Source organism: Oncorhynchus clarkii, chromosome 9 (genome assembly GCF_045791955.1).
Source record: "Oncorhynchus clarkii lewisi isolate Uvic-CL-2024 chromosome 9, UVic_Ocla_1.0, whole genome shotgun sequence".
Classification (NCBI taxonomy): domain Eukaryota; kingdom Metazoa; phylum Chordata; class Actinopteri; order Salmoniformes; family Salmonidae; genus Oncorhynchus; species Oncorhynchus clarkii.
This window is the reverse complement of record NC_092155.1, coordinates 48,694,017-48,838,195: the sequence shown is the minus strand read 5'-3', so window position 1 is coordinate 48,838,195 and position 144,179 is coordinate 48,694,017. Positions and strand designations below refer to the sequence as shown.

The window sequence follows — 144,179 nt, the reverse complement described above, 5'->3', positions numbered from 1 at the left end:
TTTAATGTCAGGGTTTTTCACCCAGAGTTGATTAGTTTGAGGTAAAGCTCTATGCCATGTTGGCGTCACACTTTATTTTGCCTCTGTCTGCTCAGAAGAGGAGCTCCAGGAACTAGTGCTGCGCAAGGTCGGACAAAGATCAGGCACGACTCATGGATACGAGACAGATATCGATTTGGAGGGACAAGCGACACACACACTCCGCAGGGCAGGGCAGCCCATAGATCAGCCAGGGACAGGATGCAGGCTGGGTCAGAGAGGAGGGTGTGTTCTCAGGGCGCTCTCACATACAGTACCAGTCATAAGTTTGGACACACCTACTCATTCAGGGGTCTTTCTTTATTTTTACTATTTTCTACATTGCAGAATAATTGTGAAGACATCAAAACTATGAAATAACACATTTAGAATCATGTAGTAACCAAAAAATGGTTAAACAAATCACAAATTAACAAGGCACACCTGTTAATTTAAATAAGTTGGTTGACAGAATGCCACGAGTGTGCAAAAATGTAATCAAGGCAAAGGGTGGCTACTTTTAATAATTTCAAATATAAAATATATATATTTTGGTTACTACATAATTTCATATGTGTTATTTCACAGTTTTGATGTCTTCACTATTATTCTACAATGTAGAAAATAGTAAAAATTAAGAAAAACCCTTGAACGAGTAGGTGTGTCCAAACGTTTGACTGGTACTGTACATGTGTGCGCACTGACACACACGTGCATACACATGCATGTGAGTGTGTTCATACACATGTGAGTGCATTCATACACACACACATATGAACGTGTGTGTGTGTGTGTGTGTGTGTGTGTGTGTGTGTGTGTGTGTGTGTGTGTGCGTGTGTGTGTGTGTGTGCGTGCGTGTGTGTGTGTGAGAGAGAGAGAGAGAGGGAGAGAAAGCGAGAGGCCAAAGCGAAAGAGGCCAAGCAATGCTCACGGGCATGGAAAAGCAGGCCAACTCCACCCCCCACTACAGAGACACTCCAGACTCCCTGCTGAACGGTCATGTAGAGGTACCAGGGAGTAGAGGTATCTTTCGCTCTCTCTCTCTCTCTCTCTCTCTCTCTCTCTCTCTCTCTCTCTCTCTCTCTCTCTCTCTCTCTCTCTCTCTCACTTTCTCACTCTTTCTCTCTCTCTCTCTCTCTACCTACCTTACCTTCAAACTTTCTTCCCACATGAAACAATACTATAGTATTCTATGGTATAAATACTATAGTATTCACAGTAGTGATTTTGCGGATTGTAGTATACTGTACAATTTACTGTTGTGTTTTTGCAGACCATAGTATAGTGTAGTATTTACTGTAGTGTTTTTTGTTTTGTTATATTTGACATAGAAGTGGACACCTACTGGTGAAATACTAAAATAACAGATTTTCCACAACCACTAGGTAGGTAGGACTGGGGTCTGAAAGGATATTTCAGGGTATATTCAAATCAAATACTGTAGTTTTTTCAGACATTACTGTTGTATTTACTACAGTGTTTTTTATATATACACTAACTGGACAGTTTCTTAGGTACACCACCCTGTTCATGAAAATTGACAGTGAGTCACATGGCCGTGGCAGACAGGCATCGAGGCATTCAGTTACTGTTCGATTGAACGTTAGAATGGGCAAAACAAGTGACCTAAGCAACTTTGAGCGTGGTATGATCCTCGGTGCCAGGAAACGAACGCCCTTTTGGGGTTTTAATGCATGACACTGTCTAGAGTTTACCGAGAATGCTGCGACAAACCAAAAACATCCAGTCATCGGCAGTCGTGTGGGTGAAAACAGTTTGTCGATGAGAGAGGTTGAAGGAGAATGGCAAGAATCAGGCAAGTAAACAGGTGGGTCACAAATAGACAAATAACGGCATAGTACAACAGTGATGTGCAGAACGGCGTCTCGGAACGCACAACTCCTCGATCCTTACCATGGATGGACTATTGCAGCAAACCGGGTTCCACTCCTATCAGCTAAAAACAAGAGGAAACGGCTCCAGTGGGCACGCAGTCACCAACACTGGACAACTGAGGAGTGGAAAAACATTGCCTGGAACATGACAGTTAGTTCAGTTTACTTGAGAAGCCTGGTCAGTCCCCAGACCTCAACCCTATAGAGCATCTTCGGGATGAGATGAATGGGCTGTTGGCAGCGCGAACGTACCACTGTCCAATCTGCAGCAACTGCGTGATGCCAATGCGTCAGCATGAACCAACATCCCTGTGGAACGTTTCCGACAACTTTTAGAATGCCTTGAAGTGGGGTCCGACCCGGTACTAGATGGTGGTAACTAATAAACTGTCCGGTGAATGTGTATAGTAAAATAAAACATTTTATAGCAAGTACTACACATGATCTTGGGATACTACAATGTGTAATATAATTCTGCAGTATACTACAGTTTACTGCAAAATTCTATAGTAAGGACTGTAGTATTCTATAGTAAATTGTAGTATTGTTTCATGTGGGTTTAGCTCTCTTTCTCAATAGATTGTCTGCAATCTCTTAACTGCCTAGTGCTCAAGCTGTAGCCTTTCACAGAGAGAGAGACTGCAAAAGAGCAAGACAGAAAGAAAGAGAGCAAGAGAGAGAAGTTTCCCTTTTTTGAAGTGCATGTTCCATTGCGAGAATACCCCGGCAGCGGCAGCCCCAGACATCTGGTTAGAGTTAACACCGTGACGTGTTTCCTGTGCCAAACCGGGCCCCGGTTCACGAATAGCTATTTATAAACCCTCCGACATAAGCTGAGGTCTTTGGCTTTGGAGACCACTTTAACACTTTCAAAACACTGTTCCAAAGTACGAGTAAAACCCATGATAACGCCATCACAGGAAACGTATCTGGAAGTACAACTAGAGATAACAGGACATGCATCATACAGTGTCATTCTGCACTTTGAGTATGATCTTGATCAACCACTGAGAAACTGAACACATTATCAGTGTCATACAATTCCAGTCACTCTATTCCCGGTAACGATGATACTGATAAGTCATACTACATAGAACAGTACTAATGTCATGAAGCATGACTCTCCATAGGCTTTTTTTTAGTCCAGGACTAGGCTTAATCTGTGTCTGTGAAACCAGACCTAAATAATCAGTTTGCAGATCAGTGTTAAGCAGATAGGTCCTGCATCATAGTCTTTATGTGAGATGGAGGAGTGGAAAAGTGTGAACCCAGAGAGTAGTGGTGGAATGTGTAACGGAGGTGAGGGTTGAACCCACACACAGCCATGCTCTACAGGGAAACCCTGTGTACTGTGTGGGCCACGCCGGGGCTTGTGGGTAACGGAAGCGAGAAATGAGGGGGAGAGACCCAGGTCTGAGAACTGAAAAAGCAAAGAAGCGGAGGTGGAGAGAGGGTATAGGCCTTAGAAGGGATTTCCTGCGTTGGAGGGACACCATTTAGACAGATTTTATTTTCTAAACAACACGAATTTCAGTAACCACAAAAGTAAGGGCACTGTTGTAGGCTACTTCTCAAAAGAGAGGATGTTCTTGAATTCATTTGGAAAGTTCATACTCCATACACTGAAAAGGCAAAAACGTAAACAGAAACGTATCAGTGTCATATTGCCTACCGAAATCCTTGTGTCATAAACTTGTGTCATAAATTCTCATTCTAATGTAGTGTAGCCTCTGAACTTGACTCCTGAAACATCGCTTGGTTGGTAAAGGGTCAGTGCAGTCAAAAATGTGATTTCTGTGTTTTATATCTATTTCCACACTATGAGGTTGGAATAATTACTGTGACATTTTGAAAATCATGATAATGCTCTTTTCGTGTAAGAGCTGTTTGAAAAGGCCATCTGAAACTTCAGCTTGTTTTACAAGGATTGAGTTTTGGTCTGTCTGGCAACATCACCAGGTGGAACAAGTTAGTAGACCAATAACGAAGAGCGTTTCAAACATTTCTGCCAATAACTAGTTTCCAGGTTACATATCACTCCCGATACTCTCCAATTAGGCTCCTGCAATTGTGCCCCTCACTCAGACCACTACCAGACAGTCGTAGCTAAATTCTTCCTTGAGAAATTGCTCTTTGCTAAGAAGCTATTTTTGTTTCTTTTTGACCATATTAATTGAAAACAATCACAATAAGGGTACCCCAAAATAGTTTGATATTGAGATAAAAACGTCTGCGTTGGACCGGTCGTACCCATATACGGGTTGAAAATGGAAGATTGAGACATTGATACGTGCCTAAATTGGAACACAGTGGCTATACATGAAGTCAGAGCTCAGGGTCTCCACTTCACAGCTCTGTATGGGTTTTTGAGGATCACAATAAATACCGCTTGATGTCAAACAAGCAAGCCAAACACCTGGGAGTCCAAACGTGCACTTCACATTGCCATACCATAAAACGCATGTAATATACATTGTCAACGTTTATGATCACTATGTTTGATGTACATTTACAAGATGACATGGCGTTGTACCCTGGGTTGTCCTGAACAGAATGAGCCTGTTTGTAGTATTGTGAAGAAAATGTTCCGCAGGCCGCACTTCTGAATGCACTCCTGGCTCCATTTTATGCGCACCAAAATGACCTTCTGCTTATCTGAATTGCCTTGTGACACTTCATACTGTAAGATCACATTCTATAATTTATCTAGTCATGGAACAAGCTTTCAAATTATGCCCACCTGACCCAAATTGCGATTTATAATGGGCCATTTTTGGATTGCATGAACAACAACAGTGATTGTGTGATGGCTGGGATGCAGGGCTATGTTCAAAACAACTGCAGGTGTGCTTGCTCTAATTCCTCAACGGCACAAAAGAAAAACACCTTATAGTTGAAAACTCTTGTTTGACTCATAAAAGTGGATTGATATTACGTAGGAACTGTGCAAACTTTGGAGAGGTGTGCGGCCACTTGGAAACACCAGTTAGACCTCTCACTCAAACACTTGTCATATTTTTTGTCTCATGTTGCACCTATCCAAATGTTCCAATAATATTATTGTCATGTTACTGAATGTATCCAAAGAATTTTTTAGATTTCGTTATCAACAAATGCAGCGAAGGGTACAGTAAATGTAAAATGCACATAAAATCAACAGTTTAAGTTTGGATTCAGTCATGTGTCAGGTGAACTGTTGTGTCCTCACCTTTAGTCTAATAATTTTTCCCATAATCTCCAAACTGATCCCTTTTAATTGCTGCCATAGTTATGCATATGCTTTCCATATTTCTTCTGTAAGAAACATTTCAATTTAGCCCTCTCCATATAGGCCCATTCCCACAAGCGTAAGAGGTTAAGGATTCAATCATCCCACTCAAATTCCAATATTCCAATAATTGCCTAGAGATTTAAAGGATATTGAGTGGGGTAAATGGTTCTAACCAATCCAATCTGAGCTGAAAATACATGTTTAGGTTTGCAATTGAATCAGAAGACGACAAACGAGGACAAACGAGGACAAATGAAGGTTTAAGGAGAGTGTATTGATCTGTGTGAGGGTCACGGTGAGGTCCATGCTATCTTATGATAAATGAAAGGGTCCTCGGTGTGGACAATCACCTCCTGACCCACTCTACCTTTACCAGGGCGAATGACTCACAGCTGCACCTGCCCGCCGCACAGGATGCATGTGGGTGACTAAGACATGTGACTAAGACGGTGGAGCTAGCTGACGCTTTATCGCTGGAGCTAACTGATGGCACTTTTTAATCCTATATGCACTCTTGTTTGTCTCTCTCTCTCTCTCTCTCTCTCTCTCTCTCTTTCCATCCTGGTCTCTTCTTCCCACTTGAATTATCCCTCTCTCTGTCTAATTTTTTTAAACATTCCTACCATTTCTCCCTCTCCACTCTTTCCATGCCCCATCTTCCTCCCTCTCTCCCTCCATCCCTCTCTCCCAGGCAGGCGGCAGTAACCGCCCTCCAGCATAATATCCTGCAGGTGCCCTCAGGTTCTAACCTGTCAATAACCCAGCGTTTTAGTATTTGTGGCACAAATCCATTTCAAGTCATGGTACCGATATTAGCATTTTTCGGGCCATTTGTGACAAAACAAGGGACCTCAGCCAACCCGTAGTGCCGATTAAGGCCTGTTCTCAGTTTACTGCTGAGTTAGATACAAGGTATGACGGTCAGGTCTTGTATGGAACAGTCATAGGAATTACAGAACTGGAAATGGACCTGCAGGAGTAGAGTGAAAGCTTTTGGTTGAAGTTTGAGTGAAAGCCAATTGGATCTGCAACCACGAAATGTTTATCTATATACATTTCCAGTGAGATACACAATCTATGTTGTTTATTTGATTTGGGAGTAAAAATAAACAGGAAGAATGACTGCCCCCTCTCATTGAAGCCATGGAGGTTCAAGGCCGACCACCATACTGCAGGCATTGTTTGCAGAAAACAGGATCCCTATTATAATGACTGGGAAAATGGCAATCTTCATGGTCAGTCTTCATGTAAAAACAATTATAAGAAGACAGACAAGGTACCAATAATTGCTTCTCATATACCACAATATAATCTTGAACAGATTATTATAAAATCGCACACAGAAGAAGTTCAAAGGATAGTTTAGTTGCTAATGGCAGCCTGCTGCACCCCGATCGGCCTTCAACTGGAGTTACTCAATGAGAGGGGGCAGCATTGAGATAGCCTGCAACGTCACTTCCTGGAGTAGCTCATACAGCGCATGTTACAGTATGTCTCCATGACATGCCATCTTACCCAACTTCGTTTGTTTCAATGTGCTTTTGTTAATTTGTGGAATTTCTTTCCTTCTTAATTAATGCATTTGAGCCAATCAGTTGTGTTGTGACAAGGTAGGGGTGGTATACAGAAGATAGCCCTATTTGGTAAAAGAACAATTCCATATTATGGCAAGAACAGCTCAAATAAGCAAAGAGAAATGACAGTCCATCATTACTTTAAGACATGAAGGTTAGTCAATGTGGAAAATTTCAAGTACTTTGAAAGTTTCTTCAAGTGCAGTCGCAAAAACCATCAAATGCTATGATGAAACTGGCTCTCATGAGGACTGCCACAGGAAAGGAAGACCCAGAGTTACCTCTGCTGCAGAGGATAAGTTCATTAGAGTTAACTGCACCTCAAATTGCAGCCCAAATAAATGGTTCACGGATTTCAAGTAACAGACACATCTCAACATCAACTGTTCAGAGGAGACTGCATGAATCAGGCCTTCATGGTCGAATTGCCGCAAAGAAACCACTACTAAAGGAACCACTAAATGTTAGTGGTTCTTACACCAATAAGAAGAAGAGACTTGCTTGGGCCAAGAAACACGAGCAATGGACATTAGACTGGTGGAAATCTGTCCTTTGGTCTGATGAGTCCAAATTTGAGATTTTTGGTTCCAACTGCCGTGTCTTTGTGAGACACGGAGTAGGTGAAAGGATGATCTCTGCATATTTGGTTCCCACAATGAAGCATTGAGGAGGAGTGATGGTGTGTGGGTGCTTTGCTGGTGACCCTGTCGGTGAATTATTTAGAATACTGCAAGGCCCACTTAACCAGCATGACTACCACAGCATTCTGCAGCGATACGCCATACCATCTGGTTGGCGTTTAGTGGGACAATCAGTTGTTTTTCAACAGGACAATGACCCAAAACACACATCCAGGCTGTTTAAGAGATATCTGACCAAGAAGGAGAGTGATGGAGTGCTGCATCAGGTGACCTGACCTCCACAATCACCAGACCTCAACCCAATTGAGATGGTTTGGGACAAGTTGGACCGCAGAGTGAAGGAAAAGTACCCATCAAGTGCTCAGCATATTTGGGAACTCCTTCAAGACTGTTGGAAAAGCATTTTAGCACCTCATGAAGCTGGTTGAGAGAATGCCAAGAGTGTGCAAAGCTGTTATCAAGGCAAAGGGTGGCTACTTTGAATAATCTAAAATCTAAAATATATTTTGATTTGTTTAACAGTTTTTTGGTTACTAGACGATTATACTTTTGTTTCAAAGTAGATTTGTTTTGAACCCTTATCGTATATAGTATTTAGTATTTATTAGGATCCCCAATTAGTTGTTGCCGAGGCAGTGGTTACTCTTCCTGGGGTCCAAACAGGAATCAAAACACAACAAATAAAATACATAAAATGCATAATATACATAGCTCTACATTCACATCACAATTTAGCCATTCAGCAGGTGCTCCCATCCCAGAGTGACCCACAGCTAATACATTCATCCCAAGATAGCCACTTGAGACAACCCCATATCAAAGTTGTATCACAATTATGCATATCACATCGCTACATAATACAATACATAACACAATGCAAAATACAATACAAAATACATAAAAATGTACTGTGTCTCTTCACAGTCCCTGTCGTGCCGTAATGTGTTATTTTGTCTGTTTCTTGAATCTGGTTTTATTGCTAGTTTGAGTTACCCTGGGTGGCAGAGAGTTCCATGCAGTCATGGCTCTATTTAATACTGTGTGTTTCTCAGCCTCTGTTCTGGATCTGAGGACTGTGAAGAGACCTCTGGTTGCATGTCTTGTGCGGTACCGATGGGTGTCCAAACTGTGTGCCAACTGATTGAACAGACAGTTCGGTACCGTCAACACATGAACACCTCGCACAAAGACCAATAGAGATGCAGTCAATCTCTCCTCAACTTTGAGCCAGGAGAGATTGACATGCATGTTACTTACATTATCCCTCTGTGTACATCTACTTGAAATACGTGCTGCTCCCTTTTGGACCGACTGCAACTTACCTATGTCCTTCTTTGCTGCACATGACCACACAACTGGGCATTAGTCCATGTGTGACAAAACTAGGGCCTGTAGGACCTGTCTGGTCGACTGAGATGTCAAGAAAGCAGACCAACAGCTTACCATGGGCAGACCTCTTCCAATTTTAGAGACCATTGAGTGTATACAGTTTTGACCATGACAGCTTGCTATCTAGGGTTTACACGCAGCAATTTAGTCTCCTCAACTTGCTCAGTTGCCACATTATTCAATAATAGATCTAAATGAGGTTTAGGGTTGAGCGAGGGATTTGTCCCAAAAAACGCAACTTTTTATTTAGCACCAACCTATTGCTAGTTACCTATTCTAAAACTGACTGTGTTAAGGGTGTTAGTTTGTTATTTTACTGCCGTAGCCGATGTGTGCACCGTTGTCGTCGGCGTACACTGCAGAATGGTGAACTTACTAAACGACTGAGAGTTTGATTGTGTGATATTAGATTGCTTCTTGTGTAAATATTTTCTGTCTGGATTTTAATGATTTATTCAAGACTATACTCAAGGTCAGTGGAAGGTCATTAGTAAAAAAAAAGTAAACAGTAACGGCTCAGAGCATCTACAGAGGGACTATCTGGACAATCCAAATAATGTGTGACCCAAACTGTACACACAGAGGACACACAAATGACGCATGGCACTAACAGTCTTGTGAGGGCCTCTCTCCAGTATGGGATGAGGGTCCTCCCTAGGCCACACAGTACTGTAGGTGTGCGAGGAGTTCATGTCATCTTGATCCCAGCCGTAGCATGTGGCAGCATGAATACCATCCTCTCATAACTGGGGTGCAGCGCGTATTTCTCCTGTGATCTCTTGTTACTGCGGTCAGCGGCACAGACCTCATGAAAATCGTCCCCTCTCTACTGTCGGGTTGCCATTTTGCGAGCGGTGGGGCGGCTTGGCAGCGGCTTGATCTACAGCGTCTGCCTGCGTCATCCCCCAGGCAGCAGCATTCAGAGTAGCACTACACCATGCCATCCACTCCAGGTACAGGTATGATTTAAGCACCCGAGTACTCCCCTCCCTCTCAATCACTATACACTCAATGTAAAGGGTTTACTGTGAATTTGACAGTAGCTTATAGACAGCTCGGTGGCAAGTAAAATTCTGTATTTCATATTACAGTACACCTACTGTATCAAAGCAAGTACAGTGCAATGACACACAGTAAAACTGACTGTATTATACTGTAAAAGTGTAAATGCTACCGTAATCGGAAACAAATGAATGAATGAAGGGGAGGGGTTTGTACTTCACAGTATTTTACTGTAATTACAAGAGATTGGTGCAAGCAGGTTGGCTGTTAGGTAAAGTGTTTACACATTACAGTATATTAATTAATATTTGGTGTTGTATGTCACTTGCACTTCCAGAGGCCTTAATAAAGGCTTGCAAACAGGAAGCCACTACAGAGCAAAACAGAGCAAAACAACACAGCAAAATGCTCAAGCGTTTAAGGTTTTAGACTTGCTGCCACTCCAATCTGTCACCTATGTAAATTGACGGGGCACTATGACCACATAAGAGTTAAATTAGTACAGCATTCTCACTCACAGGTGCAACAAATACAGCCTCTTACAAGGCACGCCTCAAAATATGTTAAATGAGCCAGAAACAGTAATACCATTCAACCACTGTGGTCAAACGTTTTTTTGGCGCTCCAAAGATACGATAAGGTACTGTATTCTGTGGGGTGGAATTACAGTACCATTCAAAATACAGCAATTCTTACCCTACCCACAACATTTTCCCACAATGCACCATTGTTTACAGTATGCTGCAGTAAAACATTTCAGAGTATTTTACTGTTGATAATACCCCATATTTCTGTATAATTTACAGTTTTCCATTACAGTGCTCTCACACTCTCTTAGGTTTTGCGATTTACTTGACATCTGTATTGAGTGAACCTGCTTCTTGCTTTACTTGCCTGAAAATGAATTAGGGCAGTTGATGGCTGTAATTAGTGGTGTTTCCATGATTCTGTTTCAATTGCATTGTTATGTAATGTTTTATAAGCTGCTGCTCTCCTTATTTTTGCCACACTTACAGACTGGTCTGCCCAATATACCACACATCTGTGCCACAATGTGTTCCCCAAACCTGCTCAGTGGGTCATCACTCATTGTGTCATGGCCGCTTCTATGGAACAGATCATCCTGGAGAAGCATGGGGGGAGGTTGTTGTTGGGTCGTCCCATTGAGGTGAGGTGCACTCGAGGGTCAGCAAAGAGGGGACCCTCTAACCGCGGTGAGGGTGCGATGGCTCTCCCGCTCAGCGTGGAATGGAATGGCACTCATGAATGATGCATGGGGGACATCTGCCACCACTGAATTATAGATCTGTGGAGCCCAAGCATATGGGAACAGCCTAGCATGTGTTCATAGATGTGGCATGTGGCAGATATCATGTCAAACACATACAGTACATATCCACGGTGAATGGAAATAACCAAGACACCCCACATTGTAGTCTACTGTAGTATTTACTGTTGTGCTTTTGCGAATTGTAGTATTTACTGTATTGTTTTTGCGGACTGTACTGTACTGTAGTATTTAATGCAGTGTTTTTGCAGACATTACTTGAGTGTTTACTGCAGTGTTTTTGTTTTACAATCTTTGACATAGAAGTGTAGGATTTCTCTTTCAGGAAACACACTGGAGAAATACTAAAAGAGCAACCAGTAGGTAAGTAGGAAGGTAGGACTGGGGTCTGAATGGATACTTACATATGGTCTATACTTGTTATGTGGGTTTCTCTCTGATGCGTGGCATAACTTGCGATATGGGGGAGGGGAATGGGCAGGGTATATGCAAATTAAATACTGTAGTATTCACTATTGTTTAAAAAGTGTGGTGCTTTTGTGGACATTACTGTAGTATTTACTACAGTGTTTTTTTGTGGATTCTACAGTATACTACAACATAATATAGTAAGTAGTACAAATAATCTCGGGAATACTACAGTACAGTATGTAGCATAGTATTCTACTGTATACTGCAGTTTACCATAGAATTGTTTCATGTAGTAGTGAAAAAGATTCTACTGTATAAACCAGGTCCAATGGACAGAGCAGTGGTGCAGTGGAGGGTAAACACACTTCAACACACATAAACAAAGTAATTGCCGTGTGCGCACCTTATTTACGGGAAAATGGGACCATTATTTTCTTCACAGTGAAAGGCGGTCAGTGTAAACCCACATATATTTTTACCACTACGTCACTGGGCAGAAACATTTACAAAATATTGGATGTGCCAATGTAAAATGTGAAAGTGGTGATGATGCATTGCGTTTGGTTTGACATTTGCTCAAAATCATTGACCCAATCTAAGGGATATGACTCAGTGAATACCAGGGATGGACTCAATTCCATTTCAAATTAGGAACTAAACAGAAATTACAATTACTATTTCAAATTTTCTTTCACAGAGCGTTGAGAAAATTGGAAGTTGGAATTTCTGTTTGGTTCCTACAATCGGCTGAAGTCCAATGGAATTGACCCCAACTTCAAAAAACGACCTCCAATTTCCTCATGCTGGTAGTTTGTAAAGGTTAAAATGATGGAGCTAGTCTTCTAGGCATCCCTCTCGCTCCTTAACTCAGGCCTGCTTGAATAGTCTATACTCTCTGCTTACAAATCCGCCTGTCTTTTAAAGAGGGCAGATTTTCTTTAAACATTTCAACTCTATATCTGAGATGGTACAGGTGTCTTCTTTTCTTAAGCCCATAACTATTTGTGTGAGATGTATACTTTTGTTTCAAAGCAGATTTTTTTTTTTAACTACCAAGAAATACCTTGTCTGACCCTGATTTAGCCCACTGCAGTAAAAGGTTAATTAACCAGCACCACCACACACATCTCACTCAGGCGTCTTTTAGCTCAGCTCTACCAGAGTAAAAGACGAGTGATCAGAAAAGGGCAAAGTTGACATCGGTGTAGTAGATGAACTGAAAATTGCATCATACGGAACCCCCTCGCCCTCACACATATCTACACCACAGGTTTCAAAGGGAAACCCTCTCGCCCACCACTGTTCCATGGCGACTCACTCTGTGTGTGCATGCGCGTGCCTGCGTGCTCGCGTGTGCGCATGCGCATGTGTGTGAAACTGTGCTGCCACTCACTCACCAACTATTTTCATGGCCATTGATGCCTTCTGATACCTGCCAGTGGAAACAGGCGTAGGGTGTAGGGCGTAGGGTGTAGATGGGAGATTGGTGATAGGAAACACCAAGAATTCCTCTGAAGTTCAGAGCACGCAGAACAGAAACATTTAATACAACTAAATACTGATGAACTTGTCTTTCTTGCACTCACACTTGTCTTTTCTTAAAGGGAGAGTCCACTCAAACAATTTTGGGGTATTTTATTCATTAGTCCACTGTTAATACAGTCCCAAAATGTTTTCCATGTCAGCAGTCAAGCTTTTTTGACAATACATTTGGCATTTTAGTAACCTAGTAGACACTCTCATCCAGTCAGTGCATTCAACTAAAACAACCACATATTACAGTCATCGCAATAAAAGGTCAAATTCACCCCAAAATACTGTCATTTAGATTTGTTTTCATTTCAGCAGTCAATTTTTCAATATATTGGACTTTCAAGAAGCAGTATCACTGGCCAAATCATCATGATGATACAAAAAAAAAAGGTGTTCTCAGAGTCAGAGATGGCCCAATAGTTTTGTACACACCTACAGCGGGCTAATTATCTGGCTAATAGAATCAGCGAGCATGGGGTCAGCTGAAGGCGAGTGTGAGCGCGCTGACTGCTGCAGATGAAAAAGACGGAGGGGAGAGAGGGAGGGAGGGAGGGAATGGGCGGTGCCCTGCCCTGGCGATTGCCAAATGGCGGGGCTGGGGGGTGTGGGGTAGGCCAGAGCATTTATACATTAGCAGGCCCCAGCACACTAATTGCTTCTCACTTAGACAAATCTCCCGCAAATCTCCCGCAAATCACAGCTGCACCAGCAGCGCTGCTGGGACCCCCTGGGACTGGAGACGGCAGGCAGGCAGAGGAGGAGAAGAGGAGGGAGGAGTGTAGGAGGAGGAGGCGATGGGGGGTGGTTGCCGAGTGGAGCGTGTGCACCAGAGGCGCCTCAGAGCAGGAGGAGAGGAGGAGGGAGGAGTGGAGGGAGGAGGAGGGTTGCTCCCCTGAGAGAGTGGAGAGAGAAAAAAAGCTCCAACACTTCAAGAGCACCTCTCTCTCTCTCTTCTTCTCTCTCTCTTCTTCTCTCGCTCTCCGCTCATGAACAGTCCAGGCTGCACGCGCCCCACACCCCTCAACCCCTAACCTCCCCTATCCTCAGAACCCCCACCACTTCTCCATTCCCCAACCACCCCTTCCACAAGCTCTCAGATCTCTGCCCTACCCCCATGCTCAGCCATCCTCTCTCTCTCTCTCTCTCTCTCTCTCTCTCTCTCTCTCGCTCTCTCTCTCTCTCTCTCTCTCTCTCTCTCTCTCTCTCTCTCTCTCTCTCTCTCTCTCTCTCTCCATCACTCCTCTGAAAAGAGCGGAGAGTGGAGGAAAGACGAAACTCTACAAAGAGGGAGAGAAAAAAAAAATCAATAACACAGATGGATAGCCGGATAACAGGGTCCGGCATGCTCCGGCAGTGAGGCAATCCAGAGGGTGCCCACACAACTTCCACACAGGCGGAGAGACGAGGAGACGAGAGGAAAACAACGTGCTGTGAAGAAGGTGGTGGTGATCTGCTGAGGCCTATATAACACACACACAAACCTAAACAGACACACACATACACACACAAGCACATAGACACACACACACGTGCGAACACACACACACTGCTTTAGTACCCATTCAACCTAATCAGTGAAAATTATATACAGTACATTAGAGTTAACTGGTCAAATGAATGGCTACCTTATAAAATGCCAGTGAAAGAAAGAAACCATTTGGCCTGCCAACTGACTCTGGAGGTAATCTGAAATACTGAACGGCTGGTGGCAATAGCTTTCTTATCATCTGTAGTATACTGTACATTGTACACATACAGTGTACTCGCTGAGCAGTACCTATTATGACAGCGCCCACACTCATCAAACTAATTTCTGCTTTTCTGATATAATTTATATTTGTCACATTTGAAACATGCATGGCAAGCTAACTATACAAGGAAATGTATATACTGATGTGACGTCTTGTTATAATACAGTTCAAATCTTAGACCTATAACTGAAGGTAATATACTGGGAAGGGACATTTGTATGTGAACAATTGGGAGATTAGTCTGAAGCAGGGTTTCCAAAACTGGGTCCATAACTTTGAGGATGCTGCCCTCTTGTGGAAATACAAGATACCCAAAGAAAGCAGAATGTATTTATCATGTCAAGGAAGGAAAGTGCAGTCATCACCTTAAGAAAGAAGATTAAGAATTAATTTCATATGGCGCTAAGAATACGACTTTCTTTAGCCTCTTTCACAAAATCACTGCTAGGGCCTAAGAATATCTTAGGGTATGAGGCTGTATGGACATGTACATTTGCCTACATGTACACACTAAGAAAAGAGGGTTCCTCAAGGGTTATTTAGGAAGGGTGGTGGTAGAATAGTAGAATATACAAAGTGCAATTTCGAAATTTGGTTGAGCATCAGCAATTTTTATCTTGTTATGTCAGCACCGCGGTCTCATAGACTAGACGTAACTTAGTACATGTAAATCCACAACACACAAATTAGTATGATATGTTATGTTTGGTGTGGGTAGTTGGGGTGGGGGGTGTATAACGTGAACGTCTAGGAACTGAAAGGTTGCAAGTTCAAATCTCATGAAGGACAACTTTAGCATTTTAGCAAGTTTTCAACTACTTACAACAATTTAGCTACTTTGCAACTACTTAGCATGTTAGCTAACCCAAACCTTAACCCTTTTAGTTAACCCTTCCCCTAACCTTAACCCTTTAACCTAACTTCTAAACTTAACCTTAACCCTAACCCTAACCCTTAGCCTAGCTAACGTTAGCCAGCTAGCTAACGTTAGACACCTAGCCATCTAACATACCATATGTTGAGCAAATTCATAACATAAAATACAATATGTACTTTGTATCATATCATACGAAATGGGTGATTAATTAATTCATGCCTTTCGGATTTACACACATATATACATTACTACATATACATATGCCTTAACTAGGTTAAATGTGTTAGATAGGGGAGAGGCGTGTTGTGAGGTGTTGTTTTATTTGTTTTTATTAGTTAAAGCTACAGTGAGCTCAAAGTATTGGGACAGTGACAAACATTTTGTTGTTCTAGCTCAGTACTCCAGCACTTTGGATTTTGAAATAATACAATGACTATGTATTTAAAGTGCAGACTGTTAGCTTTAATTTGAGGGTATTTTCATCCAATTCGGGTTAACCGTGTAGAAATGACAGCACTTTTTGTACATGGTCCCCCATTTTAGGGGGCCAAAAGTATTCACTTATATGTGTATTAAAGTAGTCAAAAGTGTACTATTGTTCCCATATTTCTAGCACTACAAACAGCATTTGCTGTCACTTCTACTGTAAATAAGAATATTATGTTTGGATAATCCTGAATGAATCGTGAATAAGGATGAGTGAGAAAGTTACAGAAACACACAAGACAGGGGGGACGGGGGACATGGGAAGGGGTATGATTTCTTTGCCTCTGTAACATTTTTTAACCCTTATCGTAGATATATATAATATGGAGAGAAAACAACTAAGCAGGAAAATAACATTGTTCGGCTAAGGCTTTCAGTGTAATTGCACAACAAGCCTCTGTACATTTGTAATACTCCTCCCATTACAACCATATACGTTTAAAATTGTTATTATAACAATAACATATATGATTATTATTGAATGAGGGGTCTAGAGGCTTGGCAGCTTAATATTTCACCCTAACAATGAGTGAATTATCAACCAGTATAACTCCTACACTGCATAATGAAAGTCTTCACATCCTGTGCACAGTTGTCACATATTGTTGCCTTATATTTAATTCTAAAAAGGGATTAAATGGGATTTATTTTCTATTTATCTATACAACCTACTGCATATTTACAAACTAAAAGAACAATTATTTACAAACTGAGAAGTGTTCGGGAACAGATCTGTTATTTTCAACTCTTGAGAACAATTTAGTAATGTTATTATTTGCTGCAAAATAAACTATGATGTCTAGCATGTAATTCTGTAATTCAGTGAAGTTGTACACTGAACAAAAATAGAAACGCAACATGTGAAGTCTAGGTCCCATGTTTCATGATCTGAAATAAAAGATCCCAGAAATGTCCTATATAATTTCTCTTAAATGTTGTGTCAAATTTGTTTACATTCATGTTAGTGAGCATTTCTCCTTTGCCAAGATAATCCATCCACCTGACAGGTGTGGCATATCAAGAAGCTGATTAAACAGCATGATCATTACACAGGTGCACCTTGTGCTGGGGGCAATATAAGGCCAATCTAAAATGTGCAGTTTTGTCCCACAACACAATTACACAGATGTCTCAAGTTTTGAGGGAGTGTTTTGAGGGAGCTGACTGCAGGAATGTCCACCAGAGAATGTAATGTTAATTTCTCTACCCTAAGCCTCCTCCAATATAATTTTAGAGAATTTGCCAGTACGTCCAACCGGCCTCACAACTGCAGACCACATGTATGGCGTCATGTGGGCGAGCAGTTTGCTTATGTCAACATTGTGAACAGTGTGCCCCATGGTGGTGGTGGGGTTATGATATGGGCAAGCATAAGCTACAATGAACACAATTGCATTTTATCGATGTCAATTTGAATGCACAGAGATACCGTAACTAGGTCCTAAGGCCCATTGTTGTATGATAATGCACGGCCCCATGTAGCAAGGACCTTCGCACAATTCCTGGAAGCTGAAAATGGCCCAGTTCATCCATGGCCTGCAAACTCACCAGACGTCCCCCATTGAGTATGTTTGGGATGCTCTGGATCGACGTGTAAGACAGCGTCTTCCAGTTCCTACCAATATCCAGTAACTTCGCACAGCCATTGAAGAGGAACGGAACAACATTCCACAGGCCAGAATCAACTGCCTGATCAACTCTATGCAAAGGAAATGTGTCTCGCTGCATGAGGCAAAAGGTGGTCACACCAGATACTGACTGGTTTTCTGATCCAAGCCCCTACCTTGTTTTTAACAGATGCATATCTGTGCTCCCAGTTATTTGTGTTCCCAGTCATTTATGGCTCCCGAGTGGCACAGCGGTCTAAGGCACTGCATCTCAGTGCTGGTGGCGTCACTACAGACCCTGGTGTATCACAACCGGCCGTGATCGGGAGTCCCATTGGGCCGCGCACAATTGACCAAGCGTCGTCCGGGTTAGGGGAGGGTTTGGCCTTAACTGACTTGGCTAGTTAAATAAATAAAAATGTAAATCCAGAGATTAGGGCCTAATTCATGTATTACATGTCTGATTTCCTTGAAATCACATGTGAAATGTCACATGTTGCGTTTATATTTAAATTCAGTATAGTAATAGCCTAAACACAATCCAGTTCACTGCTTCAAGCCAAGCCCCCTCCATATCCACCCCTTTCTCCTCTCTCCCCACCGGTGAAATCTCGTGCCTGTGCCAAATCAGACCAATCAAACATTTAAACAACTAGCGTACGTGTTCCATAGCAAGCTTATTTAGCTGTGCTAATGGGTCGAGTAAATTAATTTGCTTTTTTGTAAAAAAAACTATGTTGATTTCACAGATTAAAAAATAACTAAAAAGAACGATATGAATCGTTACTTTGTTGGGGTTTTAACCAGTTAATTTTCTGGTTAGAACACTGGAACACAACAAAAAAATAAGGGTTCTGGAAAATAATTTCGATTCCAACCACAGGTGCCAACCATGGCTCAGCCTCCATTTTTTTCATTTCCAAGCCCCTCAGTTGAGCACCTGACAAGCTTTCTTTTCAACTTACTGCATTTGTCATGGTTGTACACGGTATAATAGGCAAATATATCTACCTAAAATATCTTTATATCAGCAGATATTATGTAGGCTACAGTAAATGTATTAAACATGGCATCTTCCTTTTTCATTAGAGGGATTGGTGGAGAGTATGGACAGTCTCATGATTGTGCTGCTGGGGAAGTTGGGAAGAGTGCAACAGGAAACACCATCCTGGGAAGAGAGGTGTTTACGGTGGATGTCGGTGATGGATGAGTCACCAGTGTGTGTCATGAGGGGATGTCTTAAGTCAATGGGAGACACATTACTGTGATTAACATTCCAGGGCTGTTTGACACAGACATTGACAATGTGGAGTTCAGGAAAGAGATCTCTATGGCTGCCACAGGCCCCATATCTTCCTCCTGGTCCTAACTGTGAGAGCATGCTTCACTCAAGAGGAGAGAACAGCTGTTAAGTTAATCAAGAACATGTTGTAATACTGTTGTACTATTCACTAGAGGAGATGACCTGGAAGGAAAGAGCAACAGCATACAAACATTTGTTGAAAAAGCAGAACGCCACATAAGGTAAATAACTCAGAAATGTGGGAACAGACACCATTAATTTAACAACAATTACAAAATAAATCACTCTCAGATCAGGAAAGGGAGGAAGAGAGAATACTGAAGGAAAGGGAGGAAGAGAGAACAAGAGAAGGAAGAGTTGAAGGTCAAACAAGAGGAAGAAAATGCAAATATGAAGAGAATCAAAAAATATCCGATTTCAGTTATGACCCAGATGCAGACAGTGTCGAAGAAACAAAAGTTTATTTCTAGAACAGAGGCAGGCAAACGGCAGGTCAAGGTAGGGTGCAAAAGGTCCAGAACGGCAGGCAGTCTCAGGTTGCATGGCAGGCAGGGGTCAATAATCCAGTGAGGTGGGGCAAGTTATTGAACAGCAGGCAGGCTCAGGTTCAGGCAGAACAGTCAAAACCGGGAAGGACTAGAAAACAGGCGCAAGAACAGACAGGAGCTGGGGAACAAACGCTGGTAGGTTTCACGAAACAAAAGGAACGGGCAACAGACAAACAGAGAACACAGGTATAAATACACAAGGGATAATGAGGAAGATGGGCGACACCTGGAGGGGGGTGGTGACACGCACAAAGACAGGTGAAACAGATCAGGGTGTGACAAAAAATAAATATGTGAAAAAGAGAAAGCTTCTCTTGAGAGGAAGACTAAGACAGAAGCAAGAAACCAAGCTGTAAATTAATTTAGTGCAAAATTAGAGTAAAAATTTGCAAAAGCTGGAGCACAGGGGTATAAGGATGCCCAATCTAAACTATTATTAGTTGGACAAATTGTGGGATTCACTTATGGTGCTCCGGTAGCAGCTGTCGAGGAGCTGAGCAAGCAGATTTTTAGAAAAAGAACAACAACAAAATCTGACTTGCATGCATAAGATACAAATATTATGGATAGGATGTGCGATATTTGAGTCTCTCTCTCTCACTAATTTATTGTACATTTGACACAGATATGATTTCAACTTGTGTGATATGGGGGTTGGAGACAGAGATAAAAAATGTTTTATAAACAATGGCAACACTGCCATGTTGATCTGTGCCTTGATGTTAGAAAACCAAATTAGTGTCTGACTTTCTTCTGTCGCAGTTGCACCTCCCCCGACATCACTCCTCGACTTTCGTCTACAGTCGGTTGCTTGAGCCTTACCACTTGAGCGCCCAATGCCTCTGAGGGTAAACATTATTTATACTCAGAGACAATCAAATCCAAATAAATGCCACCGTTCCCATTCAAACTCGAAATCCAAATCGGAAGTTCACCAGACTTCCAATAGTCGAGTGTACGAGACGAGAATTGGGGAGGCTGGCTACGCAAGCTAGACAAATCAGTTTGCATCCACGTTTTAGAAATGTTGACTCAAAAAAGGGAAATAAGAAATACAAATATCAAGAGTCAAGCTGATAGGAGCCATGAAGATTCCTCTGAGGAAGAACTTTAAGCCAGTTGAGTAAAATGAAAGAAATCTGAACAAGAGAAACAGCAGACTGTGAAAAGAAACACATCTCTAAATAAGATGTTGCAATTTGTCACATATAATCAGTGGTGGAAAAAGTACTCAATTGTCAAACTTTAGTAAAAGTAAAGAAACTTTGGGATTTTGGCACAGGCCCTTTATCTAAATGGTATCCACGAGTTTGTCTGAGGAAGTAGATTAAGGGCCTCATTGCCAAAATCCTGAAGTATCCCTTTAATACAAAACACTCAAGTAAAAGTAAGAGCCGCCCAGTAAAATACTACTTGAGTAAAAGTCTAAAAGTATCTGGTTTTAAATGTACTTAAGTACAGTGGTGGAAAAAGTCCTCAATTGTCATACTTGAGTAAAAGTCAAATGTAAATGCTAGTCTTACTTCAAGCAAACCAGACAGCGTGATTCTCTTGTTTTCTATTATTTACGGACAGCCATTGGCACAGTCTAACACTCAGACATAATTTACAAACACAGTATTTGTGTTTAGTGAGTCTGCCAAACCTGCCGAATATCTGGTGTTCCTATTTCAAACGGTTTTCATAATTGTATAATTAATAAATAATGATCATTTATTTTAAACTCGCCGTTCTATGTCAAACGGTTTTGTTATATTTCAGTCTATGAAGTGTAATATTGGGATGCACACTCAAACTTGAATATATCTGGCATGGTACAGGTGTCTTCTGTAATTTCAGCCCATAACCATGTGTGTGAGGTGTATACTATACTTTTGTTTCAAAGTAGATTTGTTGAAGACTACCATGATGCACTCTGTGTGACCCTGATTTAGCCCCCTGCACTAAAAGGTTAACTTTTGTTTCAAAGTAGATTTGTTGAAGACTACCATGATGGTAAAAGGTTAATAATGTTGTTGGCAACAATATTTAACATTATATATGATATCAATATGAGCCAGGCATATCGTGACTTCGGTTTATCCTTCCTGCTAACACACACTATTATGTCAACAACAACAACAAAAAACACCTGGCTGTTCCCGCATGCACAAAACCCTCTCAAGGGGCTCTCAGTTTAGAGAGCAGAGCAGGGAGAGACGGAAAGGAGAGGTGCTGCACTGCAACCATGCACACCACCAAGACACCCTCTATTTCCTCCCTCTTTGATCCCTCTCAGTACGTATTGAACAGAGCTCTGTTAAAAGTCTACAGAAAATATTTAAATTGTTATACACTCAGGCAGAGAGGACCTGACCTCTAAAAAAATAAGGTGGCAAAGATCCATGTTTAATACACTTATAATGCATTTTGTATGTGGGGTGTTAAAACAAAGAGAATTAAAAGACAACAGATACTATTCATTTTCTATGGTCGCGTTTGCCTAATGTTAATCCAGTATGGTTCGCTGAAAATGTTCATGAATCAAGAAAATCTAAACTAACAAGTAAATTATTGAGCAATTTACTCTTTTAGAAAAAAAAGTTTGGGGTTGCCATAATACATCTCTCTCCCAGTAATACTGAGAACTTTGACTCACAGTTGAAACGTTGATGTGCAGTAACAATTAACTATGTTTATAATCAGCCATGGCTAAGTCAGAGGTCAAGATTGCCCAATCCTGAATGAGTAGGATTGCTTGGCTGTCTCCTTGACTGAATATCCCTGTTTTCCTGATACTAACTGTTACCTGGTCTGGGTACCAGTTTATTTCACAACTACATGGAGTGGCATATTAGCGAAACAGAATGGTACACAGGCTAGCTTTAAGCCTGTAGTCATAGCCCCAGGAATTAACCTCATTACTGTATACAGACATGTAAGCAGAAAGACATATGGGCTATACTCTTTGCAAATTATGTTATTATAAGGGCACAAGGCGAGACCCAAATGCAGACACAGGAGGCAGATGGTAGAACTTCAATATTTATTATAACAAAGGGAGTAGGCAAAGGCAGGTTGGGGACAGGCGAGAGTTCACAAACCAGGTCCAAACAGTATCAGACGATAGGCAGTCTCGAGGTCAGGCCAGGCAGGGGTCAGAAACCAGATCCGAGTCCAAAAACAGTACAAGGGGATAGGCAGGCCGGTAGTCAGAACAGGCAGAGTGGTCAGGCAAGTGGGTTCGGAGTCAGGACAGGCAAGGGTCGAAACCAGGAGCACTAGAAACAAACAGAGACTGGGAAAAATAGGAGCAAGGAAAGACGCTGGTTGACTTGGGAAACTGGCACAGAGAGACTGGCACAGAGAGACTGGCACAGAGAGACAGGAAACACAGGGATATATACACCGGAGATAATAAGCAACACATGGAGGGGGTGGAAAAAATCACAAGGACAGGTGAACCAGATCATGGTGTGACAGTTAGTTACAGTGCCCCTAAAACTCAACTCTTGACCTTTAAGCCAGTTCCACTGTGTTTTTTAAAAATGGTTCCCCCTTTAATCAGCTGTGGATTTAAACCTGGGACACCAGGTGGGTGCAATTAATTATCAGGTAGAACAGAAAACCAGCAGACTCCGGACCTCATACGATGAGGGTTGAATACCCATGTTATAATGGATGGCATGAAAATAAAGAAAATGAAGATGGATATTCTAGGGAGCTTAACTTTATTGCTTGGCATGAACATCCAGGAACACAGTTATTCTTCTACAGTATCCGTAGTTATACACCACACATGCAGGAACCGACTATTTGTGAATTATTTGCATTGACCCCCCCCACCCCTTTTTCATGCTGTAGCTACTCACTGTTTATTATCTATTATCTATACATAGTCCCTTCACCCCTAACTACATGTACATATTACCTCAATTACCTCGACTAACCTGTACCCCTGCACATTGACTCGGTACCGGTACCCCCTGTATATAGCCTCATTATCATTATTTTATTGTTGCTCTTTTATTTTTTACTTTAGTTTATTTTAGTAAATCTTTGTATTTATTTTTCTTAAATCTGCATTGTTGGTTAAGGGCTTGTAAGTAAGCATTTCACAGTAAGGTAACCTGTTGTATTAGGCGCATGTAACAGATCCAATTTGATTTGATTTTAAATGGTATTACGCTGTAATTACATAGGTCTGTTACTGACATCTACAGGCCCAAGATGGTAAGGCAGGACAAGCAAGTATCTCTATGGCAGTTATTTCAGTTAATGTTGAAGTCTGCATATATCACAGACAATCTGAGTCAGTCGCCACATTTTAAATGTGCTCCGACAATCTCCAAAGACACACACACACACACACACACACACACACACACACACACACACACACACACACACACACACACACACACACACACACACACACAGACTTGTATAACTAACCTTGTGGGGACACACAATTCAGTCCCATTCGAAACCACTAAACCTAACCCTATTTCTTACCCTAACCCTAACATTAACCAAAAAACCTAACCTTAAACCTAACCCTGCTCCTAACCCTAAAACTAACCCTAGCTCCTAACCCTAACCCTAAACCACCTAGAAATAGCATTTGACCTTGTGGGGATGAACAAAATTGGTTTGTTTACTATTCTTGTAGGGATTTCTGGTCCCCACAAGTATAGTTAAACATGTCTACACACACACAGCCTGACTGACTGACCGCCTGACTGACTGACTGACAGCCTTTACTGGCCTGACTGACAGCCTGAACTGGTGCTCAGAACCAACCATCTGTCAAGGTCGATATCAAACTGTCCACCATTTACATCTTCACATACCTGTCAGCTTCCAGAGGTAGGCCCATTGTGGTTTACGGAACTTGAGGTTTGGTCTCTAAGGGCCACAGAGAATGACACAGGAGCAGAGGAGGCATCAAAGCCAGGAGGATGGAGGAGGAGTGAAGCTGCACAGAGGACTGAACCTTCTCTCTGTAACCGAAGGTGGGAGTGAGAAGGTGAAGGCAGGTGGTGAAATGGTGGAACCACAATGTCCCTCACATAGGGAAACCCATGAACCCACTATGCCACGTTTTGACCTGAAGGTCTTCATCAGGCTGAATACCTGCTCTCAGTCCCGCCACCTGGGGGCCCCAGGCCGGGATTGGAGTCCCCCCATCATCCTGATCATACACAGGGTAGTATTCTGTTATGATTGCCAGTGTAGTCATATATAAACTCAATGTATGGCAATGTATTAAAATGATATTAAAATGCTTCACAGATTTATAAACTATCTATAAATATGACTTAACATGACCTTGCCCAAAGAAATACATATAGCATCATAAATCATAGAATCTCTATCGCCTTGCCCCTCCACCACTGAGCCAGCTCCTTTACCAAAGGGAGAGGGATAGCAGGATAACAAGAGCAGCCACCAGAGGGGACTCTTGTTGGATAAATCTGACACACAATTCATTCTCACCAACCAGCATCAGTTTCCTAATCACTGAAGGACTATAAACCATAACTCACCATCTACTGTATATATATATATATATATATATGTCTCCCTGTCTGATCGTATCTTGTGATATACTGTATGTCCTGTGATGTAGACTATCGGAAGTGATGTGTATGCAAATTTCCCTATGGGACAAATATTTCTTATTTCCTTCCTTTTTCCCCTCCTTCCTTCCTTCCTTCCTTCCTTCCTTCCTTCCTTCCTTCCTTCCTTCCTTCCTTCCTTCCTTCCTTCCTTCCTTCCTTCCTTCCTTTCTCCCTTCCCTTCTTGCTTAATTTCTTGCTTCCTTCCTTCCTTCATTCATTGTACCACCAACTACTGAAACACTCTGCCTACATAAATAATAGGCTGTTCTAACTATGACAATTTTAAACACAAACTGAAGACATGCCTGAAAGCAAATCAACATTGTAATGATGACTAGTTTGATCCATGCATCATTTTTAGAATCTGTCTAATTTAAAATGTCCAGTGGCTATATATGTAAATTCGATTCCCAGAAGAAGAAAAAATAACAGTTTATTATTATTATTAGCAAGTCGTTGTTGGCGATAACTAATTACCCACGAAAAGTTAATTAAATATGTAACACGGGAACTAGTTATGTAGATTTTAAATATGTTGCCAGACTGTGGTGCATGGATTTGTCTTCAACGTGCTCCGGCTGGCATTGGAAGTAGTTCCGGTGGTTTAGCAAGAGAACGGAGTCAGGAGACGCGGCGGGATCCTGTTGTTGGAGAAGCAAACACGAATAGCGGGATGAGGAAGTCTTCAATTCATGGCACACAATTGACCACAGAACCGGTCAATGTGACACGAGTATTGCATGGGGCATGCAACTTCAGTGACAGCCCTAGAAGGTGAAGAAGCTCAATCCTCGGAGGAAATGTTCAAGTGCAGCGCTGGAACCGCTGAACCTCTGTAAAATTTTAACCGGTTCATAACCATCCACCCGGGTAAGTAAACTGAAGAATTGGGGAATGTCTGTAAGCAAGGCCGGTGAGAAAATATCTCACATAGGCAAATACATTTAATTGAGCTTTGGGGTTGCATTGCGTACAGGCCTTGACAGGTTTTCTCTCCCTGTCATGCATAAAGACAGCCCATGTTATTTGAGGATAGCTTTGAATTAAACTTCCACGAGTTTTTTTTCAGGGTGATCCTGGGTCGTGCTTATCTGATTGATTGTGTTGTTTAATTGCCTTGCAAGGAGCAGAATGACTTTGACATTGAATTTGGAAATTGATCGAAACTGTTGCGTAAACATTCTGACATGTATGCATCAATGCATGCACTATGGGCTACTTTTTATACATGCCTGAACTTCTGAAGTGGTGACATATGGTAGGGTCCAAAATAAAAAATAATCAGAAATTGACTGCATAAAATAAAGAATTATAATTCAAATACTGAGCTATTTTGTTTGCAAAAAAATGGGAAATTATATTATTTTATACTTTTTGTCTCAAAAAGGTAGTGGTAAAATGATTGACACCCTTGTTTTCAATACATTTCAATACCTCATCTTGTTTTCAATACCATTCAATAACTCACCATGTTTTATGAGTTGGAAAACACATGAGGAGGGATTTTAGACAATTCCTAGATACAGAATCTTTCCAGATCCTTGACATCCTTCATCTGTGCTTATGGACTGCCCTCTTTGATTCAAACCACGGTATTTCAATGGGTTTCAAGCCCGTAGATTGTAGGAATCAGACACATTGGGGTGTAAATGTTCCTTACAAGCCAGAATATTTAATGAAAATACATTTAAACTTACTCCAAAAAAAAGGTCTGTGTGGTTCGTCCTTCAGACGCTCAAAATTTAAGACAAAATATCCACAGAAAAGTATTGTTTACCCGATTTTCTTTTTTTTTTGGAGAGCCGGTAGGCTTGTATTTCCGGTTTGAATTTTCAATCTACTGACGCCTGCTTTGTGGTGTAAACACTTGCACAATATGTAAATCATAAACAATAACTGAGCATAACCAAACCATAGACCAAACATTACTCGCATTCAGCTGGCAGTGGCAAACCTACCGGCACTCTAAAAAGTCTGGTAAACAGTACTTTCCTGTGGACATTTTCTCTCAAATTTTGAGCGGCTGAAAGAAAAACTGCACAGACAACCAGCAGAGTAAATTTCAATGTAATTGTATTAAACATTCTTGCTTGTAAGGAAAATGTACAAAATGTTGCACTCCAATGTGTCAGGCTGTATATACCAATTAGTTGTGTATGACAGCGTGATTAATCAGACAAGTCCGGAGACTGAGATAGCCATGGCAAAATTAGTTTTTTTTGGGGCCAATTAAACCATTTTCTATGTGGATTTTGATGTGTTATTGGAGTTATTGTCTTGCTGTTTCAGCCTTTTGGCAGATGCAACCATGTTTTTGACTAAAATATCCTGGTCACTGGCCTACACACAATATCCTATACTGTCAAAGTTGAATTGTGTTTTCAGAAAGTTTTGAAAAATTTATAAAAAAGGAAAATGAAAAGTATTAATCCCCTTTTTTATGGCAAGCGTAAATAAGTTCAGGAGTAAAAATTTCCTTAAGAAGTCACATAATTCATGGACTCACTCTGTGTGCAATAATAGTGTTTAACATGATTTTTGAATGACTACCTCATCTCTGTACCCTACACATACAATTATCAGTAAGGTCCCTCAGTCGAGCAGTAAATTTCATACACAGATTCAACCACAAAGACCAGTGAGGTTTCCCGATGCCTCGCAAAGAAGGGCACCTATAGTTAGATAGGTAAAAAAAGAAGCAGATATTGAATATCTCTTTGAACATGGTGAAGTTATTAATTACACTTTGGATGTTATGTCAGTAAACCCAGTCACTACAACGATACAGGCGCCCTTCCTAACTGAGTTGCCGGAGAGGAAGGTAAACGCTGAAGGATTTCACCATGAGGCCAGTGGTGACTTTAAAACAGTTAGAGTTTAATGGCTGTGATAGGAGAAAACTGAGGATTGATCAACAACATTATAGTTACTACACAATACTAACCTAAATGACAGAGTGAAAAGAAGGAAGCCTGTACAGAATAAAACATATTCCAAAACATGCATCCTGTTTGAAATAAGGCACTAAAGAAAAACTGCAAAGAATGTAGTAAAGAAATTAACTTTTTGTCCTGAATACAAAGCGTTATGTTTAGGGCAAATCCAACACAACACATCACTCTTCATATTTTCAAGCATGGTGGTGGCTGCATCATGTTATGTGTATGCTTGTCATCGGCAAGGACTAGGGAGTTTTTTATTTGGATAAAAATAAACGGAATAGGGCTAAGCACAGGAAAACTCCAAGAGGAAAACCTGGTTCAGTCTGCTTTCCAACAGACACTGGGAGACAAATTCGCCTTTCAGCAGAACAATAACCTAAAACACAAGGCCAAATAAACACTGGAGTTGCTTACCAAGATGACATTGAATGTTCCTGTGTGACCTAGATACAGTTTGACTTAAATTGGCTTGAAAATCTATGGCTGTCTAGCAATGATTAACAACCAACTTGACAGAGCTTGAAGAATTTTTAAAATAATAATGTGCAAATATTGTGCAATCCAGGTGTGGAAAGCTCTTAGACTTAACCAAAAATAATCACAGCTGTAATCGCTGCCAAAGGTGATTATAGCATGTATTGAATAGTTATGTAAATGAGATATTTCTGTATTTCATTTTCAATACATTTGAAAAACATTTCTAAAAACATGTTTTCACTTTGTCATTATGGGACATTGTGTGTAGATGGGTGAAAAAAATGATAGAATTCAGACTTTAACACAAAAGGTTGAATTAATACTTTCTGAAAGCACTGTATGTTGATTTTGTGCATAGAGCACACTTCTGACAAAACATAATTTTCTGCTATGTTGAAACTAGCATACGGAACAACTCTCTGCAAAATGTCTCCTTTCCAGTCTGAAAACATTGCCGAACATATCACGTATATCACGTATCCAAAGGACATGTGGGGGGAGGGTTCTTGAAAAAAACTATTTTTGCAATATCAAATACTCCAGACCTCCAAGGAAGGCATGACAGCGATGTGATTTTGGAGGTATGGCAACGGGAGACTACTTATTGTGAAGTGGAAATGTCTAGGATAAACAACGGCTCAGCAGCAAAGTGGTAGGTCACACAAGCTCACAGAACTGGACCGCCAAGTACTGAAGTGTGTAGCGCGTAAAAATTGTCTGTCCTCGGGTGCAACACTTAGTATCGAGTTCCAAACTGCCTCTAGAAGTAACGTCAGCACAAGAACTGTTCGTTGGGAGCTTCATGAAATGGGTTTCTATGGCCGAGCAGACGCACACAAGCCTGAGATTATCATGCGCAATGCCAAGAGTTGGCCGGAGTGGTGTATGGACTCTGCAGCATTAATTGCCAGTGGAAACACGTTCTTTGGAGTGATGAATCATGCTTCACCATCTAGCAGTCCTATGGACGAATCAAACAATGAAATTCTAGATTATTCTGTGCTAAAGGTCGACCGATTAATCGGAATGGCCGATTTAATTAGGGCCGATTTAAAGTTTTCATAACAATCGGAAAACGGTATTTTTGGACACCGATTTGGCCGATTTAAAAAATAAATATATATATATATTTTTTACACCTTTTTAACTAGGAAAGTCGGTTAAGAACACATTCTTATTTTCAATGACGCCCTAGGAACGGTGGGTTAACTGCCTTGTTCAGGGGCAGAATGACAGATTTTTACCTTGTCAGCTCGGGGATTCAATCTTGCAACCTTACAGTTAACTAGTTCAACGCTCTAACCACCTGCTTTACATTGCACTCCACGAGGAGCCTGCCTGTTACGCGAATGCAGTAAGAAGCTAAGGTAAGTTGCTAGCTAGCATTAAACTTATCTTATAAAAAACAGTCAATCAATCTTAATCACTAGTTAACTACACATGGTTGATATTACTAGTTTATCTAGCGTGTCCTGCGTTGCATATAATCGATGTGGTGCGGAAAAAGGACTGTTGTTGCTCCGACGTGTACCTAACCATAAACACCAATGCCTTTCTTAAAATCAATACACAGAGGTATATATTTTTAAACCTGCATATTTAGCTAAAATAAATCCAGGGTAGCAGGCAATATTAACCAGGTGAAATTGTGTCACTTCTCTTGCGTTCATTGCACGCAGAGTCAGGGTATATGCGATAATAATAAACGTTTTGTTTTCGAAATTATAGTTTCCGGATTCGACCATATTAATGACCAAAGGCTCGTATTTCTGTGTGTTATTATGTTATAATTAAGTCTATGATTTGATATTTGATAGAGCAGTCTGACTGAGTGATGGTAGGCAGCAGCAGGCTCGTAAGCATTCATTCAAACAGCACTTTTGTGCGTTTTGCCAGCAGCTCTTAGTAATGCTTCAAGCATTGCGCTGTTTATGACTTCAAGCCTATGATGACTCCCAAGATTAGGCTGGTGTAACTGATGTGAAATGGCTAGCTAGTTAGCGGGGTGCGCGCTAATAGCGTTTCAAACGTAACTCGCTCTGAGACTTGGAGTAGTTGTTCCCTTTGCTCTGCAAGGGACGCAGATAGCCTGGTTAGCCAATGTGCGGGAGCACTGGTTGGTCAGTCCAATTGAGGTAGTATGTACATGAATGTATAGTTAAAGTGACCATGCATATATTATAAACAGAGAGTAGTAGCAGTGTAAAAAGAGGGATGGGGGGGTGGTACACAATGCAAATAGTCCATGTAGCCATTTGATTACCTGTTCAGGAGTCTTATGGCCTGGGGTAAAAACTGTTGAGAAGCCTTTTTGTCCTAGACTTGGCACTCCGGTACCGCTTGCCATGCGGACGTAGAGAGAACAGTCTATGACTGGGGTGGCTGGGGTCTTTAACAATTTTTAGGGCCTTCCTCTGACACCGCCTGGTATAGAGGTCCTGGATGGCAAGCAGCTTAGCCCCAGTGATGTACTGGGTCGTACGCACTACCCTCTGTAGTGCCTTGCGGTCAGAGGCCGAGCAATTGCCGTACCAGGCAGTGATGCAACCAGTCAGGATGCTCTCGATGTTGTAGAACCTTTTGAGGATCTCAGGACCCATGCCAAATATTTTTCTTTTCCTGAGGGGGAATAGGCTTTGTCGTGCCCTCTTCACGACTGTCTTGGTGCGTTTGGACCATTTTAGTTTGTTGTTGATGTGGACACCAAGGAACTTGAAGCTCTCAACCTGCTCCACTACAGCCCCGCCGATGAGCATGGGGCTTGGTCTTCCTTTTCCTGTAGTCCACGATCATCTCCTTAGTCTTGGTTACGCTAAGGGATAGGTTGTTATTCTGGCACCACCCGGCCAGGTCTCTGACCTCCCTATAGGCTGTCTCGTCGTTGTCGGTGAACAGATCTACCACTGTGGTGTCGTCTGCAACCTTTAAATTATATTTTTTTTACCCCTTTTTTCTCCCCAATTTTGTGATATCCAATTGGTAGTCGTTAGTCTTGTCTCATCGCTGCAACTCCCATACGGACTCGGGAGAGGCGAAGAAGGTGATGCGTCCTCCGAAACACAACCCAACCTAGCCGCACTGCTTCTTGACACAACGCACATCCAAACCAGAAGCCAGCCGCACCAATGTGTGGGAGGAAACACCGTACACCTGGCGACATTGTCAGCATGCACTGCGCCCGGCCCGCCACAGGAGTCGCTATTGCGCAATGAGACAAGGATATCCCTGCTAACCCGGACGAAGCTGTGCCAATTGTGCCGGGACCTCCCGGTCGCGGCCGGCTGTGACAGAGCCTGGGCTCGAACCCAGAATCTCTGGTGGCACAGCCACGTGTCACTGGGCAGCTCGTGGCTGTGCTTCCCTTTGTAGTCTGTAATAGTTGCAAGCCCTGCCACATAAGACGAGCGTCGGAGCCAGTGTAGTATTCAATCTTAGCCCTGTATTGACGCTTTGCCTGTTTGTTGGTTCAGGATTTCCTGTAAGCTTCCCGGTTAGAGTCCCGCACCTTGAAAGCGGCAGCTCTACCCTTTAGCTTAGTGCGAATGTTGCCTGTAATCCATGGCTTCTGGTTGGGGTATGTACGTACAGTCACTGTGGGGGTGGACGTCCTCGATGCACCTATTGATAAAGTCAGTGACTGATGTGGTGTACTCCTCAATGCCATCGGAAAAATCCCGGAACATGTTCCAGTCTGTGATAGCAAAACAGTCCTGTAGTTTAGCACCTGCTTCATCTGACCACTTTTTTATAGACCGAGTCACTGGTGCTTCCTGCTTTAATTTTAGCTTGTAAGCAGGAATCAGGAGGATAGCGTTGTGGTCGGATTTACCAAATGGACGGCGAGGGAGAGCTTTGTACGCGTCTCTGTGTGTGGAGTACAGGTGATCTAGATTTTTTTCCCTTGGGTTGCACATTTAACATGTTGATGGAAATTTGGTAGAACTGATTTAAGTTTCCCTGCATTAGTCTCCGGCCACTAGGAGCGGCACTTCTGGGTGAGTGGTTTCCTGTTTGCTTATTTCCTCTGTGCAAACAATAGCACGCAAGTATAAACACCATGGGACCACGCTGCCGTCATACCGCTCAGGAAGAAGACGTGCTCTGTCTCCTAGAGATGAACGTACTTTGGTGCAAAAAGTGCAAATCAATCCCAGAACAACAAGAAAGGACGTTGTGGCAGCATCGTGTTGTGGGGGTGCTTTGCTGCAGGAGGGACTGGTGCACTTCACAAAATAGATGGCATCATGAGGTAGGAAAATTCTGTGCATATATTGAAGCAACATCTCAAGACATCACTCAGGAAGTTAAAGCTTGGTCGCAAATCGGTCTTCCAAATGGACAATGACCCCAAGCATACTTCCAAAGTTGTGGCAAAATGGCTTAAGGACAACAAAGTCAAGGTATTGGAGTGGCTATCACAAAGCCCTGACCTCAATCCCATAGAAAATGTGTGGGCAGAACTGAAAAAGCGTGTGTGAGCAAGGAGGCCACTAAATCTGACTCAGTTACACCAGGTCTGTCAGGAGGAATGGACCAAAATTCACCCAACTTATTGTGGTAAGCTTGTGGTAGGTTTAAACCAAGTTAATCAATTTAAAGTTAATCAATTTAAAAGCAATGCTACCAAATACTAATTGAGTGTATGTAAACTTCTGACCCATTGGGTATGTGATGAAAGAAATAAAAGCTTAAATAAATTATTCTCTACTATTATTCTGACATGTCACAATCTGAAAATAAAGTGGTGATCCTAACTGACCTAAGACAGGGAATTTTTACTAGGATTAAATGTCAGGAATTGTGAAAAACTGAGTTTAAATGTATTTGGCTAAGGTGTATGTAAACATCAAATATAGAATTTTGCCTTTCTGCTATTAGCCCAAAAAAACACTTTGAATAACATATTAATTCATGGAAAATGGATTTAAGTGAAATTAAGGATGTTCTGAAGTGTCTGTCCTGTATCTGAGATGTAAGAAATTGCAGGATTTTTGTATTATTTTATTACTGTGGAATTACTTGTATACCATTGACATGGAAATGCCTTCTTCCGGGTTACCTTCAGACGAGTCCCATGACACTTGTGGGGGTCGTAGAGCAAAATGGAGAACACAGTCTGGATTGAGACACATGCGCTGGATTGAGACACAGCCCATACAAAACAATATCTCTAGCTTAAACAGACAGATTTTGATGATTTTATTTATTTTTTAAATATTTTTTTATGCGTCGAGCGGAGCATGGGAGGCCTCAAGCGGAAAATAATTTGTATATTATTATTATTTTTTTATGCTCAGTTTATGAGGACCCTTGCTGATGTGATTGATGCCTGAGGCAATTGACTCTTCTGCCTAATGGTATTTCCGCCAGTGGATTTATCTCGGAAGACAGCAGGAGTGGGGCTGGTCGTTTTTTTTGTTACAATTTAGCCACGTACAAACTCCATGGTTGAATGTGACATAGGCCTAGGTCCACATTATGATTTAGTCATTTTGAAAGCATCTTAAACTAAGCACAAGGAAGGAACGTGAAATACAAGAATGATGATGCAATTGTGAAGTGTAGGCTATTCACTGGTAGCCTACTCAAGTCCACGACAAGCTAACATCTGTAGCCGACAATAGCCTATATTGGCAAGTTTTTGTTTGAACAATGACCAATAGCATATTCAGTCCATGGCGTGTATGTCTGCCTTTGAATACAGACCCTACTACTGAAAATCCTATTGCATTAGGCCATTTCTTTAGAAGTGCATTTGGTCTATGGGTCGTAAAACAAGCCTTGTTGGGGTTTTGTATGTTTAAAAAAAAACTCTATGGCAAACTGGATTTTCTCAGATTTAAATACATGCATCAACACCAAATGCATGTATTTAAATCTGAGAAAATCCAGTTTGCCATAGAGGAGTTGGGAATGACTCCTATCACAACACACTGCAGCTTCCAGCTACAGTACTGTGGAGACCCACATGATATATCATTGAACATAGGTCGTCTGAAAGAATGTCATGCTTAATCTTAACAGAACTTTAAGTGAGAGGTTGAAAGATGCCTGGTTCCTGATTTGGATGCGTCCCAAATTCCTATCAAGATGGGAGCTGTCTGAACAGATTTTTCTCATCATTATTTGTGCTGAGATTTACATTCGGTCTTAAATAGTGTTGATTGAGGGTAATTTGGCGTTTTAATTGCAGAACAGCTGCCACTCTCTTTCTGCTGATTGTCATTGTAGACATTCTCAATAGATCACTCATAGACCCTTAAATGCCTCATTAAAATATGTTATGCAGATTCCCATTAAACTTTCTAAAAAGGAACCTTCATAATGCTTTCTGATTTCTATTTTATTCTCAGAGGTCATTATAATCACTGTCAATGTCAGCAAATGCATCACCAAGAAATTAGGGATGCAGAATCAACCTACTTTTATTAAGTGAAATTGGAAAATATGTTTTGTCTTTGGGCAAATCCACAGTAACGGAATTGTGCTGAGACTTATATTTTTTTCAGTTTAAAATGTATGCTAAACAAAAAACATTGATTTTGAAGTTTAACAAACCATACAACTTTAACAATTTCCACTGAACATTTTACAAAAAACATATTTACAGAAAGAACTGTGCAGATACAATGTTTGCATCTGCACTGTTTTTCCAGTAAATTAATGTATATATTTTTTACTCTGTAAAGTGTTCAAACTAGTCATTGTTCATAGTGTTGTATGGTTTGTTAAACTTTTAAAATCAATGGTTTTTGTACGGTTTACATTTTAAAGTGAAAAATCAGTCTGTGTAATTCCGTTACCATGGAATTTCCCCCTTTGCAGGTCTATGAATTGAAATGGCAAGTTCCTTTTTGTTTTGCTAGGCGTTGGGAAAATTATTAATTAACTATAATTTATTATTTACTTTCTATAATCCCATTGATAGTATAGAGCTTTGAGCCCCTGACTGGGGCTCAAACACAGGTTCAAAGGCAGCGCCTGTAACCATTGCTTCAATTATCAGTCTTATGAACAGCAGATTTGTTACACTATCCCCACCAAACCGGAGATCGTATCCAACACTTCTCTATGCTAAATTCCTCATGTCTACATGCATCGCTGATGGCTATACCAGAGTGGTATACTACAAAGCAAGCTAGATCTACTCAGGCTTTTATAAAGCTAGCCAACTTCAGTTAGCTAGTTTCAGTTAGCTTCACATTCCAGGTCAGGCTTCATCCGGATATTGCTCATCCGCTAACTCTAGCAGGCTTGTAACTCCGCGTCCATGTCGCACATGGCTAATCGTACGCCGAACTCTTCATTGAGATAATGCTGAAACATTAACCCATGGGCGAGTTAGTGCCACATTTTCATTTGTGCTGAAATCAAAATGAAAGAAAAGTTATCTTGAAAATTCAGCAGGCTATGGTATGAGATAGGCTTTTAGAAGTGGCGTCTTTTATTTTCTGACTTTATTGTTAACGGTGTGCTTATCAATGCACAAGCACCTTTTCCCTCGCCTATTGCTCCTTTTCTGTGGAACAACTTGTTGTGACATTTACAGTGCATTCGGAAAGTATTCCGACCCCTTCACCTTTTCCACATTTTGTTACGTCACAGCCTTATTATATTTGCCTCATCAATCTACACTTGATATCCCATAATGACAAAGCGAAAACAGGTTTTTAGAAATGTTTGCAAATATATTAAGCAGAAATAGAAAATACCTTATTTACATAAGTATTCAGACTCTTTGCTATGAGAATCGAAATTGAGCTCAGGTGTATTCTGTTTCCATTGATCATCCTTGAGATGTTTCTACAACTTGATTGGAGTCCACCTTTGGTAAATTCAATTGATTGGACATGATTTGGAAAGGCGCACACCTGTCTCAATAAGGTCCCACAGATGATAGTGCATGTCATAGCAAAAACCAAGCCATGAGGTCGTAGGAATTGTCCTTAGAGCTCTGAGACAGGATTGTGTCAAGGCACAGATCTGGGGAAGGGTACCAAAACATTTCTGCAGCGTTCAAGGTCCCGAAGAATACTGTGGCCTCCATCATTCTTAAATGGAAGAAGTTTGGAACCACCAAGACTTCATAGAGCTGGCCGCCCGGCCAAACTGAGCAATCGGGGGAGAAGGGCCTGGTACCAGTGCTGGTATATGCCTACATCAGCATGTTTCTGCAACACTATCTATTAAATCCGAGAGGAATAGGAAAAGCATGAATATGTTAGCTAGCATTGGCTAGCTATGTGAAGTCAGAGAGGAAGAAGCGAAGCAAGAGGAATACCTGGGCCCAATATATTTTCTTTTTTTCTCCAGCAGGTGCCATGTTTACTTTTTTTTTTTTTGCCCACCAAGCGAGGAGTTTATGTATGGTCAATGAGTGTTGAATTTTAACAAAAAATGTAATGTCTTATTTGCTATGTGTGTCTTATTTGATGGAACAGAGGTTTCCTAGTGCTTAGGTTGTTATTGGTGTACTGATAAATGTAGAACACGTGACATCCTGGCAACTTTGGAGAAAAAAACACTATCAGTATTGTGCTTGTTGTTCACACTCATATCTGCTTTCTCATTGGCTAGAATGGTCCCAGCTGATCTTGCCTCCTCCCGACTGTCTTCCATTTTTTAAGACAGTTATTTTCATTGTTAGAGCGATCACTTGAGTATCTGTTCAATATAATGGATAATCTGTGATAAAGTAAGAGAAAACATGTAATGTAACATCTAATTAGTGTCCTCTGGGAAACACTGACCAGCAACACTTTGGTTCCTACATTGTCCCATTAATTCCTCCCTGGCTTTTTTAATTTGTTGACATATCAAACTACAGTGTGTTCAATGTGCTGCCCACTATATTCCAACTATAGAATTAGAATAATCATTCTATTTCCATGATTCCAACAGTTCACAATTAGTAGGCCTCGCTGTTTTGCCCATATCATGCAGCCCTATGCCATTTTTACTTTTTATTTTATTTTTGCTCACCAAGCGAGGAGTTTATGTATGGTCAATGAGTGTCCACTAGTGTGGAGATTATAAAAAAAATGAATGCAGGAAATGAAGAAATTGATTAAAGTACTTTTTTGGTTGAAGTTGGACTGAACAGTATAAAACAATCCAAATGGAGAACACCCTATTTAAATCACTTATCATTTATGTGTTACCACCCTAGGCTCATTAAGTACTCATAAAACATGTTTAGAACTTTTATTATTAAAAAAACAAAACACTGTGAAAAACATCATATGATATTTTGGCCATATCGCCCAGCTCTAGTGTGTGTGTGTGTCTCTGTCACCAGATCTCAACCCAATTGAACACTAATGGGAGATTCTGGAGCAGCGCCTGAGACAGCGTCTTCTATCACCTTCAACAAAACGCCAAATGAATTAATTTCTATTGGAAGAATGGTGTTGCATCCCTCCAATAGAGTTCCATACACTAGTAGAATCTACGCCAAGGCACAATGAAGCTGTTTTGGTGGCTCGTTGTGGCCCAACGCCCTATCACGACACTTAATGTTGGCGTTTCCTTTATATTGGCAGTTACCTTGTGTATATGCTTAGTTCGAGTTTAGTTCTTTGATTACAGTGCCATGCATTGAAACAAGTAAGATATCCTGATAAGCTGCAGCTCTTGGTCGAACTGTAATGCTGTAATACTGACTATATTATTTGCATAGGATAATAGATGTCTGCAAATTATACATTTTAAATTACAGCTCCGTATCAGACGACACGACTATGAAATTGTGCAATCGTTTCTCCAACCACATTAATACGAGGGAATGTTCCCACCTTTGCATACCAATTTGATCATTTGGAATTCCAGTCCTTTATCCCTGAAAGCATTACTAAATGCTCCCCCTTGTTAAAACGATTATTCAAATGACCTGCCATTAGTTGAAGTAACAGACCCCTGTAGGTAAATTGACTCCAGAACAAGCTCAATGTGCTTTCAAGTCTCCATTCTGCTTGGGCTATTCCCAACATGTACTCTTATCATGGACCTTTTCACAATCCATCCATGCCTAAAGTGCTGTACCTATCAAAACTATGAAGTAACACATATGGAATCATGTAGTAACCAAAAATGTGATAAAAATATATTTTGAGATTCTTCAAAGCAGCCACCCTTTGCCTTGATGACAGCTTTGCACATTCTTGGCATTTAACCCTAATTACTCCTGTAAGTCGCTCTGCATGAGAGCGTCTGCTAAATGATTAAAATGATGAAGAGGAAATTATATTACTAGCAGTGTGTACATTGATATTATTGTTCTGTGGGTGCTGCAGTTGAGACCAAGGACTTCTAGATGGATCTGAAAATCCATGCTGTGATCGTGGTCAGGGCCCTAACAAACTGTTGCACATCACCAGAATCCAAATTGATGAAGCGCTTTTCAACCGCGGGGTCTCTGACCTTTTCTTGCATGAGAGCTACTCTTTCAAATAGGCACATTCTTCTCTTCTCCTCTCCCTTAAACTCCTCCCCAGGTCCTTAGTATACAAGAGAAAGTAGTGCACTATGTTTTCTGTCAATATACCTGGTCAAATAATGGTTAATAAACAACTCTTAGGGGGTCCTATAAAATCATTTCTTTCTCAAATTCTGTTTTTTATTTTCCCAAATTATTATGTTTTCTCAGTTTAAAATGTTCCTGGTTTTAGATTTGTTTTGTTTTTCACTCTCAAAATGACAATTGTTCATAGATAAATTAATTACAATGAAGTAGGATGTTCTGAGTCCATGTACAGTAAATGCTTTAATTACATCAGAAGACCTTTTTAGTGTAATTCCCCTTTAATTGCGCATCTGGCCTTTTAATTGTGCTTCTAGCAAGTGAGGAATGGGCCAGTCTAACAATGGTTATGCAGGCCTACTGCTGTGCTCATTTCATGGCAAAGTTTACAAATAATATATACAAATGATATACTTATAATATACTTCTGCCAGGTAAGCCTACTTTGCAGTTAGCATTTAATTAAGAAGGTTTTGGAGAAAGGATGTCTGTCAACCCACAAGGCTGTTATCACATCAGCTGGCTACACACAGAGTGATATACAAACTTGTGCACCACATAGACAGACAGATGGGCAATTTTGCTGGAAATTAATTGGCAGATATTGTGTTAAGTTTGGCTTTTTAAGCCAATAGTGGCTAAACCGGGGTGGGATAATGTCAATGTTGCGTTGATTAGTTAGTAGCTGGGAGCTTGCAGTGTCTAATACTTTGTTTATGAGATTTGTTTCTGACAGTTTGCGTTGGAAAACATTAACTGCGTGTACTTTCAGAATTGTTTGGCGAGATACATATTTGTAGGCCAGTAGCTCGCGATCGGCCTGTTGGAGACGGCTGTGTTAGAAAGACCTTTTAATGATTTATTTTGAAAAATGTGTTCTGTCATTTCAAATTTAGAGAAAGACTTCAGATAAGTGGGACTCATTAGTTTTAAATGTCTAGTGTAGAACTGGTTAAGGAGAACTGAACTGGCATTTGCAAACTTTGTGCTGCCAACACCCTATGCAACTAGTGAGAAGAACACAGAAGCTCCACTTCTGAACTCTGTGTAAAATCTTGGGTTGACAGTAGTGTACTATTGCATTGTACTGGTTGTTTTTTAATGAGGAACAATTGTCAGCCTATTTGCATGTAAAACAATGTAATTATAAACAACCATCAAAAAGATGTAATACTTCTAAAACATGTAAATGACTCCCCATTATAAAGTGCAACAAAACCAAAGCCGTTCCTTCAAGCGAATGCCTCTAGGTTTTGGGGGCTGTTCCATTATTAATGCTATCCAGAAGCCAAACTTTTAGGTTGGCGCAGTTGGGCGTTTTGAATCTATTTTTGCTGTAAATCAATGAATTTTTAAAGAGGACTTCTGAATATTGGTGGATGTGGGAATGCAGTTGATTTCCTTGGTGACGCAGTGCTGTAGCCTTTACTGTGCTGAGCCTAAGTTCGTAAAGAGCGTCCTTCCCTCTCCTGGGACCTCTCATAGGGGGAGTATGCCGAAATGCTGCACTCCCATATTTTATTTATGGTAAAAGACGCCTTTTTAACTTTTCCGTTCTCAGGATTTCAAGTTGCGATATATTTTTCCTTGTTATAGGACGGTAAGTCGATGGGTTGCAACCTCTTCTATCGTGGTATGTTTTTAGGCATTACTGTTTATCTGTGGGGCTAGATACTTGATTCTAAGTTCTCAAATGGCCCAGTGTGTCTTAAACTACTGGTTGAGACAATAGCAATGCCTGGATTTAGCTAAACAGCGTTGGCACTTGTATTGGAAACTGTGGTATGGTCAGATGACATGAAAATAGAGCTCTTTTGCCACATATACGAGTGGTGGGCATGGTGTCGAAAAACTGAAGCATATGCAGAAACGTACCTCATATTTACTGTAAAATATGGTGGTGAATCTTTGATGTTATGGGGCTATTTTGCTTCCACTGGTCTTGAGGCCCTTGTTAAGGTCAACGGCATCATGAACTTTACCAAGTACCAGGACATTTTAGCCAAAAACCTGGTTGCCTTTGCCAGGAGGTTGAAACTTGACCGCATATGGATCTTCCAGCGAGACAATAACACAGAGCACACATAAAAATACCCAAATAAATGGTTAATTTTCCACAAAATCTACATTTTGCAATGGCCATCTCGTTCTCCGGACTTGAACCCCATTAAAAACCTGTGGTTTTAATTGGAGAGGGCAGTCCATAAGCGTAGACGAAGGATATCAAGGATCTGGAAAGATTCTGTATGGAGGAATGGTCTAAGATCCTTCCCAATGTGTTTTTGCAATCTCATAAAACATTTTAGAAAAAGGCTCATTATCCTCGCAAGAGGAAGAGGAGGGTGCTAATCTTTTGTAGTTTTTTTTACACTAATTAATTAATTAAACAATCTCTTTCTGAGTAATTGTATTTATTGCGCATACAATATAGCTCAACATTTGTAGTATTTGTTTTAGTATTTTTGCTGATCTTTATTAAGTGCCAATCATTTTGGACATCAGTGTACAGTACCAGTCAACAGTTTGGAAACACTTACTCATTCCAGGCTTTTTCTTTATTTTCACAATTTTCTACATTGTAGAATAATAGTGAATACATAAACATCTTGAAATAACACATTTGGAATCATGCAGTAACCAAAAAAGTGTTAAACAAATCAAAATATATTTAGAAATTCTTTGAAATCTCCACCCTTTGCCTTGATGACAGTTTGGCACACTCTGTGCCTGTGCTGGCATTCTCTCAACCACATATGTTTTGATTTCTAAGACATTCTAAGGTTTGTATCATCCACAACTAGTGATGCATTGATATTACATTTTTGGCGAATACCGATATCCAATATTTGCCTTGCCAAGAAAACCGATACCGATAACCAATATTACATTTTAAGCATTCTAGTACAGTTCAATGGTTAACACACAGGCACTGCATCTCAGTGCAAGAGGGGTCACTACAGTCCCTGGTTCGAATCCAGGCTGTATCACATCCTCCCGTGATTGGGAGTCCCATAGTGCAGCGCACAATTGGCCCAGCGTCGTCCGGGTTTGGCCAGGGAAGGCCGTTATTGTAAATAAAAATGTATTCTTAACAGACTTGCCTAGTTAAAGGTTACACACACACACACACACACACACACACACACTCCACATTGACCCAAAAGTTATTTTGTTGGCATTTACGTATGTCCCCATTTCCAGTAAAACACCATCAAAACCTATTTATTTCACTTACTTGCTGTGCTGTTTTGTTGTTCATTTGTTCAGTCGTTTCATTCTCCACCAGGATTTCAATGAAATGCTGTTTGTGTCTTTGTGTGTCAAAAAAGATACACTTCAAATAACACTATTTGATATGTCAATAAGCTTGTGACCAATCAGGACCTTAATATGACTGCATGTCACATAATAATTTAATGCGTTCATAAATGTTTTACGTAGTTATTACACATTGATTACACTCACTCATATTTCATATGTCACAACGATTCATTGATACGTATGCTATGATGCTGGTAAAGTTGTCTCGCGCACCTACAGTGTTGGTCTTATAAGAAAGCTAGCTTGCTCATGGATGCAAACAATGTTCTTCCCCAAAAACATAGCAAAACAACAATCTGTTTCAGTAGCTATAGTTAGCTAGCTAACTTTATAGATAGGTGTCATAATCAAAAATAACCCTAATTTATAAGACAGTTCTTATTTGATTAATGGTGGTCGGACCCATCTATGTGAAGCTAGCCACAATAAGGATTAGCCATAATAGTGGACTTAGTGGTTAGCCTTTAAAATAAAAGTATGTCAATGACAGTGATGCAAATTAATACAAATAGTAGAATTATGTCATAATTGAATACATCATGCTAAACGAGGTTGGAATGTTATTTAAAATCAACAAAAGACAATAATTTGTTCATTTGACAATCTTTTAATCACACTGGGTGTACTATAAACTCAGCAAAAAAAGAAATGGCCCTTTTTCAGGACCCTGTCTTTCAAAGATAATTTGTAAAAATCAAAATAACTTCACAGATCTTCATTGTAAAGGGTTTAAACACGGTTTCCCATGCTTTTAATGAACATGCACCTGTGGAACAATGAAGGAACATGCACCTGTGGAACGGTCGTTAAGACACTAACAGCTTGCAGACGGTATGCAATTAAGGTCACAGTTATGAAAACTTGGGACACTAAAGAGGCCTTTCTACTGACTGAAAAACACAGAAAGAAAGATGCCCAGGGTCCCTGCTCATCTGCGTGAACATGCCTTAGGCATGCTGCAAGGAGGTATGAGGACTGCAGATGTGGCCAGGGCAATATATTGCAATGTCTGTACTGTGAGACACCTAAGACAGCGCTACAGGGAGACAGGACAGACAGCTGATCGCCCTCGCAGTGGCAGACCACGTGTAACAACACCTGCACAGGATCGGGACATCCGAACATCACACTTGCGGGACAGGAACAGGATGGCAACAACAACTGTCCGAGTTACACCAGGAATTCACAATCCCTCCATCAGTGCTCAGACTGTCCACAATAGGCTGAGAGAGGCTGGACTGAGGGCTTGTAGGCCTGTTGTCTGGTGAGGACCTGCCTTACATCACCGGCAACAACGGCGCCTATTGGCACAAGCCCACCGTCGCTGGAACAGACAGGACTGGCAAAAAGTGCCCTTCACTGACGAGTCGCGGTTTTGTCTCACCAGGGGCGATGGTTGGAGTTGCGTTTATCGTCGATGGAATGAGCATTACACCGAGGCCTGTACTCTGGAGCGGGATTTGGAGGTGGAGGGTCTGTCATGGTTTGGGGCGGTGTGTCACAGCATTATCTGACTAAGCTTGTTGTTATTGCAGGCAATCTCAATGCTGTGTGTTACAGGGAAGACATCCTCCACCCTCATGTGGTACCCTTCCTGCAGGCTCATCCTGACATGACCCTCCAGCATGACAATGCCACCAGCCATACTGCTCGTTCTGTGAGTGATTTCCTGCAAGACAGGAATGTCAGTATTCTGCCATGGCCAGCGAAGAGCCCGGATCTCAATCCCAATGAGCAGTGCTGGGAACAGTTAGATCGGAGGGTGAGAGCTAGGGCCATTCCACCCAGAAATGTCCAGGAACTTGCCGGTGCCTTGGTGGAAGAGTGGGGTAACATCTCACAGCAAGAACTGGCAAATCTGGTGCAGTCAATGAGGAGGAGATGTACTGCCGTACTTAATGCAGCTGGTGGCCACACCAGATACTGACTGTTACTTTTGATTTTGATCCCCCCTTTGTTCAGGGACACATGATTCCTTTTCTGTTAGTCACATGTCTTTGGAACTTGTTCAGTTTATGTCTCAGTTGTTGAATCTTATGTTCGTACAAATATTTACACGTTAAGTTTGCTTTAGAATTGCATTGGGGGCATACTTATTTCACTGTACAGCCTTACCTATGGAATGTGGATCAATGACATGGGGTATCAGTCTACTTAGTGACACCCAGAGAACATTAGCGTCACAGCTCTTATTGCGAGACTCTGAAACAATTTGTGATGTTGTTACGCCTGTGCTGGTTGAAATAGTTTTTTTATAGTGCTTTGTTCTCAGATAATCGCATCGTATTCTTTCGCAGTAAATCCTTTTTCAAATCTGACAACGCAGTTGGATTAGCAAGATTCTAGGCTTTCGACCCATGTGAGACACTTGTATTTTCATGAATGTTTAATATGACTATTTATGTAGCGATCACCTTATGTTGTCGAATTTAATCCCGCTAACGGGATTGGTGCGCAGAGAGGTTAATTTAACCGCTGTGTCAGATTTCAAAAAAGCTATACAGCGAAAGCACATCATGGAATAATCTGAGTACAGCGCTAAACCACCAAAACAAGCCATACAGATACCCGCCATGTTGTGGAGTCAACAGAAGTCAGAAATTGCATTATAAATACTTACCTTTGATGATCTTCATCGGAATTCACTCCCAGGAATCCCAGTTCCACAATAAATATTTGTTTTGTTCGATAAATACCTCCTATTTGTTTGCGCGTTTAGTTCACAAATCCAAATTCACAAGGCGCCAGCACTAGGTCCAGACGAAAAGTCAAAGTTATATTACAGTTTGTAGAAACATGTCAAGTGATGCATAGAATCAATCTTTGGGATGTTTTTATCATAAATCTATAATAATATTCCAACCGGACAATTCCTTTGTCTTTAGAAATGAAAGGGAACGGAGCTCGCTTTCACGGCCTCGCCCCGTGACTAAACTAATGGCTTTCTGCCAGACCCCTGAGTCAAACAGCTCTTATTCGCTCCCCCTTCATAGTAGAAGCCCGAAACAATGTTCTAAAGACTGTTAACATCTAGTGGAAGCCTTAGGAAGTGCAATATGACCCCATAGACATAGATAGGCAATCACTTGGAAAAACTACAAACCTCAGATTTCTCACTTCCTGGTTGGATTTTTCTCAGGTTTTCACCTGCCATATGAGTTCTGTTATACTCACAGACATCATTCAAACAGTTTTAGAAACGTCAGTGTGTTTTCTATCCAAATCTACTAATATTATGCGTATCTTAGCTTCTGGGCCTGAGTAGCAGGCAGTTTACTCTGGGCACCTTATTCATCCAAGCTACTCAATACTGCCCCCCAGCCCAAAGAAGTTAAGTAGCTGGCTAAAATTTCAATAGGCGAACAAGAAGTGGCTACCTAGCTAATACTTACTCACAAGGAATCCTAAATCATTGCAAAGAATGACAATTACTGCATTTTCTACTGGTCATTGTTTTCAGGCTGGTTGTATTGGTGCTAGCTAGGAACCAAGCTAAAGCTAACTAGCTACCCCAGAAGTTGTGGTCAAACAAATAGTGCTTTATTACCAATGCGGTATTGTAAACACATCGTTCGTGGCCAGGGTTTGCTTGTTTGCAGACTTTTTTGTACAGCTTTGACAGTGCTACTGATAGTAGTGATGGCACTTGGCTTGCACATGCAAATTCAGAACTGTGTTATTTGACGTGTCAAATTAAGTCAAATAGTGTTCTTGTCAAATAGTGTTATTCAACATGTAACTTTTTTCACACGCAAAGACCAAAACGGCGTTCCATAGTATGTTGTGAAGCTATTAGCAGTGACACTATTACTGTGTAACTCTGGTAGGGCAACATCTGAAAAATAGTGCATTTGGTAATATGTGCTCGACCAGTCGGTAACCGGTGCTCGACTAGTCGTGAAAGCCAACATCACCCACGACAGAGAACGATTGATTGTCAAGGGCAATGAATTCCATTCTCTTGGCGTTAATGGATTTCGCCTTTGTCTCGCTGAAATGTTCTTACTCTTTCAAATGACTGCTGGACTTGTTGACTGCTCGATCCACACAGCAGACATTGTGGGCTAGGTTAGGAATGCTGTGTAGCACAACATTTTATGTGGGGTCATTATGTCATGTACCTACGTTATATAGGTATGCATGTCAGCTTTGACATCGGTTTTGCACATCGGCGTTAAACTAGACATCGGGCCGATACCGATGTTGGCATTTTAGCTAATATCGTCTGATTCCGACATGTTCACCGATTTATATCGTGCATCCCTATTCACAAGTTGCCAAATAACTCTAAATCTAGCATATAGGACCTGTTTCAAATTATCACTTTTACGATCAACATAGCCACTTCTTATGCCCATATCCCCATACAAATCTGTCAGTTAAGCTAGAGATATGTTTTTTTGCATTGAATGTGTCTCACTTCCGCATCTGCGGTGAATGGTGACAGAGCTAGAGAGCTAGATGTCTCGGTTTGTTTGTCAGACCGAAACATCATGATAATCAGTCTTCTTACATAATCGTCTGGAGCGTCCGAATGCTACAAACTATTATTACCCTTCTATGAAAAGATGAGGCTCTCACGAACATGTACATGTTGGTTGTTTTGCTCTAGGACTTTCACAGGCCTCACAAGACTGAAGGTCCCTCGGTACCAGGACTAGTTGTAGAAATTTTCACTGACAATTTTACAAAAATAAAATTGCTTGAAGAGCAGTGCAGATGCTAAGTTTGGTAACAGAATGACATTTGTGTTGTAATTCTGTTTCCAAACTTTGCATCTGCACTATTCTTCTAGCAATTTTATTTTTGTAAAATTGTTAATGTAGTGTTGTAAAATTGTCAGTGGAAATTGTTCAAACTAATCCTTGCACAAATAGTTGTATGGTTTGTTTAACTTTACAATCATTGTTTTTTGTTTGGCATACAGTTGAAGTCGGAAGTTTACATACACTTAAGTTGGAGTCATTAAAACTTGTTTTTCAACCACTCCACAAATGTCTTGTTAACAAACTATAGTTTTAGCAAGTAGGTTAGGACATCAACTTTGTGCATGACACAAGAAGTCTTTCCAACAATTGTTTACAGACAGATTATTTTACTTATAATTTACTGTATCACAATTCCAGTAGGTCAGAAGTTTACATACACTGACGTTAAACAGCTTGGAAAATTCCAGAAAATTCCATGATGGCTTTAGAAGCTTCTGATAGGCTAATTGACATCATTTGAGTCAATTGGAGGTGCACCTGATGATGTATTTCAAGGCCTACCTTCAAACTCGGTGCCTCTTTGCTTGACATCATGGGAACATCTAATGAAATCAGCCAAGACATCAGAAAAACATTGTAGACCTCCACAAGGCTGGTTCATCCTTGGGAGCAATTTCCAAAAGTCTGTAGGTAGCACGTTCATCTGTACAAATGGGACCACGCAGCCATCATACCGCTCAGGAAGGAAACGCATTCTGTCTCCTAGAAATGAACATACTTTGGTGCAAAATGTGCAAATCAATCCCAGAACAACAGCAAAGGAGCTTGTGAAGATGCTGGAGGAAACGGGTACAAAAGTATGTATATCCACAGTAAAATGAGTCCTATATCGACATAACCTGAAATACCACTCAGCAATGAAGAAGCCACTGCTCCAAAACCGCCATAAAAAAGCCAGACTACGGTTTGCAACTGCACATTGGGACAAAGATCGTACTTTTTTGGAGAAATGTCCTCTGATCTGATGAAACAAAACTAACTGTTTGGCCATAATGGCCATCGTTATGTTTGAAGGATAAAGGGGGATGCTAGCAAGTCGAAGAACACCATCCCAACCGTGAAGCACAGGGGTGGCAGCATCATGTTGTGGGGGTGCTTTGCTGCAGGAGGGACTGGTGCACTTCACAAAATAGATGGCATCATCAGGAGACCGGAAAATGATGTGGATATATTGAAGCAACAGCTCAAGACATCAGTCAGGAAATTAAAGCTTGGTCGCAAATGGGTCTTCCAAATGGACAATGACCCCAAGCATACTTCCAAAGATGTGGCAAAATGGCTTAAGGACAACAAGGTCAAGGTATTGGAGTGGCCATCACAAAGCTCTGACCTCAATCACGTAGAAGATTTGTGGGCAGAACTGAAAAAGCGTGTGCGAGCAAGGAGGCCTACAAACCTGACTCAGTTACACCAGGTCTGTCAGGAGGAATGGGCCAAAATTCACCCAACTTATTGTGGGAAGCTTGTGGAAGGCTACCCAAAACGTTTGACCCAAGTTAAACAATTTAAAGGCAATGCTACCAAATACTAATTGAGTGTATGTGAACTTCTGGCCCACTGGGAATGTGATGAAAGAAATAAAAGCTGAAATAAATCATTTTCACTACTATTATTCTGACATGTCACCATCTTAAAATAAAGTGGTGATCCTAACTGACCTAAGACAGGGAATTGTTACTAGGATTAAATGTCAGGAATTGTTAAACTGAGTTTTAATGTGTTTGGCTAAGGTGTATGCAAACTTCTGACTTCAGCTGTACATTTTAAAGTGAAAAATCTGAGTCTCAGCATCGCTCTGTTCCCTTGGAATTGCCCATGTGCAATCAGCAGTGAGCTGTGTCCACTCCGGTAGAGTGCACAGCTCCGCCAAAAAAACACAAAACATTTTTGTCTATGTGGCATGTATCAAACAGTTTATTTCAGGTATATTAAAACCAGGAAAATCTGGAGTCCCCTGTAGATTGCAGACCCATACATTTAATAAATTGCGACCAATAAAATAATAACAAAACTCATAATCAACAGAATGGCAAAAGTATTACCAGACTTGATACATATTATTTTTATAGACACTTACAAACAAATACAAGACCATGTTTTAGTATAGTACAATATGCTGTTAAACAAGATGTAGACTGTTGATGCTGAAAAGGCTTTCAACCGTCGAGTTTTCTATTCAAAACTTTCCAGCTGAAATAATAAATGTCGCAAAAATATATACAAACAGAGAATGGCGCCGGAGAGGATGGCTGACATTTTATATGTTCCTAACCAACTGTGCTATTTTGTTAGTTTTTTTGCATTGTTTGTAACTTATTTCTAAACTTATTTTGTACGTAAAGTTTTTCCTACCGTCTCGTGACTGAAAATAACTTATGGACATCAGAACAGTGATTACTCACCTCGAACTGGAAGAAGCTTTTTCCTTTAACGAGTCCGACGCAAATTATTTACTTCTTTCTTGGGAACAGTCCCAAATCCCCATCATTTGCTTCAAGAAAAGATGGAGAAAAAGGGGACAGAGGTCGGGCTGTATTCTGAGAATTTGTAGGCGAGCAAATCCCCACTGCCATCCATTCTGTTGGCCAACGTGTAATCATTGGAAAATGATTGCCAATGGGACATAAAAAAAACAACGGGACATTAACTGTAATATCTTATGTTTCACCGAGTCGACGACACGGATAATATAAAGCAGGCATGATTTTCCATGCACCGACAAAACAGAGGGTGTGTGTGTCCTATTTGTCAATAACAGCTGGAGTGCGATGACTAAATTAAAGAAGTCTTGAGGTATTTCTTGCCTGAGGTACTGAGGTATTTTGTCTACAGCTTATCATAAGATACTCTATCTACCAAGAAAGTTGTCATCTATATTATTTATGGCCGTCTATTTACCAGCACAAACCGATGCTGGCACTAAGACTACACTCAACCAACTGAATAAGGCCTTAATTAAACTAGAAAATGCTCATCCAGAAGCTGCGCTCCTAGTGGTCGGGGACTTTAATGTAGGCAAACTTAAATCCGTTTGACCTAAATTCTACCAGTGTGCAACCAGAGGGAAAAAAAACTCTAGACCACATTTACTACACACACAGAGATGCATACAAAGCTCTCACCCATTCTCCATTTGGCAAATCTGACCATAATTCTCCTCCTGATTCCTGCTTACAAGCAAAAACTAAAGCAGGATGTACCCGTGACTCGCTCAATACGGGAGTGGTTAGACGATGCGGACGCTACGCTACAGGACTGTTTTGCTAGCACAGACTGGAATTTATTCCGGGATTCATCCAATGGCATTGAGGAGTATACCACCTCAGTCATTGGCTTCATCAATAAGTGCATCGATGACATCGTCCCCACGGTGACCGTGTGTACATATCCCAACCAGAAGCCATGGATTATAGGCAACATCCGCATCGAGCTAAAGGCTAGAGCTGCCTCTTTCAATGAGTGGGGCACTAATCCGGACGCTTATATGAAGTCCCGCTATGCCCTCAGATGAATCATCAAACAAGCAAAACGTCAATACAGGATTAAGATTGAATACTACTACACCGGCTCTGACACTCGTCTAATGTAGCAGGGCTTGAAAACTATTACGGATTACAAAGAGAAACCCAGATGCGAGCCAACCAGACAAGCTACACTGAAGCATGCATGAGAGCACCAGCTGTTCTGGACAACTGTGTGATAGCGCTCTCGGTAGCCAAGACCTTTTAAGCAGGTCAACATTCACAAAGCCGCGGGCCAGATGGATAATCAGGACGTGTACTCAAAGCATGCGCGGACCAAGTGACTTCACTGACATTTTCAATCTCTCCCTGACCGAGTCTGTAATACCTACATGTTTCAAGCATACCACCATAGTCTCTGTGCCCAAGAACACCAAGGTAACCTGTCTAAATGATTGTCGCCCCGTAGCACTCACATCTGTAGCAATGAAATGCTTTGAAAGGCTAGTCATCGCTCACATCAACACCATCATCCTAGACACCTTGGACCCACCTTAATTCGCATACCACCTGAACAGATCAGGGTTTCCGATAACCGGTATATGACGACTTTTGGCCGATTTAAAAATAAATAAATAATAAAAAATATATAATATAATTGTTGCCGGCCAAATTGTCTGGGAGAAAAATAAAAACCATTGCAAAATAATCATTTTTATTAATTGATGAAAATACCAGTTGATGTGCTCCAACTTCAAAGGCACATATACTTAATATGCTTATAAATCCTCACGCTGCTTGGAAATTAGTTTTGGGTGTGTGTGTTTCCATTTTTACTCACGCAAAGGACTTGAGGTCATCATAAGGGACTTCAGCTAAGTGTGCCCCTACTGGGCAAAATTGGTGAGGATTGTGTTGATTATCCCCGTTTACAGTGTGCCCGCCGAGAGAGGATTCTTTCTCCAAAACAGCATAAAGACTGCCTCAAGATTGCTCTTTCTTGAGGACAATGTAATGAGACTGATGACCATTGCAAGCTGCTCCAAGAAGTTGGACAGTTTTGACTTCCCAACAACAGCGACTCACTTTGATCATCGTAGTCCTGTATGGCTCAGTTGGTAGAGCATGGCGCTTGCAACACCAGGGTTGTGGGTTCGATTCCCACAGGGAACTAGTATGAAAATGTATGCCCTCGCTACTCTAAGTTGCTCTGGATAAGAGAGTCTGCTAAATGACTAAAATGTAAATAGTTAGTCTGGGTAGCTACTCGGTTATCTACAATGACCCTTTTCGCACTAACTATTTTCAGTCCTCACATGCTGTCAATGATCTACACAAAATACTCTAATGTCAAAGGGGAAGATTAATGAAAAATAAAACACTAATATACCTTGATTAGATAAGTATTCACCCCCTGAGTTAGTACCTATTAGAAACACCTGAAAAACTCCCAAGTCTTTGCTGATGTTATTTGTGTAGACAAACAGTGAAATGCTTACTTACGGGCTCTTCCCAAACAATTTAGAGAGAAAAATGGTAACTTACCAGAAACGAGTAGTGTTGTCACGATACCAGATTTTTGACTTTGATACCGTTACCAGGTTTATTATCACAATACATGATACCGAAACAATACGCAATACCAAAACAATACTTAATACTGCGGCAAAAAAAACTAAACGGGTAAGTTGACTGATCACATTCTCATTTACAGCAACAGCCTGTATAATAATTGGGGTGGCAGGGTAGCCTAGTGGTTGGACTAGTAACCAGAAGGTTGCAAGTTCAAACCCCCGAGCTGACAAGGTACAAATCTGTCGTTCTGCCCCTGAACAGGCAGTTAACCCACTGTTCCTAGGCCGTCATTGAAAATAAGAATTTGTTCTTAACTGACTTGCCTAGTTAAATAAAGGTTAAAAAATAATAATAATATATTTTTTTTTTAAACGCTTAGCTTCAGATTAAGCCAGCAGTGGGATACAGTGTGGTATGCTGGCAACAGCAAAAAAAAATCATATTAGTTAAAGTCAAAGAATAAACACTGGCCATTTATTTATTTATTTATTTATTTATTTACATTGAACAATATGTTGATTACTGGTAGAACACATACAATAGAAAATAGAATATATTATATTCTATATTCAATTTCTAGCAAAAATTAAACACCATATTAAATAACAGAAAAATACCTTCAATTTTCCTTATGCAAAACCATTTCGGAGAAAATAATTGTACAATTACATGTTAAATGTTTTAAAATGTAATTTGATACATATCAGGGTTACTTTGCTTATCTATGGCCATAATATTGTGTCAATTGATATTCATTAGACCTATTATTCATTATAGCAAAATAATTGTATGTATTGAATGAATAGTTTAGTTCCAAAATGACAGGGACTCTACAAGGTGTCAAGTGCTCCACAGGGATGTTGACTCCAATGCTTCCCACAGGTGTCAAGTTGGCTGAATTTTTTGGGGGTGTTGTACCATTCTTAATACACACAGGAAACTGTTGAATGTGAAAAACCCAAACTGGTGTGCCTGGCACCTACTATCATACCCCGTTCAAAGACACTGAAATCTTTTGTCCCGTTGAAAGAGCCTGTTCTTAATGTTGTGTACACTCAGTGTAGCTGTGAACAGCACAACAGCAATCAGCCTGTAGAGCAGTGGATGGGAGTTCTCACGGCCGGCAGGGCACAACCATGAAAGACGTGCCGATGTTATATGCCGTTCCATACATTGTACTAGAATTAGTAGAGAGTAGAGAGCGATAGCGAGTGGAGAAGAAACGGCACAACATGTTAAGGGGAAATAGTAGGCCTGTGGGTTACACACCTGAAACCAAACATAAAGCCGAGACTGCAAACATGCGCTAGAGCCGTGCTAGATCAACATAAAAATGTCATAGCCCCATGATGAGTGAATATGATTGCCTAACCTGTACACATGACAATACAATTTGATACAACAAAGGCTATATTATAAAGACTATGCCTATGCATTGCATGCAGAACTTAAGAATGAAGTGGCAATGAGTAATATATATGGATCATGAATTATACTGTATGCACCCGTGTCCCTGCAGAAGATAGCCACTGTATATTTTGAAATAACTGTTTGCTCCCTGCAAAATAAAGTTTGACACAAGACAAAATGATGTTTAGCAAAGAGCCATAGTGAAAATGTATGATACTGAATATGAATCCCGGATGTAAGGAAAACCCATAGCTTAAGTGTTCCCCATGAATAGCCTTGAGACTGAGTAAAATGAGCGTTAACAATAAATCCAACCAGATCAGATAGCTGAAGTGAATGATATTATATATCAATGTGGAATGACAGCCAACCACGCCCACAGATCTTAGAGAAGTAATTATCAAGCTCTCTTCTCCAGGAGTTAAACATGGGGCTTAACTTAATTTTATTGAAAGATGAGCAAGAACCCGCAAAAAAAGGCATCGGCTTTGCCTCAGTATCTTATAATTGAACTTTTTTCAGATGGAATGTCGTCTGGCATCGAGGCGGAAAGTAATTATGAACATGGATTTGCCTTTTTGGACCCTTTTTTTCTCCCTCTTTCCAATGCCCAGTACTCCCAGACGTGACAGTTCTTGGCGTGCCGACAGGCTCCTTTTGAAACATTAGCATAGCCACACAACACAGTCCTCCTCGGAAACCCCGTCAGCTCATCACACTCGGGGGTTGTCATTACTTCGCCTTCTTCCGATAGAAAATATTTGGATTCCTTCTCTCTCACTCCATTCAGGATCCCTATTAAAATGCGTAAAGCCACTCTCGGTGTAAAGTGTAAAGCCACTCTCGGTCTAAAAGCCTGGCGAGCAGCGGGGGGCTGTTAGCGATGCAATCATCTGAGTGAGTGCATCCCAGCCACAAAAGTCTAATGGGCGAATACAATAACAATAACACACAGGCCCAAACTCTTCTAAAAATGGACAATATGCCCAGTTGTGAGTCTCATAACCAGTTCACAGGGTTGTGCTAATTTCAGGGCTTTTTGAAATATGTTCAAATCATGTTTAAAGTCACTGAAAAAAAAACCCAAAATGTTTTTTCATCATTCTGTTACTGCTCATGTTTTTTAGGAAGAGGCTAAAAGTTGCAAATAAAATTTAAAGTGCCCTATTGCTCACTATTCCCTCTTGAAGGCACCAGACCTGTGTGGCAGACAGGCTTTTGTCACTTTATTTTGAACGGGGGAAGGAACATATTACTGGCCCTAATCTCGTTCACCAAAATATGCATATCTGTTTTAGTTTCAGGCAAATGATATAATATTGAAAGTCAGGATAATAAGGAATAATAGGAATCAATGCACTTACCAAAGTCCTGCTAATCTAATCCTCTTTGGGATCACCCCTCTTTCTCTCTGCCCAGAGTGTTTCAGTTTTGGTATTTTGGGGTATTTTATTAGGATCTCCATTAGCTGTTGCAAAAGCAGCAGCTACTAATCCTGGGGTTCACAAAAAACATGAAACATAATACAGAATGACATAATACATCACATCAATTGACAAGAACAGCTCAAGGACAGAAATACATTAAAACAATTAAAGGCACACGTATGGAACCCTGACCTGTTCACCGGACGTGCTACCTGTCCCAGGCCTGCTGTTTTCAAGTCTCTAGAGACAGCAGGAGCGGTAGAGATACAATGAATGATCAGCTATGAAAAGCCAACTGACATTTACTCTTGAGGTGCTGACCTGTTGCACCCTCGACAACCACTGTGATTATAAGTATTTGACCCTGCAGTTCATCTATGAACATTTGAACATCTTGGCCATGTTCTGTTATAATCTCCACCCGGCACAGCCAGAAGAGGACTGGCCACCCCTCAGCCTGGTTCCTCTCTAGGTTTCTTCCTAGTTTCTGGCCTTTCTAGGGAGTTTTTCCTAGCCACCATGCTTCTACACCTGCATTGCTTGCTGTTTGGGGTTTTAGGCTGGGTTACTGTACAGCACTTTGTGACATCAGCTGATGTAAGAAGAGCTTTATAAATACATTTGATTTTGATTGACGTAGCCTACATATCAATTCATACACACAAACTATCTCGGTCAAATAGGGGAGAGGTGTTGCTTTAACTGTTTTTTGAAACCAGGTTTGCTGTTTATTTGAGCAATATGAGATGGAAGGAGGTTCCATGCAATTAGAGCTCTATATAATACTGTGAAAAGACCCCTGGTGGCATGTCTGGTGGGATAAGTGTGTGTGTCAGAACTGTGTGTATGTTGACTATGCAAACAATTTGGGATTTTCAACACATTGTTTCTGATAAAAAGATGCAGTCAGTCTCCTCAACTCTTAGCCAAGAGAGGCTGGCATGCATAGTATTTATATCAACCCTCTGATTACAATTAAGAGCAAAACATACCGCTCTGTCCTGGGCCAGCTGCAGCTTAACTAGGTATTTCCTTGCAGCACTGGACCACATGACTGGACAATAATCAAGATTAGACAAAACTAGAGCCTACATAACTTTCTTTTTTGGAGTATGGTGTCAAAAAAGAAGAACATCTCTTTATTATAGCCAGACCTCTCCCCATCTTTACAACCATTTAATCTATATGTTTTGACCATGGAAGTTTACAATCTAAAGTAACGCCAAGTAATTTAGTATCCTCAACTTGTTCAACAACCACACCATTCATTACCAGATTCAGCTGATGTCTAGAACTTAAGGAATGATTTATACCAAATACAATCCTCTTAGGTTTAGAGATGTTCAGGACCAGTATATTACTGGCCACCCATTCCAAAACAGACTGCAACTCTTTGTTAAAGGGTTTCAGTGACTTCATTAGCTGTGGTTGCTGATGCGTATCTGGTGAAATCATCAGCATACATGGACACACATGCTTTGTTTAATGCCAGTGGCAGGTCATTGGTAAAAAATAGAAAACAGTAGAGGGCATAGAGAGCTGCCATGCGGTACACCACACTTTACATGTTTGACATTAGAGAAGCTTCCATTAAAGAAACCCCTTTGAGTTCTATTAGATAGCTCTGAATCCACGATATGGCAAAGGTTTAAAAGCCATAACACAAGTTTTTTTTCAACAACTGGTTATGGTCAATAATATCAAAGGCTGCACTGAAATATAACAGTACAGCTCCCACAATCTTATTATTATCAATTTATTTCAACCAATCATCAGTCATTTGTGTCAGTGCAGTACATGTTGAGTGCCCTTCTCTATAAGCATGCTTAAAGTTTGCTGTTAATTTGTTTACCAAGAAATATCATTGTATTTGGTCAAACACAATTTTTTCCAACAGTTTACTTAGAGCTGGCAGCAAGCTTATAGGTCTGCTGTTAGAATCAGTAAAGGCCGCTTTACCACTCTTGGGTCGCGGAATTACTTTGGCTTCCCTCCAGTCCTGAGGACAAAGACTTTCCTCTAGGCTCAGATTAAAAATATGACAGATAGGAGTGGCTATAGAGTCAGCTACCATCCTCAGTAGTTTGTCATCTAATTTGTCAATACCAGGAGGGTTGTCATTATTGATTGATATCAAAACATTTTCCACCTCTCCCACACTAACTTTACAAAATTCTAACTTGCAATGCTTTTCTTTCATTATTGTTTTTTAATGCATGAATACAATTGCTCACTGTTCATTGTTGGCATTTCCTGCCTAAGTTAGCCCACTTTACCAATGAAATAATCATTAAAATAATTGGCAACATCTGTCACAATCGTCAAAATAACATTCGGACCAAGGCGCAGCGTGATATGGGTTCCACATCTTTTTATTTGTGAAACTCACAAAGAATAAACAAAACGTGACGTTCTGGAGTGCTCACAGGCAACAACACAAAAACAAGATCCCACAAAAGTGGGGAAATGGCTGCCTAAATATGATCCCCAATCAGAGACAACGATAAACAGCTGCCTCTGATTGGGAACCATACCAGGCCAACATAGAAATAAAACAACCTAGATTACCCACCGTAGTCACACCCGACCTAACCAAAATAGAGAATAAAAAGGCTCTCTATGGTCAGGGCGTGACAACATCAAATAGTTTTGTGAGGAATAAGCTATCTGATTCAATGAAATATGGAGTTGAATTTGTCTTTCTGGCCATAATTTCCTTTAAAGTACTGAAGTTTTTTCCCATCATTCTTTATATCATTGATCTTGGCTTCATAATACAGTTTCTTCTTATTTTTGTTGAGTTTAGTCACAATTTCTCAATTTGCAATAAGTAAGCCAGTCAGATGTGCAGCCAGACTTATTAGCCACTCCTTCCATCTCTTTCAACCATACAGCTTGTAAATTCCTCAACAATTCTTGGAGCCTAAACAGTTCTAACAGTCAGTTTCTTAACAGGTGCATGTTTATCAAAGATTGGAAGAAGCAATTTCATAAATTCATCAAGTGCAGCGTCTGGATGCTCCTCATTAATCACATCAGAACAACAAATATGTTTTAAATCATCAACATAAGAGTCACAGCAAAATCTTTTGTATGATCTCTTATACACTATTTTAGGCCCAGCTGTTGGAACTTTGGCTTTCCTGGATATAGCCACTATTGTGATCACTGCGTCCAATGGGTACGGATACAGCTTTAGAACAAAGTTCTACAGAGTAAAAATGTGGTAGATACATGTGGATGATCTTATTCCTTTAGTGTTTGTAAACACCCTGGTAGGTTGATTAATAATCTAAATCAGATTAAAGGTTATTACATCTCTTGCGCCTCCAGAGATGCAACATCTCTCATCATCACTCAATGCCTAGGTTTACCTCCACTGTACACACACCCTACCATACCCTTGTCTGTACAATATGCCCTGAATCTATCCTACCACTCCCAAAAATCTGCTCCTTTTATTTTCTGTTCACAACGCACTAGACGACCAGTTCTTATAGCCTTTACCCTCAGCCTACTCCTCCTCTGTTCCTCTGGTGATGTAGAGGTTAGCCCAGGCCATGTGTGTCCCCAGGCACTCTCATTTGTTGACTTCTGTTGCCGCTTGTTATAGACCCCCCCCTCAGCTCTCAGCTGTGCCTTGGACACCATATGTGAATTTATTGCCCCCGTCTATCGTCAGAGTTCGTACTGTTAGGTGACCTAAACTGGGATATGCTTAACATCCCGGCCGTCCTACAATCTAAGATAGATGCCCTCAATCTCACACACATTATCAAGGAACCTACCAGGAACAACCCCAAATCCGTAAATATGGCCACCCTCATAGATCTCATCCTGACCAACTTGCCCTCTACATACACTGCCTTATTGCCGGCGTCCGTTATGGGTCCGCGGTCAAACGACCACCCCTCATCACTGGCAAACGCTCCCTAAAACACTTCTGCGAGCAGGCCTCTCTAATCGACCTGGCCTGGGTATCCTGGAAGGATATTGATGCCTGGTTGTCCTTTAAAAGTGCTTTCCTCAACATCTTAAATAAGCATGCCCCTTTCAAAAAATGTAGAACTAAGAACAGATATAGCCAGCCCTTGGTTCACTCCAGACTTGACTGCCCTTGACCAGCACAAAAACATCCTGTGGCATACTGCACTAGCTTCGAATAGTCCCTGCGAAATGCAACTTTTCAGGGAAGTCAGGAACCAATATACACAGTCAGTTAGGAAAGCTAAGGCTAGCTTTTTTCAAATTTGCATCCTGCAGCATTAATTCCCAAAAATTTTGGGACACTGTAAAGTCCATGGAGAACAAGAGCACCTCCTCCCAGCTGCCCACTGCGCTGAGGCTAGGAAACACTGTCACCACTGATAAATCCACGATAATCGAGAATTTCAATAAGCGTTTCTCTACGGCTGGCCATGCTTTCTACCTGGCTACCCCAACCCCGGCCAACAGCTCTGCACCTCCCGCAGCAACTAGCCCAAGCCCCCCCTGCTTCTCCTTCACTCAAATCCAGACAACTGATGTTCTGATAGAGCTGCAAAATCTGGATCCCCACAAATCAGCTTGTCTAGACAATCTGGACCCTCTCTTCCTAAAATTATCCGCCGCCATTACTAGTCTGTTTAACCTCTCTTTCATATCGTGTGAGATTCCTAAAGATTGGAAAGCGGCCGCGGTCACCCCCCTCTTCAAAGGAGGAGACACTCTAGACCCAAACTGTTACAGACCTATATCCATCCTGCCCTGCCTTTCTAAAGTCTTCAAAAGCCAAGTTAACAAACAGATCACCGACCATTTCGAATCCCACCGTACCTTCTCCGCTATGTAATCCGGTTTCCGAGCTGGTCACGAGTGCACCTCAGTCACACTCAAGGTCCTAAACGATATCATAACCTCCATCAATAAAAGACCGTACTGTGCAGCCGTCTTCATCGACCTGGCCAAGGCTTTCGACTCTGTCAATCACCGTATTCTTATCGGCAGACTCAACAGCCTTGGTTTCTCCAATGACTGCCTCGCCTGGTTCACTAACTACTTCTCAGATAGAGTTCAGTGTGTCAAATCGGAGGGCCTGTTGTCCGGACCTCTGGCAGTCTCTATGGGGCTGACGCAGGGTTCAATTCTCGGGCCGACTCTTTTCTCTGTATATATCAATGACGTTGCTCTTGCTGCGGGTGATTCTTTGATCCCCCTCTACGCAGACGACACCATTTTATGTACATCTTGCCCTTCTTTGGACACTGTGTTAACAAACCTCCAGATTAGATTAGGTTAGATTGTAAACTCTCCTTCCAGGCTCACATTAAGCATCTCCAATCCAAAATGGAATCAAGAATCGGCTTCCTATTTCGAGACAAAGCCTCCTTCACTCATGCTGCCAAACATACCCTCGTAAAACTGACTATTCTACCGATCCTTGACTTCGGCGATGTCATTTACAAAATAGACTGCCTCCAATTTGCTGAGGCTATCACAGTGCATCTGTTTTGTCACCAAAGCCCCATATACTACCCACCACTGCGACCTAAATACTTTCTTTTTGGCTGGTACTCGCTACATATCGCCAAACCCACTGGCTCCAGTTCATCTATAAGTCTTTGCTAGGTAAAGCTCTGCCTTATCTCAGCTCACTGGTAACCATAGCAACACCCACCCGTAGCACGCGCTCCAGCAGGTATATTTCACTGGTCACCCCCAAAGCCAACACCTCTTTTGGCCACCTTTCCTTCCAGTTCTCTGCTGCCAATGACTGGAACGAATTGCAAAAATCACTGAAGTTGGAGACTTATATCTCCCTCACTAACTTTAAGCATGAGCTGTCAGAGCAGCTTACCAATCGCTGCAGCTGTACACAGCCCATCTGTAAATAGCCCATCCAACCAACTACCTACCTCATCCCCATATTTGTTTTTGTTTTTCTGCTTTTTTACACACCCGTATTTCTACTAGCACATCCTCATCTGCACATCTATCACTCCAGTGTTAATTGCTAAATTGTAATTACTTTGCCACTATGGCGTATTTATTGTCTTACCTCCTTACTTAATTTGCACACTGTACACAGATTTTTCTATTGCGTTATTGACTGTGTTTGTTTATCCCATGTGTTACTCTGTGTTGTTTTTGTCGCATTGCTTTGCATTATCTTGGCCAGGTCGCATCTGTAAATGAGAACTTGTTCTCAACTCGCCTACCTGGTTAAATAAAGGTGAAATTAAACAACATTAAAAAAACAGCCGCTGTTTACAGTAAGAAGCTTCCTCTTGAGCGGACAGCTTGATGAAAACCAGTCAATATTCCGTTCCCCATGAAAGTAGACCTCTCTATTTACATCACATACACTATCAAGCATTTCACACATATTAAGCAGATACTGACTGTTAGCACTTGGTGGTCTATAGCAACACCCCCCAAAAGAAAAGGCTTTAGATGTACTAATTGAACCTGCAACCACAACACTTCAATAACACTTTACATAAGATCTTCTCCAAGCATTACAGGGATATGACTCTGAATACAGTTGAAGTCGGAAGATTACATACACTTATTACATACACTTCACAAATTTCTTGTGAACAATCTATAGTTTGGGCAAGTCCGTTAGGACATCTACTTTGTGCATGACACAAGTAGTTTTTCCAACAATTGTTTACCGAGAGATTATTTCACTTATAATTCACTGTATCACAATTCCAGTAGGTCAGAAGTTTATATACACTAAGTTGACTGGGCCTTTAAACAGCTTGGAAAATTCCAGAAAATTATTCATGGCTTTAGAAGCTTCTGATAGGCTAATTGACATCATTTGAGTCAATTGGAGGTGTACCTGTGTATGTATTTCAAGGCCCACCTTCAAACTCAGTGCCTCTTTGCTTGACATCATGGGAAAATCAAAAGAAATCAGCCAAGACCTCAGAAAAACAATTGTAGACCTCCACAAGGCTGGTTCATCCTTGGGAGCAATTTCCAAATGCCTGAAGCTACCATGTTCATCTGTACAAACAATAGTACGCAAGTATAAACACCATGGGACCACGCAGCCATCATACCGCTAAGGAAGGAGACACGTTCTGCCCCCTAGGGATGAATGTACTTTGGTGCAAAAAGTGCAAATCAATCCCAGAACAACAGCAAAGGACCTTGTGAAGATGCTGCAGGAAACCGGTACAAAAGTATCTATATCCACAGTAAAACATAACCTGAAAGGCCGCTCGGCAATGAAGAATCCACTGCTCCAAAACCACCATAAAAAAGCCAGACTACGGTTTGCAACTGCACATGGGGACAAAGATCAGACTTGTTGGAGAAATGTCCTCTGGTCTGATGAAACAAAAAATAACTGTTTGGCCATAATGGCCATCGTTATGTTTGGAGGAAAAAGGGGGAGGCTTGCAAGCTGAAGAACACCATCTCAACCGTGAAGCACGGGGGTGGCCGCATCATGTTGTGGGGGTGCTTCGCTGCAGGAGGAACTGGTGAACTTCACAAAATAGATGTCATCATGAGGAGGGGAAAATTTTGTGGATATATTGAAGCAACATCTCAAGACATCAGTCAGGAAGTTAAAGCTTGGTCACAATTGTGTGTTCCAAATGGACAATGACCCCAAGCATACTTCCAATGTTGTGGCAGAATGGCTTAAGGACAACAAAGTCAAGGTATTGGAGAGGCCATCACAAAGCCCTGACCTCAATCCTATAGAAAATGTGTGGGCAGAACTGAAAAAGCGTGTGCGAGCAAGGAGGCCGACAAACCTGACTCAGTTACACCAGCTCTGTCAGGACGAATGAGCCAAAATTCACCCAACTTATTGTGGGAAGCTTGTGGAAGGCTACCTGAAACGTTTGACCCACGTTAAACAATTTAAAGGCAATGCTACCAAATTCTAATTGAGTGTACGTAAACTTCGGACCCACTGGGATTGTGATAAAGGAAATAAAACCTAAAATAAATCATTCTCTCTACTATTATTCAGACATTTCACATTCTTAAAATAAAGTGACCTAATACATAAAATTATTACCAGGATTAAATGTCAGGAATTGTGAAAAACTTCATTTACATGTATTTGGCTAAGGTGTATGTAAACTTCCAACTTCAACTGTATAGGCTTCTAGACTGGCAATCATTTGTGTATCTTTTCAAAGGGGGTCTTTAGATGTGAGTCCTGTGATCATAGCCGAGTGAATTTATTTAATTTTTGCTGAGAATTTGTTGTCGAAGGCGGGCGGCAAAACATTTTTTTTGCCCGCGCTACAGTCGGCTATAACATTCAGCTAATACAAGGCTGGTAAATACCCAGGGCACTACTTTTGTGAGAACATGTTTCTTTCAAAAGCAATACAATTTTTAAAATTTTTCAGATTTTGTTCAGATTTTTCAGGGGGTGCTTCAGCACCCTCAGCACCCCTACTTCCTGTGGCTATGCTTGTGATTGTATTGGTGTCGTTACTGTCACCACACTATGCATTTGAAAGGTTCCTTACTTACAGCCCAGCTGCAAGGAGAACGAGAGAATCCCTCTGATGTGAAATTCATTGGAGGCTGTTATTTGATATTTGACATTAAATATTAATGTGTTTTATTAGATGTTTGTTTACATTTTAGTCATTTTAGCAGACGCTCATATCCAGAGCGACTTACAGGCTCAATTAGGGTTAAGTGCCTTGCTCATGGACAGATTTTTCATGTTGTCGGCTCAGGGATTCAAACCAGCGCCCTTTCGGTTACTGGCACAGTGCTCTTAACCGCTTGTCTACCCACCTGATTGCCCCTTTAATGAATCCATTTGCAGACTTGGCACAAGCCCCTTCTATCCAAGGTATCAGGGTTCCCAAAAGTCTTCCTGTTTTTGTCTATAATTACTATGTGTCAAGTAACTCTCATGACAGGCAATTATTCTATGGATGGCTGTGGTACAAGTTGAGGTTACATTCAGATATTTGATTTAGGAGCTTGCTTCATCATGGCTGAGCCGTGGTTACAGAAGCTAAATACCTCAGTGATGGTATTAACACACAACCACAAATCAGAGACTAGCTCTGAACCCTGTGTACCAATTGAGCCTGTGCTACGGAACTCAATGCTTCAAAATAGCTAGCCTATTTAACTGTTTTACTCTGGAAAGCTCAGTAAGGCGTGCCTCTGCAGACTTGAAGGAAAACAAATGAACTGTAACGGCACACTTGCTTCAGATACAAGAGGCAGAGCGCTTCCAGGTATATGGGTTAGGGCAGTCACTGTGGGACTCGTTGACTGGGTAATCACTGTCTTTGGGTGTTCGGTCCCCTTTTTCCCAGAAGCAGTGTCATGCCCCCTCTCTGTTCTAGCGTATTACTCATCCTAGCGCCTCGCTATGCTAACGCTATGCCATCACAACAGTCAAGCCCACGCTCTAAACTGCAACAACAACAGCAGCAGCAGCAGCACAGCAGGTCGGGGCTTGTGGCAGCCTGATTTGCAGCTAAAGCCTACTCTTAATGAGGGAAAAATAATAACTTGTGTTGTTTTTTTTCCCTTCCCCATCCCCCTGCAGCAGAAAGGTGGACTAATTAAGATGGCTTCCTGGGATTGGGGGTCTGGCTCTGCTTTCTCTCACAGTGCCACTGTCAAGGGCCTTCAGGAAGAGACGGGGGTGGCGGTACAAAAGCTCAACCAGCATTTTCTCAGCATGTTTGGCTAGATGAATATGCGTTAAACATTTTTGTTTTTTCAATTTGTAATTAAACTGGTTTGCGGGCAGAGTATTGTCTTAGTTTTCCTCTCTTGTATGTTGCTCTCGAGGGTGATCTGCAGAAACTGAGAGTTTTGTATTCCTGGTAGACCGCCTTAGAAGTTTCAGGAGATGATACTGTGTGTGTGTGTGTGTGTGTGTGTGTGTGTGTGATTGCGTGGGCTGGTGTGTTTGTCTCTGTTTAAGGACACTTGAAGGTTGTATGGGCTCAGAGATGTACAGGTATCCTTTGGAGGCTTAGCTCTACTACTGACCAGGTTTTAGCCTGGAAATTGTATTTTCAGGGTTTGAGCAGGTCCACACTGAAATGATCCTATACTCTGAAATAGATATTTTAGATTTTATTAATATATGAAGTGTTATTTGTGTACAGCAACATTTAGCCCTGTTTGTGTTCTTCTACATACCTTTGCGGATTATGGTACTGTGTGGATCTGAGTCTTATAGAAATAGCTGAAAACAAATTAAAAGTAGAGCCTTCTCTTCTGAAGCACTGTGGTTGTCTGTGGCAGAAGCTCTACTACCTTCAGGTCTGAAACTGAGAGGTGGGCCTGGACTTGACAGCAGAGTGGGGCACGTCGACAGAGAACACTGGAGATTCTGGGTTTTCGGGTTCCTCTGGGGAGTTGGAATTCCTCCCGTGCTGTTCCCCCATTTGGCAGCCAGTTGTGAAAAAAATTCCCAAGCTTTTAGTCACTACGCAGATCGAGTTGCCGTTTCTACTTTGTTGGAGGGAGAATGACAGAAGCCAGCCAGATAGACAGAACTCCGACAGTGTTGCTGTTGTGGTGGGTGGCTTTGCGATAAAGTCATTTTTTTTTTTCACTAATGAGTGTTGTCAGCCAGGACTTGACAAACTCCCCTTTTGTGTGTGCTTTCTGTGTTACAGCCTCAATGAGGAGCGTATGAACATGCACCATAGAAGGACTACTCTACCTTTCGGTTCAGTACATTCCACAGATGCTTGGGCCAGAGAAGAGATGTAAAGAAACAAAAACAGTAAGAATTTGGTAAAATTAACTCAAATTACTTTGTTTACGGATGCCTTTGTTTCTTTATGGTTAAATTTACAGCTTTGAGTGAAGTTGAAACTTAGAGGAAACACTTTCTATGTCAAATATATGTTTGATATTGAGGAGGCTATGACAGACACAGTATTTGCTGGGCTGAAATCTGGACCATTTCATGAAAAGAATCAAGAGCACCAAATCCCTCTCCTGACCATATCTGATCACACACCTACACTATCATCTCCTGACACTTCTATTCATCCGTAGTCCAGTCAGCTGCAGTGCATACCGTTTCATATCTGTTAATTTCTTCCTAGTTTTTCTGTTGTTGAGCAAACACTCTACTTTTCTTCTAGAATTCAGCCGGTGCCGCTGTGCAACAGCAATCCAGTGAGCGAAAACGGAGCATCTCCCCACCCTGCCCCTGAGTCCCCCAACCCCTCACCACCATCATGACCTCTGAACTAGGGAGCAGCCTGACCTCCATGGACTGGCTTCCCCAGCTTACCATGCGGGCGGCCATCCAGAAGTCCAATGCCGGGCACCAACACCACACTCACGGGTACCCCCACGGACATCATGGCCACGGGCTGGGAAAGAAGAATGCCCCACTGGACCAGGGAAACATGCTGGACCAGGAGGAGGTGGCCCAGCATAGGGATGGCAAACCACCCTACAGCTACGCCAGCCTTATCACCTTCGCTATTAACGGCTCGCCGCACAAGAGGATGACCCTCAGCGAGATCTACCAGTGGATATGTGACAACTTCCCCTACTACCGGGAGGCAGGCAGTGGCTGGAAGGTAGGAGGTGGATATGGAAGAATGGCATTTGGTGTGTATTAACGGGATGGTTCACTTCAGATTCAGTTTGTTATTCTAATGGAATTAGGTGGTGCTCATCTTTCCTATTAGTTTGGGATTGAGGTCTGCATATTTTTCTGACTGCATGATGTGGGATCTATGTAACCCACTTTTGAGGGATACGAATGTCTGATTTAACTTAGATTTTTGGTAAACTATCTCATCGGGTACGTTTATACCTGTTGCAGTAACGGGTCTTGTTGTGAGGACAGGATCTTACAAGTTCAGTTAGCAGACTTGGTCTGACATAGTCCACCGTTTATCACCTTCTAAATTCAGTATAATGTATATAATAATCTGGGTAGTTTGGGTCCTAGATGCTGATTGGCTGAAAGGTGTGGAATATCAGACAATATTACACGAGTATGACAAAAAACAAATGTTATACTGTTCTAATTCCTTTGTTAACCAGTTTATAATAGCGCCTCTGGGGTTTCTGGTATATGGCCAATATACAGTACCACGGCTAAGGGCTGTATCCAGGCACTGTGCATTTTGTCGTGCATAAGAACAGCCCTAGGCCATATACCATAAATCCTCAGGCCTTACTGCTTAAATAGAGATTGCAATGTGATAAAAAAATACATGAATTAAGTCTGAACCAGTTTTGACATTTTGTTTGATTCACATTTAATTGCTGCGCTGGTCTTGACTTTACAACTTGTCTCGGATGTATGAGGAAATATTACTGGTGATGGTCAGTCATTGCGACAGTTGTCAGATCCAACAGCAGAATGTGGAAAAGCTTTGTGGAGGAGTACAGCAGTGAGTGACCGAGTGCATGTTCCATTCAGGTGTCATTAACAAATCTTTAATGGTGCAATCTGCGATTTGTACATTAATTAAAAATGTTTTTACTTTAAATGTATTATATATGGATTGCAGCTTTCATTTAAATGGCATTGTATGAATCTAGGCAATATGACATGCTTCTTTTACTTGAGTGGTGAGTGGAATCATCTGGAATCTTTTGGTTTAGTCTAGGGAATACCTCCCATTATTAATCACATGACAGGCTGTGCTTTTTCTGAGGAGGCTGCCTGGCTACAATGTCCCAAGTAGATGTGTCCCAAATGGCACCCTATTCCCTACCGGCCCTGGTCAGAAGTAGCACACCATATAGGGCATAGGATGGCATTTGGAACGAATCCACAACAATCTCCATTTAATCTATTTTTTTCTCAGTGAGTGAAAATATCTTCCCTCTCCGTGCTCTGTTCACAAACCTATGTTTATTCTCAGGATTTAATCTTCCTGAGCTAAATTGCATGCCAGCAGCTCAAAATGGTTTGCGATAAAAGTCTGTTTGTTTTGGTAGGGTTCCAAGCTTGTTGGCATGGTCATGAGATATGTTCTGTAGATTTCTTCTTTCATTTGCTCACAGAAAACCAAGAAAAATAGATTTTCTAGACCTTTCAGGCATTGTGATTTAGTTTTTTTCTTGAATTGTCAATGGTTTCTCTCTGTTCCGGCGGTTACCCCGTCATATGGGCAATATAACTCAGTCTTAAATAGGATAGGCATAATGCCCTCATTAATACGTGCAGTACTGCAGATGTTTAAGATCTGTAAGCTTTCTCTGATGTGCTTATAAGTATTTATTTAAGTACCAAGAGTGGTATGTCTTCCACACAACAGTAATAAGTAGGGTTGACCCCAAATATTCTATTCTATTCCTATTCTATGAGAAATAACTGAGTTTTGGCGCAGATACAGTGACGAATGCTAGCTAACGTTAGCAACCATAGCTACTTAGCTGACATTTGTAAATTGTGGATTTGAATGATACCGTGTTTTTAAATGGCAAATCTGATTCAAACCTCAAAATTGGGATTCAGGGTCAGCCCTAGTATTAGGGACGTTAATACAGACATCAGTACTAAACTGAATCTATTGATCAAAGATTAGTATTTATATTATTATTGTTTTTTAACTCTGCATTGTTGGGAAGTGCTCGTAAGCAAGCATTTCACAGTTGTCTCCACCCGTATTTTGTGCATGTGACAAATACAATTCGATTTTTTAAATGTAATTTTAGTTAGAAAAACACTTTCAGTACATTGGCCCTCTTGGGTATTATAATTGTCCTTGCATTGACAAGCTAGATGAATCACAGGTGTACTTACATGTGTAAAAAGGCTACCCATATATCCACCATAAACGTAAGAACCATCCTGAGGATTTAGCCTTTAATTTCCTCAAGACCAAACCAGACATCCTAGGAATACTCCAGATGAGGAGATGCACAGAATAATCTGGCACGAGGACTGTTGAGGACTAATAGGCCCACTGCATACATGGCTCAGCCTCAAGCTGTAAACATTTAATCCCGGATGTACCTGGCCCAGTGCAGAGATGTTGTGGTTGAAACGGTGATCTGCATCAAAGGGAACGTGAACGAATTCATTACAGTCAAGGTGATTACTGTCAGCTGCAAACAGTGGGAGACAGACATGGAGCCCAAGCAGTGTCTGGATTCCTTGATTTGGAGAATATACTGTTGATGCTCAAGTAAAATAGCTTGTACAACACGCACGCACACTCACACAGACACTTACGCGCACACACTTACACACACACGCACACACACACACACACACACACACACACACACACACACACACACACACACACACACACACACACAGAGTGAGTGTGTGTGTGAGTAAGAGAGACTCCCACTCAGGTAGGCATACGTGTGCAGTCTACAGATTACAGTAGGGCTGCTCAGCCAGAGGAGATGGGTAGTGGTGAGTTTACTACCCAGCACACGCACGCGTCTGCTCTGTATGATAATGTGGATGCACAGGCAGCAGAGAGGCCAGGTTGAAACCAGGCCAACGCTAACTCCTCTCCCATTTTGAACACAAGCGCATTAGCCACAGATGATACACTGAGTGTAATCAGATAACTCGTCAAGGTCATAACACGTCCACATGGTATGAGGGAGCAGGACATGGGATGCATCCCAAATGGCACCCTATTCTCTTTATAGTGCACTACGTTTGACGGGGGCCGACGTAAACCTCTCACTCTCATTGGTCGATAACAGCATTACTCATATACATAGGGCTCTGGTTAAAAGTGGTGTTCTACAAAAGGAAAAGGGCTCCATTTGGGACATGGCCTCTGGTCAAAGATAGTGCACTATTAAGGGAATAGGGTTCTAATTTGGAACAAGGGCTCTGTTCAACATTTGTGTGCTATATAAAGGCAATAGGGTGTTGTTTGGACTAGAGGTTGGCAGAGGTTGATTCTGGCAGGAATGGGAGAGAATTTCTAGTCAGTTCGGAACAGGACAGGATTCCTTATTGATGTCACTTGTTAAATCCACTTCAATCAGTGTCGATGAAGGGGAGGAGACAGGTTAAATAAGTATTTTTAAGTCTTGAGACAATTGAGACATGGATTGTGTGCGTGTGCCATTCAGAGGGTGAATGGGCAAGACAAAAGGTTTTAAGTGCCTATAAACAGGGTATGATAGTAGGTGCCAGGTGCACCGCTTTGAGTGTGTCAAGAACTGCAACGCTGCTGGGTTTTTCACGCTCAACAGTTTCCCATGTGTATGAAGAATGGTCCGCCACTCAAAGGACATCCAGCCAACGGCAGGCCAGTGGTCGAAAACGGGTCATTGATGAAAGAGGACAAAGGAGGCTGACACATTGTGCAGAGCAAGTTAGTCAACTGACAGTTCAGTAGAATATTGCTGCCCAAAGACCCATAAAAAAATGCACAACTCGTTGTACCTTGACTCAAATGGGTTATGGCAACCAACTGAAGTTCCACTTCTTTCAGCAAAAAACAAGGAACTGCAGTTGCAGTGGGCTAAGGAATGAAAACACTGGACACTGGAGAATTGGAAAAACATTGCCTGGTCTGACGAATTGAGGCAGTTCTGAGGGCAAAGGGGGTGTAGCTCAGTATTAGGAAGGTGTTCCGCATGTTTTGTAAACTCAGTGTAGTTTAGTTAAGAAAAAATAATAATAAGAAAATAAATGCTAATTTCCCCCCTTCCGTCAACTCACTCTCATGCCTCGCTCCAGTTGTAGCCAGTCACTACTTTAACTTATATGCACACGGAGACCCACCATTACACATGCCCATATGCATGAGTTCATCCAACTCTGGGTAAGAGGAAGGGCTGCCTTCATTGCCCAAATCTCGTAATGTGGTTGATATTAGCTGTGTGTGCAGGCAATGGTCTCGTGAGTGCTGAGCAGCAGCCAAACGAAGCAGTTGCTATGGCTACTCACAACCCAAGCGGGAGACAGACGATTTCCACTAGATGGCACAGCCACAAAGTCTAAATTGCTTGTATTGTAAAAATGCATGAACACTAAAAATGACATTTTAGGTTAGAGTTAGGCAGTGTGATTAAGGTTAGGTGGGGTTTATGACTTTGTGACTGTGGTAACTAGTGATGACCGGGACAAACAAACAGCAGTTAATGGAGGAAGTTATTTCTGATTTCCGCTTGTAAAAATGGGCACCGAGGGATTTTTATCGGGGTGGGACAGGAACATTTCCGGGGTTATAGAACTGTTGCGGGATCAGGACTGTACGGGGATTTTTTTTAAATTTTTTTTTTACAAGACAAGATGGGACAGGAGTACATTTTCACTCCCTTGTCAACCTTTAATTTGACATCCCAACTGCTATTCTGAAACCAGCTGTTATGGAAAGGGGTGCTCTGCTTTATAAGCAGTAGGCCTAATATAAATGTGTGTTTTATGTCACATTGAGCTATGATATAATGTGTTTTACATGCATACCTACATATGTACTGTGTTTTTATAGAGCTTTTATAGACTTCTGGAACTGTGGCTTTGATTCATAAACTGTTGTCTGGTCTTTTCTGTTTGAAACCTTTTGTGATGTGCACATATACTCATCAGTTGAAAAGTATATGATCGGGTTGCATCCCGGTAGAAAACGGAGAAATCGGATTTGACTATGCAATGTTTCAATCCGTGTTCTTTTATTTTTTTCTATTCAGTTGTCATTAGGTGGCATCATATGAACTGGACTTGTAGCTCCCGTGCAGAATGCCTCATATTCCTTCTAGATAACATATTGGGGCGCAATCTTCGCCACTCGATTTCTCTCGTGTTTTTTCTCTCAACCCCGTCCTCCTTTGGACTCCATAGTGCCTGGCTCTACTTTCTCATGCCCTGTACTCTGCCCTTGCAGCCCTTTCACATCGCCGTGTCCTTCCACCCCACACAGCCTAGGCCCTCTTCACGAGAACACGTAATCAGTGCCAGTGAAATTCACCACAGGCATTTCCTCTCTTCTCACTAGTCAATATTAGTGTTTCTCTTACCATTATTATCAGAGGGCATGAAACCCTGCTGAAGGGACAAGGCTGAAAACGAAAATGTATCAAATACTAACCTTAAGTTGGAATTGAAACTGTAACGACACAAGTTTGCCTATCCTTATGTAAATCTAGATGTAATGCTGCTGTGCCTGCCCTTGTGGTCCTGCTACCAGTCCTGCTGCCTGCCCTTACAGCCAGATAATTGGCTCTGAAATAGCGCCCCTAATGTGACAGTGCAAAAGGCTGCTCTGTGATGGCCTTTGGCCTTTCAATGGACGCCACGTGTCACACCCAATGATATAAAATGAGCAAGGGTCATGGATTTTTTTCTGGATTTTATTTTTCAACTGTTGGTCTTAGAATAATAGGGATGAATGCATCAGTGATATTTGCGCCATGGGACTACTTTTTGTGTCTGGGGCAAAGGACAGTACAGTAAAAACGTTGTCTTTGATTGATCCTGTGTGTGTGTGTGTGACGGAGTGTCTAAAATGCATATTATATATATATATATATATATATATATATATATATATATATATATATATATATATATATATATATATAGTCTATATGGATATTTTATCGTGTTTTTCTCTTTTGTCTTGTTTACTCTCTGTTGCCTGGCAACGCAGACATAGCTGTAGCCTCTTGCATGCATCCCAGCATCCCCTGTTAACATGTTACGCATGTCCTGTCTGCCAGCCAGATGTGTGTGTGTGTGTCTCCACGCACCTGTTCCTTAGGCTCCACTGTCAACCTTTCTTGGCTATTACAGACTACTACACATGGTCTCCTGTATAGTAGAAACATTTGCACACATTATTAGAACTTAGATAAGATTTTTATTTGAAAGATTTTTGTTTTATTGTGGATGAGGATGAATTTGTGTTGGTTCCTGATTTACATATGTTACGTTTATGTGCTTGACAGACATGCGGCACAACGTATTATCATTGCGGCTGTTATGACCACCGTAACTCTTGTTGAACAGCGGCCTTAAAAGCACTGTTTGTTTAGTCTGCCCCTCTATGTGCCCAGATTTCATTCCCAAATATTTCATACTAATCAGTATTATCAGTCTGTATTTATGTTGTAATTAAATGTGTGAGGTATTTCCCTGGTCCTATTCACAGGAGGATAGGCATACGTCCAATGTCATATTTCCTTCATTATTCACCTAGGGTTGTTATTCTCTGATCTGTCTAATAATAGGGGTGGTGTTGATTTCAAAAGGGGCTGGAATGCAACAATTACAAGGCTGCATCTGGGATTTGGCATAGTTGATAGAGTATGCAGTATGTCATACCTGTGCAATGTTAACGACCCTCTGCATTGCAAGGTGAATAAGGGTTTTTAATGTAATTCTATTGCATTAAATGTAATATTATTCCAATGACCGTGGCATCAGTAAGTTGGGTCCTCATTTTGTTAGGAGGTAGGGAGGATATGTTTGTCTGGATGTGACGTTAGGGTGTTGAAATACTCAATGCAGCACAGAGGAGTTTAGGCAGTAGGATCTGATTCATTAAAACATGTATGTACAACCACTGGTAGGTGAGACGACTGGATAGACAAATTCACTTGGGAAAAGAGACAAGGAGTTAATGAAAATATACTATTTAGGCATTCCATATTTAGGGCCCAATAAAATCTGTTGTATTTTTTGATCAATTCTGTATTTTCTTTCTTTAAAAATTCAGTTTACTCCATTTTGCTTTTCCAGGTTTCAGATACTTCCCAGTAGTACAGGATTTAGCTCTCAAAATTACACTTTAAAAAAAATAGAAGAACAACTACATTTGATGTTCTAAGTCCACAACCATTGCCTAAACCACATCAGGAGACCACTTTTGAGGTCTAGGAATTTTTGGGGAAATGTTTGGGTGTAGATAACCTTTAATTCAAGTGTGTACCAGCAAGAGACTAAGTAGAACACAGGTGATGGCAGAGTTTGCTTAACAAATCACCACTGGATTGATGCAAATAATAATATCATTCTGACAGGTAGAGAGACTACTTTTGTAGTTAACATTTAATTGAGGAGTTTTTGGGAAAGCCTTTCCATCTACCAGAAAATGGTTGTCATTCGCATCATTGCTAACGACTACACAAAGTGGTAGACAAACGCTGCGTCATTGCCTCTTGAGAAAGTTGAAGGAAAATACGAATCACTTAAGCATTTTGTCTTATCATATCTTAAGAAAATGTTATACATCTTCTAATAAGTTCACTGTCCTTAACGTCTTTGTATTTTCTTTAAAGAACACCTGGAAAACAGAACAAAAAAAAGTTATGTTTTTGGGTTGGCTAAAACTATGATTTGGTCAAACAGTAAATTCCTGCAATCAAACTAGTGTTTGCTCTGCCCCTGTTTCGCTGCCCCTGCCCCTGTTTCGCTGCCCCTGCCCCTGTTTCACTGTCCCTGTACCTGTTTTGCTGCCCCTGTACCTGTTTCGCTGCCCCTGCCCCTGTTTCGCTGCCCCTGCCCCTGTTTCGCTGCCCCTGCCCCTGTTTCGCTGCCCCTGTTCCTGTTTCGCTGCCCCTTTTTCACTGCCCCTGTACCTGTTTCGCTGCCCCTGTACCTGTTTCGCTGTACCTGTTTCGCTGCCCCTGTACCTGTTTCGAGCTTTGATGAGGGAGCCTTGATGGGGGAACACAAAAAATGTGTTCTGATTGGCAGCATTTCAAAATGCAATAGCAGGAAAACTGTTGTTACAGTTAAAGAGCGGCAGGCCTCAGCTCTCTGTACATACTCAGTAAATCAAGTATAGTTGAAACCAGTGTTAAAAACAATTGGGTTAAATTGACTCTACTGGGAGTTATCTTAATGCTCGAGAGTGATATGCTCCCTCAAGTCAGTGTTGATAACTGGAGTTCATTGGGATGGAGGACTTTTAACTCCATTAAAAGTAACCAGAGACGGAGTTAAATCTATGGAGTTATCCACAATGTGGGAGGAGCTCCATTATTATATTTCCCTGCATGCTCCGTTGCAGGCAGATTTTTTGGGTTTGTTTCAATGTCTGTGTTTTTGCATTAACATTGATTGGTTTTGATCTTATGCTACACAAAAATAAGAAACATAGATTTTTCTATACTAATCTAGTCTGTAAATAGTTGGATTTATAGCAACCATTAGTGAGATAGTTGTTCCAATTTACATGATGTTGGTAGTCTTCACGTATTGTAGTTTTTCTCTACTCTTTCACACATTCTAAATGCACATTGTGAGCAATAATTTAAAAGTGCTAGGTATTTCCCTGCAAGTTGGCATATCACATTGAAAACCACCAAAAGTAAAACACCACATCACACCCTGACCTAACCAAATAGAGAAATAAAACGTCTCTCTAAGGTCAAGGCGTGACATTTACACCCTTATAACTCAAAATAAGTCAACTGAAAGAGAAATGTACTCTGCTGTAGTTGATTCTTAATTCAAAACAACACAGAAAATAGTCAAATTGCACGGGAGTGGATTAAAAACGACATTGAAAAGTGTAGAAAGGCAATTTGAGTTAAATTTAAGCAACTCTCTGAGAGTTGAATATTTACTCCATTTAGTGTCAGTTTAACTCCAAAAATATCAACACCATGACCAGAGTAGTTTTAACACAAAATGAAGGTGGGACCATATAAAACCTAAAATAGTGTGACATTTGACTTCATAGGAGTTGATTTAACTCTTGCGATTTTACTGCACATTTAAAAAAAAATCTCAACTCTCAATTTTGAGCGTTCTACCACAGTTTTACAACCAGTCATTTGTATGGCTTTGAGATACAGAGCACAGGAAGCACGAGACTGCCATTGGCAATGATTTCATAGGCCTATATAGTCATCATCGGGTAGTGGCAAAGTTTTTTTAGGACATTCAATTTAGTGTTAAATAAATCAATTACACTGCTAACTAGCAGTATATTATATTTAGGGATTTAGCTGAAGAGTTTTGCGTTTGCACTTCGTCAGATGGTGAATTAGCCTGTTTGTGTTATTAGTATACACAAAAATATGTAAACAAATTAATCTGTATTGAACTAAAGGATTTTGGAGCCCTATTTTGATATAGCAACAACAGCCTGATTGTCAATCCAAAATGTATGACAATCACTGGTTTAGGTTACAAATATCTTGAATTATCCATTCCTGCTGCATATTATATGAAACATCTTATTTATTGAACCATACTATCTCAGTAGCACTGTGAATGAAGATGATTGCACATTTTTTCTATTGCGTGACGCCATGGCAAAATGTTGGTGTGGCCAAATCATGGGCTGGTGCCACCAAATTAAAATGTTAGTGGCACTAATGCCACCAGGGGAAAATGTTAGTCTGGAGCCCTACCCTTACCTTAAGTTTCCGTTCTGCCGGTTGAATATACACCTCCTACTATTTTAGACTGTTGGGACACAGCCATGTGCTTTGGCAACACTTCGTGCTCCTGTCCCCATTCTCCACAGAGAAACCCGATACTGACAAGACCAGTCACTTTGCTGCAGCACGGGGTCTGATATGCACTGGAAGGAGCCAGTCGCCATGGCCTACCACTGGCCCCTTTCCCTATTCAATTTCTAGTTTCTACTATCTTGGAAAAACCAAAGTTGGGATCAATTTCCTACAAATCCAAGTCAGGTTAATCCAGCAGATACGTTCAAATTAAACCAACAAACAAAGATTTCCACTGAAAAACGGCACATGCTTTGCTGCACTATAGTGTCTGTTTTGTCTGTATATAGATGTATGCAGCGTGCGCACGGATCCTCGCCAGGTCCCCAGGGACACTGGCATCTCTGGCAGCTCAGTCTCCTGAAATCTCTTTGTGCCCATCACTCACACAGTGGGCTCCAGTTACAGCAGACTTCCCATTCTGCACTAAGAGGGTGGGGTGGTGCTCCATCAAATGGAATGATAATGTATTTGGTTGCATTTGAAGCAGTGAGTCGTATTCAACCCCCTCCTCATACAGGATGTGTCGATCACTGTCTCTGCTTAGACCTGTAGTTAAGGTGTCCCGTTGTTGTCTCTAGATCCCGTGAGATATTTAGATGTGACAATGCATCTCCCCGTCCCCAGACTCCCTACCCTTCTCTCTTCCAACACTATCCTTATCTCTCTGCCTGTGTCCTCATCCTCTCTCGTAACCATTTGTTTACCATCTCTCTCGCTCTCTCTTTGTTTCTCTCGCTCTGTTTCTCTCAATCTCACTCTGTTTCATCCTCTCGCTCTCTCTCTCGCCCTGTGACAGTGTTGCAGCGACCCCTAGGAGCCCCAGGACAAACATGCTGAAACTCCAGGAGAGTTAGTGGAACAACAAACACTCCTCAATATTGCTTCTGACTAGGGCCGTCTGTGTGGGAGCCCAGCAGTTCCCTATACTGTACACACCCTATCACACCACCCCCCAGTCCCCTCTTTCTCAGCAGACCTCACCTTCTGACCTCAAGTCATTTCTGTTGCACCCATAGCTTTAACATTATCCACACATGTTACTCTGGCATATATCTACTTCAACATTAACCATTACTCTGTCCTATATCTTCCTCAACATTATCCATATGTCTTACTCTGTCCTATATCTTCCTCAACATTATCCATGTGTCTTACCCTGTCCTAGATCTTCCTCAACATTATCCATGTGTCTTACTCTGTCCTATATCTTCCTCAACATTATCCATATGTCTTTCTCTGTCCTATATCTTCCTCAACATTATCCATATGTCTTACTCTGTCCTATATCTTCCTCAACATTATCCATGTGTCTTACCCTGTCCTAGATCTTCCTCAACATTATCCATGTGTCTTACTCTGTCCTATATCTTTCTCAACATTATCCATATGTCTTTCTCTGTCCTATATCTTCCTCAACATTATCCATATGTCTTACTCTCTCCTAGATCTTCCTCAACATTATCCATATGTCTTACTCTGTCCTATATCTTCCTCAACATGATCCATATGTCTTACTCTGTCCTAGATCTTCCTCAACATTATCCATATGTCTTACTCTGTCCTAGATCTTCCTCAACATTATCCATATGTCTTACTCTGTCCTATATCTTCCTCAATATTATCCATGCGTCTTACCCTGTCCTAGATCTTCCTCAACATTATCCATGTGTCTTACTCTGTCCTAGATCTTCCTCAACATTATCCATATGTCTTACTCTGTCCTAGATCTTCCTCAACATGATCCATATGTCTTACTCTGTCCTATATCTTCCTCAACATTATCCATATGTCTTACTCTGTCCTAGATCTTCCTCAACATTATCCATATGTCTTACTCTGTCCTATATCTTCCTCAACATGATCCATATGTCTTACCCTGTCCTATATCTTCCTCAACATTATCCATGTGTCTTACCCTGTCCTATATCTTCCTCAACATTAACCACCATCTCACTGACTATTTCAGTCTGACCTTTATCCCCTGTATTTGCTAGGCTACATCTCCCTGTAATCTCACTATCTCATCTAGACCCTTTATCTTCACCATAGCCAACACATCACACTCTCTGACCTATATATCCAGTGCTCATACTCACGTTAAACGCTCTCCATCCCCAACAGCACTCTCACAGATTGCACTCTGAGCTAATATCTCCAGCACGGTTATGTCACCTTCCGGCCTATATCCTCTAGTGATCTGCACACATGTGATCTGCACACATAACCTCTATCTTTCTCATTCTCTTTTTCTATGCATTTCTGAAACCCCAGATTTTGGCTCATGTCATGCTTATTCAGCGTAAGCCTGTGCGATATTACTAAAGCAGAGCGCTTACTAATAATAGCCACAATGATTATATAAAAAATGCCTGCCTCCTTAAGGCAAAGTAAACCGTCTAATTTAAAATCCCCCAAATCGTCTAAGAACAAGGAAGTAGGAAGTCAAATTTGACAACCTCCTTTCCACCGTATGCCGCCTTCCAATGAGATTAATTTAGCGCTGGGCAGCAGCAAAGCCCCAGCTGTGCCCAATAAGCTTGTTAATCATCCAACGCCATCAAACGAGTGGGCGGACGCGGGAGCGAATCGCATTAGCTCCGTTCACGTCGCAACCACTCAGTGCATTATTGTCAATGCCATCGCATCGAGCTATGACAAATTCAGCCCATTCAGTGAGAAAGGCACTATCTCTCGCCGTGGTAACGGCTCTCCGTTGGTTTATGGCCATATACAGCTGGCAGGGCTTACTATAGTAACTGGTAAAGAGTCATCATTGTGGAGCGATGTTCTCAGTCTTCAGCCGTCTACATCTCTCTTCTGGGGGACCCATGGTAGCACCACTGGGAGTACTAGACAAAGACGTGGTCTTGTGAGTGAGAGGCCTGGTGGTTTTTATACAGGGATATGTGTGTGTGTGTGTGTGTGTGTGTGTGTGTGTGTGTGTGTGTGTGTGTGTGTGTGTGTGTGTGTGTGTGTGTGTGTGTGTGTGTGTGTGTGTGTGTGTGTGTGTGTGTGTGTGTGTGTGTGTGTGTGTGTGTGTGTGTGTGTGACATCTGCCTGCAACTGTTCTGTGTTTTGGTTTATGGTTTGACCTCTTTGAAAAAACAGTGCAGCAGGATGCCATGGGCATAAATTAATTATTCATGTATTTGTCAGGTAATGACTCTTTGCATTAGCTTGCTGTATTCTCCTCCGCCTTATTCTGACCATGGGCTATGTATGAGCTTACAAGATAGATTGAAAAGTAGGAGAGAGGATGGAGAGGGTGAGGAGCAAATGAAGAGATCCTTTTGAAGAAAGGGATATTGAGAGAAGGGTATGGATAGAGAGAGAAAAGGGGATAGAGAGGGGGAAAGGGATAGAGAGGGGGAAAGGGATAGAGAGGGGAAAGGGATAGAGAGAGAGAGGGATAGAGAAAGGGAGAGAGAGGAGGACTCTCTTCTCCGCTCCCCAGTGGTATTAATTAGGAGCTCCAGATGAGTGGAGGAGCCCTGAGGGGGAACACAGTTCATGTCAGGCCAGGTGTACTGGAGCTTTACTGTATGGTATAGGTAGAGGAGCTACAGTCAGACAGACTGATAGAGGCTCTTATCTCCATGGATTTCCACTATACAATTACTTAGGGCTGCTAGCCATGGAATTACTTTTGTTTAAGACTGCTAAATCACAAATGTCTCCATTGCATAATTAACCACCTAATACAGTTCTGGATAGTTTTTTCCATACCCAGATTAAGCCGAGTCTTAGACTTAAATGCAGTTTTAAATGGAGGCATACTCTGCATCCGGAAAACCGGCCATTCAACTTTTCTTGAACTGTAAAACAATGGAGCATGGTGAATTAATAGATAATGCAGGTACTGACTGTATCTTCTTCTTACTAACAGGTGCCTGGGAGGGTGTGGTTGTCTGGTAGTTTGCGCAAAAGTATAATATTTATTCTTACTCATGCAGACCAAGTGAAAAGCTACTGATCCTCTACTTTTTATGTATTGAAAAATGTATTATTTTCTATGCTGTTATGATTGTGTTAATGAAAACATGTCTATCTCCCCTCTTCTCTCTCTTTTCTCCCAGAACTCAATAAGGCATAATCTGTCCCTGAACAAGTGTTTTCTCAAAGTGCCTCGCTCTAAAGACGACCCTGGGAAAGTAAGTATGTCCTGACCAAAGAGCAGTCATTCTGACAGTGTAATTAATACATTCCATATGCTACACATTTGTAGGAATGCGGGAACAGCTTATTTTTATAAAGGCAAAATAAATAAAAACTAACCACCTAGACACGCGGTCAAATGATGAAAACCCCAGTAGCCTAAAAATCAAGCGCCAAGAGTGCTTGTTAAACAGTGAAAATCAGCACACAATCAATAATGGTGGCATAATGAACATCCAATAAGTGTGAATACATACAATAAGTGTGAATAGTACTCAAAAATAGTCCATTACTGTCAGCTCGTGCGTACATGGTGTGCATCTTCACGTAATGGCATCAGATGGAGCATGTCCATGTCACATAATGAAAGCTGGTGAGTACGTCGCTGATGTTGTTGTTTGCTTTGGGTCTGCTCTCTCAGTGATAGGATTTTGTGCTGATAATTGCCCGCAGCATTGTCACCGGCTTGTTCTATCTAAACAGTGCCATGCCTTCCTCGCCCCCATCTCACCGTTTTATTTGTTGGTGACGCTGGCACCTGCACAGTGCGCACCATTCTGACTTTGTTGCGCTAAGGTCTCGGGGCTGTACAGTGCCTTCAGAAAGTATTTTTACCTCATTTGCACACGCTGTATATGGATGTTTCTATTGTGTTATTGACTGTGCGTTTGTTTATTCCATGTATTACTATGTGTTGTTTGTGTCACACTGCTTTTTCTTTATCTTGGCCAGGTCGCAGCTGTAAATGAGAACTTGTTCTCAACTGGCCTACCTGGTTAAATAAAGGTGAAATAAATTTAAAAAACATTCATACCCCTTGACTTATTCCACATTTTGTTTCTTTACAGCCCGAATTCAAAATTGATTAAAATAATTTTAAAAATGCTCACCCATCTACACATAATACCACATAATGACAAAGTGAAAACAGGTTTTTAGAATTTTGGCATATTTATTGAAAAATACATAAAGAAATATCAAATTTACATAAGTATTCACACCCCTTTCCTATGACACTACAAATTGAGCTCAGGTGCATCCAATTTCCTTTGATTATCCTTGAGATGTCATGACAACTTCATTGGAGTCCACTTGTGTCCAATTGTTTGGACATGATTTAGAAAGATACACCTTTCCATATAAGGTCCCACAGTGCATGTCAGAGCAGAAACTATACCATGAAGTCCAAGGAACTGTTCATAGGTCATATATCTGGGGAAGAGTTTAAAACAATTTCTACTATGTAGAAAGTTTCCAAGAGCACAGTGGTCTCCATCATTAGGAAATTGAAAAAATATGTAACTACCCAGACTCTGCCTAGAGCTGGCTGTCCGACTAAACTGAGCAAATGGGCAAGAAAGACCTTGGTCAGGGAGGTGACCTAGACCCCAATGACCACTGATAGAACTACAGAGTTCCTTGGCTGAGATGGGAGAACCTGCCAGAAGGACAACAGTCTCTACAGCACTTCATCAATCTGGGCTTCATGGGAGAGTGGCCAGACGGAAGGCACTCCTGAGAAAAAACTCACATGACAGCACGCCTGGAGTTTACAAAAAAGTCACGTGAAAAACTCAGAGCATAAGGCAAAAGATTTTGTGGTCTGATGAGAAAAATATAACTCCTTGGTCTGAATGCAAAGTGTTATATCTGTAGAAAACCAGGCACAGCTCATCACCCGCCTAACACATCCCTATTGTGAAGCATGTGGCAGCATCATGCTATGGGGATGCTTTACAGCGGCAGGGACTGGGAGACTGGTAAGTATAGAGGGAACAGTGAATGGAGACAAATTCAGAAAAATCTTGATGAGAACCTATTTCAGAGTGCAAACGAGCTTAGACTGGTGCAAAGATTTACTTTCCAACAGAACAATGACTCCAAGCATACAGCCAAAGTAATGCTGGAAAGCTTTAAAACAAGAATGTGAAAGTCCATGAGTGGCCTAGACAAAGCCCAGACTTGAAACCCATTGAAAATCTGTGGAAAGACTTGAATATTGCTGTTCACTGCCTCTCCCCATCTAACTTTACAGAGCTTGAGAAAATATGCAAGAAAGAATGGGAGAACATTTTCAAATCCAGATGTGCAAAGCTGACACAGTACAGACATGCCCAAGAAGACTCAAAGCTGTAATCGCTGTCAAAGGTGCTTCTACAAAGTATTGACTCAGGGGTGTGAATACATTTGCAAACATTTCTAAAAACGTGGTTTCACTTTGTCATTATGGGGTATTTAACAGTGGTGTAAAGTACTTAAGTAAAACTACTTTAAAGTACTACTTAAGTAGTTATTTGGGGTATCTGTACTTTACTATTCATGTTTTTGACAGCTTTTACTTCACTACATTCCTAAAGAAAATAATGTACTTTTTACTCCATACATTTTCCAATTCAAGCACTTATCAAGAAGATATCCCTGGTCATCCCTACTGCCTCTGATCTGGCGGACTCACGAAACACAAATGCTTCGTTTGTAAATTATGTCTGAGTTTTGTAGTGTGCCCCTGGCTATCTGTAAATTAAAAAAATAAAACGTGTCTGCTTAATATTAGTAATTAGAAATTATTCATACTTTTACTTTTGATACTTAAGTATATTTAACCAAATACTTTTAGACTTTTACTCAAGTAGTATTTTACTGGGTGACGTTTACTTGAGTCATTTTCTATTAAGGTATCTTTACTTTTACTCAAGTATGGGTACTTTTTCCACCACTGGTATTTAATCCATTTTGAATTCAGGCTGTAACACAACAAAATGTGGAATAAGTCAAGGGGTATGAATACTTTCTGAAGGCACTGTAGATTCAGGCTGAGGCTCAGAATCAGAAGAATAATCATCATAGATGTCATGATTAATTTCTTTCCGACCATTTGAATTGTTTTCATTCAGATTTTGTAGCATCGCTAACACAGTATGTGCATCCAATCATCTTGATCTTCTTGCCATTGTAAATTACGCACGTTCTCACTGTTGTACTCCGAGATGGGCAGAGTAGACAGATAGGACTGCTTGGATTCGGTCGACTGATATAGGGTTTACCATTTTGAGATTATAATTAGAATAGATCAATACAATATAATGGGTCACCCTGTTCTTCATTCACAATTGGTGATTACCCAATTATGCATCGTTCACCTCCCCTCGCTCATCAACTCACCCACTTTCCCCCTTTTTCCCCCTCTTTCTTCCCCATCATACTTTCCTTAATTTATTTCATCTGTTATATGTGTGAAATTAGTTTTGGTATAGTTTAGGTTCAGTTGAGGCAATTATCGGGGTGATTATCAAATGTGCACGGCACCTTTGGGGTGATTATCAACTGGGCATGGCACCGGGGCAACCGTGGAAAACCATTCAAAAAATGACATGCCCTCCTAAAACTCATTAAAACACTGTCAAGGACAGAGTGGGGCATGACTTAAAAATGTGCAGAGTAATAATATTTATTTTTTAAATCCATGAGCTGTCCAAATGACAGTTTTTCATGGTTCCAATTTTAACTTTGAATAGCCACCTGTTTTGGTATGAGAAAGCAGAGTCTGTGTTTCAGTGTGTTTCATATCAAATTGCCTACCAATGCGATTGACAATTGATGATTAGACTTAATGTAAAAACAAACAATTGATGAAACCCTTTGTTACGTGAACATATTTTTGTAATATTATTAAGTGTACTGTATCTGTGTCGAGTGAATGTAATAATATTGCAAAAAAAAAAATCTACCTCCGACTTAGCCCCAAATCCCACGTGGTCAATTGCTGATTTATTAATTATGCCTAAAGTCTTGGTCATCTGGTTGGTTGAAGGTGGTGCAATTGCTGACACATTTTGCATAATGCCCCTCATTAAACATATAGGGAAAAATGTTTCAATGAATGCATGGCCAGACTGAATCAGTGAAGTGTAACAATGGTGAAACAAAAATGATATGTTCAATCTGGATTCCAGGCTACCCTTCTTTTTCGGTTTTACCAATATTGTTTTGACCAAGGAGTGTTGAGCTCCGCCAAAGGGATATGAACTGTTTGAAAAATGAATCAACTTAATAATTCAACTGGAATCCTCGGCCGAGGCCTGTAGTTTGACACATAGAGGTTTTCACCTGATTTAACTCTACTTGGACCTGGCCAGAGCCTAAACTCGGGGGGTAACCACTGTGTAAAACAAGGGTAGCAATACATCTCTCTTGTTACTGTGATTGGTCACCTTAGAGACATAAATATAGCTAAATCATGTATGTATTCACATTATCAACTTGTTTTGGGTTATGAAACTGAGAGCGGATAATCCATGTGTGTGTTCCTATTAGGGCTGTCAGAGTTAATCAGTTAACTCAACTTTGTCATTTTAGTACACCATTTTTTTTTCTCAAAGTGTTCAAAACACACTGAAAACATCAAAAATACACTGCTCAAAAAAATAAAGGGAACACTAAAATAACACATCCTAGATCTGAATGAATGAAATAGTCTTATTAAATACTTTTTTCTTTACATAGTTGAATGTGCTGACAACAAAATCACAAAAAAATTATCAATGGAAATCAAATTTATCAACCCATGGAGGTCTGGATTTGGAGTCACACTCAAAATTAAAGTGGAAAACCACACTACAGGCTGATCCAACTTTGATGTAATGTCCTTAAAACAAGTCAAAATGAGGCTCAGTAGTGTGTGTGGCCTCCACATGCCTGTATGACCTCCCTACAATGCCTGGGCATGCTCCTGATGGTCTCCTGAGGGATCTCCTCCCAGACCTGGACTAAAGCATCTGCCAACTCCTGGACAGTCTGTGGTGCAACATGGCGTTGGTGGATGGAGCGAGACATGATGTCCCAGATGTGCTCAATTGGATTCAGGTCTGGGGAACGGGCGGGCCAGTCCATAGTATCAATGCCTTCCTCTTGCAGGAACTGCTGACACACTCCAGCCACATGAGGTCTAGCATTGTCTTGCATTAGGAGGAACCCAGGGCCAATCGCACCAGCATATGGTCTCACAAGGGGTCTGAGGATCTCATCTCGGTACCTAATGGCAGTCAGGCTACCTCTGGCGAGCACATGGAAGGCTGTGCGGCCCCCAAAGAAATGCCACCCCACACCATGACTGACCCACCGCCAAACCGGTCATGTTGGAGGATGTTGCAGGCAGCAGAACGTTCTCCACGGCGTCTCCAGACTCTGTCAGGTCTGTCACATGTGCTCAGTGTGAACCTGCTTTCATCTGTGAAGAGCACAGGGCGCCAGTGGCGAATTTGCCAATCTTGGTGTTCTCTGGCAAATGCCAAACGTCCTGCACGGTGTTGGGCTGTAAGCACAACCCCCACCTGTGGACGTCAGGCCCTCATACCACCCTCATGGAGTCTGTTTCTGACCGTTTGAGCAGACACATGCACATTTGTGGCCTCCTGGAGGTCATTTTGCTGGGCTCTGGCAGTGCTCCTCCTTGCACAAAGGCGGAGGTAGCGGTCCTGCTGCTGGGTTGTTGCCCGCCTACGGCCTCCTCCACGTCTCCTAATGTACTGGCCTGTCTCCTGGTAGCGCCTCCATGCTCTGGACACTACGCTGACAGACACAGCAAACCTTCTTGCCACAGCTAGCATTGATGTGCCATCCTGGATGAGCTGCACTACCTGAGCCACTTGTGTGGGTTGTAGACTCCGTCTCATGCTACCACTAGAGTGAAAGCACCGCCAGCATTCAAAAGTGACCAAAACATCAGCCAGGAAGCATAGGAACTGAGAAGTGGTCTGTGGTCGCCACCTGCAGAACCACTCCTTTATTGGGGGTGTCTTGCTAATTGCCTATAATTTCCACCTGTTTCCACTTTCCATTTGCACAACAGCATGTGAAATGTATTGTCAATCAGTGTTGCTTCCTAAGTGGACAGTTTGATTTCACAGAAGTGTGATTAACTTGGAGTTACATTGTGTTGTTTAAGTGTACCCTTTATTTTTTTGAGCAGTGTACATTATCTATACAGCTAAAAACAATGCAAGCAATGTCAAAATAAGATGTCATTGAAGTTAGAGTGCTTTATCAAGTTACCAGATTTTGAAGTGATCATTTATAAATGCCACATGAGCTCAGTTCAACCCCATCAAAACTCAAAATAGAGGTTTGTTTTACTCCAAACTTTGTAAACCATGTACATGTAAACAAACACTCTATAGCCTCAAAACATGGTTAAAACCATAATTTTGATTGTTTTAAATGTACTGCATGGTCAGTCTCTGCATCCGTAGCTCTGTGTATGAATTTGAGAATGATTACATTTCTCCAGGCCCTTCTCAGCTTTTTACCAAAACAGAGGCGGGTTACCTGCTTTGTTATTGTTTCAATTAAGGACTCTAACTTTAATTGTAAATCATGCCATTGTTGATGAGATGCTTTTTTCAATAAAGCTTTAATTGAAAATAATGCCATTGTTGATGAGATGCTTTTGTAATTAATTAGGCTATTTTCTCTTGAACCATATGGTTTATCCACTAGACTAGAAACTATTGTAGTGTAATATAGAACATCACCATCAACTGGATGTCACAATTTTGTTTGGTGGAAATTATCTAACCATTATGTAGGTTGGTGGAAATCCCCATCAACTGAGGATGAGGAGGTCTCCATTATGTAGATGTGTAAAAATTATGTTGAATATTTTAAAAATAAACTACATTTATCAATCTGACTCCATTACTATGTGAATGCTATAGGCCCATAATCGTGTCCAGTGCGCATAGCCAAGGTTGCGAGCCTTGCATCACCCCTCGGAATACTATGAGATGCACGTCTAGGTTTACCGTTATGCAAGTATTAAGAGGCTAAGGAACAAGGAGATAATATCTTGAAATCATTGTCTTAGCATTCAATTATTGCGTTAACCTTCGCTCCGATATGCACAGAGAGACTGAGTATACAGTGCATTCTGAAACTATTCAGACCCCTTTCCACATTTTGTTACGTTACAGCCTTATTCTAAAATGGATAAGAAAATGTTTTATCAATCTAGACACAAATCTACATGACAAAGCAAAAACAGGTGTTGTATACATTTGTAAAAATGGATTTTAAAAAAAAAATGGATTTAAGTATTCAGACCTTTTACTCAGTACTTTGTTGAAGCACCTGGCAGCGATTCTTCTTGGGTATGACACTACAAGCTTGGCAAACCTGTATTTGGGGAGTTTTTCCCATTCTTCTCTGCAGATCCTCTCAAGATCTGTCAGGTTGGATGGGGAGTGTTGCCGCACAGCTATTTTCAGGTCTCTCCAGAGATGTTCGATTTGATTCAAGTCCGGGCTCTGGCTGGGCCACTCAAGGACATTGAGACTTGTCCCAAAGCCACTCCTGCGTTGTCTTGGCTGTGTGCTTAGGGTTATTGACCTGTTGGAAGGTGAACTTTTGCCGCAGTCTGAAGTCCTGTGTGCTCTGGAGCAGATTTTCATCAAGGATCTCTGTACTTTCCTCCGTTCATCTCTCCCCTGATCCTGACTAGTCTCCCAGTCCCTGCTGCTGAAAAACATCTCCACAGCATGAAGCTGCCACCACCATGCTTCACCGTAGGGATGGTATGGCCAGGTGATGAGCGGTGCCTGGTTTCATCTAGACATGACTCTTGACATTCACTTCAAAGAGTTCAATCTTGTTTTCATCAGACCAGAGAATCTTGTTTCTCATGGTCTGAGAGTCCTTTAGGTGCCTTTTGGCAAACTCCAAGCGGGCTGTCATGTACCTTTCACTGAGGAGTGGCTTTCGTCTGGCCACTCTACCATAAAGGCCTGATTGATGGAGATGGTTGTCCTTCTGGAAGGTTCTCCCATCTCCCCAGAGGAACTCTGGAGCTCTGTCTCCCCCGATTACACAGTTTGGCCGGGGCGGCCAGCTCTAGGAAGGGTCTTGGCGGTTCCAAACTTCTTCCATTTAAGAATTTTGGAGGCCACTGTTCTTGGGGACCTTCAATGCTGCAGACATTTTTTGGATACTCTTCCCCAGATCTGTGCCTCGGCACAATCCTGTCTCGGGAGCTCTACTGACAATTCCTTCGACCTTATGGCTTGGTTTTTGCTCTGACATGCACTGTCAACTGTGGGACCTTATATAGACAGGTGTGTGCCTTTCAATGGAAACAGGATGCACCTGAGCTCAATTTCAAGTCACATAGCATAGGGTCCGAATACTTATGTAAATAAGGTATTTCTGTTTTTAACATTTTTATACATTTGCTAAAATGTTTTTTAAAAACTGTTCACTTTATCATTATGGGGTATGTGTAGATTGAGGGATTTTTTCAAATCCATTTTAGAATAAGGCTTTAACGTAACAACATGTGTGAAAAGTGAAGGTGTTGTGTTACAGCCTGAATTCAAAATGGATTAAATATTTTTTTTAAATCTCACCCATCTACACACAATACCCCATATTGACAAAGTCAAAACATGTTTGTAGAATTTTCAGGTCTTGCCTACATTTCCAAGCAGATTTAAGACAAACTGTAACTCAGCCACTCAGGAACATTCACTCTTCTTGGTAAGCAATTCCAGTGTCGATTTGGCCTTTGTGTTTTATTATTTTATTATTGTGCTGCTGAAAGGTGAATTCATCTCCCAGTGTTTGGTGGAAAGCAGACTGAACCAGGTTTTCCTCTATGATTGTGTCTGTGCTTAGCTTCATTCCATTTCCTTTTTATTCTGAAAAACTCCCCAGTCCATAATGATTACAAGTATACCCATAACTTGATGAAGCCACCACTATGGAGAGTGGTACTCAGGATTCCTTCTATTCACTCTGTCAATTAGGTTTGTATTGTGGAGTAACTACAATGTTGTTGATCCATTCTAAGTTTTCTCTTATCACAGCCATTCAACTCTGAAACTGTTTTAAAATCACCATTGGCCTCATGGTGAAATCCCTGAGCAATTTCCTTCCAAACCTATCCTTTGGCGTGACTTTGATAGTGAATCTATTTAGTTTTCTAAGTGGAGATCTCTCAACAGTAATTTTCACGATAGCACGTTGGTAATAGTCAGTAACAAATATCAAAGCTAAGCAGGGCTGGGCTTGATAAAAACCCTGGATAAGATAACAACGAGTAGTTGTACATAGATCACTGCTCCAGTAGGAGGTGCTGCCCAGCCTATTGTTTTTTTTCTGTGCTGGATATAACATTGAAGATCTGACGTTTTATAGGTACAAATTCAACATATCGAGTGCTTGGACTATAAGGTTCTATCAGCAAAAAGATGATTCTGAGATAATTGGCTTTAATGTTCTGAACCCTAATTGGTTTTAATGGTGTCATCTATTTTTATATTGTTTTGTTTTTTTACTTAAGAACATGAATTGGGGTAGTTGGAGTAATATAAAGGTAGGAAACATTGAAATTTGGTTACTGTAAACAGGTCCAACCTTTTTATGTGAGTAAAGTACATAGAAAATGTAACTAGAGGCCTGATGGAAACTTAGTCTGTAAATTTACCAAATATCGACTAACAAAATACACTAGACAAGGAGGGATCGTTTTGTGTTGATTAAATTCATTATGTGAGAGTGGAAACGCATTTATGCAAATATTGATATAATAACCATCATATAAAAGTAAACTTGGAGTCACACGATGATCAATATGTTGTGTGGTCCCGCGATAATGTGATGACTTGGAAAGCATGCAGATATTTACTCTACAGATGAAATAAATGATGAACTTCACAGGGTGGTGAAAGTGCACAGTGATGAGCTTGATGCTCCTTTCAATAAATATTGATGGTCTTATTCTGATGACATGATGATCGATTCTTGGTTGCCGTTTGACAAAAATAACCATAATAATGTCATCATGTAGGCTAGCCTACCCGCATTGTATACAGTATCTGCCAGCTGTTGGCTAGAGTGCACATGCCAAGACCAGAGTGGGCACATTCGCTATGTAACGCACACATTTTTTTTGTGACAAAACCATCAGTAGAGTTGAAAATGGCTGCAAACCTATTTAACTTGTATTTCATTATTCGATACATGAATTGAACCACAAAAGTTATATTTAGGTGCACTACATCATCACACAAAGCCTATTATCCACAACCAATCAATTTGATGGAAACACATCTCTGTTGGGAAAATCTTATTTTTATGCAGATTCTATCATATTCACATGAAACCCTATCGCCGATTTCACCCTCAAAACAACATTTTGATGACTTTTTTCAAATCCAATGTATTTTCCTTGTAAATACAACATTGATTCAACCAGTTTCTACCCAGTGGGTAGTGTTAATATCTTGTTTGTTTTGGTTCCCAGGGGTCCTACTGGGCTATAGACACCAACCCTAAAGAGGACACACTGCCCACCAGACCAAAGAAGAGGCCGCGCTCTGGAGAAATGGTGAGTACTGGATTTCAAATTAGAGTGGACCAGGTGATCCCAAAAGACCGGTCATCAGGAGTCAGGACGAAAGCAACAGCTTCCGACACCGCTGAATTTTCCTCACATGGGCTGACATACAATTTACACTGGTCCTGTTAACGGTCATCTGCGGCTTGCACAAATGTAGCATATATACAGTACCAGTCAAAAGTTTGGACACACCAACTCATTCAAGTTTTTTTTATTTTTTATTACTATTTTCTACATCGTAGAATAATAGTGAAGACATCAAAACTATGAATAACACATGGAATCATGTAGTAACCAAAAAAGTGTTAAAACAAATTCTTCAAAGTATTCACCCTTTGCCTTGATGACCGCTTTGCACATTCTTGGCATTCTCTCAACCAGCTTCACCTGGAATGCTCTTCCAACAGTCTTGAAGGAGTTCCCACATATGCTGAGCACTTGTTGGCTGCTTTTCCTTCACTCTGCGGTCCAACTCATCCCAAACCATCTATATTTGGTTGAGATCAGTTGATTGTGGAGGCCAGGTCATCTGATGCAGCAATCCATCACTCTCCTTCTTGGTCAAATAGCCCTTACACAGCCTAGAGGGGTGTTGGGTCATTGTCCTGTTGAAAAACAAATTAATGTCCCACTAAGCGCAAACCAGATGGGATGGCGTATCACTGCAGAATGCTGTGGTAGCCATGCTGGTTAAGTGTGCATTGAATTCTAAATAAATATCCAACAGTGTAATCAGAAAAACACCCCACACCATCATACAGATTTCCACCAGTCTAATGTCCATTGCTCGTGTTTCTTGGCCCAAGCAACTCTCTTCTTATTATTGGCATCCTTTAGTAGTGGTTTCTTTGCAGCAATTCGACCATGAAGACCTTATTCATGAAGTCTCCTCTGAACAGTTGATGTTGAGATGTGTCTGTTACTTGAACTCTGAAGCATTTATTTGGGCTGCAATCTGAGGTGCAGTTAATTCTAATGAACTTATCCTCTGTAGCAGAGGTAACTCTGGGTCTTCCATTCCTGTGGCAGTCCTCATGAGAGCCAGTTTCATCATAGCGTTTGATGGTTTTCGCGACAGCACTTGAAGAAACTTTAAAAGTTCTTGAAATTTTCCGAATTAACTGACTTCCATGTCTTAAAGTAATGATGGACTGTTGTTTCTCTTTGCTTATTTCAGCTCTTCTTGCCATAATGTGTTTTTTTTTACCAAATAGGGCTATCTTCTGTATACCACCCCTACCTTGTCACAACACAACTGATTGGCTCAAACGCATTAAGAAGAAGGAAAGAAATTCCACAAATGACCTTTTAACAAGGCACACCTGTTAATTGAAATGTATTCCAGGTGACTACCTCAAAGCTGGTTGAGAATGCCAAGAGTGTGCAAAGCGGTCATCAAGGCAAAAGGTGGCTACTTTGAACAATCTCAAATATAAAATATATTTTGATTTATTTAACACTTTTTTGAGGGGGTTGCTATATGATTCCATATGTGTTATTCCATAGTTTTGACATCTTCACTATTATTCTAGAATGTAGAAAATAGTAAAAATAAAGAAACACTTTAGAATGAGTAGTTGTGTCCAAACTTTTGACTGGTACTGTATACTGAACAAAACTATAAACGCAACATGTAAAGTGTTGGTCCCATGTTTCATGAGCTGAAATAAAATATCCCAGAAATGTTCCATACTGTACGCACAAAAAGCTTATTTCTCTCAAATGTTGTTAGTGAGTATTTCTCATTTGCCAAGATAATCCATCCACCTGACAGGTGTCAAGAAGCTATTGTATATCAAGAAACTATTTTATTTCAGCTCATGAAACATGGGACCAGTACTTTACATTTTGCATTTATATTTTTGTTCAGGTTATAGAAGAGACGATAATCAATTGTTCCTCGTCAGATCAATATAAATGTAACAAATTCATAAACAAATTCTAGGCTACCGTGTATGAACATTGAGTTTTGCATTTTATGCTTAATGTAAAACGTCTCATGATCCTGTCTCATTTCGGCCAACAGTTATCACCTATCTACTTTGAGATGGTGATATCATGCTGTGAAAAATCACGTATCTTCTGCCCCTATAGAATTAGCACTATACCACTGGCATTCAGTGACCTGAGTGCCTGAATGAACACGGCGCTGCAGCTCACTGAGCCCTGAGCAGCAGCAAGCCTACTCTCCCCCTTCGCATCTACCACTGCCCTACCCATCACCACGGAAACAAAGCAGGGATAGAGCTCCAAAGTGCACAATCATCACAGCCCAATGAGAAGAGGAAGAGGGGGGGGGGGGGCAAGCAGAAGAGAGAGGGAGGGGAAGAACGGAAGGGAGAGGGTAAGAGCGACAGGAAGGGGGAAAGAAAGCAAAAGAGTGAACGAGAGGGAGAGAGAATGGAAAGGGGAAAGAGCAGGAAGGAAGAGAACAAGAGAGAGAGGAAGCGCGAGAGGGAGTGGAGAGAAAAGAAGTAGAGTATTCTAGGCTTCTTTTCCAGTTAATTAACACACAAGGCCCTAGGCTTCCGTTAAACATATTTTCTTCTGGGTTTTTTTTTATCACAAACATTAATTCAGAACCTAGTCATTTTTTATTACGCGTAAGCCCTATGACCCTTTTAGTACGCTTCGGGTGCATTGCTGGCAGATTTGCAAGAGTTGTCAGATTGGCTCACAGAAATATAGCTGTCTCTCACTGTCAAAAGAGTGTGTGTTCCATATTAGTTCTCTAGATCTATTGGCAACAGACAAAGCATTTTAGTATGTGGTTTTCAATGCAGTATAGTGCATTTGGAAAGTATTCAGACCCCATGTCTTTTTCCACATTTTGTTACATTACATCCTTATTCTAAAATGGATTCAAGTATTTTTTCCCCTCAATCTACACACAATACCCCATAATGACAAAACAAAAAACAGATTTGTAGACATTTTTGCAAACAAAAAATGTAATATTACTTTTACATAAGTATTCAGACCCTTTACTCAGTACTTTGTTGGAGCACCTTTGGCCGCGATTACAGCCTTGAGTCTTCTTGGGTATGATGCTTGGCACATCTGTGTTTGGGGATTTTATCCCAATTTTCTCTGCAAATCCTCTCAATCTCTGTCAGGTTGGATGGGGAGCGTCGCTGCACAGCTATTTATAGGTCTCTCCAGAAATGTTCGATCCAGTTCAGGTCCGGGCCCTGGATGGACGACTCAAGGACATTCAGACTTGTCCCGAGCCAATCCTGCGTTGTCTTGGCTGTGTGCTTAGGGTTGTTGACCTGTTGGAAAGTGAACCGTCGCCCCAGTCTGAAGTCCTGAGTGCTCTGAAGCAGGTTTTCATCAAAGATCTCTCTGTATTTTGCTCTGTTATTTTTTCCCTCAACCTGACTGGTCTCCCAGGTCTCACATGCTTCACCGTAGGGATGGTGCCAGTGGCATTCAGGCCAAAGAGTTCACTCTTGGTTTCATCAGACCAGATAATCTTCATTCTCATGGTCTGAGAGTCTTAAGGTGGCTTTTGGTAAACTCCAAACAGAGGAGTGGCTTCCATCTGGCCACTACCATAAAGGCCTGATTGGTAGAGTGCTGCAGAGATGGTAGTCCTGCTGGAAGGTTTTCCAATCTCCACAGAGGAACTCTGGAGCTCTGTCAGAGTGACCATCAGCATCTTGGTCTCTCCCTGACCAAGGACCTTCTCCCCCAATTGCTCAATTTGGCAAGGTGGCCAGCTCTAGGAAGAGTCTTGGTGGTTCCAAAGTTCTTCCATTTTAGAATGATGGAGGCCACTGTGTTCTTGGGGACCTTCAATGCTGCAGACATTTTTAGGCTACTCTTCCCCAGATCTGTGCCTTGACACTATCCTGTCATGGAGCTCTTCGAACAATTCCTTCGACCTCATGGCTTTTGTTTTGCTCTGACATGCACTGTCAACTGTGGGACCTTGTATAGACAGGTGTGTGCCTTCCCAAATCATGTCCAATCAATTGAATGTACCACAGGTGGACTCCAATCAAGTTGTAGAAACATCTCAAGGATGATCAATGGAAACAGGATGCACCTTGGCTCAATTTCGAGTCTCATAGCAAAGTGTCTGAATACTTGTGTAATAAGGTATTTCTGTTTGTGATGCACATATCATAGCCATTGTTTGTCTGTAAGGTGAGTAGTCCATCTAACTGTTCTTCTGTGGTATATAAAGTGGTCAAATAGCAAGTAAAATGTTGTTAGGGCCGAGGCACCAACTATTCTTTCTTGTAGGCATACAGGAGGACTAATTCATATCTCCTCATACACTCTTGAATCAAGCCATTCTTCCCAAATACACAGACCTCTGTCATGGATCTTGCAACTCTCTCCCCTCTTTTGGAGTTTATCATAAATTAAAGTTGCATTGTTGCAAACCAATCCTCTTTCAGTAAGCAGTTTTGGGAGCCAGGCAAGTGAGGGTAGACAAAATGGTGAAAGATACATTTTGTGTCTGTAATAATTATTAATATTATGTTATGGTTTACTGTAGACTATACCAGCTCAATATTATATGCTATCTATCCCATCAATGTTCTGTGGAGCAGTGGTGTAAAGTACTTAAGTAAAAATACTTAAGTACTTTACAGTTTTTGGGGTTATCTGTACTTTACTATTTATATTTTTGACAAGTTTTACTTCGATACATTCCTAAAGAAAATAATGTACTTTTTATTCCATACATTTCCCTGACAACCAAAAGTACTTGTTATATTTTGAATGCTTAGCAGGACAGGAAAATTGTCAAATTCACACTTATCAAGAGAACATCCCTAGTCATCCTTACTTCCGCTGATCTGGCGGACTCACTAAACACACATGCTTTGTTTGTAAATTATGTCTGAGTGTTGGAGTGTTCCCCTGGCTAAAAAACAAGAAAATAGTGCGGTCTCGTTTACTTTATGTAAGGGATTTTAAATGATTTATACTTTTACTTTTGATATTTAAGTATATTTTAGCAATTACATTTGATATTTAAAACCAAATATTTTTACTCAAATTGTATTTTACTGGTTGACTTTCACTTGAGTAATTTTCTATTAAGTTATCTTTACTTTTACTCAAGTATGACAATTGGGTACTTTTTCCACCACTGCTGTAGAGAGAGACCAAGAGACAGCCCTCTCCCATCCCTCCCTTATATTACTCTGTCCTATTCTCCAGGCCTCCACCCCCTACAGCCTGGAATCGGAGTCCCTGCGAATGGACTGTATCATGTACGGAGATGCCTCTCCCACTCTGGCAATCAACACTGTGACTAACAAGGTAGTTGTCTGTCGTAATGACATGCAAACCCATACACCTCTGGGGCAATATTGTAACACTGGTCATCTTTGTTCAAGGTAGTGATATTAATGGCGCCCATCTTTATTACCGAAGTCAACGTATGCTGGTACGAAGAACTACCTTAAAATAGGCAAAAAATAGGTTTCCAGTTGGCACATTGTGGGCGAGGAGAGAATCTCTATAGTCGTAATAGCCTACTATTTTCCTCCTCCTGGTAGCGCTCCACTTTTTCCTTTGATACCAACGGTGAGGAAAAGGGGTAGGGAAAATGGAGAATGAGCTGTTTGCCAAATACATTTTCCCAAATTGTATGTGTAAGTCAAGCACATGTGTTATTTTGTAGTTAGCTCCTTAGCTACGTCGTCATTACGACGAAGGTAGTTAGCTACAGCGTTTAGTCAACTAAGCAAGAACACTTTGTTGCCCGCACATGCTTTGATCTCCACAGCGGTAGTAGGCGCAAGTGCATTGACGAGCAAGGAAACGTCCGGTGTTGCGTAAATGGAAACAGACAAGGCATACAGAGATGTTACGCTAATACCGTCCTTCACAGAAAGTTATGATAAACTATTACAGTAGTAGGCCTATGTTAATTAACCCCCTAGGGTCGATTGACGATCTAATTAACATTTTTTTTTAAATCCCCATTAAATGCTGTCTGTTTGTGCTAGAGATATATATGTTTTTTTTTTATATATATACAGGATTTGAGTCCCTGGCGGCGTAGTGTGTTACTGATGGTAGGCTTTGTTACTTTGGTCCCAGCTCTCTGCAGGTCATTCACTAGGTCCCCCCGTGTGGTTCTAGGATTGTTGCTCACCATTCTTGTGATAATTTTGACCCCACGGGGTGAGATCTTGCGTGGAGCCCCAGATCGAGGGAGATTATCAGTGGTCTTGTATGTCTTCCATTTCCTAATAATTGCTCCCACAGTTGATTTCTTCAAACCAAGCTGCTTACCTATTGCAGATTCAGTCTTCCCAGCCTGGTGCAGGTCTACAATTTTGTTTCTGGTGTCCTTTGACAACTCTTTGGTCTTGGCCATAGTGGAGTTTGGAGTGTGACTGTTTGAGGTTGTGGACAGGTGTCTTTTATACTGATAACAACTTCAAACAGGTGCTATTAATACAGGTAACGAGTGGAGGACAGAGGTCTGTGAGAGCCAGAAATCTTGCTTGTTTGTAGGTGACCAAACACTTATTTATTATCCTACAATGTGATTTTCTGGATTTTTTTTCTCATTTTGTCTGTCATAGTTGAAGTGTACCTATGATGAAAATTACAGGCCTCTCATCTTTTTAAGTGGGAGAACTTGCACAATTGGTGGCTGACTAAATACTTTTTGCCCCACTGTATATGGGCTGCGTCGCAATCTATGTCGTTAGTGTCGGCCTTCCGCACCTGCGTTGTCAGTCCAAGAGACATCCCTAAAATTGCTCTTCTCAGGAAAACATTTGTAGCGGGCGAACTGTTAGGCCTACACGTTGGTTTTCTCTGTTTGTTCCACGAACCCTACAAGCCCCACGGGACTCGTTTGAAGTTGTTTCCACTGATGTGCCAACTTCTGTCTGGTGCATCAAACCGTTTGGGCAACAAACTAATATGACCCCACTATGGAAAGGGGAGACTCACGAACACGATGGTGTTCTACGACAGATACAAGCGTCACGGAACTCGTCTTAAGGTAACCCGGTACCGGTTTAAAAAGTGAAGGGAAGTATGGAAGTAGTTTTGTGCCAGCAAAAAAATGGGATTAAATATGTCAATTTTTGTGGGGATAATTTATTAGCCTTCTTATCTTCTAGATATAGGAACGACACTTCAAAACCTTATTCCTTATTGTTTCATTTTTGAATGTCTGTTTTGCCATTTATGATTGTGTTATTCAATGCATTTCTATGGGCTATAGCAGTAAAGGCCAAATTCAATATTTGATCAATGAATTATACCTACAGGGGTCCTAAAATTCAAATTCAAATACCTAAATGATCCATGGTATGACCATCTTAAAATAATCCCATATGTTCGCTTCGTAGAACCCCTCCCCAAAGGCCTTTTAAGGGTTAATCAGTTCACGATCTGTATCTAAATGTCAACAGTAGGCTGCTAATGATGTGATAATAGTTAGTTTACCAATGACAACAAGGCATGTTGAATAAATGGTAGCCTAGTAGTCAGACCTAACTTGATGCATTATGTCAGGGATGGAGATCTGAAACAAGCTCATATAGGCCTAGTTCAGTTGTTTCATATTCCAAATAGCCTACTGTAAACTAGACTACTACATCCAGTGCATCCAGTAATTGAATTAGTCAGAATTTTCTCCCCAAACAAAATGAAGACAGTTTACTTTTTCACTAGACTATCCACATTAAGACACCTATTAATTAGAATAATCATTACCCCTAAGTTTAACTTAGAAACATTTGAAAGTTTCATAGAGACCACCTCAATTTAATGTAGAATCAAACAGAATACTTCTGTGTTGGCTACATTGTTTGCTATAATTTCAATGGATACTTAGGGACTTCCCCAGAGTCAGATGATGTCTCTGCATGTAGTGTGAAAGAAGTTGCTAACTAGCGCTAGAGAAATTGCTAACTAGCTTTAGTGCAATGACTGGAAATAGCATGCTAGCAGATACCCATAGACTTCCAGTCATTGTGCTAACGCTAGTTAGAATTGGCTCGCAAAACTACCTCTATCTTCCTTCATACTGTACACAGAGACATACAAATGGTATCCATGTGTTCATCTGACTCTGGGAAGTAGATAAATCCCTAAGTATCCCTTTTAGACTCTAGGTTTTTAGAAATGGCATTTACAGGTTTTTCAAATGCAAAATGCTCCAACCTCCTGAGGGGGGAGTTGACTAACCATCTCCGTACCTCCCCCTACCCAACCTTAGACCAGCACCACTTTGTCAGAAAATCCTAGGGAGAACCCTGATTTGTACATTTAAATGTATTTCTAGTTCGCTACTGAAGAGCAGAAAATTACCACGTACCCATAAGTCTTCTGCCAACATCAATATTAGGCCAAAAAAAGTGCATTTGCCTTTGATTTGAGCAGTGTGGGTGCCCCCGCCGCGCTGAAGTGGTACTCATAACAATTCTTCAAACTTGGCAGGTCTGTTATTCCAGCAAGTGATATAAACATTGGCCATCTTTGTTCCAGTTGGGGATATTAACAACCACCATCTTTGTTCCAGGTAGTGTTGTACAAGACTGAGCAGGAGGACAGCGACAGCCCCAGGAGCAGCCTCAATAACAGCCTCTCTGACCAGAGCCTGGCCTCAGTCAACCTCAACAGCATCGTGCACAGCTACACGCCGGTACGTCACGCACCTCACTTAATAACACCGCTAACGCTGCCGCAACAGGACGTTTCATGTCCAACGGCTTGAGGAGAACGAAAGCTATACTAAGACTGTGACCCATGGGGCTCTTTATTCCCTTTTATATTGCTACTTTTAACCAGGACCCATATGACTCTGGTCAAGAGTAATGCACTATATGTAATAGGGTGCTATTTGGGGCAGAGAATAAGTGTTGTGTCAAATGGTAGAGATAGGGAACATCTAAACCTGACTGCCTATATAGATTTGAGTGATCTTTGCTTGAAAAATTATATTTATTTTATTTGTCATTCAAAATCTTAGTGGGAATCTGCCATTGTTGCTATTGGTCGACCTTTACTGCTGTACACGACTTCAGTCTTGGATCAGAGTGGACTTTTCCCAGCCAGTGTTTGCTTCAGTGGTTATTGGGGCAATGCTGCTCATGTGTGTAGTAGGATGTCCCTTGGGGGTTATTTTAGATCATCATACTACATGGTGTCAGAAGTGGTTTTAAAATTCACGTAAACGTGAAGGACGTACCAAGTAAATCATACATTCAGGCTGTTTCAAAGCAGGGAGGGAACAGTGCTGGAGATAAAACTGCGCATATCATTATTGTGCTAGCTAACGAGCAAGGACTAAGTTACTGCTAAGCAACATGTTGCAAGAGGAAGAAGCTGGCGGGATTTCAGGGTTTGCGACTCCAAGTTCAACGGGCTCTGGCGCAAACACGGACAGGCCAGTGGCTAGGTGCTGACGGATTTCGCATTAGTCCCCCGGAGAATTTTGTTTGTATGGACATTCAAAACTGGCCGAAATGGATCAGGCGCTTTGAAAGGTAGAGGGTAGCATCAGGCTTAAACGTGAAAAATGAGGCATTTCAAGTTAATACACTGATCTACTCTATGGGTGATGAAGCCGAGGATATATATTAAATGCTTCAACGTTGACCGAGGAAGAGAAACTTAACTACAATGTCGTTAAAGACTGTTTTGAAAGAGCTATGTTTAAAATGCGCAAACAGGAGCAGGGTGAAACCACTGACAGTTTTATCACAGCTGTTCACAAACTAGCAGAACATTGTCAGTTTGGCGCGCTCAGGGAAGAGCTGATCCGAGATCGGATTGTAGTCGGAATAAGAAATATATCACTTTCTGAAAAGTTACAGTTGGATTCCCAGCTTACCTTGTCCAAAGCTGTAAACCAGGTTAGGCAGAGTGAGACAGTAAAAAGACAGCAGACGATTCTGCGCGACAGCAGCTCCTTGCAGAACGAAGAGAGTGGGGAAATACATGCATTTTCATACAGAGCTAAAACAACGGAGGGGAACACAGAACAGAGACAGACGTGGAGAAAACAATCACAGACAGCACCAGTAGCTAGTTCAAGTGTTTTTCGCAAATGTGGGAAATCCCCTTTCCACAGATGGAAAGATTGCCCAGCAAAGGATGCGGAATGCAGGACATGTCACAGGAGAGGAGACTTTTCAGCTGTCTGTCGATTAAAGCAAATGCATGAGGTTTCAGAGTAGGTACAGCAGGACAGCATCTTTCTGGGAGAAGTAAAGGGAAACAATACTGGCTGGCATTCAGACATTAAACTCAATGAGGAGGTTGTGTCATTTAAACTAGACACTGGGGCAGCAGTGACAACTATCCCAACTAGGCTGTATAGCTATAGCAGAGATGGCCCTTTGCTTTCTACAAACAAAAAACTGTATGGGCCCAGTAATAACATTTTACCAGTGGTAGGGCACTTGGTGATTAAACTGGAGAGTAAAGACAAAAGTGCCATCCACCCTGTCTTCGTCATTGACTCTCTAGCCAGACCGTTGCTGGGGCTGCCAGCAATTGAAGCATTGCAACTCATTGAGAGAGTGAGCGAACTGGAGGACCCAGGTGAGGTTTTCAAAAATAAATTCCCAAAAGTGTTTTTTGGTCTAGGAAGGATAGAAGGTGACTACAAAATCCACTTGAAAGAGGATGCTGTCCCCTATGCCCTTACCACCCCCTGCCGGGTGCCTATCCCTTTATTGGCCAGAGTAAAGGAAGAGTTGGGGAGGATGGAAGAAACTGGGGCGGTGTCTAAAATAGAGAGTCCCACAGACTGGTGTGCAGGGATGGTAGTGGTGCCAAAAGCCAATGGGGAAATAAGGATCTGTGTGGACATGACTAAATTGAATGAGGCACTCTGCAGAGAGAGACACATCTTACCATCTGTTGAGTAGTCACTGGCTCATTTGGATGGCTCACAAGTCTTCACAAAGCTGGATACCCGCTCAGTTTTCTGGCAGATACCGCTGTCATCAGAGAATAGGACACTCACAACGTTTATAACACCGTTTGGCTGTTACTGTTTTGCCATTTGGAATCGCTTCCGGTCCTGAGCATTTCCAAAGACGCATGTCCCAGCTGTTGGATGGGCTGAGTGGCGTCATAGTCCACGCGGACGATGTGCTCGTGTGCGGAAGGGACAGGGCAGAACATGATGTAAGGCTCACAGCAGTTCTGACCCGACTCCAGAAGACTGGCCTGACACTCAATGAAAAATGCACTTTTGCACAATCAGAGGTCTTGTTCTTGGGACACAAAATCAGTGCAGCTGGAATAGAGCCGGACCCAGAGAAGATCAGCGCCATCACAGATATGCCCAGACCCCAGAATGTTGCTGAAGTCAGGACCTTCTTAGGCATGGCCACACATGTGGGTAAGTTCCTCCCACAGTTCTCAGATACAACCAAACTTCTGAGAGTCTTACTAGCCAAAGAGAATGACTGGTCATGGGGTCACATGCAACAGGTAGCGTTTGACAAAATCAAAGGAGATCTGGCCTCACAGAGAGTGCTGGCCCAGTACCGTCCCCACGCTAAGACAAAAGTATCAGCAGATGCATCATCCTTTGAGCTAGGGGCGGTCCTCACACAGATGCAGGACAACATGGAGTGGCGTCCAATAGCATACATCTCCCGAAGCTTATCCGACACAGAGCAAATATATGCTCAATTGGAGAAGGAGGCGTTGGCTATCACATGGGCATGTGAAAGGTTCAGCCAATACCTTATTGGCCTGCAGTTTACAGCAGAGACTGATCACAAGCCACTGTTGGCTCTGTTAGGGACAAAAGCACTGGATGACTTGCCTCCCAGAGTTCTGCGCTTCTGCCTCAGATTACTGAGGTTCACCTACAAGATGGTGTATGTGCCAGGGAAGGCACTGACCACAGCAGATGCACTCTCCAGGGCCCCAATTAAACATCCATTATCAGAGGAGGAGCAATGTCTAGAGGGTGAGGTACAGGTGTCCATTAATGCAATAAGGGACAGTCTACCTGCATCTCAGACCAAACTGCAGCAGATTGCAGAGGAGCAACAACGAGACCACATCTGCCAACAGATAGTACAGCAGTGCAAAAAGGGATGGCCCAGGCAGGAGGAACTGCCTCAACTGCTGAAGCCCTATTGGGTGCACCAACGTGACTTCCACTGTAATGGAGACCTTCTCATGAAAGGACAACAGATAGTTATTTGCAAATAAATACCTATGATGAAAATTACAGGCCTCTCTCAACTTTTTAAGTGGGAGAACTTGCACAATTGGTGGATGATTAAATACTTTTTTGCCCCACTGTATGTAGGACATGCGAGGGTTAGGTTAATAAACAGGCTGGAGCTAGAAACTCGTTGTCGCGTGTCCTTATTTTAGATCAAACTACAATGTGAGGCTGTGTTATTGTTTGTGTCTGAGGCCACAGCTGTGTAACACAGTCACTACTCACACACAGCCCCTTAACTATTCCAGGTCTACCACAAACACTGTGGAAATACCTGGAGTAGGGTGGTGTGCATGAACACACTACTGAGGCGAGGGTTAAATTCGTACCTAAAGGGTTGTTTCTTTGGGGAATTAAGGGGTAGAGTAGAAACAAAACTGAACATTTGCTTTGTAAGAGCCTGTGTCTTACTGTTCATCACAGGGCATTTGGTTTGTTATCCAGTGGAAACTAGAAACCACCTGTTTTCTCAACCTAATCCTTACCGGGCACCTAGGATTGCCACAAACGGTTTATTTAAACCAAGGCACTCCTGTGGCGTTGTAGCGTCTACTTTTTCATGGTCTGTAGTGTCGGCCAAAGCAAAGAACCCCAAAGACTTAGTCCACTATGTGCTATGGTCAAATGTGGGTGCAGTGTGGGAACCAATACGGGCCTTTGTGACTGTGAGTAGACAATGTGGTCCTAACTGAATTCTATGCTTTAGTATCATTGGAAGAAAGTGCTAAAATGGACATAGAAAGGTATCTGCTAAAATAAAGGAAACACCAACATAAGTCTTAATTGGGTGTTTGGCAACGACAAGCCAGAACAGCTTCAATGCACTTTGGCATAGATTCTACAAGTGTCTGGAACTCTGTTGGAAGGATGTGACACCATTCTTCCATGACAAATTCCATAATTTGGTGTTTTGTTATGATGGTAGAAAATGCTTTTTCCGGCGCCGCTTCAGAATCTCAAATAAGTGTTCAATTTGGTTGAGATCTGGTGACTGAGACAGCCGTGACATATGGTTTACATTGTTTTCATGCTCATCAAACCACTCAGTGACCACTCGTGTCCATTGTCATCCTATGGGGGCATAGCCATGGTAGTCAAAATAATGGCCTGCCCAGCATTTTTATAAATGACCCTAAACACGATGGGATGTTAATTGCTTAATTAACTCCGGAACCAAACCTGCGTGGAAGGACCTAAACTCAACAAAAAAAGAAACGTCCTCTCACTGTCAACTGCGTTTACAGCAGTTGCTGTTGCCGTCCTGTACTTGTCCCGCAGGTGTGATGTTCGGATCTACCGATTCTGTGCAGGTGTTGTTACACGTGGTCTGCCACTACGAGGACGATCAGCTGTCCTTCCTGTCTCCCTGTAGCTCTGTCTTAGGCGTCTCACAGTACGGACATTGCAATTTATTGCCCTGGTCACATCTGCAGTCCTCATGCCTCCTTGCAGCATGCCTAAGGCACGTTCATGCAGAGGAGCAGACACCATTTGTTTTTGTTTTCAGAGTCAGTAGAGAAAGGCCTCTTTTAGTGTCCTAACTTAGTTTTCATAACTGTGACCTTAATTGCCCACCGTCTGTAAGCTGTTAGTGTCTTAACGACCATTCCAGAGGTGAATGTTCATTAATTGTTTATGGTTCATGGTTCATGGGAAACGGTGTTTAAACCCTTTACAATGAAGAGCTGTGAAGTTATTTTTACCAATTATCTTTGAAAGACAGGGTCCTGAAAAGGGGCCATTTCTTTTTTTGCTGAGTTTATATACTTTATATCCCTCATTTACTCAAGTGTTTCCATTTTTTTGTCAGTTACCTATAGTTGGACATATTTTTGGGGTAGATGAGGCAACTGTTTGTCATTTGTTTATCAATCACCCCCTCCCCCCCCCCGCACCTGCATTATACAAAAGGTCAACACAATTTCATCAAATTAATCTATCTTTTCTCGAGGCCATCCTCTGTTTTCCTCCCATCCCCTCATCCCTCGTTCCAGGGGTAATCCCCAGACCTAATTTACGGCCAGTCATGTGGGATCAGGGTTAGTTCTGCTTCGTTAGTCCACCCAGGTGACGCCTCCTCATTGAAGGTGATTACTCCTGGCGTCTCCTGCTGAAGTCTCAAGTGCCAGCACTGCCAAGATCGCTGGATAGAAAGGCCACGTTGGCAGGGATGAATGTGTCGCTTTCAGTTGGATCAACTTCAGGGAGGTGCCACGCCGATTGGACTTCTAATTGTATATTTGAGGCCAATGCACATGGCAGAGCCACAATTAGGATGGTGAAAGGGTGAAAATATTATACATGCAGGGCCTTCAGAAAGTATTTACACCTCTTGACTTTGTCCACATTTTGTTGTATTATAGCCTGAATTTAAAATGGATTACATCTAGATCTCCTACTGGCCTACACATACTACCCCAGAATGTCAGTGGAATTATGTTAATAAAAAATGAAAAGCTGAAATGTCTTGAGTCAATAAGTAATCAACCCCTTTGTTATGGCAAGCCTAAATACGTTCAGGAGTAAAAACGTGCTTAACAAGTCACATAATAAGTTGCATGTGCTCATTCTGTGTGCAATAATAGTGTTTGACATTATTTTTTAAATGACTACCTCATATCTGTACACCACACATACAAGTATCTACAAGGTTCCTCTATCGAGCAGTGAATTTCAAACACAGATTCAACCACAAAGACCAGGGAGGTTTTCCAATGCCTCGCAAAGAAGGGCACCTATTGGTAGATAAAAACAATTTTTTTTAAAGCTGACATTGAATATCCCTTTAATCATGGTGAAGTTATACACTTTGTATGGCGTATCACTACACCCAATCAATACCAAGATACAAGCGTCGCTCCTAACTCAGTTGCCAGATAGGAAGGAAACCACTCAGGTATTTCACCATGAGGCCAATGGTGACTTTAAAACAGTTACAGAGTTTACTGGCTGTGATAGGAGAACATTGAGGATGAATCAACACCGTTGTAGATACTCCATAGTACTGACTTAATTGACAGAGTGAAAAGAATGAAGCCTGTATAGAATAAAATGTTCCAAAACATGCATCCTGTTTGCAACAAGGCACTAAAGTAAGTCTGCAAAGAACATGGCAATGCAATTAAAACTTTGTATTTAGGACATAAGTTCTGTTTGGGGCAAATCCAATGCAACACATTACTGAGTACCACTCTGCATATTTTCAAGCATAGTGGAGGCAGCATCATGTTATGGGTATGCTTGTAATCGTTAAGGACTGGGGAGTTTTTCAGGATAAAAAATATGGAATCAAGCTAAGCACAAGTAAAATCTGACAGGAAAACCTGGTTCAGTCTGTTTCCACCAGACACTGAGAGATGAATGAACCTTTCTGCAGGACAATAACCTGAGAAACAAGGCCAAATCTACACTGAAGTTGCTTGCCAAGAAGACAGGGAATGTTCCTGAATGTTCTAGTTACAGTTTTGACTTAAATCAAACATCTATGGCAAGACCTGAAAATGGTTGTCTAGCAATGATCCACAACCAATTTGTCAGAGCTTGAACAATTTTGCCAAGAATAATGGGCAAATGTTGCACAATCCAGGTGTGGAACGCTCTTAGAGACTCACCTCAAGACTCACAGCTGTAATCACTGCTAAAGGTGCTTCTACAAAGTATTGACTCAAGGGTGTGAATAATGTAAATTAGTTATTATCTGTATTTCATTTTCAATACATTTACAAAAAACATGTTTTCACCTTGTCATTATGGGTTATTGTTTGTATATGGGTGATTTTAAAAAATAACAACAGAAAAAAACAATTTAATCCAGACTATAATTCAACAAAATGTGGAAAAAGTCAAGGGGTATGAATACTTTCTGAAGGCACTGTAAATGATGGACTTTATAGAAGTAGAATAACTGTATTGTATAAACCACTGTAGTGTTATGTGTTATTCCCTCAGTAAATTGCCTTGAAGGTAATTAGGGCAGAATCCTAACATGAGAATTTTCGTAACGCAAAAAATGTTGTTGGTTGTCGTGGTCTCCGAAAGAGGTGCTGGCTTAGTATAGATACAATCGGCCTGGGCTCTCGGGTTAGAAGGGGGACTGACCAGCAGAAGACAGGGATATAGAAAACATGTTCACTACCATGCCTTAAACAGGCACAGTGTGGATACCTCAAGTTAGCATCCAGCCTTTTTAACCAAAGTAATGAAAATACCCTTTGCCTCTCTCTCTCTGTAGGTCAGTAGTCACTCAGAACCCTCCTCCCAGTCTCTGAGTTTAAAGCTGCATCCTCCCCCTCCACTTCCTCCTCCTCCCCAGCCCCAGTACAACGTGGCCGAGGGGGACAAGCAGCTCCTCTTCTCCGACTTCGAGGACCTCAGTGCCTCCTTCCGCAGCCTCTACAAGTCTGTCTTTGAGCAGTCCTTCAGCCAGCATGGTGAGTCATGGGCAGAAGCACTCTGATGCAGACCTGGGTTCATATAATGTTTTGTTTTCTATCAAAATACTTTGGGGCATTTGATTGAGCCTGCCTGTAGTCACGCTGCCGTTTGCAGCAGGCTAGCTAAATCGAACACAGCTGAAGTATTTGAAAGAAAACAAGCTCCCGTCATACCCGGTTGATGAGAGAACAGAGGAAGAGCTGCATGGGGAACACAAGTGGGAATGTAACATGCTTTTTCTACTGATTATTTTACTGGTTAGCTAAAAGCACACACCACAACATCATGGCGATCTCCTACACCAAAGTTTGGATGGTTAATTACGTTAACCAGTAATACAATTATTTCTTTGTATTCCTCTATTGAACTCGCATAAACAAATAATCAATTGTGCTAAAGATCTAAAATCTTTGCGTCACTTAGTCAAACGAGCCAGGCAATCAAGGGGAATTCTCAGAAAAAAATAAACATTGTATTCACACATGATTGGAGCAAAGTGCAGCGGCTGTGTGACTAACTTTGATACTTGCTAATTAGATTGTGAAGCTTCTCGCTAATTGCTTCCTGTAGCTTCCTATTGGGTCAACAGGGCCTCTTCCTGCTTGTTATACCATCCACCTTCTCTAACCCCAGACATGGATGCGCTCTGTCGGTCTGCTGCTTGAAATCAATTATTTAATGACAGTTTCTTTTTATTGTTCAAAAAATATTGTACAAGGAGGAGCAAACAAGCTGAATTGTGTACAATGAAATATAAAAACGTAAGAAATATACATCACTACGAGAATAAATAACAATGACAAAGCCTAGGGCATTGAAAGTCAATGGCTATGATTGCTGCTTTTTAGCAGGTGTACCATGGCTGGAGTGGCACTGTAAGCATAGCACTTAATCCCACAGTGTATGAGGTCCCAGCACCTCTTTTATGAGTTGGCAGTTTTTTGTACTCCCACCATACAGTATGGGCAAAGTTTTCGTCATGCAAAACCCCCACAACTCTAGCCTAGTTAAATAATTGCCTCCATATAGCGTACATTGTTATATGTATATTTAAAAGTTAGAAATTAAATCACGCTGCCATATTATAGTGATGTTTACGGGTATTTTTTGCATCAATCTGTGCTCTCCTGCATTGTGAAAATGCCATCCTACAATATGTGTTACATTCTATTTCTATGGCCCCCACAGCCTAGGCAAAGTGAAGCTCAATGCCTTGCATGCTTGGGGCTCCTGTGGCATAGCGGTCTAAGGCACTGCATCTCAGTGCAAGAGGCGTCACTACAGTCCCTGGTTCGAATCCAGGCTGTATCACATCTGGCCGTGATTGGGTGGCGCACAATTGGCCCAGCGTTGTCTGGGTTTGGCCGGGGTAGGCCATCAATGTAAATAAGAATTTGTTCTTAACTGACTTGCCTAGTTAAATAAAGGATAAAGAAAAAAATATATATATATATATATTTTTTAAATGCTTCTACCAAAGGAATGGCGTCAGTAGTCATTGCCTTTGAGGGGCTGAAATGCTGTGAGTCACCCAAGCAGCCAAGCTCCTCACCCTCCCTAGAAAACCAAAGCGTGTCTAAACCACATGGACTGACTCAGTCAGGGTGCATCTCAATAGACTAAAGTGGCTTCTCCTCTCCCGTCTCCTTTCCTTCATCTGTGTTGTGAAAGACTGATGAAAGCCTGCCAGTGCAAATGAAGGTGAATGACACTTTAGACTATTGAAATGCACCCTCGGAGCTTCAGTGAGGATTCCTGATGTGGTAAGGCAGATATCAGTTTAAATAACACACATGCATCAAGAGAGTCAAATTCATCAAAACCATCAGAATGAAATCCCTCCAGGTTGAGAAAACATCTCTGTATCAATAGCAGTCGCATGCTGCACTGTAGTGGCATAGGTGTAGTGCTTCTAACCTTTCCTGTCCTGTCTGTCTGTCTGTGATTGTGGTTGGCCCTGCAGGTCTCATGGGTATGCCCAGCGAATCGAGCCAGCAGCCACGGACGTTGTGCTCCTACCAGCACTCCCCTGGCCGGGGCAGCAGCAGGGGCATCAACGCCCACAACCACCAACATGCACACAACCACGGTCACCGCCATAATCACCACCCGCCCCACTCGCAGCACCTCTCTCCCCACGCCACACACAACCAACACCAACCTCATCAACACACTCAGCACAGGCAGCACTCACAGCACCCTCAACACCGCCAGCACCCCAACAGTGGGCAGCAGCAGTCACAGCACCTCCAGAGCCATACTGGCCAGCCAGCACAGATGCCCTGCACCAACACTGGTAAGACCCACTAGTGTACTGTCTGAGACAAAACGCACCTAAACAATGGATGGCCGAGTGCCTCTGACTAGAATATCGTCTGTCATTTTCTGTTAATTTCCCGACGATTCCACATGCTGAAACCGCACAAACAGCAACCGCTCGGCGACACCCAGCAGGCGGTCACTTTAACACACTGCGGCGACAACAAACGATAGGACGGCCACCCGCTGCTTTTAGCCATTCGTTGTGGTGGTGTGTCTGAAGCTTAAGGCAGGACTCGGGTTCAGCTGCTATCCATAAATACTACTCCCTACATGCTCAGCAAGGACTCATGGATTGCATTGTATTAGCTATGTAGTTTGTTTTCCCACTACTCCTCAAAGCGTGTTACACCGTGTGAAGCAGACTTAAACTCATAGAGACAGGCATTTCTGAACCTCGCCGAGGTCTCTCATTTGCCTGGGCTACTCTTTGTTTTTCCTGTGTCTCTGCACTGGGCTCTAGGCTCAGAGAAAAGCCCTGTACAAATAGACGCTGCATTATCTAGGTTATTTCCCTCTCCACAGCGCCTGGGATGAATGAAAGCAATCCCCTGTCTTTGATCCACAGCTTCAAATGTGTTGCCGTTTGTGGTTTAAGGCAGAAAATCATTCCTCTTCACTAACGTCTGTGACTTGAATTTACTCTGTGAAAAAAATGACATCTTGTGGTCAAAAGCGTCACTGCATCCTACTCTGTTGATTGCAGCACTGTGCTCTTGTGTCAATGTTTCCCTAATCGTGTTCCCGGGCTAACAAGACTAATTTCTCCTACCGTTACTTAGTTGTGCCTTCCTCCCTAGCACTGACCCTGCCTCGCTCTATTGCCCACTCCCCCTACCTAAAATAATTGTTTTTTAGGTTTGTTTCAATAGAATTATTAGATGCCTAATTGGTTTTGGGGCACTGGTGCTACACCAGGAAGAAGTCTAGGGGGAAAACTTCTGTGTGTCTGTGCAGGTCTGTCAGCCGACTGGTACCCCAACTTGGACTGGCTGAAGGAGAGCTGTCGCATCGCCGGCAGCTACAACTGGGCTGACGTGGACCTCTCTCCATTCCAAGGTAAGAAGAAGGAATACGGACCAAACCACTGACGGACCAAACCACTGATTACACGCACACATACACATTAGGTTGAAGAGGCTGGAGCAGTGGGAGCCACAACAGTGTTGTTCCTTGCACAACAGCAGGTGAGGTTATCTTTCTTGGATTTGTCACTAACAACACTCTAGTAGTCGGCTCAAATCCCATCAGATTTTCTTCCAGGATTTGAACCGGAAACCTTCTGGTAGCAAGCCCACCCCTCTAACCTCTAGGCCGCCAAAACCACCGACTAGCATATCCTAAATGTAAAAAATGGTGGTAACGTCACGTGTATAATGCTATTATAAAACCTTCTGTCACAATCATCTTCTAGCTCCTTATTGTAGCCTTATTACTGAATTTAAATACATTTTATGCGTTCATCATTATGCACAGGTTATTCATTTGGAAATTATACTGAAATGTACAAAAATGTCACTTACCGTCAAATAATTTTTCTTGCGAGTCCCTTTGACACAAAACTCTTTCATGACATAGAATGACCAGGTGAATCCAGGTGACAGCTATGACCCCTTAATGTCACCTGTTAAGTCCACTTCAATCAGTGTAGATGAAGGGGAGGAGACAGGTTAAAGAAGGATTTTTAAGCCTTGAGATAATTGAGGCATGGATTGTGTATGTGTGCCATTCAGAGGGTGAATGGGCAAGACAAAAGATGTACGTGCTTTTGAACAGGGTATGGTAGTAGGTGCCAGGCTCACCGGTTTGTGTCAAGAGCTGCAACGTTTCTTGGTTTTTCAACTCTCAACAGTTTCCTGTGTCTATCAAGAATGGGCCAACACCCAAAGGACATCCAGCCAAATTGACAACAACTGTGGGAAGCATTGGAGTCAACATAGGCCAGCATTCCTGTGGAGGATGCAATTCAATATTAGGAAGGTGCTCTTAATGTTTTGTATGCAAAAGTGACATCACAATATGTTAGACCCTATGTGTAGGTTGTAAGTCACTTTGGATACAGAGCATCTGTTAAATGGATGTAGCCCAATGTCAATGATAGCTTCCGAGGTAGAAACGGCCTATCCTAGGATGCATATGAAATGGCACCTTATTACCAATGAAGTGCACTATATGCATCTGAAATGGCACCCTATTCCCAATGTAGTGCACTACTTTTTGACCAGAGGCCCCTAGTCAAAAGTAGTGGACAACGTAGGGAACAGGGTTGCAGCGGTAACTGCAGCCCTAGTCTCTAGTCTGCTTGGCCACTGCCTCAGTGTGAATAATCTAATTATCCCTGGCTGTGGAGCACTCTTATCAGGGTCATTGCACAAAGCTGCACATCTATTTATGATTGATGACAGTGCTGAATGTTTAGATGCAACTCGCCCCCACAGCACTTGACCTCCTTCACAGTCGAGCAGCAATGGTGGAACCCAATCCTCCTTCTACCCTAATTAGCATACTGCTTTCATCCATCTTGTGTTTTCAGTAGGGTTGCAGAAATACGTTAACTTTCCCAAAATTCCCAGGTTTTCCAGAAATTCCAGCTGGAGTATGTTTGAATTTCCTGCTTTTTCCCTCCTGTTTCTTGAAATCTTCTGGGAAAGTTACCATAATTTTTGCAACACCAGTTTTCAGACCAGTACAGGTGAGGGAAAAGAAGACTAGAACAAGAGGAAGGCACCTAGGACTAGTGAAACTAAAATGACCCCGTCTGTGTGTGTCTGACAGGACTAAAGGAAAGTATGAGGCAGGCGGAGCTGAACAACTGGTCCCTGGACCCGGCCCAGATAGCCGACCTGTGCTCCTCCATCAACCAGTTCTTCACCCGCACTGGGGTCATCCCACCACAAGGCCCATTGCAACCTCAGCCACCCCCGTCTGCCTGTCACGGCCCCATGCACACCAGCAAGCCCAGTCAGCACATCAACACAGGTCAGTGGCCAGTAGGATGGAGTTGCCCCTCTAGAGACTGGTCTAAAGTCAGTTGTTAACAATGGTTATGCTTAGGCTTCGAGGATGGATGGAATCCTGATCCTAGGTCTGTGCCTAAGCGCAGTCTCTACCGTGCCTCCCATATAGATCTGAAAGGGTTTGATTGATTTAAGCCAAACTTCCTTTACTGATCTAATCAGGTAGGCTATAGATCAGTGGAGTTCAATTCAAATGTTATTTGTCACATGCTTTGTAAACAACAGGTGTCAACGAACAGTGAAATGCTTGCTTCCAACAATGAAGAGAGAAAAAAAGAGAAATAAAAGAAGACTATAATAACAGAAGGAATAAATACACCATGAGTAACGATAACTTGGCTATATACACAGGGTACCAGTACCGAGTTGATCAGCAGGGGTACGAGGTAATTAAGATAGATACAGTGCCTTCGGAAAGTATTCAGACCCTTGACTTTTTCAACATTTTGTTACATTACAGCCTTAATCTAAAATGTATTAAATAGTTAATTCCCCATCAATAATCTACACACAATACACCAATAATGACAAAGCAAAAACAATTTTTTTGACATTTTTGCAAATTTATAAAAAAATGTAAAACTGATATTACATTTACATAAGTATTCAGACCCTTTACTCAGTACTTTATTAAACCACCTTTGGCAGCGATTACAGCATAGATTCTTCTTGGGTATGACGTTACAAGCTTGGCACACCTGTATTTGGGGAGTTTCTCCCATTCTTCTCTGCAGATCCTCTCAAGCTCTTTCAGGTTGGATGGGGATCATTGCTGCACAGCTATTTTCAGGTCTCTCCTGCGTTGTCTTGGCTGTGTGCTTACGGTCGTTCTCCTGTTGGAAGGTGAATCTCTACTCCAGAGGTCCTGAGCCCTCTGGAACAGGTTTTCATCAAGGATCTCTCAGCCTTTTTTAAATTTGATTTATTTTACCTTTATTTAACTCAGCAAGTCTGTTAAGAACAAATGCTTATTTTCAATGACGGCTTAGGAACAGTGGGTTAACTGCCTGTTCAGGGGCAGAACGACAGACTTTTTACCTTGTCAGCTCGGGGATTCAATCTTGCAACTTTTCAGTTACTAGTCTAACTCTCTAACCACTAGGCTACCTTTGCTCCGTTCATCTTTGCCTCAATCCTGACTAGTCTCCCAGTCCCCTGCCACTGAAAAGCATCCCCACAGCATGATGCTGCCACCACCATGCTTCACTGTAGGGATGGTGCCAGGTTTCCTACAAACGTGCTGCTTGGCATTCATGCCAAATAGTTCAATCTTGGTTTCATCAGACAAGAGAATCTGGTTTCTCATGGTCTGAGAGTCCTTTAGGTGCCTTTTGGCAAACTCCCAAGTGGGCTGTAATGTGCCTTTTATTAAGGAGAGGGATTTTGGCTTTTGTCTGGCCACTCTACCATAAAGGCCTGATTGGTGGAGTGCTGCAGAGATGGTTGTCCTTCTGGATGGTTTTCCCATCTCCACAGAGGAACTCTGAAGCTCTGTCAGAGTGACCATCAGGTTCTTGGTCACCTCCCTAACCAAGGCCCTTCTCGCCCGATTGCTCAGTTTGGTCTGGCGGCCAGCTCTAAGAAGAGTCTTGGTGGTTCCAAACCTCTTCCATTTAAGAATGATGGAGGCCACTGTGTTCTTGGACCTTCATTGCTGCAGAATTCTTTTTTGGTACCCTTCCCCAGATCTGTGCCTCGACGCAATCCCGTCTCGGAGCTCTAAGCACAATTCCTTCGACCACATGGCTTGGTTTTTGCTCTGACATGCACTGTCAACTGTTGGACCTTATATACTGTAGACAGGTGTGTGCCTTTCCAAATCATGTCCAATCAATTGAAGTTACCACAGGTGGACTCCAATCAAGTTGTAGAAACATCTCAAGGATGATCAATGGAAACAGGATGCACCTGAGCTCTATTTCGAGTCTCAAAGCAAGGGTCTGAATACTTATGTAAATATTTCTAAAATCCTGTTTTCACTTTGTCATGATAGGGTATTGTGTGTAGATTGCTGAGGATTTTTTATTTATTGAATCAATTTTAGAATAAGGCTGTAACGTAACAAAATGTAAAGGGGTCTGAATACTTTCCTAAGCACTATACTGTCTGTAACAGGACAGATGATAAATGGGAGCATCCGTGTGTGATGAGTCAAAAGAGTTAGTGTAGGTAACTGAATGACTGTTGCTTCCTGTTGGTTGTCTTCATCTCCTATAGGTAATCCGTATATGGACTCCAGACAGAACATGTCTTCAATGATGGGACCCCCGGGTTACCCCCACATGACCCCCATGAGCACCGCATGCTCCACGATGACAGGTACTAATGCTAACTACTCGCCCCCTCGTGTGTGTGTGTGTGTGTGTGTGTGTGTGTGTGTGTGTGTGTGTGTGTGTGTGTGTGTGTGTGTGTGTGTGTGTGTGTGTGTGTGTGTGTGTGTGTGTGTGTGTGTGTGTGTGTGTGTGTGTGTGTGTACACATTATTCTTAGTAATGTCATGTAGTATTGTAATGTAATAATGGTGCATTTGTATAATGCACAATGTTTTGTTTGATGTCATTTTGGACCCCAGGAAGAGTCTTGGCAATAGCTAATGGGGATCCTGCTAAAATAATAGTACTGTTTATATGTCTGCGTACAGCTGCCTTACACTTTTACCTCAATCTTCAGGGCACCATGGCCAGATGAACCAGCAGCACATGATGCCGCCTGGGCACTACCAGATGAGGAGGCTGCCTACCGAAGACATCCAGGACGACTTTGACTGGGACTCCATCGTTTAGAACTGCCCCAAGGAGAGGAAGAGAGAGGGATAGGGAAAGAGGATCAGAAGAGTGGAAGAGGATTGGGACCGGCCACATGCCCTTTAGAGAAAGAGAGACATTACAGAAGAGGAGTGTCAATCACCTGATTTTGGTCTTTTTATACAAGAGTGTCGAGTGACTTTGAAGACAATCAAATGTAGAGGGAGACTAGTCAACGTTTACCACTGGACAAGTTATGGTCATTTTGTCTGAAAAAAAATTACATTTGGAACGGTCTCGTCTCAATGTTCCAAGTGCCAACAGGTTTAGAAGTCGCCATAAATTGTGACAAGCAATGGTGAAGTATTTTGTTTAATACATGCTTCGATTCTCGTTTCTTTCCACTGAAGACTCAAAGTGGAAAGTAGTGTTTTGTGTTTTCCGACAGCTTTTTTTCAAGACACGTCCACCTGCCACTGAACTGAAAGGACTGGGCGTGGATGAAAAAGATAGTGCCATTATACGTCGGAACAAACAACCGGCATCATGCCAATTAGTCCACACAGTATTGTGACTTTTCCTCCCCGTAGCACCACTCCCCTATCTGGCAGAAGAAATCCACAGAATTATATTTGCGCCACTTCCAAGAAATACAGGTAGTTAGGAATGTGACAATAGGGGTAGACTAGATAAGAATGCTCATGCTAATAAGGGAATGACATTAGGGTGCGGTGGCTTTCGAAGACAACAAGTGTCCTATCTCTTTGACTGACTCAGATGCCATCTTGTTGGTGTAGGCTTATATTGCAGAGAGAAGTGACCGTATGTTGACAGAGGAGAAATCACATTATACCACACCTGGGTTCAAATGCTATTTGAAATCTTTCCCGCCTTGAGTGCGAGATTAATGGGGTTTGCACTTTTGAGATGTTTCTATTGGTTAAAAAAAGTCTTAATCAAGCACAGCTGAATTTTTTTGCAATTCAAAATTCAAAAAAAATATTTTGTACTTTTTACCCCTTTTTCTCCCCAATTTCGTGATATCCAATTGGTAGTTAGTCTTGTCCCATCGCTGCAACTCCCGTACGGACTCGGGAGAGGCAAAGTTTGAGAGCCATGCGTCCTCCGAAACATGACCATGCCAAGCCGCACTGCTTCTTGACAATGCCCGCTTAACCCGGAAGCCAGCGGCATCAATGTGTCGGAGGAAACCTCATACAACTGACAACCGAAGTCAGCGTGCATGTGCTCGGCCCGCCACAAGGAGTCGCTAGAGTGTGATGGGACAAGAACATCCCGGGGCAGCCAAGCCCTCCCCTAACCCGGACAACGCTGGGCCAGTTGTGCGCCGCCTCACGGGTCTCCCGGTCGCGGACGGCTGCGACACAGCCTGGGATCGAACCTGGGTCTTTAGTGTAGCCACTCGGGAGACCTTTGAAATTATTTCTCATAGTATTTGCATTGCACACTTAAATTTCTATTTGAAATCTATGTAACTTGCTTTAACATTCAATGGTTTGATGAGAACAAAAATCTTCCAGTGTAACAACTTTCGTGTTTAGTACTTCGCCACTTTCTTAACTCTGTGATCATGAAAAAATGGTGGTGCTGGGCCAATGTTATGTATGTATCTCCTGTTAATCCCTATCTGGTATTGTTGTGGTGTCTACAGTTCTTTTGTTCTCGCTATCTCTGTTTTTTTTCTGAGTGTGTGTGTGCGTGCGTGTCTGTGCGTGTGTGAGTGCATGCGCCTATGTGTGATAGCGCACGTGTGTGTTAGCGTTCATCAGGACTGTCCTGTTAGAAAGTCCATGGTACCAAGTCCTCAGGGTCCCTGTTTCCTCTTTTTTTATTTCTGAATAACCCCTATTTGTTTTTGTACGTTACTGGAAGGTCAAATGGGTTTGTGTCTCGTTTACTGTACCTGTTGGCAGGTGTTTCGACCACTGTGGTCGAAATATGCGCCTAATGTACCACATTATAATCTACAGTGCCTTCAGAAAGTATTCACACCCATTGACGTATTCCACATTTTGTGTTACAGCCTGAATTCAAAATGAAGTCTATAGGTTTTTTTCTCACCCATTCTACACACAATACCCGACAATGACAGAGTGAACACATGTTTTTAGAATTGTTTGCAAATTTATTGAAAATGAAATACAGAAATATCTCATTTACATTAGTATTCACACCCCTGAGTCAATACTTTGTAGACTCACCTTTGGCAGCGATTGTGAGTCTTTCTGGGTAAGTCTCTAAGAGCTTTCCGCACCTGGATTGTGCAACATTTGCCCACTATCATTGTTAGACAACAATTTCCAGGTCTTGCCATAGATTTTCAAGCAGATCTAAGTCAAAACTATAACTCGGCCAAATTCACTGTTTTCTTGGTAATTAACTCCAGTGTAGATTTCACCTTGTGTTTTAGGTTATTGTCCTCCTGAAAGGTGAATTAATCTCCCAGTGTCTGGTGGAAAGCAGACTGAACCAGATTTTCCTGTGCTTAGCTCTATTCTGTTTCTTATTTTTAAACTGGCAAAACTCCCCAGTCCTTAACAATTACAAGCATACCCACAACATGATGCAGCCACCACTATGCTTGAAAATATGGAGAGTGGTACTCAGTAATGTGTTGTATTGGATTTGCCCCAAATATAGTACTTTGTTTTCAGGACAAAAACTGAATTGCTTTGCCACATTTTTTTTGCAGTATTACTTTAGTGCCTTGTTGCAAATGGGATGCATGTTTTGGAATATTTTCGTCTGTACAGGCTTCCTTCTCTTCACTTAGGTTATTATTGTGTAGTAAGCACAATGTAATTGATCCATCCTCCGTTTTCTATTATCACAGCCATTAAACTCTGTAATGGTTTTAAAGTCACCATTGGCCTCATGGTGAAATCCCTGAGCGGTTTCCTTCCTCTCCAGCAACTGAGTTAGGAAGGACGCCTGTATTTTTGTAGTGACTGGGTGTATTGATGCACCATCCAAAGTATAATTAAAAACGTCACCATGCTCAAAGGGATATTCATTGTCTGCTTTCAAAAAAATGCCCCATCTACCAATAGGTGTCCCCTGTGATGAATTGGGAAAACCTCCCTGGGCTTTGTTTGAGATTCACTGCTTAACTAAGGGACCTTACAGATAACTATGTGTGGGTATAGAGATGTGGTAGTCATTCAAAAATCATGTCAAACACTATTATTGCACACAATGAGTCCATGCAACTTATTATATGACTTAAGCACATTTTTACTCCTGAACTTATTTAGCCTTGTCATAACAAAGGGGTTGAATACATATTGACTCAAGACATTTCAGATTTTGAAAACCTAATTCCACTTTGGTATCGTGTGTAGGCCAGTAACACAAACATCTCAATTAAATCCATTTTACATTCAGGCTGTATCACAACAGAATGTGGGAATTGTCAAGGGGTGTGAATACTTTCTGAAGTTACTGTAAATTTAAGTGAAATGCTGTGGATTTAGGACTTAAGAAGTCTCTTGTACCAGGTGAATTCGGCTGGTGAATAAGAATACTAGAACTTGACTTTAGTTGAGGGTTAGATTCATTTGGCCTGTCTCTTGCAAAAAGAAAGTGGCCTGTTATCCTGTTCACTAAATGACCACTGGGCTAGAGTCGGTTACAGATTGGCTACATTCCGATTCTCTACCCTTCTACCGACGTGTGCAATCGTGCACTCGCCCCTAATAGCTTTAAAAGGAATCAACTGGTGTGAGGAAAATGGTGGAAACTCTTCCAGCCATGCTTGCACCAATCCAAGGCTTTTAATCGAGGAGGAGTGATTGAGTGAACATTGCTGGAGAAGGGTACCCACTGGGAACACGCTGGTTGAATCAATGTTGTTTCCACATTTCGATGAAATTAGGTTTGAACCTTCGTGGAAGACGTTGAATTGACATCTGTATTCAGTGGGGTAGAGAATCGTAATGCAGCCATTGACTCTTAAAACACTCTTGACCCCTCAAAACACAGGTCAAATCCAGTCATGGGCATTGGATGGGGACACAATGATTCCAAGGTGCCTCGTCATAGGGTGGGAGAGGGTAAGCAGTTTTTGCACATTGCTGGACAATGTGGTATGGTAGCATCAATCAAATGGTTGGACTGCTAGGTCTAACCTCCCCCTTAATTGAATCATAAAAAGAGCTCAGTGAGGGAAAGAGATAATGGTAGATAATGCAGGATAAATAAGGAATGAACAGACAAACTTATCAAATTAACTGCATTTGAACTGCGTTACTTACATTTGTCATTGTGTACAAGTGTGTTTTTTCCTCTCGCTATCCCGTTAGTATACCTACAATTACAGAATTGAAATCGTATCCATTCAACAATGTAAATCAGTATTTAACAAATATATACTGTAATGATGATGATGATTTTGAAACGGGACCCTAAAGTGCTCTTGTGTCTTTGAATACACTTACTCAGCTGAGTCACAAGGTTTCAGACAGCATTTCATTGAAGAAGAATGATTAGCATATACAGTATATTGTATGTCTGTGTTATTGTGCTTACTGTAAATACTGTATGTCATTTCAATCATCCCTTTACCCTTCAGCAATGGGACTCATGAATGAGAGAAAGTGGAGAGAGGGAAAGTATTTCAGTATTCCTCCAAGAGAAACACAGTATGTATATACCTATATACTGTAAATATCATATGTGATCAAATGCATTGGCTTTTTGTGTGACGCTTCCGTGTACTGCAGTCCAATATAATTGTTTCAATGTTTATTAAAATGTCAAGTGAACCTTTTTTTCTTCATTTACTTCCATGTTGTTCTTTGTAGAAAGTGATAAAAATGTGCTACACAAGATACTTGGGTGCTACAGTTACATAAATTCATGTTTTCCCTTGTATTTTCTTCCTGCTCCTCCTGCCCTTTCTCTCTTGAGCTGACAAAATGTTGACAACTGGGTCGTTCCATTAATTCGGTGCCTTTTGGGAAGTGTAACTTGGTACATTTTAACATTGTCATGAATAGCATGTTCAACTTCATAAATAACATGTTTTCCTAGCTCAGGAGGTTAAGTTTTTAAAAAGAAATACTATAGTAAGTGCCTAATAAGTATCAAATAAAGTAACAGGGTTGATAATTTAATCTTAAATCAGATATGAATCCCCTTGTGACAGGGGGAATAGAGCTTGTTGTGTGGAACAGAGCGTGGCAATTGAATGCAAGTTTCACAAGAACCACAAAACACCAGATTATTGCCCAAAATAATAAATCCAGCTCACCTACTTTTACACTGTGAAATATTAATATTTTAAAACAAATACTTTAACCATATTAAAACGAGAGTTTAGTTCACGTAACAGGTTTGACCTTAAAATGAGGGACAGACGTAAATGAATCACTAATCACATGAAATAAATAATATTCTTCAGAAATTACTTTTGTCAAAGTAGCAAAATAACTAGGGCTTTACAATGACGGTGAAACTTGGATGCGTTTTTGGATGAAGTGGGTTGAAATCTTCCGAGAAGTGACACGGTTGACAGAGGGACATGTCAAAATGGTGAATTTTGGCAGTTTAGCAAGCCTTTATTCATATAAAAAAAAATGGATTTATTGAATTATCCATGTGGTTTATATTAAAATACACTTAATTTAATATAACAGGCTTTTAAAGCGCAATATTGGTGCACAATGTCTACTTAAAACATCAAAGGGACACATCAAAGAGAACGACCTAAATATTATCTTGTTTCCTCAATTTCTAATCTTTACACTTCATGCTTATTTTTGTCCAACAGATGTCGCTAGTGTGCAAAACTAGAGTTTGTTGCGCTCTACTGTATTCAATATAAACTCTTTGGACCACCTTGCTCGAACGTGTTAAAGTCACACTGTTCTACCTGAATTTACTGTTCTTTTTTCATTGTCAAAACATGTTCAAACCAAGTGGAAGCAACTCTCTGTCAGCAAAGCATGTATGTTATCCTAAACCATTTAGTCAAACCACAAGATACATTTATTAAAATAACATTGTAATGCATATAGACTTCATATAAGTAATGGGCACTAATTTTAATCAAATGAATGGGGAAAACTCGCCATTTAGCTGAATCTAACATCACAATCGGATGATGGAGCGTGATGACGTCTTTCTTCGTGTCATTTTGATCCAATTGAAATGCTTGCAAATCATTGAAAAACGTTGTTTAGAATGTATTTCTCCGCTCAGTGTAAATGTTTTGTGTTTAAATTATCCACATTAGTATCCACATTAAGTCCTGCACATGCAGCAGCTACTCTTCCTGGGGTCCACATAAAATGTACAAACAATGATCAAGTACAAAACAGTTCTAGACAAGAACAACATATTATATTTATAATTAGAGTTATATATTAGAAAGATACCCAGAGACAAGAAAATACTCTTTACACACTATTCTTATGTACAGTACCGTTGTGATACAATATTTGTTTTTTTAAGCTAAACTTGCTTTTTTCCCGAGTAACCTCTGGTGGCAGAGAATTCCATTATGACATGGCCCTGTACATAACTGAGCGATGCATTGAATCTGCTTTTGGTTTGTGTATCGTGAAGAAATCCATATTGGTGTGTCTGGTGGGGTATGTATGTACAGTACCAGTCAAACCTTTGGACACACCTACTCAATCTACATTGTTCCTAGCCGAGGCACTTGGTGTTACGGAGATATTCCAGGTTCTCGTAGTCAGTTCACACAATGAAAGGATGTTCCGCCCCCTCCAGCCAGTGCCTCCACTCCTCCAATGCCATATTCACCGCAAGAAGCTCACGATTTCCCACATCATAGGTCCTCTCCGTGGCATTGAGGCGGTGGGAGAAGAAGGTGCAGGGATGTAACTTGAGGTCCAGGGCAGACTGCTGGGACAGAACAGCTCCCACTCTGACATCCAAAGCATCGGCCTCCACCACGAACTGGCTGGATGGTTCAGGATGAACCAAGACGAGAGCAGTGGTGAAGTGGTGTTTGAGATCCAGAGCTAGGCTTGGGCCAATCCACTACCGCTCTCACCTTCCCGGCATCAGATGGTACACTCCCTGCAGCAATGAATTAATTGAGAAAGGAGATGATGGAGCGATGGAATTCGCACTTCTCTGCTTTTACAAAAAGCTGGTTCTCCGGGAGGTATTGGAGAATCTGTCAGATGTGGAGCACATGTTCTTGGGTGGCGCGGGAAAAGATGTCATTCAGGTAGAGAAAGACGAACCGGTTCAACATGTCATGGAGAACATCATTAACCAGAGCCTGGAACACAGCAGGGGCGTTGGTAAGGCCAAATGGCATGATCAGATACTCGTAGTGATCGTTGGCCATATTGAAGGCAGTCTTCCACTCGTCCCCTTCCCGTATCCGCACCAGATGATAGTTTGGAGAACACGGTGGCCCCCTGGAGCGAAGGCTGAGGAGCTGAGAGGTAGCGGTTCTTCACCGTGATATCGTTCAGACCCAGGTAGTCGATGCACGGGCGCAGGATTTTGTCCTTCTCAACAAAGAAGAATCCTGTGCCGGCAGGGGAGACAGAAGGATGGATGGATGAACCCAGCAGCTAGAGAGTCCTCAATGTAGGTCTCATAGCATTGGTCTCCGGACCCGACAGAGAGTACAGTCGTCCCCGGGGCGGAGTGGTGCAAGGGAGAAGGTCAATCCCGCAGTCATATGGTCGGTGCGGCGGCAACAAAGTGGCCCGGGCCATACTGAACACCTCCCGGAGGTCCTGGTACTCCGCGGGAATGGCGGAGAGGTCCGGGGCAACTTCCGAGCCCCCAGGAAGACGCCCCGGAGCAGGCTGCGCTGACTTCAGGCATTGGGTGGAACAAGCTCCAGCCCATGATTTGCACCGGCAGAGCAGTCAATGAGGGGATTTTCCTGGCTAATAGCAAAACCATGGGAACCTGAGGAGACTAAATGAGCAGGAACTGGATCATCTCGCTGTGGTTCCCTGACACACGTAGGTTGATAGGGCTGGTATTGTGGGTGACCTTTCCTATAGAGTGACCGTCCAGTGCTCTAACGACCATGGGAATGGAGAGGGACTGAGTAGGGATATCCAGCTCAGAAGCCACATCCATGAAGCTCTCATCGGCCCCAGAATCGATAAGTACCCGGAGAGATTTCGACTGGTTCTCCCACAGCAACATGGCATGAAAAGGGATGCGAGTAATGGGAGAGGAAAAGTTATCCGTATGGCCCACCAGAGTACTCGCTCCTACCAGTGAGCCTGGTCTTTTAGTGGACAGGTGGAGAAGAAATGGCCAGTTGTCCCGCACTACAGGCAGCTCTTAGTGAGAATGCCTGTATAGCCGTTCAGCTGGAGACAGCCTAGCTCTGCCTCGTTGCTTGGGAAGAGGTGAATCGGCAGTCTTCGGAGGCTCTCGGGGAAACTCCGGTAACCTCGGGTTCTCTCGGCAACGGAGCCATTGGAGACTTCCGGGATACCTCGGAGGCGAGGTGGAATCTCCTCTCCTTCCTTCTGAATGGTCAAAGCTATGAGCGAGTCGAGATCCGTTAGTAGTTCCCGGGCTGCAAGCTCGTCCTTTACTTCCCCCGATACTCCATGTAGGAACATGTCGAACAGCACTTCCAGGTTCCAAGCACTCTCAGTTGCCAACGTGGGGGAATCCACCGCGTAGTCTACCACATTACCAGAGTCTTGACGTAGCTGGAGCAGATTGCGAGCAGCCTCTCTCCCGGACAACGGAGAATCAAACACCTTCCGAACCTCCCCCACGAACTCCTCCAGAGTGAAGCAGATGGCGGATTGTTTTGTGGCCCAGGCGAGTGCACTGCCGGACATCAGCTTTATGATGTTCACTATCAGCGTTATGATGTACACCTACCACCATTGTGGTAGGCTGCCTAACGGATACCCCACAGATTTGCTCCAGCAATGTGTTAAATGCTCAGTGATGGTGTTCGGCCAAGTTCTGGAACCCTTCCATGAGCCCACGAAGCAACTCCTCAGGCCTTCCAATGAGGGCGTGGCGGCACTGGTCCATGTCTGCTGGGTCAGTTTAAGGCCAGAAAATAAGAATTTGTTCTTAACTGACTTGCCTAGTTAAAGGTAAAAAAAAAAAATAATAATTAAATTATGTCTTGGTGAGCAACTAGTGTATATTTGGCCTTGTGTTTTGGGTTATTGTCCTGATGAAAGGTGAATTTGTCTGGAAAGCAGACTGAACCAGGTTTTCCTCTGTCTTGCCAATGACAAGCATACCCATAACATGATGCACCACCAACAAAAACACACAGTGATGTGTTATTTTGGATTTTCCCCCCCAAAAAATGTGTTTGTTGCAGTTTTACTTTCATGCCTTTCTGCAAATAGGAAGCATGCTTTGGAATATTTGTATTCTGCACAGGCTTCTTTCCGTTCACTGTCAATTAGGTTAGTATTGTGGAGTAACTACAATGTTATTGATCCAGACATTAAACTCTGTAACTGTTTTAAAGTCACCATTGGTTAAATTGGTTTCCTTCCTCTCCGGCAACTGAGTTAGGAAGGATGCCTGTATCTCTGTAGTGACTGGGTGTATTGATACACCATGCAAAGTAATGAATGACTTCACCATGGGATATTCAATGCCTATTCAATTTTGACCCATCTACCAATAGGTGCCCTTCTTTGCGAGGCATTGGAAAACCTCCCTGGTCTTTGTGGTTGAATCTGTGTTTGAAATTCACTGCTCGACTGAGGGACCTTACAATTATCTGTATGTGTGGTGTGCAGAGATTAGGTAGTCATTCAAAAATCACACTATTATTGCACACAGAGGCAATGCAACTTTATTCCTGAACTTATTTAGGCTTGCCATAACAAATGGGTTGAACACTTATTGACTCAAGGTATTTATTTTATACATTTGTAAAAGTTTAGTCAAAACTGAGGAATGGAATTGTTTTTCTGTTGTGCTGCATTTTTATTTATTTTGTGTGGAAAGTGTCCACACAAAATGTCCACAGAAAGTGTCTGTTTTTGAGGGTATATTTGCATGCAACTAATTGTGTATGTTTTTGTGGTGTCTACCTTGTGTGTATAAATATATTGGTGTATTTATTTATATATTTATGTGTGTGCTGCTGGTATTGCAGGGCAGTCAGCAGCTGACTGGACTGTTCAAGTAGGGAGGCAGCACCGGGGCAGAGACCACCTTACACTGCCCAGCCCCCCGCTCACCATCACACCCCCTCGAAAGTACCAACACCCGTCCTCCACTCCCGACACACTCACACTCTCTCTTTCCCTTGCCCTGTGCCTGTCTCTCTCCATTCTACCAAGTAGCCGGCCAGATCCTTTCTCTCTCTCTCGCTCTCTCTCTCCTGCCCTGTCGACATCCATCAAGCGTTCCACGCCTCTCTCCCTCAGCCTCCAAAGCCGTGCTGTCTGCCGTTACTGCTGCTGACCGTCCGTGTCTCTATCTACAACAAGTTCCCTGGGACATTTTTGGAAACTTTTTCCTCAAGACATTTCTTTTTTTGCTATCTCCCTGGAGACGCCAGTGCATGTGGTGCTGTGTGTGAAAGGGTCTAGTGTTGCTCTTTGCCCTGGGGGTCTCTGTACACCATTAACCAGAGGAGAAGACTACTTGACATCATGATCAAAGTTCAGCTGCTGCTTCTGCTGGCCCTGGTCGGCCACCTCTGTGCCGTCGCACACGCAAGTAAGTCAACAACCAGGGCTCGAGCCCTCATGGCACACTGTCTTTTCTGTCTGGCCAGTCTGCCTGATTTTCACACTCCCACACCACACATCTCTTATCATACTCACACACCCTTTGTCTGTTTGGCTTGTATCCTGCCGCGTCGTGAATTTTAATCTTGAGGCTGCTCTTAGTTCTTTGTCCTTAGTTCTAAAGTTTCTCTCTCAAGGAAAAGTGAAAACACCTTTTTGGTTTGATTGATGTTTATTTTGTTTTTCACAGTAGTTATTTTTTCATTTGAAATGTGTACAGCTGTGGTATTGGCCTCTTGTAATTCTCCTCTAAATATAAGTTGTGCGTTTCATTTAGCAGTGAATTGCTTTGGATCATCCTGAATGGAAAAAGAAGAGCCTTGGCCGAGGGTGTTAATGTAATAAAGAGGGGCGACTGGGTGGATAGTCTGTGTCGATTCTAACAGTTCCCTCTCTCTCCCTCCCCCCACACTCCTTCCCCAAGCCTCGGTGAGGAGGAAAGTTGGATTCGGAGACACAAGGGGGAATGTGATGTAATGGTGCGAGGTCTTGTGCCTCGTGCTCATGATTTCTTGGCCGCCGGCAGGGAGAAAAAGGAATATCCTTTGGAAGGCTACCAAACAGTGCTCGGGTCTGACCAAATATACACACTGTACACTTTAATCCGAAAGCTTTACCCTCCCTATCTTTCTCTTTCCCTCTCCCACTCTCCCTTGCAAGTCCTAGGTAGGAAATCCTTTCCCCATGGGGAGGGAGAGAGGGAGAAAAGTGAGCAGAGACAGAGTACAGAAGGACTAGTTTGTGTGTGGGTATTAATAGAAAGTAGCTCTATATTTAAGACTGTCATATGGATGTGACTGGGAGAGAGAACACCCGGCTACGTGAGGGCTTAACAGTGAGGGCTGCTTCCTGCTGCCCCACCTCTACCGCATGTTGTTAGACTGCCATGGCCCACCGCCCCCTCCACATTTACCCATCTTTGGCAGGGTATCAAGCTTTACCAGCCCCCCTCAACCCCCACTCCGGCCGCCGCCTCCTCTCCTACTGTTCCCCCTACTCCCGGTTGATGAGTCTAGGGCCGGGCCAGGGCACAGTTGAGGGGGGTTTATTTTTAAACGGCAACCTTTACCGACCAGACGCAGCCCTTTTCACGAAGGCCAGAAGAGCGTCAACTCTTAAAGCTGCTCCTCTCTGCTCCACGCCCTGATAATAAAAATAACATGAATCAAATAAGTAGAAAAACCTGCACATGCTCCGAAAAGAGCCTGTTAATTATTTTTACCCAGTTGACTACCTATGCATTCCTCTCCCAAGCCCCTCCTGGCTCAAAATGAGCTTTGTCTGAGCCGCTCTCCTTTAAAAGACTCACTCCAGCACATCTGGCTACAGACCCGGGTCAGTGCCATCTGTCCATGCCTGCTTGTAAAGTGATTCAAGTGTGCCCTCACACACCACATACAGAGCAATCGGAAAGTATTCAGACCCCTTGACTGTTTAACTGTTTTGTAACGTTACAGCCTTATTCTAAAATCGCTTAAATAAATTTGTATCTTCATCAATCTACACTCAATACCCCATCATGACAAAGCGAAAACAGGTTTTTAGACATTTTTGCACATATATTAAAAAAATAAAACCATAAATACCTTATTTACGTAAGTATTCAGACCCTTTGCTATGAGACTCAAACTTGAGCTCAGGTGCATCCTGTTTCCATTGATCATCCTTGAGATGTTTCTACAACTTGATTGGAGTCCACCTGTGGTAAATTCAATTGATTGGACATGATTTCGAAAGGCGCACGCCTGTCTATATAAGGTCCCACAGTTGACAGTGCATGTCAGAGTAAAAACTAAGCCATGTGGTTGAATGAATAGTGTGTAGAGCTCCGAGACAGGATTGTGTCGAGGCACAGATCTGGGGAAGCGTATCATAACATTTCTGCAGCATTGACTCTTCCTAGAGCTGGACACCTTGCCAAATTGAGCAATCGGAGAAGAAGGGCCCTGGTCAGGGAGGTGACAAAGAAGCCGATGGTCACTCTGACAGAGCTCCAGAGTTCCTCTGTGGAAATGGGAGAACCTTCTAGAAGGACAACCATCTCTGGTGCACTCCAACAATCAGTCCTTTATGCAGTGGTGTAAAGTACCTAAGTAGAAAAACTTTTTTGACAACTTTTACTATTTCTTCACTACATTCTTAAAGAAATAATGTACCTTTTACTCACTACTTTTTCTTTGACACCCAAGAGAATACTTGGTCATCTCTATTGCCTCTGATCTGGCGGACTCACTAAAAACAAATTGTTTGTAAATTATGTCTGAGTGTTGGAGTGTGCCCCTGGCTGTCAATACATTTTAAAAACAAGAAAATGGTTCCGTCTGCTTTGCTTAATATAAGGAATTTGAAATTATTTATACTTTTACTTTTGATACTTAAGTATATTTAGAACCAAATACTTTTAGACTTTTACTCAAAAAGTATTTTACTGGGTGACTTTTACTTTTACTTGAGTAATTTTCTAGTAAGGTATCTATACTTATACTCAAGTATGGCAATTGGGTACTTTTTCCACCACTGCCTTTGTGGTAGAATGGCCAGACGGAAGCCACTCCTCGGTAAAAGGCACATGACGGCCCACTTGGAGTTTGCCAAGAGGCACCTAATGAACTGACTATGAGAAAGAAGATTCTCTGGTCTGATGAAACCAAGATTGAACTCCTTGGCCTGAATGCCAGGCGTCACATCTGGAGGGAACCTGGAACCATACCTACGGAGAAGCATGATGGTGGCAGCTTCATGCTGTGGGGATGTTTTTCAGCGACAGGGACTGGGAGACTAGTCAGGATCGAGGGAAAGAGCAAAGTACGGAGAGATCCTTGATGAAATACTGCTCCAGAACACTCAGGACCTCAGACTGGGGCCAAGGTTCACCTTCCAATAGGACAACAACCCTAAGCACACAGCCAAGACAGTGCAGGAGTGGCTTCGGGCCAAGTCTTTGAATGTCCTTGAGTGGTCCAGCCAGAGCCCGGTCTTGAACCCAATCAAACATCTCTGGAGAGACCTGAAAGTAGCTGTGCAGTGACGCTCCCTATCCAACCTGACATCGCTTGAGAGGATCTGCAGTGAACAATGGGAGAAACAGTTGTGTCAAGCTTGTAAAATCAAATAAAATTTTATTGGTCACATACACATGGTTAGTAGATGTTAATGCAAGTGTAGCGAAATGCTTGTGCTTCTAGTTCTGACAGTGCAGTAATATCTAACAAGTAATCTAACAAATTCACAATGACTAGCTTATACACACAAATGTAAAGGGATGAATAAGAATATGTACATATAAATATATGGATGAGTGATGACCGTGCGGCATAGGCAAGATGCAGTAGATGGTATAGAATACAGTATATACCTATGAGATGAGTAATGTAGGATATGTAGACATTATTAAAGTGACTAGTGATCCCTTTTATTAAATCTATTTATTGAATGTATTAAAGTGGCCAGAGATTTGGGTCTGTATGTTGACAGCAGCCACTCTGTTAGTGATGGTTGTTTAACAGTCTGATGGCCTTGAGATAGAAGCTGTTTTTTAGTCTCTCGGTTCCAGTTTCGATGAACCTGTACTGACCTCGTCTTTTGGATGATAGCGGGGTGAACAGGCAGTGGCTCGGGTGGTGGTTGTCCTTGATGATCTTTTTGGCCTTCCTGTGACACCGGGTGCTGTAGGAGTCCTGGAGGGCAGGTAGTTTGTCCCCGGTGATGCGTTGTGCAGACCGCACTACCCTCTGGAGAGCCTTGTGGTTGTGGGCGGAGCAGTTACCGTACCAGGCGGTGATACAGCCCGACAGGATGCTCTCGATTGTGCATCTGTAAAATTTTGAGTGTTTTAGGTGAAAAGCCAAAATTCTTCAGCCTCCTGAGTTTGAAGAGGCGCTGTTGTGCCTTCTTCACCATGCTGTCTGTGTGGGTGGACCGTTTCAGTTTGCCCGTGATGTGTACGCCAAGGAACTTAAAACTTTCTACCCTTTCCACTACTGTCCCATCAATGTGGATGGGGGGATGCTCCCTCTGCTGTTTCTTGAAGTCCACAATCATCTCCTTTGTTTTGTTGACATTGAGTGAGAGGTTATTTTCCTGACACCACACTCTGAGGGCCCTCACCTCCTCCCTGTAGGCCGTCTCGTTGTTGTTGGTAATCAAACCTATCACTGTAGTGTCATATGCAAATTTGATGATTTGAGTTGGAGGTGTGCATGGCAACGCAGTCGTGGGTGAACAGGGAGTACAGGAGAGGGCTGAGAACGCACCCTTATGGGGCCCCAGTGTTGAGGATCAGCGGGGTGGAGATGTTGTTTCCAACCTTCACCACCTGGGGCGGCCTGGACCCAGTTGCACAGGGCAGGATTAAGACCCAGGGCCAGGTAGGGTGGAGGTGATATGATCCTTGACTAGTCTCTCAAAGCACATCATGATGACAGAAGTGAGTGCTACGGGGCGATAGTCATTTAGTTCAGTTACCTTAGCTTTCTTGGAGACAGGAACAATGGTGGCCATCTTGAAGCATGTGGGAACAGCAGACTGGCATAGGGATTGATTGAATATGTCCGTAAACACACCAGCCAGCTGGTCTGCGCATGCTCTGTGGACACGGCTAGGGATGCTGTCTGGCCCGGCAGCATCTGGGCCAGACAGCATTGCGAGGGTTAACACGTTTAAATATTTTTCTCACGTTGGCCACGGAGAAGGAGAGCCCACAGGCTTTGTCAGTGGCACGGTATTGTCCTCAAAGCGAGCAAAGAAGTTGTTTAATTTGTCTGGGAGCATGACGTCAATGTCCGGGACAGGGCTAGTTTTCTTTTTGTAATCCGTGATTGACTGTAGACCCTGCTACATGTTAAGGTTTGAGCCGTTGAATTGTGACCCTAATTTGTCTCTATACTGACACTTTGCTTGTTTGATTGCCTTGCGGATGGAATAGCTACACTGTTTGTATTCGGTCATGTTTCCAGTCGCCTTGCCATGATTAAAAGCGGTGGTTCGCGCTTTCAGTTTTTTGCGAATGCTGCCATCAACCCACCGTTTCTGATTAGGGAAGGTTTTAATAGTCACAGTGGGTACACCATCACCGATGCACTTGCTAATAAATTGTCTCACTGAGTCTTCATATACATCAATGTTATTGTCTGCGGCTACCCAGAACATATCCCAGTCCACGTGATCGAAGCAATCTTGAAGCGTGGAATCCAATTGATCAGACCAGCATTGGATAGATCTGAGCACAGGTGTTTCCTGTTTTAGTTTCTGTCTATAGGCTGGGAGCAACAAAATGGAGTCATGGTCAGATTTGCCGAAGGGAAGGTAGGTGAGGGCTTTAGAGTAGCAATGGTCCAGAATGCTACCAGCTTGTGTCGCGCATTCAATATGCTGATAGAATTTAGGAAGCCTTGTACTCAGATTAACTTGGTTAAAATCCCCAGCTACAATAAATACAGCCTCAGGATATATGGTTTCCAGTTTAAATAGAAGTCCTTTCAGGGCCGTCGTGGTTTCTGCTTGGGGGGGATATACCCGGCTGTGACTACAATCGAACAGAATTCTCTTGGTAGATAATGCGGTCGGCATTTGATTGTAAGGAATTCTAGGTCAGGTGAACAAAAGGACTTGAGTTCCTGTATGTTGTTATGATTACACCATGAATCGTTAATCATAAGGCACACACCCCCGCCCATCTTCTCACCAGAGAGATGTTTGTTTCTGTCACTGCGATGTGCGAAGAAACCGGGTGGCTGTACCGACTCTGACAACATATCCCGAGTGAGCCATGTTTCCATGAAACAGAGAATGTTATAATCGCTGATGTCTCTCTGGAATGCAACTTGTAACCTAATTTCGTTCACCTTGTTGTCTAGAGATTAGACATTGGCGAGTAATATTCTCAGAAGCGGTGGATGGTGTGCTCGCCTTCTAAGTCTGACCAGTAGGCTGCTCCGTCTGCCTCCCCTGCAACGACCGCGTTGTTTTGGGTTGGCCTCTGGGATAAGATTCCATGTCCAGGGTGGTGGTCCGAACAAAGGATCTGCTCCAGGAAAGTCGTATTCCTGGTCGAAATGATGGTAAGTTGACGTCGCTTTTATATCCAATAGTTCTTCCCGGCTGTATATAATAACACTTGAGATTTTCTGGGGTAACAATGTAAGAAATAATACATAAAAAAAACAAATTACTGCATAGTCTCCTAAGGACCTGAAGCGAGGCGACCATCTCTGCCGGCGCCATCATGTGTCATACCCAAGTAAACCCGAGGATGTAATTGCGGCCAAAGGTACTTCAACAAAGTACTGAGTAAAGGGTCTGAATACTTACGTAAATGTGATATTTCAGTTTTTTATTTGTAATAAATGTGCAAAAAATATCTTAACTTGTTTTTACTTTGTCATTATGGGGGCATTGTTTGTCGATTGATGAGGGAAAAAACAACAATTTAATACATTTTGGAATAAGGCTGTAATGTAACAAAATGTGGAAAAAGTCAAGTGGTCTGAATATTTTCCGAATGCACTGTATGAGACGTGCGCTGTAAAATCAACTCAGGAAAGCATCTCTTACGTCACCAGCATGCCTTTTTTTTAAGCTATCAAAAGTCTCAAGTTTGAAGATGTAGGCTTGCCTGTTTTATGCCAAATCTGTGTGGAGAGAAAATACAGATCTGTCTGAGTTTGAGTCAGCCAAGGTGGGGGCTATTTTAGCTTGTGAACGCAGTAGCCCCAGACAGAGGTGTAGTTTGGTGTGGCAGGCACTGACAGAGGGTAATTCAGTCCAGCCATTAGGCCAAGGGGGCACCTCCACAACATAGCCAAACCAAGGGCTTGTGTGTCTTCACTGTCAGCATGAACATGAATGTCTCACTCCTCTTACACCTACACCACAGGCCCAGACACAGTAAAGAGAAGAAAGAAAAAAACACATGACTGAAAAACATGAAACTTATAAAACAGTGAACTGATGGTATCATTTGATGGCTTTCTGGACTTTAACTTGATATATTTCTTGTGGCTCCTTTTAAGCCATCTCAATTCATATTGCTGTATTTATTACATGCAACTTTTCAGGGAAGTTAGGAACCAATATACACAGGCAGTTAGGAAAGCATAGACTAGCTTTTTCAAACAGAAATGTGCATCCTGTAGCACAAACTCCCCAAAGTTCTAGGACACTGTAAAGTCCATGGAGAATAAGAGCACCTCCTCCCAGCTGACCACTGCACTGAGGCTAGGAAACACTGTCACCACCGATAATCTATGATAATCGAGAATTTCAATTTCAAAGCATTTTTCAACGGCTGGCCATGCTTTCCACCTGGCTACCCCAACCCCGGTTAACAGCTCTGCACCTCCCCACAGCAACTTGCCCAAGCCTCCCCCATTTCTCCTTCACCTAAATCCAGATATCTGATGTTCTTAAAGAGCTGCAAAATCTGGACCCCTACAAATCAGCTGCGCTTGACAATATGGACCCTCTCTTTCTAAAATTATCCGCCGCAATTGTTGCAACCCCTATTACTAGCCTGTTCAACCTCTATTTCGTATCGTCTGAGATTCCCATAGATTGGAAAGCTTCTTCGGTCATCCCCCTCCTCAAAGGGGGATACACTCTAGAACCAAACTGTTACAGACCTACAGTGCCTTGCGAAAGTATTCGGCCCGCTTGAACTTTGTGACCTTTTGCCACATTTCAGGCTTCAAACATAAAGATATAAAACTGTATTTTTTTGTGAAAAATCAACAACAAGTGGGACACAATCATGAAGTGGAACGACATTTATTGGATATTTCAAACGTTTTTAACAAATCAAAAACTGAAAAATTGGGCGTGCAAAATTATTCAGCCCCCTTAAGTTAATACTTTGTAGCGCCACCTTTTGCTGCGATTACAGCTGTAAGTCGCTTGGGGTATGTCTCTATCAGTTTTGCACATCGAGAGACTGACATTTTTTCCCATTCCTCCTTGCAAAACAGCTCGAGCTCAGTGAGGTTGGATGGAGAGCATTTGTGAACAGCAGTTTTCAGTTCTTTCCACAGATTCTCGATTGGATTCAGGTCTGGACTTTGACTTGGCCATTCTAACACCTGGATATGTTTATTTTTGAACCATTCCATTGTAGATTTTGCTTTATGTTTTGGATCATTGTCTTGTTGGAAGACAAATCTCCGTCCCAGTCTCAGGTCTTTTGCAGACTCCATCAGGTTTTCTTCCAGAATGGTCCTGTATTTGGCTCCATCCATCTTCCCATCAATTTTAACCATCTTCCCTGTCCCTGCTGAAGAAAAGCAGGCCCAAACCATGATGCTGCCACCACCATGTTTGACAGTGGGGATGGTGCGTTCAGCTGTGTTGCTTTTACGCCAAACATAACATTTTGCATTGTTGCCAAAAAGTTCAATTTTGGTTTCATCTGACCAGAGCACCTTCTTCCACATGTTTGGTGTGTCTCCCAGGTGGCTTGTGGCAAACTTTAAACAACACTTTTTATGGATATCTTTAAGAAATGGCTTTCTTCTTGCCACTCTTCCATAAAGGCCAGATTTGTGCAATATACGACTGATTGTTGTCCTATGGACAGAGTCTCCCACCTCAGCTGTAGATCTCTGCAGTTCATCCAGAGTGATCATGGGCCTCTTGGCTGCATCTCTGATCAGTCTTCTCCTTGTATGAGCTGAAAGTTTAGAGGGACGGCCAGGTCTTGGTAGATTTGCAGTGGTCTGATACTCCTTCCATTTCAATATTATCGCTTGCACAGTGCTCCTTGTGATGTTTAAAGCTTGGGAAATATTTTTGTATCCAAATCCGGCTTTAAACTTCTTCACAACAGTATCTCGGACCTGCCTGGTGTGTTCCTTGTTCTTCATGATGCTCTCTGCGCTTTTAACGGACCTCTGAGACTATCACAGTGCAGGTGCATTTATACGGAGACTTGATTACACACAGGTGGATTGTATTTATCATCATTAGTCATTTAGGTCAACATTGGATCATTCAGAGATCCTCACTGAACTTCTGGAGAGAGTTTGCTGCACTGAAAGTAAAGGGGCTGAATAATTTTGCACGCCCAATTTTTCAGTTTTTGATTTGTTAAAAAAGTTTGAAATATCCAATAAATGTCGTTCCACTTCATGATTGTGTCCCACTTGTTGTTGATTCTTCACAAAAAAATACAGTTTTATATCTTTGTTTGAAGCTTGAAATGTGGCAAAAGGTCGCAAAGTTCAAGGGGGCCGAATACTTTCGCAAGGCACTGTATATCTATCCTACCCTGCCTTTCCAAGGTCTTCGAAAGCCAAGTTAACAAACAGATCACCGGCCAATTCGATTCCCACCGTACCTTCTCCGCTGTGCAATCTGGTTTCCGAGCTGGTCACGGGTGCACCGCAGCCACGCTCAAGGTCCTAAACCATATCATAACCGCCATCGATAAAAGACAATACTGTGCAGCCGTATTCATCGACCTGGCCAAGGCTTTTGACTCTGTCACCACAATCTTATCGGCAGATTCAACAGCCTTGGGTTCTCAAATGACTGCCTCACCTGGTTCACCAACTACTTCTCAGACAGAGTTCAGTGTGTCAAATCTGAGGGCCTGTTGTCCGAACCTCTGGCTGTCTCTATGGGGGTGCCACAGGGTTCAATTCTCGGGCCGACTCTTTTCTCTGTATACATCAATGATGTCGTTCTTGCTGCTGGTGATTCTCTGATCCACCTCTATGCAGACGACACCATTCTGTATACTTCTGGACACTTTGTTAACAAACCTCCAGACCAGCTTCAATGCCATACAACTCTCCAACTGCTCTTAATTAAATGCAAGTAAAACTAAATGCATGCTCTTCAACCAATTGCTACCCGCCCGCCCGTCTAGCATCACTACTCTGGACGGTTCTGACTTAGAATATGTGGACAACTACAAATACCTAGGTGTCTGGTTAGACTGTAAACTCTCCTTCCAGACTCACATTAAGCATCTCCAATCCAAAATTAAATCTAGAATCGGCATCCTATTTCGCAACAAAGCATTCTTAACTAATGCTGACAAATACACCCTCGTAAAACTGACTATCTACCGATCCTTGACTTCGGCGATGTCATTTATAAAATAGCCTCCAACACTCTACTCAGCAAATTGGAGGCCGTCTATCACAGTGCCATCCGTTTTGTCACCAAAGCCCATATACTACCCACCACTGCGACCTGTATGCTTTCATTGGCTGGCCCTTGCTTCATATTCGTCGCCAAACCCACTAGCTCCAGGTCATCTATAAGTCTTAGCTAGGTAAAGCCCTGTGTTATCTTTTCTGCTCCTTTGCACCCCGGTATCACTACTTGCACATTAAACTTCTGCACATCTATCACTCCAGTGTTTAATTGCTAAATTGTAATTATTTCTCCACTATGGCCTATGTATTGCCTTACCTCCCTAATCTTACTTCATTTGCACACACTATGTATAGACTTTTTTATTGTGTTATTGACTTTACGTTTGTTTATTCCATGTGTAACTCTGTTGTTTGTGTCGTACTGCTTTGCTTTATCTTGGCCAGGTCGCAGTTGAAAATGAGAATTTGTTCTCAACTGGCCTACCTGGTTAAATGAATAAAAAAATAAAGAATCCCTATTAGCTGCTGCCAAGAGGAGGGAGAAATGGGGGTTAACTTAATGTGCTGTTAAATTTGACTTAATAATAGATTCATGAGTTTCACTGGATTTATCGCTATATTTGTTTTGGTGACTCAATATTTTGCAGCAGTCAGCTTGAGATATATTGGTGATATTTAGCCTATATATTTTTTAAGTTCACAGGATATACGGCTTGATAGAAGTCGTGTGCCATCGGCGGCCTCAGCTGTGTTGTCCAGAAGAGGACTAGTCTATTTTTTAAATTGACATTAGGTTGAGTTGTCAACTAACACGAATTCAACGTGAAATCAACAAAAAATGTCACCATGTCATTGGATTGAGATTAATAGTTGGCTGAAAAAAATACTAAATCTCCTTATGTTGATGACTTTTTGCAAATCCAATAAGTTTTCCACGATTCAGCGTCATCACCTTGATTTTTAACGTTTTAAATTATGTGGAAACAACGTTGATTCAACTAGTTTTTTGCCCAGTGGGATATCTCTACTCGAGGAAAAAAACATGGCCTGTATGTGGACACTATTGCGTCTAAGATAAGAGCCCGTGGGAATATTCCACTCTGGCTATCAGACCTCTCCTGCTCAACTCAAAGTGCAACTCATACGGTTAGCATGGGAGGCCAGCGCTTCTGCTTAGGCCATACCGTGATGAGATGGGATGGGAGGATACCTCCCCAGCTAAGGAACAACATTCTTTGGCTCCGGGACCACAGCAGACACACTCCCTCATACATCTGCAGATGGGCCCTACCTGTCTACAGATAGCTTAGCACAGGCCTATCTCCCCCCTAAACGTACACACACGCATGCAACACACACACACACACACACACACACACACACACACACACACACACACACACACACACACACACACACACACACACACACACCCTCAGTGGCAGCTGATGGTGATGGATCTGTCCTGCTATCTCTCCCTCTCTCACAATGTATATTTTTCTCTCTCCCCCTCTCTGTTGTTCTCCCTCACGATGCCATTACTGTCCGACAGGCAGGATCCCGACCCAATACGGGCCCCACCGCTTCTCCCGGCCCTTTGCTGTATTCTGTCACTCTCTCACTTTTCACTCTCGCCTGCTTGCCTGTTTGCCAGCCTTTTATGGTCCCCCTCCTCCCCAAGGATCTTGTTTGAGAGAAATTTTAAAGCAGGGTCATCGAGACAGACTTTTACTGCTCAGAGGTGATTTAGGGAGCTAATGATACACACACACACTGAAACTCAAGCATACACACACTCGCACACCAGTTGAGGCTGGTGGGAGGAGCTATAGGAGGACGGCCTCATTGTAATGGCTGGAATAGAATAGGTGGAACAGCGTCAGACATTTGGTTTTCATGTGTTTGATAGCATTCCATGAATTCCATTCCAGACATTACAATGAGCCCGTCCTCCTATAGCTCCCCCCACCAGCCTCCTCTGTCACAACCACATCTGCTCTGAGGTCAGGCTATAATGGGACATTAAACCTGAGACAGACTGTGGAACTAGGCCCCTGTTCATGGAGCAGGATGAGTGAGAGAGTGAATAAATGAAAGTGGCTGCCGCTGGGCTCTATATCGTTCCGGCTTCAATCAACCCTTTATCACCGCTCTTGCGCCCTCTCCACCTCGCCCCGCTCTCCTCTTGCAGAGCTAACGTTACAGCATTCCCAAAATCTTTATCAGGAGCATCTTAATTCATGGGGTGGGGGCATTGCAGGGAGAAGATGGGGAGAAGAGAGAGAGAGAGCGAGAAGCATAGTGGTAAGGAGGGAGGGAGAGAGAAGGAGACAGGGCAACAATCCTGTTCTCTTACTCACTAGCACAGCTGTATTAGCCAGCACAGTTGGAAGGAAATAGTACTTAGAGCTTATTATGAGCAGCGGACATAATGGCACTTTATCATCAGACTTTCCAAACAAACAAGTCATTGGAGAACAAGCATTTTATTTAATTATAACAATCAAGCAAGTTATATTTAAACTTGCTTGTTGCTAATGAGAATTTGAGCAAATAGGTGACTAAGAATAATGGGGCAGTTGTGGGACAATGAGAGAGAGAGTTATTTTGAACCTCGTAAAGCATTCTCTGTTGTAAAGGGTTTTGAAGGATCACTGTGAAACGGCATAGAAATGATGTCAGGTTCTAAGTTAAGACAGATCTGAGCTCAGAGAAGTTTCATATTGCAGATTTGAAAAGGCAAAGAGTACTCTCAGGGAAAAGGAGAGACTGCAGCAGAACACGTTGCAAGTTTGCAAGTTTACCATAATTTCAGTCCTCCACTAAAATGGACTGCTACTTAATAATTTTGAAGCTGCGCTGTCCAAGCAAAGTTGTGGTCTGGAAGGGAACAGGCACAGATAGGACTTGATTTGTAGAGCGCTACAGTAAGGTCTCACTCAGCTTCTACTTTGCGGTCCAACCCTTTGAACAAAGAGGCTATTCTTATTACAAGTGGGTTCATACAATTATAGGATAGATTATAGTACATTTCACTACAAGCATTGACGTTCCACTGAGCTCAGCTCAAAGAGCTTCCTTTCCAACTGTTATTGCCATCCAAAAATGGCCAGATGAGAGGATTTTTATTTAGGTTGAGATCGTGCAGATCTTTGGTCTCTCTGGTAACATCACAAACAACTAATTCCAACACATTAGAGTAATTTGGATCCCGTTTTCTCAAGCAATGCGCAACAACTGTTAAGCATCTACTGTAGTTGTGTTGTTTTATACTGAATTGTCCATTGTTTCTTACCCCTCTTGGTGTTTTAATGGTATGCCCTCATCTGCTGACTTCCTGCCGTCCCTATCTAGGGCCTGTTAAGGTGGAGACTCCATTTTACAGCAAATGAGGCAGAGGGTGGGGCATGCGAGTGCGCAAACACAGCCCAAGACAGGATGGAGAGGGGTGGGTGGGACTGGGGAGGAGGGAGGGAGGACCAATGTTTGTTCAGTCATGGGATGTGGCAGCCATGTTCTCACTGCTACTGATGAGTCAAGCCTTAGGCTGGGAGAGAAAATTACTGGGAACATAATGTCAAGGAAGAATGTTAATATTCACGTAGTTTTTCTCTCAAATTATTTCACCATGCCCTTGCAATGAGGTACTTTCCAACCGTCATTCTCTCTTTCCAGCTACTACATTTCAAAACTATTGTGAAATGACAGAGAAACCAAATGGTGAATAGGACTCCATGAGCTGCTGTTTAGGATATTAACATCACACAAAAAAATAAATGATAATGTACAGTATGTCATCAACAAATGTAGTCTCTCTCTTCAGCGTGTGTGAATATTGTTTATTTGCTTCTACCAGTCTCTGACCTCTCTTTGCTTCTCGTCAGGCACACTGGTGACACCAGTAGAGCTGGTGACAGATTCCCCTGCTGTTCCCGAGGCCACCGAGGCCCTCAAAGAGGATGATCCCGTAGTCACCCATGCCCCTTCAGCTGAACCCGAAGCTACGGTCGAGGATGTCGTAACGGACACCCCTGCCGCCGAGGATGTCGTAACGGACACCCCTGCCGGAGAAGAAACCGCCGCTACTGAGGCTGCTGCCACGGAGGTCGCTCCTGTGGAGACCGAAGCCCCTGCCCCCGCCACTGAAGCTGCCAAGCAGGAGGCGGCCACAACTAACGCCCCTGCCATCCACACCGAGGCCCCGGCGGTGCCCGAAGCCGAGGCCACGACAGCTGCAGAGGCTAAGGAGGCGGTGGAGGTGGAGGAACCAGAGGGTAAGTACTGAGGATCTCAGGACAGGAGATATCTGTAAATAGATAGATATAGAGAGACCATGAAACTGAGGAAACCCTCCCAATGCTACAGTCTGTCTGCTCCCATATAGCGGTATCAAATAGAGGCCAATGGTGTGTAGAGCACAAGACACCATGAGATTGTTTTGCCCGATTCTCCCTTAATTTGTATTATTTCCTTTCAGTTGATTTTGTCTTTGTTCTGTCTTTCCCTCTTTACATCTATCTTTTACTTCTTTCGGTTTCCTTCCTGTTCTTTCACCAAACATGTTGTTGTGTCCCTATTGAGGTCACACTGGTGGAGTAACCTTTGTGTTCCTTCCACAGAGGGTATGGGCTCTGGACAAGTGGTTGGTATTGGGATTGGTGCATTGGTGGCAGTGATCGTTGTCATTGCCGTGGTGATCGCCGTGGTGAGGAGAATGGGCAAATACTCGTAAGTACCTCCAAGGGATACTCATGTCCTGTTTGCCTTGTCATGATCTCATTAGAGGACTAAGAATGCTGTAGAAGCATGAAGCTACCATAAAACCATGCACAATACTCTTACATTTCCACAACTTACGCATGCAGATACAGTACATAAGAATGGTATCCTGAGTTCATCTAACTCTGGGGATGTAGATAAAGGGCCAAAATATCCCTTTAAGCCATAATGGTGAAATTGGTGTACGAAGAATGTGTTTTAATAGATAATACACAACCTGCATCACTTTTCAACCATAACTGGTCCTCTGAACATAATATATTTGAATCATAGATTCAAATAGAAGTGTCTGAATTTCTTTGAAAATGAAGTTGTGTTAATTAACTTTTTAAATGGGAACAAGAAGCATGTTCCAACAGACAGCTGCTGTACTCTCTACAACACCCCTTCCTCTGAGAATGCTGTCATGTCTGGGGATGTGCTTGCCTGCTAACAGGGAGCGTTTTCTATGCCATAGGGCGGCTGCTGCTGCTGCTGCTGCTGCTGCTGCTAAGAAAAGGGCTGCCAAAAAAAGGAGCATCTTGGTTTCTATCATTTTCTCTTTGATTGTTTCCCAGTTAACCATCTTAACCCCCTGACTCTCCATGGTTCAAGGCTGTCCTCTTGAGTGTTCTATCTCGATAACTAATTCAAAGATATTTGTTGTTGTCGTTGGTCCATTTTGAAACGCTTTGTATGAATTGACTAGATTTGGAATTTAATACATTTTACTTTCACAAATTACATGATTTCAAGTCTGTTTCTCCTTATGTAAAACCATACAAAACAAGCTATATCCTGATCCCAGGCCCAAAATGTCTGTACAGTGTCCATAACCAAGATAACACCCAGTATATTGAGGTGTGTGAATTAATTAAATTACATGAATCCATGTTTTTATTTCCTCATTTTGGGGTCAATAGAGACTCCTTATATTTATGAATGATGACATTTCATTAAAAACTACAGTATCTACTAAAAGTAATGTCCTGTATGTGCTGTGTTATCTTTAAAATCATAAATCAAGTATTTTTTTATATTTTATTTTCCAAGCCATCTTCAATCATCGACTGACATTTTTATGAGGCATAACCAGATATTTGTGTGTGTTGGCCTATTTGTCTTACTCTCTTTCTCCTTCTCGCTTCATCCCTCAGCCCCTGAGGAGAAAGGCTGCAAGACAGGAAGTCCCCAAAAAGTTCTGGCAATTCTGATCTATGTAACTTCCTGTCATTAAACAAGCATTCTACCAGCACTCTAACTTAACCAGGATCTTGGACTGTTGACAAAAGGAGGGGAAGGTGTGTGGGGGAGGATGTTTGCCCACTTCTCCTCTTCTCCCCCAATCCCAAGACGGAGCCATTGACATCAACGGTCCTGTACAACCACACAGCAAACCCCCATACCAACCAAACTGAAAAAAAGGTTGCCCACAGGATGTCACAGTGAATTTCAGGGTCTTTCATTTGGATTTGTAAAAATAAGTAAGGGATTATCTCACTTGTGGTAGAAAATGCTCTCTCTTATGCAAGGGTGTGTACATTAACACAGATGTGCATTAGAGTTGGTGAAGAGGACCTATACAAGAAAAAATGGGAATATGGAAAAAAGGAGATGAGAGAGAATGTTGTGAATTCCACGGTGTGTATATACCATGCAAAGGGACTATAGTTATTACTTTATCATATGTTGCAGTTGCTCACTATAGCATTCAGTATATGGAACATTGCAAAGCAGCCAAAGGCTATTGTGGCCAATGGACCTAACTGAAAATCCCTCTGAAAAACCAACCACATTAGTATTTTGTCACCTTAACACCTAGCCAATGAGTCCCTCACTACAGAAATGTTCCAACAACTATATGAAGCACTGTATGCAGAAGTTGTTTCGACATTGTGCTCATGTCCTGAGGGTTAGCGAGGGGCCAATGAAAAGACGGCTCATTTGCAAGTGCAACGTGACATTCTGCCAGCTTTAACACTGACATAAAAACCTAGTACATATCTGTGAAATTTAGCAGAAGGGTTTGTGCCACTGTCTCTGGTATTCCATGGATAGTTTGGAGATGTTACTATTGAAGTACATTCATGTGAATTGACTGTACTTTAACTGCCACCCATTCCAATAGGACAGTTTTGACGACTTCAGGTTTCACCAAAAAATGTGTTCCATGTACAGGTAGTGGTTATTAGCCCCCATTCTGCTAGCATTGTCTTTTATCATGTATCCACCGTACTTCTGCTTACTTTAGTTGGGATAGAGTATACCAAGCAAAAATACACACATTTTCTTCATAACCGTTAGTAGTCATTAACGGGTGTAAAAATCATTCAGTCTCAGCTTAGCTCCGCTTGCATTAAGAACTCAGTTAATAAGTGCACTGAATGAGTGATGATAATTGTTTAATAAATCCGCTTTAGACACTGCAATCGTTTGCGACGACATTTATGTTCCGCTTTTGCTCCATGTTATCAACTCTAGGTCTTTCATTTTACTGTCTGATTTCTTCAAGTCCTTTTATTTAATTGCAGTGTGTTTGTTCATACTGTTTCAATAAAAAAAAGTGAAAACACTCCACAAATATACACTGGCTTACGACTTTTTTTTTTTAAGTATGCGTTGGTATAATTTAAATGTTGTATTGTCTTCGTTGCTCCTTTGTTTCTTAGCTGTTGCTTATCAAATTTGTTTCCATGACACTTTCTATCAAGTAAAACAATTCACAAGTAACTCTCCCTAGAATGTCGAACACCAAATAAGTAGTGGTGAAAGAGCAAGGAATTAATTAGCTCATGACACTGTGATTTTTACCTCAAACTGTTTCCCATATACTT

General features: G+C 42.0%; 2 protein-coding genes and 1 non-coding gene across 3 annotated transcripts; all 3 read left to right on the top strand.

The window, feature by feature from the left end:
- Positions 1-51,786: 51,786 nt before the first annotated feature.
- On the top strand, positions 51,787-51,857 carry trnaa-ugc (transfer RNA alanine (anticodon UGC)). The gene has a single exon. It is a non-coding gene; the product is annotated as a tRNA-Ala (tRNA).
- A 13,846-nt stretch (positions 51,858-65,703) lies between these two features.
- LOC139416457 (forkhead box protein J3-like) lies at positions 65,704-120,514 on the top strand. The gene is made up of 12 exons (XM_071165073.1): positions 65,704-65,833; positions 66,201-66,647; positions 80,559-80,633; positions 90,932-91,015; positions 96,209-96,310; positions 99,543-99,665; positions 107,452-107,650; positions 109,618-109,950; positions 110,931-111,032; positions 112,749-112,952; positions 115,208-115,309; positions 115,660-120,514. Exons 2-12 carry the CDS (start codon positions 66,297-66,299, stop codon positions 115,770-115,772), a joined length of 1,788 nt encoding a protein of 595 aa, XP_071021174.1. The 5' UTR covers positions 65,704-65,833; positions 66,201-66,296; the 3' UTR covers positions 115,773-120,514.
- Positions 120,515-125,856: 5,342 nt separating this feature from the next.
- Positions 125,857-143,930, top strand: LOC139417273 (cytochrome c1-like). The gene is made up of 4 exons (XM_071166531.1): positions 125,857-126,422; positions 140,472-140,861; positions 141,207-141,315; positions 142,503-143,930. Exons 1-4 carry the CDS (start codon positions 126,356-126,358, stop codon positions 142,507-142,509), a joined length of 573 nt encoding a protein of 190 aa, XP_071022632.1. The 5' UTR covers positions 125,857-126,355; the 3' UTR covers positions 142,510-143,930.
- Positions 143,931-144,179: the final 249 nt, after the last annotated feature.

Excerpts from the sequence above, each read along its gene's own strand:
- LOC139417273 (XM_071166531.1), top strand. The coding sequence starts at position 126,356 with ATGATCAAAGTTCAGCTGCTGCTTCTGCTGGCCCTGGTCGGCCACCTC. Across the intron at positions 126,423-140,471 it reads CTGTGCCGTCGCACACGCAA|GCACACTGGTGACACCAGTA; the intron begins GTAAGTCAACAA and ends GCTTCTCGTCAG. Across the intron at positions 140,862-141,206 it reads GGAGGTGGAGGAACCAGAGG|AGGGTATGGGCTCTGGACAA; the intron begins GTAAGTACTGAG and ends TTCCTTCCACAG.
- LOC139416457 (XM_071165073.1), top strand. The coding sequence starts at position 66,297 with ATGACCTCTGAACTAGGGAGCAGCCTGACCTCCATGGACTGGCTTCCC. Across the intron at positions 109,951-110,930 it reads GATGCCCTGCACCAACACTG|GTCTGTCAGCCGACTGGTAC; the intron begins GTAAGACCCACT and ends GTGTCTGTGCAG. Across the intron at positions 115,310-115,659 it reads CGCATGCTCCACGATGACAG|GGCACCATGGCCAGATGAAC; the intron begins GTACTAATGCTA and ends CTCAATCTTCAG.